Source organism: Oncorhynchus mykiss, chromosome 8 (assembly GCF_057628025.1).
Source record: "Oncorhynchus mykiss isolate SJ-2025 chromosome 8, ASM5762802v1, whole genome shotgun sequence".
Lineage (NCBI taxonomy): Eukaryota > Metazoa > Chordata > Actinopteri > Salmoniformes > Salmonidae > Oncorhynchus > Oncorhynchus mykiss.
In genome coordinates, this window is record NC_143029.1 from 2947987 (window position 1) to 3092165 (window position 144179).

The 144179-nt window shown below is 42.9% G+C and overlaps 2 protein-coding genes across 6 annotated transcripts in view; one reads left to right on the forward strand and one right to left on the reverse strand.

Annotated features, from left to right (window-relative positions):
* The window catches only part of LOC110516791 (transcriptional activator Myb), a 57547-nt gene extending 54552 nt beyond the window's left edge, over nucleotides 1-2995 (reverse strand). For 2 of the 4 annotated variants that reach the window (XM_090183075.1, XM_090183074.1), the window contains exon 1: nucleotides 2796-2995. In XM_090183075.1, coding sequence (XP_090039201.1) covers nucleotides 2796-2935 — 140 coding nt within the window. In that variant the 5' untranslated portion in view covers nucleotides 2936-2995. The remainder of the gene's footprint in view (nucleotides 1-2795) is intronic. The other 2 variants (XM_090183073.1, XM_090183072.1) reach the window with 1 other exon arrangement.
* A 14573-nt stretch (nucleotides 2996-17568) lies between these two features.
* LOC110532856 (HBS1-like protein) lies at nucleotides 17569-118024 on the forward strand. Of its 2 annotated transcripts, none has more exons than XM_090183076.1 (18): nucleotides 17569-17960; nucleotides 21899-21964; nucleotides 28830-28964; nucleotides 29353-29616; nucleotides 67920-68028; nucleotides 82683-82942; nucleotides 83658-83823; nucleotides 83972-84089; nucleotides 90779-90925; nucleotides 91084-91158; nucleotides 94957-95074; nucleotides 95723-95791; nucleotides 103410-103514; nucleotides 105730-105820; nucleotides 109017-109125; nucleotides 109586-109686; nucleotides 117124-117268; nucleotides 117766-118024. In XM_090183076.1, exons 1-18 carry the CDS (start codon nucleotides 17918-17920, stop codon nucleotides 117775-117777), a joined length of 2133 nt encoding a protein of 710 aa, XP_090039202.1. In that variant the 5' UTR covers nucleotides 17569-17917; the 3' UTR covers nucleotides 117778-118024. The 2 variants fall into 2 exon arrangements, with proteins under 2 accessions (XP_090039202.1, XP_090039203.1); XM_090183077.1 differs by having other exon boundaries at nucleotides 17570-17960; nucleotides 28833-28964.
* Nucleotides 118025-144179: the final 26155 nt, after the last annotated feature.

Below are 144179 nucleotides of genomic sequence, written 5' to 3' on the forward strand. Positions count from 1 at the left end.
GCAGGTACAGGTACACCTGATCATATTAACATGACCCTGTCGTGGTCCTGTTCAGACCTGCTCCAGGTACACACACACACACACACACACACACACACACACACACACACACACACACACACACACACAGTCAGCAAAACACACACACAGATAAACAATATCACCTCCAACCCAGAGCCAATAAGATGCCAGAACAAGGTGGAAGCCAGAAAGACTCCTTTGAGTGACAGTAAAGGAGAACAGCAACCCACAATGTGTGTTTACTACAGGATAAAGGAGAACAGTAACCCACGGTGTGTGTTTACTACAGGATAAAGGAGAACAGTAACCCATGGTGTGTGTTTACTACAGGATAAAGGAGAACAGTAACCCACGGTGTGTGTTTACTACAGGATAAAGGAGAACAGTAACCCACGGTGTGTGTTTACTACAGGATAAAGGAGAACAGTAACCCACGGTGTGTGTTTACTACAGGATAAAGGAGAACAGTAACCCACGGTGTGTGTTTACTACAGGATAAAGGAGAACAGTAACCCACGGTGTGTGTTTACTACAGGATAAAGGAGAACAGTAACCCACAGTGTGTGTTTACTACAGGATAAAGGAGAACAGTAACCCACAGTGTTTTTTGTCCATTAAAATTGCATCAAATTGATCAGAAATACAGTGTAGACATTGTTAATGTTGTAAATGACTATTGTAGCTGGAAACGGCTGATTTTTAATGGAATATCTACATAGACGTACAGAGTCCCATTATCAGCAACCATCACTCCTGTGTTCCAATGGCACGTTGTGTTAGCTAATCCAAGTTTATCATTTTAAAAGGCAAATTGATCATTAGAAAACCCTTTTGCAATTATGCTAGCACAGATGAAAACTGTTGTGCTGATTAAAGAAGCAATAAAACTGGCCTTCTTTAGACTAGTTGAGTATCTGGAGCATCAGCATTTGTGGGTTCGATTACAGGCTCAAAATGGCCAGAAACAAAGACCTTTCTTCTGAAACTCATCAGTCTATTCTTGTTCTGAGAAATGAGGGCTATTTCATGTGAGAAATCGCCAAGAAACTGAAGATCTCGTATTTTGAGAAACAGACGCCTTCGAAAGTCCTCAACTGGCAGCTTCTTTAAATAGTACCCTCAAAACACCAGTCTCAACGTCAACAGTGAAGAGGCGACTACGGGATGATTACATCATAACTATGCAATAACATATATGGAGTCATTTAGTAACCAAAAAAGTGTTAAACAAAACCAAATATATTTTAAAATTGAGATTCTTCAAAGTAGCCACCCTTTGCCTTGATGACAGCTTTCAACACTCTTGGAATTCTCTCAACCAGCTTTATGAGGTAGTCACCTGGAATGCATTTTATTTAACAGGTGTGCTTTGTTAAAAGTAATTTATGGAATTTATTTTCTTCTTAATGTGTTTGATGCTAATCAGTTGTGACAAGGTAGGGGTGGTATACAGAAGATAGCCCTATTTGGTAAATACCAGGTCCGGGTCCATATTATGGCAAGAACAGCTCAAATAAGCAAAGAGAAACAACAGTCCATCATTACTTTACGACATGAAGGTCAGTCAATAAGGAAAATGTCAAGAACTTTAAAAGTTTCTTCAAGTGCAGTCACAAAAACCATCAAGCGCTATGATGAAACTGGCTCTCATGAGGACCGCAACAGGAATGGAAGACCCAGAGTTACCTCTGCTGCAGAGGATAAGTTCATTAGAGTTATCAGCCTCAGAAATTGCAGCCCAAATAAATGCTTCACAGAGTTCAAGTAACAGACACATCTCAACATCAACTGTTCAGAGGAGACTGTGTGAATCAGACCTTCAGGGTCAATTTGCTGCAAAGAAACCACTACTAAAGGACACCAATAAGAAGAAGAGACTTGCTTGGGCCAAGAAACACGAGCAATGGACATTAGACCGGGGGAAATTTGTCCTTTGGTCTGATGAGTCCAAATGTGAGATTTTTGAATCCAACTGCAGTGTCTTTGTGAGACGCAGAGTAGGTGAACGGATGATCTCCGCATGTGTGTATCGCACTGTGAAGCATGGAGGAGAAGGTGTGATGGAGTAGGAATGCTTTGCTGCTGAAGGAAAAGCAGCCAACAAGTGCTCAGCATATGTGGGAACTCCTTCAAGACTCTCCTTCAAGACTCTTTGAAGAATCTCAAATATAAAATATATTTTGATTTGTTACATGATTACATATTTCATTGTTGTGATGTCTTCACTATATTCTACAGTGGACAAAATAGTGGTATGGAAAATATTGTATTTTTTATTTATTTATGCTTTTTTCAGGGATGCTGCAGCAACCTCAGAGAGAGAGAGGCAGAGAGAGAGAGAGAGAGAGAGAGAGAGGCAGAGAGAGAGAGAGAGAGAGGGAGAGAGGGAGAGAGAGAGAGGCAGAGAGAGAGAGGCAGAGAGGGAGAGAGGCAGAGAGAGAGAGAGAGAGAGAGAGAGGCAGAGAGAGAGTGTCATCACACTAGCGCAGCGAAGGAGCGTGAGGCGAACACATGCCAGATGACTACTAGCACCTGTTATCTGAGCAAGACAGAACAAAACTACATATCCTCTCAAAAATAAAATCTCTCTCTCTGTTAGCAGCACAAAATAACGTTTTTAAACAACTTCTAACTCCAACCGCAACAATCCACATGCAGGAAATCGACACATAATTTTAAATGTTAACGCAGTTGTTGAGAGACACAGATAAATTAAATGATAGTCCATCTAAAAGCCCCGACAGCAGCTTCTGTAGTATTTGTAGTTATTCTACCTGTGTCTTGGCCGCCTGGCCATGCGAAGGGTAGTTTCTGTAGAGAGCAACTCGATGTCCGTGTCCTCTCGGAGCGCTGCGGTGCCGTTCTGTTCTGACTGTCTCTCCTGTCTGCCGAGGAAGAAGGAGCAGGTTGACATTAAAATAGTGAAGGATCACGCAGGCTTGTAAACAGAGCGGAAAGCCACGAGTCCCGCTATAGCCCCTCCTCCTCCCTACCTCCTCCTCCTCCTGCAACTCGCTCCGTTTGGCGCCCTGACATAGGCGCGTATTCCTTACTCTTTCCGCGCTTAAACTCTGTCGCTACTTTTCAAGAGGTTCACTCTAGTTTTTCTTGGAGAAAAAAAAGAGTAAATTGTGGACAGGGAACGGGGGGTTATTGTATCTGACGACAATGTAAACAATTGTGGACTTAATGTTTTGGCATGGAGTTGAGTGGACCGCGAGGTGAAGCAAGGTGGCATGATGGTTTATTTTTCTCCTCTCTCTGCCTGTTGCTGGGCTGCTGCAGTCATTTGATTATTTATCGTGTTACTGAAGTAGGCTACCACCTCTATTCATATCGATCTTGCGTCGTATTGATAACGCCTCAAATGATTAAGCCTGGTGCTTTTTTTGAACGGCAGTGGTACAAAACACTTTGTGTCCTAAATGAAGGGTAACGTTGCTCTTGTATCGTGAGATGAGTCATTCATGTCACTTCATGATCGTAGTCTATTCCTAGGCTACTGTAACCTATTTCATAACGCGTATTGATAGGCTAAGGCCTCAAATAAATTAGTGAGTTTGTCAACAGCAGTGGTCGATTCTTTGTGTCTAATGTCAATAGGGAAAAATGCTCTATTAATGAAATGAAGTTTATAATGATGTATAATTAGATCGTAGTTACCTATTTATAACTAGGCTATTGTAGCCAGTTCATATCGGGTATTGATCAAAATGAGGGAGTTTTTGAAAAGTAGTGGTAAATTATGTGTGTGACTTTATGTCAGTGGGGAGAGCGCTGTTGTAGCCTAATGATGAGATATCAGTCACCATAAATCGTTCACTTTCACTTTGAGGTGAAATGACATGCTCTGTTCACTACCTTCAGATAGCACCATATTCTCATTATCACTCGGGCAACGTGTCTGGGTTTAAGTTCATTGTCACACTGTGGATATTACTTTGATCTAAATGTGTGTTTTTACAGGTCCATTAAAAACAAGCCAGTCTGGGACAACCGGTTTTTCCTCATAAACACAAAACTAGAAGTCAAGTTTTTTTTGTTTGTAAACCCACATAACCATGATCTAATCTCAGGCCCGTCTCTTCAGTGTGGCCTAGAGGAGAGGAGTCCGATGGTCACACTTACGTGTATGAATGTGTGTTCTCATAGTTTATTGTTCTTCCCGATACGCTATCGTGTTGTCTCGGTCACTTACAATTACCGTCACCCCTAAACACACACCGGTCACTCATCCTCGCGTGATGGGGTCAACACACTGAACAGAACTTCGCACGCGGCGTGGAGACCGCGCACGTAGTGAAACTTTACATCGTTTTATAGTAGAGGTTATAGGCAGGTACTCATTAGTCCTGAAATTACTCAGGGACCTAACATCTTTAAAACACTATCATGGTTAGGGTTAGATTGTTTGACACAAGCAAACTTTTTTTTTTAAACAAATCTCATTAAACACGATTACCTTTAATTAGGCTTTTATGACCTTTTATTTTGCTTAGATTCCAACATAAAAAGTGTTATTCTGATCATGTTAATTAAACAAAACGCATCCGAATTATGTAAATTAATAAAACATTTTTAAAAACGTTTCATAGTGTATGACTCATACTGTGCCTACAATACATTAACATTTGAGTCATCAAGCAGATGCTTATCCAGACTTACAGTTAGCTAGTTAGTTCATCTTAAGGTACCTGTTGCCTGGATGCATTTCCCTGCAGCACACACACCTGAGTGCCACCTGCTGTGAGACACTCAGGCATGGCTTTCTATTGGCCAAAGTTAAAGTCTGGTGTTTTTCTTCTCCCTAGAGGGCAGTATTAAAAACTACATCTTGATAAAGTCCTGACTAACACACACACACGCACACACGCGCGCGCACGCACAGACAGACACACACAGACAGACAGACAGACAGGCAGGCAGGCACACAGACAGACAGACAGACAGACACACACACTTCCGAGGTAACTCCCTCTGCTCCAGCGGGTCACATACCTGGTGTTAAATCCACCACATTAGGACCTCTGCAGATAGAAAAGTCATGACTAGAACTGACCGAATTCCTTATTTTACATGTTAACTTGCCAAGTTTATTCTATGTGGTATAGTTCTAAGCCTGTGTCCCAAATCGCACCCCATGGGCCCTGTACAAAAGTAGTGCGCTATATAGGGAATAGGGTGCCATAGGGCTCTGGTCTAAAGTAGTGCACTATATATAGGGAATAGGGTGCCATAGGGCTCTGGTCTAAAGTAGTGCACTATATATAGGGAATAGGGTGCCATAGGGCTCTGGCCTAAAGTAGTGCACTATATATAGGGAATAGGGTGCCATAGGGCTCTGGTCTAAAGTAGTGTGCTATATAGGGAATAGGGCGCCATAGGGCTCTAGTCTAAAGTGCACTATAATAGGGAATAGGGTGAAATTGGGCTCTGGTCTAAAGTAGTGCACTGTAGAGAATAGGGTGCCATTGGGCTCTGGTCTAATGTAGTGCACTATAGAGAATAGGGTGCCATTGGGCTCTGGTCTAATATAGTGCACTGTAGAGAATAGGATGCCATTGGGCTCTGGTCTAATGTAGTGCACTATAGAGAATAGGATGCCATTGATGAGGCATTCTATGGGAACGTTCCACAACGTTTGCCCTGGCATGCTCAGAGCCTGTCTGTCTCCGGGCCAGTAGGATGAGGTAATTTGCATGAGCGCGATTGGAAAGGTTAGTGCTGCGTTTGTCAAGGCAGCCCTCTTTGCAAAGCATTGTGTGTTCAGGTAGGGTCATTTGAATACTTCTTAGCCCTGAGATTTTTAGCTATAGTCTGGCTTTCAAAGTTACTGTGAGACTTGTCATAGGTTGGGGTGAGGAGGGGATGGGAGGGGAAGGAAGGAAGGAAAAGGGGAGGGGAGGGGAGGGGAGGGGAGAGAGAAGAGTGGAGGAGAGGGGTGAGGAGATGAGAGGAGGTGGGGAGGAAAGAAGGGGGAGGAGAGGGTAGAGGAGAAGTGGAGGGGAGAGGAGATGGGGAGGCAAAGAGGGGAGAGGAGGGGAGAGAGGGGAGGGGAGAGGAGGGGAGGAGAGGAGGTAGGGAGGAGAGATGGGGGAAGAGAAGTGGGGAGAGAGGTGAAGAGAGGTGGAGAGGAGAGGAGAAGAGAGGAGAGGAGGGGAGAGGGGGGATAGGAGAGGAGAAGAGAGGAGAAGAGGATAGAGGGGAAGGAGGGGAGAGGGGGAGGAGAGTGGAGTAGATGAGATGGGAGAGGAGAGGAGGTAGGAGGAGAGGCGGGGAGAGGAGATGGGGAGGAGGGGAGAGGAGAGGAGAGAAGAGGAGGTGAGAGGAGAGGAGAGGAGGTGGAGAGGAGGGGAGGAGAGGTGAGGAGAGGAGAGGAGATGGAGAGGAGAGGAGAAGAGAGGAGAGGAGAGGAGAGGAGAGGAGAGGAGATGAGAGGAGAGGAGAGGAGAGGAGAGGAGAGGAGAGGAGAGTCTTTAATTCAGTCTATAATTGAGTTTATAATTCAGTCTATAATTCAGTTTATAATTCGGTCTGTAATTCAGTTTATAATTCAGTCTGTAATTCAGTTTATAATTCAGTCTATAATTCAGTTTATAATTCGGTCTGTAATTCAGTTTATAATTCCGTCTGTAACTCCGTCTATAATTCAGTATATAATTCAGTTTATAATTCAGTCTGTAATTCAGTTTATAATTCAGTCTATAATTCAGTTTATAATTCAGTCTATAATTCAGTTTGTAATTCAGTTTATAATTCTGTTTTCTGATGAGGTAAAACAGTTGAACTAAACTCCCCCCTCCCCCCCGTGAGCCCGGGGGCACCCGACTGTTTACCTCTGTTTACCTGTTCAGATCAGATCTCTCCTTTCTCTGTTGACTCTGTCATTCTACTCCTCTCCCACACCATCTCTCTGCTGTCCCAAATGCCCCCCTACTCCTCTCCCACACCATCTCTCTGCTGTCCCAAATGCCCCCTACTCCTCTCCCACACCATCTCTCTGCTGTCCCAAATGCCCCCTACTCCTCTCCCACACCATCTCTCTGATGTCTCCCAAATACCCCCCTACTCCTCTCCCACACCATCTCTCTGCTGTCCCAAATGCCCCCTACTCCTCTCCCACACCATCTCTCTGATGTCTCTCAAATGCCCCCCTACTCCTCTCCCACACCATCTCTCTGCTGTCTCCCAAATACCCCCCTACTCCTCTCCAACACCATCTCTCTGCTGTCCCAAATGCCCCCCTACTCCTCTCCCACACCATCTCTCTGCTGTCTCCCAAATACCCCCCTACTCCTCTCCAACACCATCTCTCTGCTGTCCCAAATGCCCCCCTACTCCTCTCCCACACCATCTCTCTGCTGTCTCCCAAATACCCCCCTACTCCTCTCCAACACCATCTCTCTGCTGTCCCAAATGCCCCCTACTCCTCTCCCACACCATCTCTCTGATGTCTCCCAAATACCCCCCTACTCCTCTCCCACACCATCTCTCTGCTGTCCCAAATGCCCCCTACTCCTCTCCCACACCATCTCTCTGATGTCTCTCAAATGCCCCCCTACTCCTCTCCCACACCATCTCTCTGATGTCTCCCAAATACCCCCCTACTCCTCTCCCACACCATCTCTCTGCTGTCCCAAATGCCCCCTACTCCTCTCCCACACCATCTCTCTGATGTCTCTCAAATGCCCCCCTACTCCTCTCCCACACCATCTCTCTGCTGTCTCCCAAATACCCCCCTACTCCTCTCCAACACCATCTCTCTGCTGTCCCAAATGCCCCCCTACTCCTCTCCCACACCATCTCTCTGCTGTCTCCCAAATACCCCCCTACTCCTCTCCCACACCATCTCTCTGCTGTCTCCCAAATGGCACCGTATTCCCTATTGATTGCACTACTTAAAGAAAGTTGTGCACTATTTAGGGAATAGGGTGCCATTTGAGAGTAAATCATAGAATAATCTGGTGCAGTCCTGCCAGATACGGTGAGCAGCACATCTGTAGTGTCTATGAAACCTGAGTCTGATAATCTAACCTGTATGGTCCTGTCAGATACACTGACAGTCTGATAATCTACCCTGTCAGATACACTGACAGTCTGATAATCTACCCTGTCAGATACACTGACAGTCTGATAATCTACCCTGTATGGTCCTGTCAGATACACTGACAGTCTGATAATCTACCCTGTATGGTCCTGTCAGATACACTGACAGTCTGATAATCTACCCTGTCAGATACACTGACAGTCTGATAATCTACCCTGTCAGATACACTGACAGTCTGATAATCTACCCTGTCAGATACACTGACAGTCTGATAATCTACCCTGTCAGATACACTGACAGTCTGATAATCTACCCTGTCAGATACACTGACAGTCTGATAATCTACCCTGTATGGTCCTGTCAGATACACTGACAGTCTGATAATCTACCCTGTATGGCCATCAGATACACTGACAGTCTGATAATCTACCCTGTCAGATACACTGACAGTCTGATAATCTACCCTGTATGGTCATCAGATGCACTGACAGTCTGATAATCTACCCTGTATGGTCCTGTCAGATACACTGACAGTCTGATAATCTACCCTGTCAGATACACTGACAGTCTGATAATCTACCCTGTCAGATACACTGACAGTCTGATAATCTACCCTGTATGGTCCTGTCAGATACACTGACAGTCTGATAATCTACCCTGTATGGTCCTGTCAGATACACTGACAGTCTGATAATCTACCCTGTCAGATACACTGACAGTCTGATAATCTACCCTGTCAGATACACTGACAGTCTGATAATCTACCCTGTCAGATACACTGACAGTCTGATAATCTACCCTGTCAGATACACTGACAGTCTGATAATCTACCCTGTCAGATACACTGACAGTCTGATAATCTACCCTGTATGGTCCTGTCAGATACACTGACAGTCTGATAATCTACCCTGTATGGCCATCAGATACACTGACAGTCTGATAATCTACCCTGTCAGATACACTGACAGTCTGATAATCTACCCTGTATGGTCATCAGATGCACTGACAGTCTGATAATCTACCCTGTATGGTCCTGTCAGATACACTGAGTGTCTGATAATCTACCCTGTATGGTCCTGTCAGATACACTGACAGTCTGATAATCTACCCTGTATGGTCATCAGTTACACTGACAGTCTGATAATCTACCCTGTCAGATACACTGACAGTCTGATAATCTACCCAGTATGGTCATCAGAAACACTGACAGTCTGATAATCTACCCTGTATGGTCCTGTCAGATACACTGACAGTCTGATAATCTACCCTGTATGGTCCTGTCAGATACACTGACAGTCTGATAATCTACCCTGTCAGATACACTGACAGTCTGATAATCTACCCTGTATGGTCTTGTCAGATACACTGACAGTCTGATAATCTACCCTGTATGGTCCTGTCAGATACACTGACAGTCTGATAATCTACCCTGTATGGTCTTGTCAGATACACTGACAGTCTGATAATCTACCCTGTATGGTCCTGTCAGATACACTGACAGTCTGATAATCTACCCTGTATGGTCCTGTCAGTTACACTGACAGTCTGATAATCTACCCTGTCAGATGCACTGACAGTCTGATAATCTACCCTGTCAGATACACTGACAGTCTGATAATCTACCCTGTATGGTCATCAGATGCACTGACAGTCTGATAATCTACCCTGTATGGTCCTGTCAGATACACTGAGTGTCTGATAATCTACCCTGTATGGTCCTGTCAGATACACTGACAGTCTGATAATCTACCCTGTATGGTCATCAGATACACTGACAGTCTGATAATCTACCCTGTATGGTCCTGTCAGTTACACTGACAGTCTGATAATCTACCCTGTCAGATGCACTGACAGTCTGATAATCTACCCTGTATGGTCCTGTCAGTTACACTGACAGTCTGATAATCTACCCTGTCAGATACACTGACAGTCTGATAATCTACCCTGTATGGTCCTGTCAGTTACACTGACAGTCTGATAATCTACCCTGTCAGATACACTGACAGTCTGATAATCTACCCTGTCAGATACACTGACAGTCTGATAATCTACTCTGTATGGTCCTGTCAGATACACTGACAGTCTGATAATCTACCCTGTATGGTCCTGTCAGATACACTGACAGTCTGATAATCTAACCTGTATGGTCCTGTCAGATACACTGACAGTCTGATAATCTACCCTGTATGGCCATCAGTTACACTGACAGTCTGATAATCTACCCTGTCAGATGCACTGACAGTCTGATAATCTACCCTGTCAGATACACTGACAGTCTGATAATCTACCCTGTATGGTCATCAGATGCACTGACAGTCGGATAATCTACCCTGTATGGTCCTGTCAGATACACTGAGTGTCTGATAATCTACCCTGTATGGTCCTGTCAGATACACTGACAGTCTGATAATCTACCCTGTATGGTCATCAGATACACTGACAGTCTGATAATCTACCCTGTATGGTCCTGTCAGTTACACTGACAGTCTGATAATCTACCCTGTATGGTCCTGTCAGATACACTGACAGTCTGATAATCTACCCTGTATGGTCATCAGATACACTGACAGTCTGATAATCTACCCTGTATGGTCCTGTCAGATACACTGACAATCTGATAATCTACCCTGTATGGTCCTGTCAGTTACACTGACAGTCTGATAATCTACCCTGTCAGATACACTGACAGTCTGATAATCTACCCTGTCAGATACACTGACAGTCTGATAATCTACTCTGTATGGTCCTGTCAGATACACTGACAGTCTGATAATCTACCCTGTATGGTCCTGTCAGATACACTGACAGTCTGATAATCTACCCTGTATGGCCATCAGATACACTGACAGTCTGATAATCTACCCTGTATGGTCCTGTCAGATACACTGACAGTCTGATAATCTACCCTGCCAGATACACTGACAGTCTGATAATCTACCCTGTCAGATACACTGACAGTCTGATAATCTACCCTGTATGGCCATCAGATACACTGACAGTCTGATAATCTACCCTGCCAGATACACTGACAGTCTGATAATCTACCCTGTCAGATACACTGACAGTCTGATAATCTACCCTGTATGGCCATCAGATACACTGACAGTCTGATAATCTACCCTGTATAGTCCTGGCAGAAACACTGACAGTCTGATAATCTACCCTGCCAGATACACTGACAGTCTGATAATCTACCCTGTATGGTCCTGTCAGATACACTGACAGTCTGATAATCTAACCTGTATGGTCCTGTCAGATACACTGACAGTCTGATAATCTACCCTGCCAGATACACTGACAGTCTGATAATCTACCCTGCCAGATACACTGACAGTCTGATAATCTACCCTGTATGGTCCTGTCAGATACACTGACAGTCTGATAATCTACCCTGTATAGTCCTGGCAGAAACACTGACAGTCTGATAATCTACCCTGTCAGATACACTGACAGTCTGATAATCTACCCTGTATGGTCCTGTCAGATACACTGACAGTCTGACAATCTACCCTGTATGGTCCTGTCAGATACACTGACAGTCTGATAATCTACCCTGTCAGATACACTGACAGTCTGATAATCTACCCTGCCAGATACACTGACAGTCTGATAATCTACCCTGTATGGTCCTGTCAGATACACTGACAGTCTGATAATCTACCCTGCCAGATACACTGACAGTCTGATAATCTACCCTGCCAGATACACTGACAGTCTGATAATCTACCCTGTATGGTCCTGTCAGATACACTGACAGTCTGATAATCTACCCTGCCAGATACACTGACAGTCTGATAATCTACCCTGCCGGATACACTGACAGTCTGATAATCTACCCTGCCAGATACACTGACAGTCTGATAATCTACCCTGCCGGATACACTGACAGTCTGATAATCTACCCTGCCAGATACACTGACAGTCTGATAATCTACCCTGCCAGATACACTGACAGTCTGATAATCTACCCTGCCAGATACACTGACAGTCTGATAATCTACCCTGTATGGTCCTGTCAGATACACTGACAGTCTGATAATCTACCCTGCCAGATACACTGACAGTCTGATAATCTACCCTGTATGGCTCAATGAAGAGCAGACACCTGGTAAACGCTGGAGACATTTACAATGAACAGGCCTCTGTTCCAGGTGACAGTTTGTCAGAAAGTGGCCAAGATAGAGAAGAGTGTATCCCAAATGACAGCCTATTCCCTATATAGTGCACTACTATAGACCAGGGCCCTACTCCCTACATAGTGTACTACTATAGACCAGGGCCCTATTCCCTATATAGTGTACTACTATAGACCAGGGCCCTATTCCCTACATAGTGTACTACTATAGACTAGAGCCCTATTCCCTATATAGTGTACTACTATAGACCAGGGCCCTACTCCCTATATAGTGTACTACTATAGACCAGAGCCCTATTCCCTACATAGTGTACTACTATAGACCAGGGCCCTATTCCCTATATAGTGCTCTACTATAGACCAGGGCCCTATTCCCTACATAGTGCTCTACTATAGACCAGGGCCCTACTCCCTATATAGTGTACTACTATAGACCAGAGCCCTATTCCCTACATAGTGTACTACTATAGACCAGGGCCCTATTCCCTATATAGTGCTCTACTATAGACCAGGGCCCTATTCCCTACATAGTGCTCTACTATAGACCAGGGCCCTATTCCCTATATAGTGCACTACTATAGACCAGAGCCCTATTCCCTATATAGTGCACTACTATAGACCAGGGCCCTATTCCCTATATAGTGCACTACTATAGACCAGGGCCCTATTCCCTACATAGTGCACTACTATAGACCAGGGCCCTATTCCCTACATAGTGCACTACTATAGACCAGGGCCCTATTCCCTATATAGTGCACAACTATAGACCAGGGCCTTATTCCCTACATAGTGCACTACTATAGACCAGGGCCCTATTCCCTATATAGTGCACTACTATAGACCAGAGCCCTATTCCCTATATAGTGCACTACTATAGACCAGAGCCCTATTCCCTATATATTGCACTACTATAGACCAGGGCCCTATTCCCTACATAGTGCACTACTATAGACCAGAGCCCTATTCCCTATATAGTGAACTACTATAGACCAGAGCCCTATTCCCTATATAGTGCACTACTATAGACCAGGGCCCTACTCCCTACATAGTGCACTACTATAGACCAGAGCCCTATTCCCTACATAGTGCACTACTTTAGACCAGAGCCCTATTCCCTATATAGTGGTACTACTATGGACCAGGGCCCTACTCCCTACATAGTGCACTACTATAGACCAGAGCCCTATTCCCTATATAGTGCACTACTATAGACCAGGGCCCTATTCCCTATATAGTGCACTACTATAGACCAGGGCCCTATTCCCTATATAGTGCACTACTATAGACCAGAGCCCTATTCCCTATATAGTGCACTACTATAGACCAGAGCCCTATTCCCTATATAGTGCACTACTATAGACCAGGGCCCTATTCCCTATATAGTGCACTACTATAGACCCGAGTCCTATTCCCTATATAGTGGTACTACTATAGACCAGGGCCCTACTCCCTACATAGTGCACTACTATAGACCAGGGCCCTACTCCCTACATAGTGCACTACTATAGACCAGGGCCCTACTCCCTACATAGTGCACTACTATAGACCAGGGCCCTACTCCCTACATAGTGCACTACTATAGACCAGAGCCTCGGATGGTGCCCTTGTGTAGGCTATAGGGTGCCATTCTGAAATCAGACGTGTTCACTCCCCCAACTTGTTTAGCCAGTGGTGATGGAAAAAACGTGATGTCACTGGGTCCGTCTGAAACGCTGTCTCTGTCTGAGTGTTGTGTATGTGTGTGTTGTGGTCAGGGTGGGCTCACACGACTGGGTTGACCTTTGAAGGGTGTGTGTGTGTGTGTGTGTGTGTGTGTGTGTGGCTGCACACACACTTGTAGAACACAGGTGCGTCTGGGTTGGAGGCTTTGTTTGTGCATGCGTGTGTGTGTGTGTGTGTTTCCATGCACAGCTTGCGACCCCCGTTACACCAAATCTCATTTATTGAGTCATTGTTCCTAAGCCTGACTTTTAAAACCTGTCTCAATATTGAAGTGTGCAACAAAAAAAGCAGTAACTAGACTCTTCATTCTCATCCATTACATGTAGCTGGTTTTGGCAGATAATAGAAGGGATTAAAGATCCAATGCAGTCATTCTTTATCTCGATATCAAATCCTTTCTGGGTAAAAAAAAAAAGAAGAAGAAGTATCTTAGTGTGATAAAAAAATAAAAAAAATGTAACGTAAAAAAAAAATACAAAAAAAATAGCTTCTTAGCAAAATTACATTTCTCAAGCAAGAAATTTTGCAAGAAACTGTCGACCTAATGGGAGAGATGGGTAACCTGAAAACTATCTGTGATTGGCAGAGAGGAGGGCAAAACTCTCTTTCTTATTGGTCTAACAACTAATACTACCTGGTGATGTCAAGCTGAAATTTCACGCGGTCTTTTCAAACAGCTCTAACACTAAAAGTACATTATCGTCATTTTCACAGTATTTTTCCAACCTCATTAAACTCCTTTCGGAGTGACTCCGGGGTACTGGCCTTCTAGGCAGAGTTCCTCTGTCCAGTGTCTGTGTGTTCTTTTGCCCATCTTAAGCTGTTCTTTTTATTGGCCAGTCTGAGATATGTCTTTTTCTTTGCAACTCTGCTTAGAAGGCCAGCATCCCGGAGTCGCCTCTTCACTGTTGATGTTGAGACTGGTGTTTTGCGGGTACTATTTAATGAAGCTGCAAGTTGAGGCCTTGTGAGGTGTCTGTTTCTCAAACTAGTCACTCTAATGTACTTGTCCTCTTGCTCAGTTGTGCACTGGGGCCTCCCACTCCTCTTTATATTCTAGTTAGAGACAGTTTGCGCTGTTCTGTGAAGGGAGTAGTATACAGCGTTGTACCAAATCTTCAGTTTCTTGGCAGTTTCTCACATGGAATAGCCTTAGTTTCTCAGAACAAGAATAGACTGATGAGTTTCAGAAGAAAGGTCTTTGTTTCTGGCCATTTTGAGCCTGTAATTGAACCCACAAATACTGATGCTCCAGATACTCAATTAGTCTAAAGAAGGCCAGTTTTATTGCTTCTTTAATCAGTACAACAGTTTTCAGCTGTGCTAACACAATAGCAAAAGGGTTTTCTAATGAACAATTAGCCTTTTAAAATTATGAACTTGTATTAGCTAACACAACGTGCCATTGGAACACAGGAGTGATGGTTGCTGATAATGGGCCTCTGTACGCCTATGTAGGCCATTACCATCACCACCATCACCCTCACCATCATCATCATAACCATCAACATCATCATCATCACCATCATCATCATAACCATCATCATCATCACCATCATCATCACCACCACCTTACATACCATTCAGCCAGGGCAGTGGGTGGGTGTTAGCACCAGATTGGCAGACACGCTCAGACACGCTAAACTTCTAAAGGGGTTTTGGATGGTTAGGATAACTAAAGGAGCAGGTTAGGATAATTAGGTTACGGTTAGGATAACTAAAGGAGCAGGTTAAGAGAATTAGGTTACGGTTAGGTTAACTAAAGGAGCAGGTTAGAATAATTAGGTTACGGTTAGGTTAACTAAAGGAGCAGGTTAGAATAATTAGGTTACGGTTAGGTTAACTAAAGGAGCAGGTTAGGATAATTAGGTTACGGTTAGGATAACTAAAGGAGCAGGTTAGAATAATTAGGTTAAGGTTAGGAAAAGGGTTAGCTTTAGCTAAAGTTCTACGTGTGTCCCTGCCACGACTCAAACAGGCAACTTTTGGTCCGTAGCTGAACTTGTTCTAGTCACAACCGTCAAATGGGTGGTTTCCAGAAACACAGGCTGAAGCTGCATGAGCTCAGAAGGTGACGTTTCCTTGGAAAAGCCGACAGAAAACAACCTGCACAGTAATGTGGGGTTGTCTTGTTTTTAAGAAATGGAAAAAATACAAATAAAATGGAGCTGTTTTATCAAAATGATTAATGAGGGAATATAATTGTCTTTGGAACAGCTTTGATGCTAGAATATTTGTTCAATTTTTTTTATGATCAAAGTTAAAGTAAATGTTCGTATTGTTGGTGGACTAGATGCATTATAGCGTCGCCTTAATGCTACTGAAGAGGTTCCGCCCTACCGTGTTTTAACGTTGCTCTGACATCAGATCGGTTTTTATCTTTCTCTTTGCCAGGATTTCAGTTAGGATTGGAGCAGTGTGACAGACCCTAGCTCTGCGTTTAGAAGTAACTTAAATTATCATTTTAATTTAAAGAGACTTTATTGGCATGGGATAAATATGTTTACATTGCCAAAGAAAGCAAAATAGATAATATACAAAAGTGAAATAAACAATAAATAAATTAACAGTAAACAGTACACTGACAAAAGTTCCAAAATAATAAAGACATTTAAAATGTCATATTAGGTCTATATACTGTGTTGTAACGATGTGCTAATAGTTGAATCACAAATGGTAACGTCAATGTCTAGTAAACCGCCTCCCTCTAACCTCTCTGTTGTTTTGAACCGCTCAACAGGAGAGCGCTCTACTCTACCGTCTGTGCAGAGGTGGGTATTTAGCCAGCAATACTACTCATAACGGGCTTGTTCGACGGTGCAGCAGATTGCCGACTGACTGATCTACAAATCACCTTGCATCATAAATAACTACTCATTATTATTTGTATCATCAGTCAATCAGTCACCATTTACCCACAATGCTTCATGGATTGTATGCGCTCTAACACGGCCAATGACGAGACGCCTACGTCTCTATCCTAATGATGGGATTCGTTGTCCACAGAGCGCAAAGGCTTTTTCCTCTCTTTGGATTGGTGGAATTCCACCCACCTCAAACCAGGCTTTATTCTGCACCGTTTTAGTTAAAGTGGTAATATATCTATGAATGTAAACACGTTTGCAGCAAAATATGTTTACACAACCGTCAATTTCACATATGGGGGACCTTAGAGATAAGGGAAAACATTGTTCGGTTTTATTTAGACTCGGGTAGTGGTATATATATATATGTATATATAAAAGAGGTTAATGACTCTCAAAGATGGTCTATTACATTAAAGATATTCGAGTCACCGCTCTTAACAGTGGAATTACATGTCCGAAAAGATGGAAGGAAGGCGAGATCAGGTGGGACCATTCTAGCCAATGAGAGGGAAGATAAGCGTGTAAACAACAGGCCATAGAGATAGATAGTTGACTCATCTTTGTCTCCGTATCATCACAGGGTCTATGACAACATGGGCAGCGTCATTGACGCAAATTCCATTTTAAAATAGTTAATGTGATTCTTCTTCACTGGCTGATTGCTCCCAACTCATAGGAATCCTCACCCAGTTGAATACTTTAATATAGTGGAAGCCCTCAATGACAATGCCCATGCTAAAACTGGCGATATTCATTAGGAGTCATCTATCTATCTCTATGACAAGGGGAACTCTAAAATAAACTCGCAACACTCATATCTGTGCATTCGTAACAATCTAGTCATTAACGATAATTCTATTCGATCAAAAATAATCTCACGTAGCAAATAAGTAATTATATATATATATATATATATATATATATATATTGTTGGTGTTGACCAAATTCAACATTCTTTCATTGACCTCCGTACAAACTATTCCACTTCGTGGACAGATTTTTTTATGCGGCGGAGTAAAACCTCTCGCTTCGCCTATTCCTATATGGACGCATGACATGTTACAACAAACGCTGTGAGCCAAAAAACCGCCTCAACACGGCCGAAAGGAGAAGTATAAAGGCAACATGTCCCGGCACAGAAATGTCCGAGGCTACAACTATGATGAAGGTTAGATGCTGTGAAAGTGCTTGGACCCTCCGATGCCCGAACAATCCAACGTGTTATCTAGCAAGCTAACGTTAGCCGATTAGCTTGATAAGGGTCAATTTATTGCTGTCGTGTCCAATTTGGGCTGTCAATTGCAATTGGTGCCTTAACATTAACACAGAGGAATATATTTCAGAGAACTGAGTTGAACTATTTCGTTCATTTAATGAACTAAGTCAACTCTATCGGCCGATATGTGTCAATATTATTGCTTAGTTAGCTTGCTTGCTAGCTAGTTAGCTTTTCAAGTTCCACTCACTGAAAGCTGGCCAGTAGGATACAAGTATCGCGATACTCATTAGTATCGTGGCAAGGAAACGAACCACGAACCGTATTTAAAGTTGCACAATGCAAAAATAGCAACACACCATTTCTTGGTTTGATAAACATTCTAATAGTTTTCCTTATTTCAGTTAATGTGACAAAACAAGCCAGTATAATGTGGAGTATCATTCAAACATCTAAACCGCTGAGAAATCTATTTTCCATAACCAAAAGTACAGTATTTTCAGCTGTTTAGAGCTGGTGTACAAAACTTCAAGTTAAAGAAGCAAAAAATACTAAACTTAAGAACAGGAAGCATAGAAATAGCGTACATAGAACATGTTTACCTTTTCTTAGACTGGGTTTCATTGAGAATGACAGATCTATAACTCACATTTCTATGTGAATTTGGTTGAATTGCCCAAAATGTTCGTTTTATATACAGTGCATTCGGAAAGTATTGAGACGCCTTCCCTTCTTCCACATTTTGTCACGTTACAGCCTTCTTCTAAAATGGATTAAATTATTATTATTATTATTCCTCATCAATACAATACCTCATGATGACACAGCGAAAACTCGCTGTTTATTATCTATGCATAGTCACTTTACAAATGACCTTGACTAACCTGTACCCACACACGTTGACTCGGTACAGGTATCCTCTGGCCTTGTCATTATTGTTGTCATTTTCTTCTTACTTTTTGATTTAATTAAGTTTGTTTTACTTAAAGTTTATTAAGAAACTCTTTCTTGAACTGTGCTGTTGGAAACACAGGCTTGTTCTAGTGTCCTAACCCTAACCCCTAACCCCTAACCCCTAACCCTAACCCCTAACCCCTAACCCTAACCCCTAACCCTAACCCTAACCCCTAACCCCTAACCCTAACCCTAACCCTAAAGGCTTGTCAGTAAGCTTTTCACGGTAAGGTCGACACCTGTTGTATTATCGGGCTCATGTGACAAATAAAATGTTGATTTGAAAACAGGTTTTTAGAACATGTATTATAAATAATAAAACAGAAATACCTAATTTACATAAGTATTCAGACCCTTTGCTACGAGACTCCAAATTGAACTCAGGTTCATCCTGTTTCCATTGATCATCCTTGAGATGTCTCTACAACTTGATCGGAGTCCACCTGTGGTAAATTCAATTGATTGGACATGGTTTGGAAAGGCACACACCTGTCTATATAAGATCCCACAGTTGACAGTGCATATCAGAGCAAAAACCAAGTCATGAGGTCGAAGGAAGTGTCTGTGGAGCTCCGTGACAGGATTGTGTCGAGGCACAGATCTGGGGAAGGGTACCAACACATATCTGCATCATTAAAGGTCCCCAAGAACACAGTGGCCTCCATCATTCTTTAATGGAATAAGTTTGGAACCACCAAGACTCTTCCTAGAGCTGGCTGCCCGGCCAAACTGAGAAATCGGGGGAGAAGGGCCTTGGTCAGGGAGGAGACAAAGAACCCAATGGTCACCCTGACAGAGCTCCAGAGTTCCTCTGTGGATATGGGAGAACCTTCCAGAAGGACAACCCATCTCTGCAGCACTCCACCAATCAGGCCTTTATGGTAGAGTGGTCAGACGGAAACCACTCCAGTAAAATGCACATGACAGCCCACTTGGAGTTGGCCAAAAGGCACCTAAAGAGCTCTGACCATGACAAACAATCTTCTCTGGTCTGATGAACTCTTTAGCCTGAATGCCAAGCGTCATGTCCAGAGGAAACCTGGCACCATCCCTGGTGAAGCACGGTGGTGGTAGCATCATGCGGTGGGGGTGTTTTCCAGTGGCAGGGCCTGGGAGACTAGTCAGGATTGTGGCAAAGATGAACGGGGCAAAGTACAGAGAGATCCTTGATGAAAACCTGCTCCAGAGCACTCAGGACCTCCGACCTGCCAACAGGATAACGCAGGAGTGGCTTGCCTTCATGACTCTGAATGTCCTTGAGTGGCCCAGCCAGAGCCTGGACTTGAATCCGATCGAACATCTCTGGAGAGACCTGAAAATATCTGTGCAGCGACGCTCCCCATCCAACCTGACAGAGCTTGAGAGGAACTGCAGAGAAGAATGGGAGAAACTCCCCAAATACAGGTGTGCCAAGCTGGTAGCATCATACCCAAGAAGAATCGAGGCTGTAATCGCTGCCAAAGGTGCTTCAACAAAGTACTGAGTAAAGGGTCTAAATACTTATTTAAATGTAACATTTCAGTTTGAATTTTAATACATTTTCTAAAATGTCTAAAAACCTATTTTTGCTTCCATCATTATGAGGTATTGTGATGTCATTATGGGGTATTGTGATGTCATTATGGGGTATTGTGATGTCATTATGGGGTATTGTGATGTCATTATGGGGTATTGTGAAGTCATTATGGGGTGTTGTGATGTCATTATGGGGTATTGTGATGTCATTATGGGGTATTGTGAAGTCATTATGGGGTATTGTGATGTCATTATGGGGTGTTGTGATGTCATTATGGGGTGTTGTGATGTCATTATGGGGTATTGTGAAGTCATTATGGGGTATTGTGATGTCATTATGGGGTGTTGTGATGTCATTATGGGGTATTGTGATGTCATTATGGGGTATTGTGATGTCATTATGGGGTATTGTGATGTCATTATGGGGTATTGTGATGTCATTATGGGGTATTGTGATGTCATTATGGGGTATTGTGATGTCATTATGGGGTATTGTGATGTCATTATGGGGTATTGTGAAGTCATTATGGGGTATTGTGTGTAGATTGATGAGGAAAAACTACAATTGAATCCATTTTAGAATAAGGCTGTAACGTAACAAAATGGGGAAAAAGTCAAGAGGTCTGAATACTTTCTAAATGCTCTGTAGTTTATTGTTTATTTGCAGCATTCAATTCCAGCATTTTAATAAATGTCTTAATTTCTTGCACTAATGTGTTATCATTTACTCTGTCACGTTTCTTTTGTCTTAGTATGCTTGATAAATGTTTTTTTACATGTTTATTTATTTGTTGACAGAATAATTATTCTCCTCTTTGACTAAGCAGTTCAAGGGATCTGCTCTCCCAAAGTTGTACAGTTAGTTTTAACTTCTCAGCCGCTAGCAGCCAATGATTCGCAGTTTCTTAATGGCGATTTAAAAATGGATGATTGGCATTTTTCCCCAGTCATTACTTAAATGTAACAAATCAAACATTGAACCTCGTAAACAAATTCATGGTAATTCACGGTAACCTGGTAAAGAATTGATTTAGAAATGGCCGTTTATTTGCTGAAATGTGTGCCGTTGCCCGGCTATTAAAAGGGACAGGCGGCTATTAGCAATTTAGTTAAATTTTTACAGTATACTCGTTATTCAGTGTGAGGTCATTGTTTCACTATTGAAAGATACTGGTGTGTATCCAGTCCACCAGTAAAGGCCTTATACAAGCTGCCAGCCAGCCAGGCAGAGTTGCTGACTAGGCCAAATGATAGGCAGCCAGTGTGTGAGTGATTACGATGTGTGTGTTTGTGTGTGTGAGAGAGTGATTACGATGTGTGTGTTTGTGTGTGTGTGAGTGATTACGAAGTGTGTGTTTATGTGTGACCTAGCTAGCTACCTGCCTCTGTTAACTGTATCACTTTCCCTGGTGTTTCTGCAGACCTTGACGATGACGATCTTTATGGACAGTCTGTTGACGATGATTACTGCATCTCCCCTGCTACAGGTCTGTCACACTACCCCAGTAGAGTACACATGTTCTTTATAGTGTATCTCCCCCTGCTACAGGTCTGTCACACTACCCCAGTAGAGTACTCATGTTCTTTATAGTGTATCTCCCCTGCTACAGGTCTGTCACACTACCCTAGTACAGTACACATGTTATTTATAGTGTATCTCCCCTGCTACAGGTCTGTCACACTACCCTAGTACAGTACACATGTTCTTTATAGTGTATCTCCCCCTGCTACAGGTCTGTCACATTACCCTAGTACAGTACACATGTTCTTTATAGTGTATCTCCCCCTGCTACAGGTCTGTCACACTACCCCAGTAGAGTACTCATGTTCTTTATAGTGTATCTCCCCCTGCTACAGGTCTGTCACACTACCCCAGTAGAGTACTCATGTTCTTTATAGTGTATCTCCCCCTGCTACAGGTCTGTCACACTACCCTAGTACAGTACACATGTTCTTTATAGTGTATCTCCCCTGCTACAGGTCTGTCACACTACCCTAGTACAGTACACATGTTCTTTATAGTGTATCTCCCCTGCTACAGGTCTGTCACACTACTCTAGTACAGTACTCATGTTCTTTATAGTGTATCTCCCCTGCTACAGGTCTGTCACACTACCCCAGTACAGTACACATGTTCTTTATAGTGCATCTCCCCCTGCTACAGGTCTGTCACACTACCCTAGTACAGTACACATGTTCTTTATAGTGTATCTCCCCTGCTACAGGTCTGTCACACTACCCCAGTACAGTACACATGTTCTTTATAGTGTATCTCCCCCTGCTACAGGTCTGTCACACTACCCTAGTACAGTACACATGTTCTTTATAGTGTATCTCCCCCTGCTACAGGTCTGTCACACTACCCTAGTACAGTACTCATGTTCTTTATAGTGTATCTCCCCCTGCTACAGGTCTGTCACACTACCCCAGTACAGTACACATGTTCTTTATAGTGTATCTCCCCCTGCTACAGGTCTGTCACATTACCCTAGTACAGTACACATGTTCTTTATAGTGCATCTCCCCTGCTACAGGTCTGTCACACTACCCTAGTACAGTACACATGTTCTTTATAGTGTATCTCCCCCTGCTACAGGTCTGTCACACTACCCTAGTACAGTACACATGTTCTTTATAGTGTATCTCCCCCTGCTACAGGTCTGTCACACTACCCTAGTACAGTACACATGTTATTTATAGTGTATCTCCCCTGCTACAGGTCTGTCACATTACCCTAGTACAGTACACATGTTATTTATAGTGTATCTCCCCCTGCTACAGGTCTGTCACACTACCCTAGTACAGTACACATGTTATTTATAGTGTATCTCCCCTGCTACAGTTCTGTCACATTACCCTAGTACAGTACACATGTTATTTATAGTGTATCTCCCCCTGCTACAGGTCTGTCACACTACCCTAGTACAGTACTCATGTTCTTTATAGTGTATCTCCCCCTGCTACAGGTCTGTCACACTTCCCTAGTAGAGTACTCATGTTCTTTATAGTGTATCTCCCCCTGCTACAGGTCTGTCACACTACCCCAGTAGAGTACTCATGTTCTTTATAGTGTATCTCCCCCTGCTACAGGTCTGTCACACTACCCCAGTAGAGTACTCATGTTCTTTATAGTGCATCTCCCCCTGCTACAGGTCTGTCACACTACCCTAGTAGAGTACTCATGTTCTTTATAGTGTATCTCCCCCTGCTACAGGTCTGTCACACTACCCCAGTAGAGTACTCATGTTCTTTATAGTGTATCTCCCCCTGCTACAGGTCTGTCACACTACCCTAGTACAGTACTCATGTTCTTTATAGTGTATCTCCCCCTGCTACAGGTCTGTCACACTACCCTAGTACAGTACTCATGTTCTTTATAGTGTATCTCCCCCTGCTACAGGTCTGTCACACTACCCTAGTAGAGTACTCATGTTCTTTATAGTGTATCTCCCCCTGCTACAGGTCTGTCACACTACCCCAGTAGAGTACTCATGTTCTTTATAGTGTATCTCCCCCTGCTACAGGTCTGTCACACTACCCTAGTACAGTACTCATGTTCTTTATAGTGTATCTCCCCCTGCTACAGGTCTGTCACACTACCCCAGGACTCTACACTGTCAAATCAAGTCAACATGTTATTTGTCACATGCTTGGTAAACAGCAGGTGTGGACTAACAGTGAAATGCTTACTTACGGGCCCTTCCCAACAACGCAGAGAGAAAGAAAACAGAGAAATAATAGAAAAGGAATAACACGTAATAATAAATACACAGTGAGTAACGATAACTTGGCTATACAAGGGGTACCAGTACTGAGGTAATAACTTGGCTATACAAGGGGTACCAGTACTGAGGTAATAACTTGGCTATGTACACATGGTACCAGTACTGAGGTAATAACTTGGCTATACAAGGGGTACCAGTACTGAGGTAATAACTTGGCTATACAAGGGGTACCAGTACTGAGGTAATAACTTGGCTATACAAGGGGTACCAGTACTGAGGTAATAACTTGGCTATACAAGGGGTACCAGTACTGAGGTAATAACTTGGCTATACAAGGGGTACCAGTACTGAGGTAATAACTTGGCTATACAAGGGGTACCAGTACTGAGGTAATAACTTGGCTATACAAGGGGTACCAGTACTGAGGTAATAACTTGGCTATACAAGGGGTACCAGTACTGAGGTAATAACTTGGCTATACAAGGGGTACCAGTACTGAGGTAATAACTTGGCTATGTTCACATGGTACCAGTACTGAGGTAATAACTTGGCTATACAAGGGGTACCAGTACTGAGGTAATAACTTGGCTATACAAGGGGTACCAGTACTGAGGTAATAACTTGGCTATACAAGGGGTACCAGTACTGAGGTAATAACTTGGCTATACAAGGGGTACCAGTACTGAGGTAATAACTTGGCTATACAAGGGGTACCAGTACTGAGGTAATAACTTGGCTATACAAGGGGTACCAGTACTGAGGTAATAACTTGGCTATACAAGGGGTACCAGTACTGAGGTAATAACTTGGCTATACAAGGGGTACCAGTACTGAGGTAATAACTTGGCTATACAAGGGGTACCAGTAATAATAAATACAAGAATCAAGGATCCTCAACTAGATTCATTCATATTAGTATTATTATTTTGGACCGCAAAAAGCCCAAACAGATATTTGACTAAAACATTTCAAACCTTGCAATTACATTACATTTTATATGCGATCACATATCTCTCTATGCGCTATGCGTGGGAATAGTTTGGGACCGATTTCCAAAAGTAAAATCACAAGGAGCTGATTTTCTGGTGTTTTTAAAAATGTTATGTCCATAAAGAAAGAAAAAGAAATTAAGAAAAAAAAGGAAGCTGTATGGAAATTATAATATATACAGTGGGGGAAAAAAGTATTTAGTCAGCCACAAATTGTGCAAGTTCTCCCACTTAAAAAGATGAGAGAGGCCTGTAATTTTCATCATAGGTACACTTCAACTATGACAGACAAAATGAGAAAAAAAATCCAGAAAATCACATTGTAGGATTTTTAATGAATTTATTTGCAAATTATGGTGGAAAATTAAGAAAAAAAAGAGCTGTATGGATATTATATATATATTATATTTATATTGCTCAGGATTTAAGGAACAAATAAATCACCCCCAGGTCGCTAGTTGGGAACTCTGCCTTAGACTGTGTGTCTGAAATGGCATCTCATTCCCGACATCGCCCAGTGCTTCTGACCAAATAAAGTCTAATTTAGATTCAACCCTCACCCCTCATTCAGGACAAACAGGGACTGACTTTGCCACATGTTTTTGTTATTAAAGTGCCTTGTTGCAAACAACAAGGCAACGGGTGGCTACTTTTTTTTTGGTTACTACATGATTCCATATTGTGTTATTTCATAGTTTTGATGTGACTATGTGTCACTATTATTCTACAATGTAAAAAAGAAATAAAAACCCTGGAATGAGTAGTTGTTTCCTAACTATTGTTGCGTCTCCCTCCGTGGCACGGTGTTGCTAGGAGACCCTCCTAGTGTTTCCTAACTATTGTCGCGTCTCCCTCCGTGGCACGGTGTTGCTAGGAGACCCTCCTGGTGTTTCCTAACTATTGTCACGTCTCCCTCCGTGGCACGGTGTTGCTAGGAGACCCTCCTGGTGTTTCCTAACTATTGTCGCGTCTCCCTCCGTGACACGGTGTTGCTAGGAGACCCTACTGGTGTTTCCTAACTATTGTTGCGTCTCCCTCCGTGGCACGGTGTTGCTAGGAGCCCCTCCTGGTGTTTCCTAACTATTGTTGCGTCTCCCTCCGTGGCACGGTGTTGCTAGGAGACCCTCCTGGTGTTTCCTAACTATTGTCACGTCTCCCTCTGTGGCACGGTGTTGCTAGGAGACCCTCCTGGTGTTTCCTAACTATTGTCGCGTCTCCCTCTGTGGCACAGTGTTGCTAGGAGACCCTCCTGGTGTTTCCTAACTATTGTCGCGTCTCCCTCTGTGGCACGGTGTCGCTAGGAGACCCTCCTGGTGTTTCCTAACTATTGTCGCGTCTCCCTCTGTGGCACGGTGTTGCTAGGAGACCCTCCTGGTGTTTCCTAACTATTGTCGCGTCTCCCTCTGTGGCACGGTGTCGCTAGGAGACCCTCCTGGTGTTTCCTAACTATTGTCGCGTCTCCCTCTGTGGCACGGTGTTGCTAGGAGACCCTCCTGGTGTTTCCTAACTATTGTCGCGTCTCCCTCTGTGGCACGGTGTCGCTAGGAGACACTCCTGGTGTTTCCTAACTATTGTCACGTCTCCCTCCGTGGCACGGTGTTGCTAGGAGACCCTCCTGGTGTTTCCTAACTATTGTCACGTCTCCCTCCGTGGCACGGTGTTGCTAGGAGACCCTCCTGGTGTTTCCTAACTATTGTCATTCCACCTTGACATTATGGGGATTGTAACAAAACAATCTAATTTTAATTTGTTTTAAATTCAGGCTGTAAAACAACCAAATGTGAAGAGCTGTGAATACTTTCTACACTTTTTAGTTGCTTTGATATTTGTAATTTTTATTTTACCTTTTATTTAACTTGGCAAGTCAGTTAAGAACAGATTCTTATTTTCAATGACGGCCTAGGAACAGTGGGTTAACTGGTCTAGGAACAGTGGGTTAACTGGTCTAGGAACAGTGGGTTAACTGGTCTAGGAACAGTGGGTTAACTGGTCTAGGAACAGTGGGTTAACTGGTCTAGGAACAGTGGGTTAACTGGTCTAGGAACAGTGGGTTAACTGGTCTAGGAACAGTGGGTTAACTGGCCTAGGAACAGTGGGTTAATTGGCCTAGGAACAGTGGGTTAACTGGTCTAGGAACAGTGGGTTAACTGGTCTAGGAACAGTGGGTTAACTGGTCTAGGAACAGTGGGTTAACTGGTCTAGGAACAGCGGGTTAACTGGTCTAGGAACAGCGGGTTAACTGGTCTAGGAACAGCGGGTTAACTGGTCTAGGAACAGCGGGTTAACTGGTCTAGGAACAGTGGGTTAACTGGCCTAGGAACAGTGGGTTAACTGGTCTAGGAACAGTGGGTTAACTGGTCTAGGAACAGCGGGTTAACTGGTCTAGGAACAGCGGGTTAACTGGTCTAGGAACAGCGGGTTAACTGGTCTAGGAACAGCGGGTTAACTGGTCTAGGAACAGTGGGTTAACTGGTCTAGGAACAGTGGGTTAACTGGTCTAGGAACAGTGGGTTAACTGGTCTAGGAACAGTGGGTTAACTGGTCTAGGAACGGTGGGTTAACTGGTCTAGGAACGGTGGGTTAACTGGTCTAGGAACGGTGGGTTAACTGGTCTAGGAACGGTGGGTTAACTGGTCTAGGAACGGTGGGTTAACTGGTCTAGGAACGGTGGGTTAATTGGTCTAGGAACGGTGGGTTAACTGGTCTAGGAACGGTGGGTTAACTGGTCTAGGAACGGTGGGTTAACTGGTCTAGGAACGGTGGGTTAACTGGTCTAGGAACAGTGGGTTAACTGGTCTAGGAACAGTGGGTTAACTGGTCTAGGAACAGTGGGTTAACTGGCCTAGGAACAGTGGGTTAACTGGTCTAGGAACAGTGGGTTAACTGGTCTAGGAACGGTGGGTTAACTGGTCTAGGAACGGTGGGTTAACTGGTCTAGGAACAGTGGGTTAACTGGTCTAGGAACAGTGGGTTAACTGGTCTAGGAACAGTGGGTTAACTGGTCTAGGAACAGTGGGTTAACTGGTCTAGGAACAGTGGGTTAACTGCCTGTTCAGGGGCAGAACGACAGATTTGTACCTTGTCAGCTCGGGGATTGCAACCTTTCGGTTCCTAGTCCAACGCTCCAATCACTAGACTACCTGCCGCCCCCAGTGATAATGTTGAGTAAACTAGACATCTTCCATATTGACTTATCTGATATTAAAGGATGAGTAAAGTAAGAATTGTCCATAAACCAAAGTTTCAATTCTATGTAAATATTTTTTATAATATTATTTATATTTTGAAGCCGGTGTGAGAAACGTGCTAACCAAAACGTGTGTGCTAGGAAGCTAAATTAATACTGCACTCTGACCCACAACTTCTTTGCTAGATTCAGTAAAGTGTTGTTAGACAAAGAGAGGAAAGTTGACTTCAAAACGTGATGACATTTTGCTGTACTTTGCACCTGTTGTTGGTAATGAATCTGTTATCTTCTGACTTGACTTACTGCATCTTTCAGTGACATCGTCCCTCCTGGTTATCTCTAAAAGGCCACCGCATCAGAACTCTGGATGTGACACATTGTTGACATTGCCAAGCATTGTGATTGGCTGTTGAGTGATCTGTTGTGTGTGTGTGTTCTGTGGTATCCACAGCAGCCCAGTTCATCTACTCCAGCAGGCAGGAGAGACCCAACGTTGAGCCACCCCTAGAGGAGGAGGAGATGGAGGAAGATGAGGCCATACACACCTCTCCCACCCTCACACACAACCTCAACCCCCTGGACCAAGGTACCCTTAACCCCCACCCCCCACCCACCCCCTCACACACAACCTCAACCCCCTGGACCAAGGTACCCTTAACCCCCACCCCCCACCCACCCCCTCACACACAACCTCAACCCCCTGGACCAAGGTACCCTTAACCCCCACCCCCCACCCACCCCCTCACACACAACCTCAACCCCCTGGACCAAGGTACCCTTAACCCCCACCCCCCACCCACCCCCTCACACACAACCTCAACCCCCTGGACCAAGGTACCCTTACCCCCCCACCCCCAGTTGTAACATGATTCAACTCTTATTGGAACCCCTGAATTAACAGTGTGTGTGTGTGTGTGTGCGTGTGTGTGTGTGTGTGTGTGTGTGTGTGTGTGTGTGTGTGTGTGTCTCCACAGGCAAGTTGTACTCGTGTCTGGACCTGATGCGTGCTGTGCTGGGTGATGCCGTGCCAGAGTCGGTCCTTACCCAGGCTGCCTTGCGGTGCGCCTTCGACCCTCAGAGAGCCTTGGACGCCGTTCTCTCAGACGAGAGCGCCGGGCTGCCGCCCCTGGACGCCAGGACCAATAATGACGCACCGCTGCCGCAGAGAGCAAATAAGGAGACAGCAGTTGTACCAAGAGCCAATCAGGAAGCCTCAGCTGCACCGCGACCAGAGAAAGGTATGCCTGGACTAGAGCAGGGACCACATCGGACCAGGGCCCGGTTTCCAGACGGCCAATTTAGACTTACAGGGAATTTTAACGATGCATATTTTCAACAACGACCGAAGATCAGCTCTCTCAGTTCAAATCTTTCCTTAATTAACGTTACATTTTTTTTGTACAAATATTTCACAATAGTGACGATGGATCAGCTCCTAGAGATATTAATACCACCTACAACTGCAACTATTGATTAGGCTTATTCTAACGCTTACCCAGTAATAAGGACAGATTGGACACGGCTGCTCACATTAGGCTACACATCATGAAATGTATTGAGACCAATTAGACACTAGCCTACAAGTAGCAATATCACAAGTATGTCAGTTGGGTTGAAATAGACCCCCACCCAGGTAGTGACAGTGCTGGCAACACTAGCTGTAGTAACCCTTGGAGAGGGGGGGGGTCACACTAGGACAGTCAGAGAGGGGGGGGTCACACTAGGACAATCAGAGAGGGGGGGGTCACACTAGGACAATCAGAGAGGGGGGGGGTCACACTAGGATAATCAGAGAGGGGGAGGTCACACTAGGACAATCAGAGAGGGGGAGGTCACACTAGGACAATCAGAGAGGGGGAGGTCACACTAGGATAATCAGAGAGGGGGGGTCACACTAGGACAATCAGAGAGGGGGAGGTCACACTAGGATAATCAGAGATGGGGAGGTCACACTAGGATAATCAGAGAGGGGGGGGTCACACTAGGACAATCAGAGAGGGGGGTCACACTAGGACAATCAGAGAGGGGGGGGTCACACTAGGACAATCAGAGAGGGGGAGGTCACACTAGGATAATCAGAGAGGGGGGGGTCACACTAGGATAATCAGAGAGGGGGAGGTCACACTAGGATAATCAGAGAGGGGGAGGTCACACTAGGACAATCAGAGAGAGGGGGGTCACACTAGGATAATCAGAGAGGGGGAGGTCACACTAGGATAATCAGAGAGAGGGGGGTCACACTAGGATAATCAGAGAGGGGGAGGTCACACTAGGACAATCAGAGAGGGGGAGGTCACACTAGGACAATCAGAGAGGGGGAGGTCACACTAGGATAATCAGAGAGGGGGAGGTCACACTAGGATAATCAGAGAGGGGGAGGTCACACTAGGACAATCAGAGAGGGGGAGGTCACACTAGGATAATCAGAGAGGGGGAGGTCACACTAGGATAATCAGAGAGGGGGAGGTCACACTAGGACAATCAGAGAGGGGGGGGGTCACACTAGGATAATCAGAGAGAGGGGAGGTCACACTAGGACAATCAGAGAGGGGGGGTCACACTAGGATAATCAGAGAGGGGGGGTCACACTAGGACAATCGGAGAGAGGGGGGGTCACACTAGGACAATCAGAGAGGGGGGTCACACTAGGATAATCAGAGAGAGGTGGGTCACACTAGGATAATCAGAGAGGGGGAGGTCACACTAGGACAATCGGAGAGGGAGGGTCACACTAGGACAATCGGAGAGGGAGGGTCACACTAGGACAATCAGAGAGGGGGGGTCACACTAGGATAATCAGAGAGAGGTGGGTCACACTAGGATAATCAGAGAGAGGGGGGTCACACTAGGACAATCAGAGAGAGGGGGGAGGTCACACTAGGACAATCGGAGAGGGGGGGGGGTCACACTAGGACAATCAGAGAGGGGGGTCACACTAGGATAATCAGAGAGAGGGGGGTCACACTAGGACAATCAGAGAGAGGGGGGTCACACTAGGACAATCAGAGAGGGGGGGTCACACTAGGATAATCAGAGAGGGGGGGTCACACTAGGACAATCGGAGAGAGGGGGGGTCACACTAGGACAATCAGAGAGGGGGGTCACACTAGGATAATCAGAGAGAGGTGGGTCACACTAGGATAATCAGAGAGGGGGAGGTCACACTAGGACAATCGGAGAGGGAGGGTCACACTAGGACAATCGGAGAGGGAGGGTCACACTAGGACAATCAGAGAGGGGGGGTCACACTAGGATAATCAGAGAGAGGTGGGTCACACTAGGATAATCAGAGAGAGGGGGGTCACACTAGGACAATCAGAGAGAGGGGGGAGGTCACACTAGGACAATCGGAGAGGGGGGGGGGTCACACTAGGACAATCAGAGAGGGGGGTCACACTAGGATAATCAGAGAGAGGGGGGTCACACTAGGACAATCAGAGAGAGGGGGGTCACACTAGGACAATCAGAGAGGGGGGGTCACACTAGGATAATCAGAGAGGGGGGGTCACACTAGGACAATCGGAGAGAGGGGGGGTCACACTAGGACAATCAGAGAGGGGGGTCACACTAGGATAATCAGAGAGAGGTGGGTCACACTAGGATAATCAGAGAGGGGGAGGTCACACTAGGACAATCGGAGAGGGAGGGTCACACTAGGACAATCGGAGAGGGAGGGTCACACTAGGACAATCAGAGGGGGGGGGTCACACTAGGATAATCAGAGAGAGGTGGGTCACACTAGGATAATCAGAGAGAGGGGGGTCACACTAGGACAATCAGAGAGAGGGGGGAGGTCACACTAGGACAATCGGAGAGGGGGGGGGGTCACACTAGGACAATCAGAGAGGGGGGTCACACTAGGATAATCAGAGAGAGGGGGGTCACACTAGGACAATCAGAGAGAGGGGGGTCACACTAGGACAATCAGAGAGGGGGGGTCACACTAGGATAATCAGAGAGGGGGGGTCACACTAGGACAATCGGAGAGAGGGGGGGGTCACACTAGGACAATCAGAGAGGGGGGTCACACTAGGATAATCAGAGAGAGGTGGGTCACACTAGGATAATCAGAGAGGGGGGGTCACACTAGGACAATCGGAGAGAGGGGGGGTCACACTAGGACAATCAGAGAGGGGGGTCACACTAGGATAATCAGAGAGAGGTGGGTCACACTAGGATAATCAGAGAGGGGGAGGTCACACTAGGACAATCGGAGAGGGAGGGTCACACTAGGACAATCGGAGAGGGAGGGTCACACTAGGACAATCAGAGAGGGGGGGTCACACTAGGATAATCAGAGAGAGGTGGGTCACACTAGGATAATCAGAGAGAGGGGGGTCACACTAGGACAATCAGAGAGAGGGGGGAGGTCACACTAGGACAATCGGAGAGGGGGGGGGTCACACTAGGACAATCAGAGAGGGGGGTCACACTAGGATAATCAGAGAGAGGGGGGTCACACTAGGACAATCAGAGAGAGGGGGGTCACACTAGGACAATCAGAGAGAGGGGGGGGTCACACTAGGACAATCAGAGAGAGGGGGGTCACACTAGGATAATCAGAGAGAGGGGGGGGTCACACTAGGACAATCAGAGAGGGGGCATATTATTGTGGTCCTGGTGGCACAGTAATAATTAAAGGTCTGACTACACAGAGGTGCTTGGGGAGACGGGTTGACAACGGGGGACCAGCGTGTGTGGGTGTTGAGGGGAAGGACTTTGGTTAATTAAATCTCTCCATTCGTGCTCCATGTTGCCGTCTCAAACAGCTACAACTCTATATGCATTCACACATCTTGTCTTGAGTTGGGCTCGGGGATGGACCAGGTGTTAAACATCTGAGCTTGTGGTTGTTTGTGGGGAGAGTGTGTGTGTGTGTGTGTGTGTGTGTGTGTGTGTGTGTGTGTGTAAATAAATACAAATCCGCTCCAATCTACACACATCACAATACCCCGTAATGACATCACAATACCCTGTAATGACATCACAATACCCCGTAATGACATCACAATACCCCGTAATGACATCACAATACCCCGTAATGACCTCACAATACCCCGTAATGACCTCACAATACCCCGTAATGACATCACAATACCCCCGTAATGACCTCACGATACCCCGTAATGACCTCACGATACCCCGTAATGACACCACGATACCCCGTAATGACACCACAATACCCCGCAAGGACATCACAATACCCCGCAAGGACATCACAATACCCCGCAAGGACATCACAATACCCCCGTAATGACACCACAATACCCCGCAAGGACATCACAATACCCCGCAAGGACATCACAATACCCCCGTAATGACACCACAATACCCCGCAAGGACATCACAATACCCTGCAATGACATCACAATACCCCGTAATGACATCACAATACCCCCGTAATGACCTCACGATACCCCGTAATGACCTCACGATACCCCGTAATGACACCACAATACCCCGTAATGACACCACAATACCCCCGTAATGACATCACAATACCCTGCAATGACATCACAATACCCTGCAATGACATCACAATACCCTGCAAGGACATCACAATACCCTGCAATGACATCACAATACCCCGTAATGACATCACAATACCCCCGTAATGACCTCACGATACCCCGTAATGACCTCACGATACCCCGTAATGACACCACAATACCCCGTAATGACACCACGAGTCCACCTGTGGTAAATTCAATTGATTGGACATGATTTGGAAAGGCACACACCTGTCTATATAAGGTCCCACAGTTGACAGTTTATGTCAGAGCATAAACCAAGTCATGAGGTCGAAAGGAATTGTCCGTAGAGCGCCGAGACAGGATTGTGTCGAGGCACAGAAGAAACAGGGAAGGGAACCAGAAACAATTTAAACAGGCCTACTTCTTATTATATTATTACTTATTATACTTCTTATTATTTGTATTATTTGTATGAATTGTGAGGCCAGACATTTTCTATACTAAAGCACTCGACCATTATGACCTCACTAAAGGCTTCGTCATACAGAAGTTAGACTTAAATCAGAACTGGTTCTCTCGCAGGTTAGTAAGAATGGCCTTGTTCCCTTTATTCAGATTACAACCTCTCACTTCTGGTTATTTGAAAATGAAATCATCTCCCAAATATCACTATTTTTTAAACAAGCCATAGAAAGTTAGTTGCAATTTCAGTTTAGTCCACCAGAAAAGACAGAACAAATATTCTGGTTACACTCAAATATACTAATTGATAAAAAAAAAAAAAAAACTGTAATCTTTGTAAATACTAACACAACTAACAACAACTAATACAACTAACAAACATATATATATGGAAATGTCTGCTCTACCCAAAATTACAACCAACGAATTGCAGCATCACAGCTAAAAATGGAACAGGAAAGTAGAAGGGGGACAAAGTAAGGATCTTGTTGGTCGGCCCTGCAGCAAAGACCATCATTGGTTAAAGAAATCTGTGATAGAAAAGTATACCAGTTTCATTTAAGGATAAAAAAATGTACAGCTGTGACATATGGCTAGGAGGAAAGATATTTTACATGAGACAACTGATACACGAAACGACGCTGGATTCAAAACTTAGTTTTCAAGAACAATTTGTTTACAAAATTCTTGCTACCAATAGAATGTTATTTTACTTACCCGTTAAAAGTTTGGACACACCTACTCATTCAAGGGTTGTAGAATAATAGTGAAGACATCAAAACTAGGAAAGAGAAGGCCAAGAGTGTGCAAAGCTGTTATCAAGGCAAAGGGTGGCTACTTTTTGAAGAATCTCAAATATAAAAATATATTTTGATTTGTTCAACACTTTTTTGGTTACTACATGATTCCATATTGTGTTATTTCATAGTTTTGATGTCTTCACTATCATTCTACAATGTAGAACACAGTACAAATCCTGGAATGACTAGGTGTCAACTTTTGACTGGTGCTGTATGTGTGTTGTTGTTCATGTTTGAGATTGAGATATGAATTCAGACTTATTTGTCTCTGTAGCCATGGAGGCTATGACTCAACTCTGGAATAGCCTATTTCGTTTTCGTGCCAATGGTTCGTTTTTTTTTTGACTGCTGTATTGGCTCCATTGCACCAGGCAAGCTCAATCAAGCTCAGATAAAGTATTTGAAATGATTGGAAATAGTACTCAAAGGTCTGGTTGTGAAACAGCAGAGAGGTTCAGTTTGAAATGACCAGTGCTTGTTAAAGAAACTAGGGATGCCAATTTCGGTCAAATTTGGTTCCGACTAACTGACCCTCATTAACCATTCAGTAACAAAATAAATTCAAACAGTAAAATGACGTGACCAACAGGAAATACAATCAGAGATCTATATAATGAGGAGATGCTTGTGTTTCAGCCCTAACAATGGGGGGAGTCTGAAGGCGGGGAGGCAAGGCGACACACTTAGGCCCCAAATAAACCCTTAGAAACGCATTGGATTTATTTTGGAGAGAGTGAAACCTCTCGCTTTCTATCTTCCTCTCATTATACATCATACTGCCTCTAGTTCACATGACATTATACTGCCTCTAGTTCACATGACGTTATACTGCCTCTAGTTCACATGACATTATACTGCCTCTAGTTCACATGACATTATACTGCCTCTAGTTCACATGACATTATACTGCCTCTAGTTCACATGACATTATACTGCCTCTAGTTCACATGACGTTATACTGCCTCTAGTTCACATGACGTTATACTGCCTCTAGTTCACATGACATTATACTGCCTCTAGTTCACATGACGTTATACTGCCTCTAGTTCACATGACATTATACTGCCTCTAGTTCACATGACGTTATACTGCCTCTAGTTCACATGACGTTATACTGCCTCTAGTTCACATGACGTTATACTGCCTCTAGTTCACATGACGTTATACTGCCTCTAGTTCACATGACATTATACTGCCTCTAGTTCACATGACGTTATACTGCCTCTAGTTCACATGACATTATACTGCCTCTAGTTCACATTACATTATACTGCCTCTAGTTCACATGACATTATACTGCCTCTAGTTCACATGACATTATACTGCCTCTAGTGCACATTACATTATACTGCCTCTAGTTCACATGACATTATACTGCCTCTAGTTCACATGACATTATACTGCCTCTAGTTCACATGACATTATACTGCCTCTAGTTCACATGACATTATACTGCCTCTAGTTATACTGCCTCCAGCTCACGTTGTAAACTTGAGGGTGACGGTAGGGAGGCTTTTGCCTATGCATCTGAATGGGAGGCGCGCTTTTCGAGTTGAGATAAGAGAAATACATTTCTTTTAAATCGTAGCCACCATTTCTTTTTAACACAGGATAAAATTTAGAATTGTCATTTGTTGCGTAGTGACTGGACTTATAAAAGCAGGCTTCACTCCAGTGAGGAGCCACTTTGGTGCTGTCTGAGAAGTGACAAAGCAGAAAACGGGGAAAGATGGCAACATTCGTTCTAAACTGAGAGCGCCAACCACCCCATTTAACCACAGCAAGGTGACTGGGAATATGGCCGAATACAAACAGTGTAGTTCTTCCCTCCGTAAGGCAATCAAACAGACAAACCGTCAGTACAGAGACGAAGTTGAGTCTCAATTCAACGACTCAGAACATGTGGCAGGGTCTACAGACAATCATGGATTATAAAGGGAAAACCAGCCCCGTCACCAGCCAGCCCCCTCCTGTACTCCTTGTTCACCCATGACTGGGTGTCCACACGCACCTCCAACTCAAACATAAAATTAGCAGACGACACAACAATAGTAGGCCTGATCACCAACAATGACGTGACAGCCTACAGGGAGGAGGTGAGGGCCCTGGGAGTGTGGTGCCAGGAAAATAACCTGGAGCTGATCGTGGACTTCAGGAAATAGCAGCAGAGTACCCCCTTATCCACATTGACGGGACCTGAAATGGTCCACCCACACAGACCGTGTGGTGAAGAAGGCGCAGCAGCGCATCTTCAACCTCAGGAGGCTGAAGAAATTTGCCTTGGCACCTAAAACCCTCACAAACCTTAACAAATTCACAATTGAGAACATCTTGTCAGGCTGCATCCCCGCCTGGTACGGCAACTGTACCTCCTGCAACCGCAGGGCTCTCCAACACATCACCGGGGGCAAACTACCTGCCCTCCAGGACACCTACAACACTCGATGTCACAGGAAGGCCAAAAAGATCATCAAGGACAACAACCACCTGAGCCACTGCCTGTTCACCCCGTTACCATCCAGAAGGCGAGGTCAGTACAGGTGCATCAAAGCTGGGACCGAGAGCAGCTTCTATCTCAAGGCCATCAGACTGTCAAACAGCCATCACTAGCCGGCTACCACCCAGCTATACCCGGTTACTAAACCCTGCAACTTAAAGGCTGCTGTCCTGTATACATAGACTTGGAATCACTGGTCACTTTAATAATGGAACACTTGTCACTTTAATAATGTTTACATACTGCTTCACTCATTTCATATGTATATACTGTATTCTATTGTATCTTAGTCTATGCGGCTCTGACATTGCTCGTCCATATATTGATATATTCTTAATTCCTTTATATTTGTGTATGTTGTGTGTTGTTGTGAAATTGTTAGATATTACTACACTGTTGGAGCAAGAAACACTCGCAATAACATCTGCTAAACATGTGTATGTGACCAATAAAATTTGATTTGGTAGGATATTCCTCTCTTCAAACTAGGCCCTGGAGCTTCTGTGGTGCTGCCTGACAGGTGGTAGGAAATTCCTCACCCCTCCCCTTACGACATCGTACGAGCCAATCAGAAGAAGGCCTTCACCCCGAGTATAGGTTGCTAAGGAAGTGGACTGCCTGTTGCTGGGCTACCTCACATGTTCTAGAGAGTAGGGTAAAGACATGCTGATCTCGGGTCGGTTGCGCATTTTCACCACTAATTAAGGTTAAGGTTAGGCTTGAGGGAGGGGAAGCTGATCCTAGATCTGTACGGGAAACTTCACCCTGGAGGTGCTAAGGAAGTGGATTTCCCAAAACTGCTTTTTTAAAGTATTCTGAGAATTTTAATGAGAGAGAAAAAAAGATTGGAATTTATTTTTTTTGTATTCAGGAACAGTGGATTTTTGTTGGATTTTGTATATTCTTATCATCTTTTTTTGAGTGTGAATCTCTTTTTTTTTACGGTAGCTCTTCAAGAAATATAAGATAAAATCCCTTCATGTTTAGACGGAAAGAATAATGATATAGACTTGAGGGGGTTGTGCAGCTGTTATTGGAAATATGTGTCAGTTAACCATTGTTCTGGCTCAGCACCTGTGTGTGTGTGTGTGTGTGTGTGTGTGTGTGTGTGTGTGTGTGTGTGTGTGCGCGCGCGTGTGTGTGTAGGGGGGAGACGTTTGCGTTTAGAGGACACCTGGAGTTTTTCCCATGACTTAACACACACAATGGTTTCACTAACCTTGTCGGGACACACAATTTAAAGTCCTCTTTTCCCTAACCTTAACCCCAAAACCTAACCTTAACCCCAAAACTTAACCTTAACCTAACTCTTAAACCTAATTCTAAATCTGATACTAATTCTAAACCTAATTTTAACACTGATTCTAACCTTAATCCTAAAATACACCTTGAAATAGGATTTGACCTTGTGGGGACTAACAACATGTCCCCAGTTGGTCAAATGTTTGTTAGTTTACTATTCTAGTGGGGACTTCCAGTCCCTACTAATATAAACGATATAGTTCCCTACTAATATAAACGATATAGTTCCCTACTAATATAAACTATATAGTTCCCTACTAATATAAACTATATAGTTCCCTACTAATATAAACGATATAGTTCCCTACTAATATAAACGATATAGTTCCCTACTAATATAAACGATATAGTTCCCTACTAATATAAACGATTTAGTTCCCTACTAATATAAACGATATAGTTCCCTACTAATATAAACGATATAGTTCCCTACTAATATAAACTATTTAGTTCCCTACTAATATAAACGATATAGTTCCCTACTAATATAAACGATATAGTTCCCTACTAATATAAACGATATAGTTCCCTACTAATATAAACGATATAGTTCCCTACTAATATAAACTATATAGTTCCCTACTAATATAAACGATATAGTTATAAACACGTTCACACATTAATGGTTTAAAATACTTTAAAGTATTATTTACTATTTTATTTGTTTTTTGAGGTATCTTTACTTTTTATATTTTTGTGACTACTTTTACTTCACTATACATTCCTAAATAAAATGATGTACTTTTTACTCCATTCATTTTTCCCTGGCACCCAAAAGTATTTGTTACATTGTGAATAATTAACAGGACAGGAAAATGGTCCAATTCACGCATTTAAAGAGAACATCTATGGTCATCCCTACTGTCTCTGATCTGGAGGACTCACTAAACAGAGAACATCTATGGTCATCTCTACTGTCTCTGATCTGGAGGACTCACTAAACAGAGAACATCCCTGGTCATCTACTGCCTCTGATCTGGAGGACTCACTAAACAGAGAACCTCCCAGGTCATCCTTACTGCCTCTGATCTGGCAGACTCACTAAACAGAGAACATCCCTGGTCATCCCTACTGTCTCTGATCTGGAGGACTCACTAAACAGAGAACATCTATGGTCATCTCTACTGTCTCTGATCTGGTGGACTCACTAAACAGAGAACATCCCTGGTCATCTACTGCCTCTGATCTGGAGGACTCACTAAACAGAGAACATCCCTACTGCCTCTGATCTGGAGGACTCACTAAACAGAGAACATCCCTGGTCATCCCTACTGTCTCTGATCTGGAGGACTCACTAAACAGAGAACATCCCTGGTCATCCCTACTGCCTCTGATCTGGAGGACTCACTAAACAGAGAACATCCCTGGTCATCCCTACTGCCTCTGATCTGGTGGACTCACTAAACAGAGAACATCCCTGGTCATCCCTACTGTCTCTGATCTGGAGGACTCACTAAACAGAGAACATCCCTGGTCATCCCTACTGCCTCTGATCTGGAGGACTCACTAAACAGAGAACATCCCTGATCATCCCTACTGCCTCTGATCTGGAGGACTCACTAAACAGAGAACATCCCTGGTCATCCCTACTGCCTCTGATCTGGAGGACTCACTAAACAGAGAACATCCCTGGTCATCCCTGCTGCCTCTGATCTGGAGGACTCACTAAACAGAGAACATCCCTGGTCATCCCTACTGCCTCTGATCTGGAGGACTCACTAAACAGAGAACATCCCTGGTCATCCCTACTGCCTCTGATCTGGAGGACTCACTAAACAGAGAACATCCCTGGTCATCCCTACTGCCTCTGATCTGGAGGACTCACTAAACAGAGAACATCCCTGGTCATCTCTACTGCCTCTGATCTGGCGGACTCACTAAACAGAGAACATCCCTGGTCATCTCTACTGCCTCTGATCTGGAGGACTCACTAAACAGAGAACATCCCTGGTCATCCCTACTGCCTCTGATCTGGAGGACTCACTAAACAGAGAACATCCCTGGTCATCCCTACTGCCTCTGATCTGGAGGACTCACTAAACAGAGAACATCCCTGGTCATCCCTACTGCCTCTGATCTGGAGGACTCACTAAACAGAGAACATCCCTGGTCATCCCTGCTGCCTCTGATCTGGAGGACTCACTAAACAGAGAACATCCCTGGTCATCCCTACTGCCTCTGATCTGGAGGACTCACTAAACAGAGAACATCCCTGGTCATCTCTACCATCTCTGATCTGGAGGACTCACTAAACAAAGAACATCACTGGTCATCCCTACTGACTCTGATCTGGAGGACTCACTAAACAGAGAACATCCCTGGTCATCTCTACTGCCTCTGATCTGGAGGACTCACTAAACAGAGAACATCCCTACTGCCTCTGATCTGGAGGACTCACTAAACAGAGAACATCCCTGGTCATCTCTACTGCCTCTGATCTGGAGGACTCACTAAACAGAGAACATCCCTGGTCATCCCTACTGCCTCTGATCTGGAGGACTCACTAAACAGAGAACATCCCTGGTCATCTCTACTGCCTCTGATCTGGAGGACTCAGTAAACAGAGAACATCCCTGGTCCTCCCTATTGACTCTGATCTGGAGGACTCACTAAACAGAGAACATCCCTGGTCATCCCTACTGCCTCTGATCTGGAGGACTCACTAAACAGAGACCATCCCTGGTCCTCCCTACTGCCTCCGATCTGGAGGACTCACTAAACAGAGAACATCCCTGGTCATCTCTACTGCCTCCGATCTGGAGGACTCACTAAACAGAGAACATCCCTGGTCATCCCTACTGCCTCTGATCTGGAGGACTCACTAAACAGAGAACATCCCTGGTCATCTCTACTGCCTCTGATCTGGCGGACTCACTAAACAGAGAACATCTCTGGTCATCCCTATTGCCTCTGATCTGGAGGACTCACTAAACAGAGAACATCCCTGGTCCTCCCTACTGCCTCCGATCTGGAGGACTCACTAAACAGAGAACATCCCTGGTCATCTCTACTGCCTCCGATCTGGAGGACTCACTAAACAGAGACCATCCCTGGTCATCCCTACTGCCTCTGATCTGGAGGACTCACTAAACAGAGACCATCCCTGGTCATCCCTACTGCCTCTGATCTGGAGGACTCACTAAACAGAGACCATCCCTGGTCATCCCTACTGCCTCTGATCTGGAGGATTCACTAAACAGAGACCATCCCTGGTCATTCCTACTGCCTCTGATCTGGAGGACTCACTAAACAGAGAACATCCCTGGTCATCCCTACTGCCTCTGATCTGGAGGACTCACTAAACAGAGAACATCCCTGGTCATTCCTACTGCCTCTGATCTGGAGGATTCACTAAACAGAGACCATCCCTGGTCATCCCTACTGCCTCTGATCTGGAGGACTCACTAAACAGAGAACATCCCTGGTCATCCCTACTGCCTCTGATCTGGAGGACTCACTAAACAGAGAACATCCCTGGTCATTCCTACTGCCTCTGATCTGGAGGATTCACTAAACAGAGACCATCCCTGGTCATCCCTACTGTAAATGATGTCTGAGTGTTTGACAAGAGAGTCATTAATGAAATAAAAACAATGTGTTCAACTGATTGCCTTTTGTTCATCAAAAACAAAGAAGCCATTCACTTTCTTTTAGAGGTGATGTAGAGTTGTTTGGATTGACCCAAATGGCACCCTATTCCCTATAAAGTGCACTATTGACTCTGATCAGGCCTCTCTCTCTCTGTGATCAGGCCTCTCTCTCTCTGTGATCAGGCCTCTCTCGCTCTGTGATCAGGCCTCTCTCGCTCTGTGATCAGGCCTCTCTCTCTTTGTGATCAGACCTCTCTCTCTCTCTCTCTCTCTCTCTCTCTCTGTGATCAGGCCTCTCTTTGTGGTCAGGCCTCTCTCTTTCTCTCTGGGTGATCAGGCCTCTTTGTGGTCAGTCATCTTTCTTTCTCTCTGGGTGATCAGGCCTCTTTGTGATCAGTCCTCTCTCTTTCTCTCTCTCTCTCTCTCTCTCTCTGTGATCAGGCCTCTCTTTGTGATCAGTCCTCTCTCTTTCTCTCTGGGTGATCAGGCCTCTTTGTGATCAGTCCTCTCGCTTTCTCTCTGGGTGATCAGGCCTCTTTGTGATCAGTCCTCTCTCTTTCTCTCTGGGTTGTGTGTGTGTGTGTGTATTTGAAATGTTTTCACTGTTTTAAGTACTCACATCATTTTTTTCCAGAGTACTACAGTACTGGTATGGAACAAGTAGATATTTTTAGAACACAAAGCCCACACTGGAATGAGTTTTCAACACGTATCATCTATATGCCAAAGATGCCTCATTTATCATAACCATGACAGATAACACATCTGTCTTATTCAGAGTTATTATCGGAGTGAACATTTGGAAACGGGTCTCAGTTGGGCGAGTTAAACACATTTTGTAGCTTGTGTGTCACACGTCAGATACGTTTTCATAGGTATTTATTTCTGTAGGCTTACGGGAGCCGTCCGAACGCCATCGAGCGAGTGGGAGACACGGAGGGCAAAGGGAATTTAGCAAGAACAACTGTTGTCCTTTTGGCTTTTTTCATTAGTTTTTGCCCTGCTAATGCACGTCTACAAATTAAGCGCTAGAGTCAAAGCAAAAAATAACTTCTGTCGTCAAGACAACATAACAGAACGTTTAGGCACAACATTTCACTTTGCCCGTTCAGGCAGCCGCAAAGAACATTCCACCGAATAGTTTTACAGTATTTAGAAAAAGAAACATCTTTGGTTGAAGAATTTGACGTCCATTGGAGTACGGGATTACTCATGTCGATCCCTACTGTGTTTGTGTAACACGTGTGTAAGTCTGTGTGTTTGTGTGTGTACTGTGATTGTGTCTCGACTGTGATGTTTTCTCATGGACCACAACTAGGTGTGACAGCTGTGCAACCATGGTTTACATCCTTTAATTCACTCTACATTATTCACCACTAAAACCAGCTTAAACCTACATGCTACCAGGTGAAGAACCTGACTACCAGGTGGAGAACCTGACTACCAGGTGGAGAACCTGACTACCAGGTGGAGAACCTGACTACCAGGTGAAGAACCTGACTACCAGGTGGAGAACCCGACTACCAGGTGAAGGACCCGACTTCCAGGTGAAGAACCCGACTACCAGGTGAAGAACCTGACTACCAGGTGAAGAACCTGACTACCAGGTGGAGAACCTGACTACCAGGTGAAGAACCTGACTACCAGGTGGAGAACCCGACTACCAGGTGAAGAACCTGACTACCAGGTGGAGAACCTGACTACCAGGTGAAGAACCTGACTACCAGGTGGAGAACCTGACTACCAGGTGGAGAACCTGACTACCAGGTGGAGAACCTGACTACCAGGTGAAGAACCCGACTACCAGGTGAAGAACCCGACTACCAGGTGAAGAACCCGACTACCAAGTGAAGAACCCGACTACCAGGTGAAGAACCCGACTACCAGGTGAAGAACCCGACTACCAGGTGAAGAACCCGACTACCAGGTGAAGAACCCGACTACCAGGTGAAGAACCCGACTACCAGGTGAAGAACCCGACTACCAAGTGAAGAACCCGACTACCAGGTGAAGAACCCGACTACCAGGTGAAGAACCCGACTACCAGGTGAAGAACCCGACTACCAGGTGAAGAACCCGACTACCAAGTGAAGAACCCGACTACCAGGTGAAGAACCCGACTACCAGGTGAAGAACCCGACTTCCAGGTGAAGAACCCGACTACCAGGTGAAGAACCCGACTACCAGGTGAAGAACCTGACTACCAGGTGAAGAACCTGACTACCAGGTGGAGAACCTGACTACCAGGTGAAGAACCTGAATACCAGGTGGAGAACCCGACTACCAGGTGAAGAACCTGACTACCAGGTGGAGAACCTGACTACCAGGTGAAGAACCTGACTACCAGGTGGAGAACCTGACTACCAGGTGGAGAACCTGACTACCAGGTGGAGAACCTGACTACCAGGTGGAGAACCTGACTACCAGGTGAAGAACCCGACTATCAGGTGAAGAACCCGACTACCAGGTGAAGAACCCGACTACCAAGTGAAGAACCCGACTACCAGGTGAAGAACCCGACTACCAGGTGAAGAACCCGACTACCAGGTGAAGAACCTGACTACCAGGTGAAGAACCTGACTACCAGGTGAAGAACCTGACTACCAGGTGAAGAACCCGACTACCAGGTGAAGAACCTGACTACCAGGTGGAGAACCCGACTACCAGGTGAAGAACCTGACTACCAGGTGGAGAACCTGACTACCAGGTGAAGAACCCGACTACCAGGGCGACGATATCTGCATTCAAGTGTGTGTGCTGTAGTCTATGTTCAGCTGTCTATCTGTAGTCTATGTCCAGCTGTCTATCTGTAGTCTATGTCCAGCTGTCTATCTGTAGTCTATGTCCAGCTGTCTATCTGTAGTCTATGTCCAGCTGTCTATCTGTAGTCTATGTCCAGCTGTCTATGTCCAGCTGTCTATCTGTAGTCTATGCTCTTCAGACAGTGCTAGCGTGGGTTGCTGCAGGAATGCAAATGTCACAGCACACACACACACACACACTCACAATTCCTGATCACTTTGCTCCCCCCTGTCTTTTCTCTCTTCACCTCCTACGTAGGAAATAGTGATTGTGCGTCGATGAAGATCACGCCATCGTCATTGGTCTCTGTTCTGCAGTCTTGGTTTTGCAGAAAGATGCTGTGTTGCATTCCTGCAGATGGAAAAGTAGCATCACTCTAGCTAGAGGTCAGGAGGTCAGGAGATTGGAAGACGCATCAGTCAGAATCTCAAATCTCAAATAGGGTGCACTACTTTAGACCAGAGCCCTATGGCACCCTATTCCCTATATAGTGCACTACTTTAGACCAGAGGCCTATTCCCTATATAGTGCACTACTTAAGACCAGAGCCCTATTCCCTATATAGTGCACTACTTTAGACCAGAGCCCTATGGCACCCTATTCCCTGTATAGTGAACTACTTTAGACCAGAGCCCTATTCCCTATATAGTGCACTACTTTAGACCAGAGCCCTATTCCCTATATAGTGCACTACTTTAGACCAGAGCCCTATTCTCTATATAGTGCACTACTTTAGACCAGAGCCCTATTCCCTATATAGTGCACTACTTTAGACCAGAGCCCTATGGCACCCTATTCCCTATATAGTGCACTACTTTACACCAGAGCCCTATGGCACCCTATTCCCTATATAGTGCACTACTTTACACCAGAGCCCTATGGCACCTTATTCCCTGTATAGTGCACTACTTTAGACCAGAGCCCTATGGCACCTTATTCCCTGTATAGTGCACTACTTTAGACCAGAGCCCTATGGCACCCTATTCCCTATATAGTGCACTACTTTAGACCAGAGCCCTATGGCACCTTATTCCCTGTATAGTGCACTACTTTAGACCAGAACCCTATGGCACCTTATTCCCTGTATAGTGCACTACTTTAGACCAGAGCCTTATTCCCTGTATAGTGCACTACTATAGACCAGAGCCCTATTCCCTATATAGTGCACTACTTTAGACCAGAGCCCTATTCCCTATATAGTGCACTACTTTAGACCAGAGCCCTATTCCCTATATAGTGCACTACTTTAGACCAGAGCCCTATTCCCTATATAGTGCACTACTTTAGACCAGAGCCCTATTCCCTATATAGTGCACTACTTTAGACCAGAGCCCTATTCCCTATATAGTGCACTACTTTAGACCAGAGCCCTATTCCCTATATAGTGCACTACATTAGACCAGAGCCCTATTCCCTATATAGTGGTACTACTATAGACCAGATCCCTATTCCCTACATAGTGCACTACATTAGACCAGAGCCCTATGGCACCTTATTCCCTATATAGTGAACTACTTTATTCCAGAGCCCCTAAATCCTAATTTGATTATTAGTTAAATGATTTATAGTTTGGATTAAAAGCATTCTTTAATATTCTCTCCGTTCACCCTGTGACTACGGGGCTTTGACTGTCTGGCGAGTGGCTGGTTGACACACTTCATGGGGGATGTCTTTTACATTCAGGTCTGATAATAAGCAGTGAAAGCGTATTGTGATGTCTATAGCATTTCCTCTGTGTGTGACTCATCCTAGGAGAGGTTATATGTGTCAGTCAGACAGGTCCCCCTCACTAGTAGCAAAATGAAATAGTCACTGTACAGTACAGCTTGTAAATCCCTTCTCATCTACAGTGCATTCGGAAAGTATTCAGACCCCTTGACTTTTTCCACATTTTGTTACGTTACAGCCTTAAACTAAAGTGGATTAAATCTAAAAATGGATTCAATTGTTTTTTTCTTATTATTTTTCTCATTAAACTACACACACATTACCCCAAACACACATTACCCCAAACACACATTACCCCAAACACACATTACCCCAAACACACATTACCCCAAACACACATTACCCCAAACACACATTACCCCGTAATGACAAACACACATTATCCCGTAATGACAAACACACATTACCCCGTAATGACAAACACACATTACCCCGTAATGACAAACACACAATACCCCGTAATGACAAACACACATTACCCCGTAATGACAAACACACAATACCCCGTAATGACAAACACACAATACCCCGTAATGACAAACACACATTACCCCGTAATGACAAACACACATTACCCCGTAATGACAAACACACAATACCCCGTAATGACAAACACACAATACCCCGTAATGACAAACACACAATACCCCGTAATGACAAACACACATTACCCCGTAATGACAAACACACATTACCCCGTAATGACAAACACACAATACCCCGTAATGACAAACACACATTACCCCGTAATGACAAACACACATTACCCCGTAATGACAAACACACATTACCCCGTAATGACAAACACACATTACCCCGTAATGACAAACACACATTACCCCGTAATGACAAACACACATTACCCCGTAATGACAAACACACATTACCCCGTAATGACAAACACACATTACCCCGTAATGACAAACACACATTACCCCGTAATGACAAACACACATTACCCCGTAATGACAAACACACAATACCCCGTAATGACAAACACACATTACCCCGTAATGACAAACACACAATACCCCGTAATGACAAACACACATTACCCCGTAATGACAAACACACAATACCCCGTAATGACAAACACACAATACCCCGTAATGACAAACACACATTACCCCGTAATGACAAACACACAATACCCCGTAATGACAAACACACATTACCCCGTAATGACAAACACACATTACCCCGTAATGACAAACACACATTACCCCGTAATGACAAACACACATTACCCCGTAATGACAAACACACAATACCCCGTAATGACAAACACACATTACCCCGTAATGACAAACACACAATACCCCGTAATGACAAACACACATTACCCCGTAATGACAAACACACAATACCCCGTAATGACAAACACACATTACCCCGTAATGACAAACACACATTACCCCGTAATGACAAACACACAATACCCCGTAATGACAAACACACATTACCCCGTAATGACAAACACACATTACCCCGTAATGACAAACACACATTACCCCGTAATGACAAACACACATTACCCCGTAATGACAAACACACAATACCCCGTAATGACAAACACACAATACCCCGTAATGACAAACACACAATACCCCGTAATGACAAACACACATTACCCCGTAATGACAAACACACATTACCCCGTAATGACAAACACACAATACCCCGTAATGACAAACACACAATACCCCGTAATGACAAACACACAATACCCCGTAATGACAAACACACAATACCCCGTAATGACAAACACACATTACCCCGTAATGACAAACACACAATACCCCGTAATGACAAACACACATTACCCCGTAATGACAAACACACATTACCCCGTAATGACAAACACACAATACCCCGTAATGACAAACACACATTACCCCGTAATGACAAACACACAATACCCCGTAATGACAAACACACAATACCCCGTAATGACAAACACACAATACCCCGTAATGACAAACACACAATACCCCGTAATGACAAAGCAAAAACAGGTTTAAAGAAATGTCCCGTCCAAAAATAAGAAATAAAGAAATATCACGTTTACATATGTACGCTCTGGAGCAGGTTTTCATCAAGGATCTCTCTCTACTTTACTCCGTTCATCTTTCCCTTCATCCCGACTAGTCTCCCAGTCCCTGAACAATATCCCCACAAGTCAAGGGGTCTGAATATTTAGTAAAATAGTGTTTAATAGGGGCTGTTTCTGGCCTTTTACGCTGTGTCCCTACTGAAATCCCTTATTCTTTATATATAGGGGCCTAGGGTGCAGGGCCCAGGGTGCAGGGCCCAGGGTGCAGGGTCCAGGGTGCAGGGTGCAGGGCCCAGGGTGCAGGGTGCAGGTCCCAGGGTGCAGGGCCCAGGGTGCAGGGCCCAGGGTGCAGGTCCCAGGGTTTAGGTCCCAGGGTGCAGGTCCAAGGGTACAGGGCCCAGGGTGCAGGGCCCAGGGTGCAGGGCCCAGGGTGCAGGTCCCAGGGTTTAGGTCCCAGGGTGCAGGTCCAAGGGTACAGGGCCCAGGGTGCAGGTCCCAGGGTGCAGGGCCCAGGGTGCAGGGCCCAGGGTGCAGGTCCCAGGGTGCAGGTCCCAGGGTGCAGGGCCCAGGGTGCAGGGCCCAGGGTGCAGGTCTAAGGGTGCAGGTCCCAGGGTGCAGGTCCCAGGGTGCAGGGCCCAGGGTGCAGGGCCCAGGGTGCAGGTCCCAGGGTGCAGGTCCCAGGGTGCAGGGCCCAGGGTGCAGGGCCCAGGGTGCAGGTCCCAGGGTGCAGGTCCCAGGGTGCAGGGCCCAGGGTGCAGGGCCCAGGGTGCAGGGCCCAGGGTGCAGGTCCCAGGGTGCAGGTCCCAGGGTGCAGGGCCCAGGGTGCAGGGCCCAGGGTGCAGGTCCCAGGGTGCAGGTCCCAGGGTGCAGGTCCCAGGGTGCAGGGCCCAGGGTGCAGGTCCCATGGCCACATGTTTGTACATTCAACGAGGTATTCTCTCTTGTGATTGAACAGATGGTAGCCTCCAGACCTCCCCAACCCACTTATTCCCTGCATTCAACACATGTACATGTTGTATTCAAATAGATAAGCATATAATACATTACTACGAGGGCTGTTGTTGATGACATGATGGGTTTGTTAGTGTTGCAGCAGTTAATTACTATACCTTACTCTGCCACAGCCTCTACTGCACCCTAGTGGCAGGGAGGGAGATTACAGTCAGGATTATTATAGATAAACATGTTCTGTCTCTCCTCTCTGTCTCTGTCTCTCCTCTCTGTCTCTCTCTCCTCTCTGTCTCTCTCTCTCTCCTCTCTGTCTGTCTCTCTCCTCTCTCTCTGTCTCTCCTCTCTGTCTCTCTCTCCTCTCTGTCTCTGTCTCTCCTCTCTGTCTCTCTCTCCTCTCTGTCTCTCTCTCCTCTCTGTCTCTCTCTCCTCTCTGTCTCTCTCTCCTCTCTGTCTCTCTCTCCTCTCTGTCTCTCTCTCCTCTCTGTCTCTGTCTCTCCTCTCTGTCTCTCTCTCTCTCTCTGTCTGTCTCTCTCCTCTGTCTGTCTCTCTCCTCTGTCTGTCTCTCCTCTCTGTCTCTCTCTCCTCTCTGTCTCTCTCTCCTCCCTGTCTCTCTCTCTCTCCTCTCTGTCTGCTGTCTGTCTCTCTCCTCTGTCTGTCTGTCTGTCTCTCTCTCTCTCTATGTCTCTGTCTCCTCTGTATCTCCCTCTATCTCTCCGTCTCTCCTCTCTATCTCTCTATCTCTCTCCATTCTCCGTATTTCAGTCATTCCCTCGGTGCAGTTACATCCACTTTGAAGTAAATCTGCTCTAGTATTAGGTTACATTTTCAATGCCCAGAACGGTACATGCTTGACTTCCTGTTATTTGCTCAGTGTGTTAGGAAGGCAAACACAGCTGACTGACTGATGGAGTCTGGTCATTAACTATAACCCTCAGGGTTGGAACCTGTTAAAGGGTTCTGAATAAAAACTGGCAACTTCTAGCATCCGTTTGTCCAAAACCTTCCTCCAGGCCGTGTGTGTGTGTGTGTGTGTGTGTGTGTGTGTGTGTGTGTGTGTGTGTGTGTGTGTGTGTGTGTGTGTGTGTGTGTGTGTGTGTGTGTGTGTGTGTGTGTGTGTGTGTGTGTGTGTGTGTTGTCAAACGGAGGACAGAACAGGTGTGGTAGGAGGGTAGATGAAGCCTACGACTACCATCCTGATCAGATGGGGCTTTCTGTAATCCTAGAAGGAGAGGGTTTGCATATCCTGCTCCCTCCCTCCTCCCTCCCTCCCTCCCTGCTCTCTCCCTCCCTGCTCTCTCCCTCTCTCCCTCCCTCCCTGCTCTCTCCCTCCCTCCCTCCCTCCCTGCTCTCTCTCCCTCCCTCCTTCCCTGCTCTCTCTCTCCCTCCCTCCTTCCCTGCTCTCTCCCTCCCTCCCTCCCTCCCTCCCTCCCTCCCTCCCTCCCTCCCTCCCTCCCTCCCTGCTCTTTCCCTGCTCTCTCCCTCCCTGCTCTCCCTCCTCCCTCCCTCCCTCCCTGCTCTCTCCCTCACTCCCTGCTCTCTCCCTTAAACCCTTAACCCCTAAACCCTTAACCCCTAACCCTTAACCCCTAAACCCTTAACCCCTAAACCTTAACCCCTAAGCCCTTAACCCCTAAGCCTTAACCCCTAAACCCTTAACCCCTAAACCTTAACCCCTAAACCCTTAACCCCTAAACCCTTAACCCCTAAACCCTTTACCCCTAAACCCTTAACCCCTAAACCTTAACCCCTAAACCTTAACCCCTAAACCTTAACCCCTAAACCCTTAACCCCTAAGCCTTAACCCCTAAACCTTAACCCCTAAACCCTTAACCCCTAAGCCTTAACCCCTAAACCCTTAACCCCTTAACCTAGCAGATGTTTAAAGTTGGTGAGGGAGATAAAAGTCTCCAGCTTCAGCGATCAGGGTTCTAATTCTAACCCTTAACCCTATCTCCTAGCCCTATCTCCTAGCCCTATCTCCTAGCCCTATCTCCTAGCCCTATCTCCTAGCCCTAGCTCCTAGCCCTAGCTCCTAGCCCTAGCTCCTAGCCCTAGCTCCTAGCCCTAGCTCCTAGCCCTAGCCCCTAACCCTATCTCCTAGCCCTAGCTCCTAGCTCGTTTTTTTTTTTACACACACACACACACACACACACACACACACACAGAGGTGGCTACTAGGTGGTTTTAGTGAATCAGTCTTCTTGCAGCGCAGGGTTTTTCCTGTCCTCCAGAAAGACTCATTCAGAGAAATGATCTGTGTGTCCCCACAAGGTCAGCTGTGTGTGGTCGGGTAAAAAACAAAAGATACATTTCCCTCTCGTATGGACTAACAAAGTGATCCTGAAAGGGACAGCTCAGCCAAATGCCAAAATGACACCTTGGTTTCCTTCAGTGCTCTGCATGGTCATCCTGCTCTCTGTAGTGGCCTTGCTGCATTTACACTGATACTGTCTCTGTAGTAGTCAGGACATTTATACTTCTGATACTGTCTCTGTAGTAGTCAGGACATTTATACTTCTGATACTGTCTCTGTAGTAGTCAGGACATTTATACTTCTGATACTGTCTCCGCAGTAGTCAGGACATTTATACTTCTGATACTGTCTCTGTAGTAGTCAGGACATTTATACTTCTGATACTGTCTCTGTAGTAGTCAGGACATTTATACTTCTGATACTGTCTCTGTAGTAGTCAGGACATTTATACTTCTGATACTGTCTCTGTAGTAGTCAGGACATTTATACTTCTGATACTGTCTCTGTAGTAGTCAGGGCATTTATACTTCTGATACTGATACTGTCTCCGCAGTAGTCAGGACATTTATACTTCTGATACTGATACTGTCTCTGTAGTAGTCAGGACATTTATACTTCTGATACTGTCTCTGTAGTAGTCAGGGCATTTATACTTCTGATACTGTCTCTGTAGTAGTCAGGGCATTTATACTTCTGATACTGTCTCTCTAGTAGTCAGGACATTTATATTTCTGATACTGTCTCTGTAGTAGTCAGGACATTTATACTTCTGATACTGATACTGTCTCTGTAGTAGTCAGGGCATTTATACTTCTGATACTGATACTGTCTCTGTAGTAGTCAGGACATTTATACTTCTGATACTGATACTGTCTCTGTAGTAGTCAGGGCATTTATACTTCTGATACTGTCTCTGTAGTAGTCAGGACATTTATACTTCTGATACTGTCTCTGTAGTAGTCAGGGCATTTATACTTCTGATACTGATACTGTCTCTGTAGTAGTCAGGGCATTTATACTTCTGATACTGTCTCTGTAGTAGTCAGGACATTTATACTTCTGATACTGTCTCTGTAGTAGTCAGGACATTTATACTACTGATACTGTCTCTGTAGTAGTCAGGACATTTATACTTCTGATACTGTCTCTGTAGTAGTCAGGACATTTATACTTCTGATACTGTCTCTGTAGTAGTCAGGGCATTTATACTTCTGATACTGTCTCTGTAGTAGTCAGGGCATTTATACTTCTGATACTGTCTCTGTAGTAGTCAGGACATTTATACTTCTGATACTGATACTGTCTCTGTAGTAGTCAGGGCATTTATACTTCTGATACTGTCTCTGTAGTAGTCAGGACATTTATACTTCTGATACTGTCTCTGTAGTAGTCAGGACATTTATACTTCTGATACTGTCTCTGTAGTAGTCAGGACATTTATACTTCTGATACTGTCTCTGTAGTAGTCAGGGCATTTATACTTCTGATACTGTCTCTGTAGTAGTCAGGACATTTATACTTCTGATACTGTCTCTGTAGTAGTCAGGACATTTATACTTCTGATACTGTCTCTGTAGTAGTCAGGACATTTATACTTCTGATACTGATACTGTCTCTGTAGTAGTCAGGACATTTATACTTCTGATACTGTCTCTGTAGTAGTCAGGACATTTATACTTCTGATACTGATACTGTCTCTGTAGTAGTCAGGACATTTATACTTCTGATACTGTCTCTGTAGTAGTCAGGACATTTATACTTCTGATACTGTCTCTGTAGTAGTCAGGACATTTATACTTCTGATACTGTCTCTGTAGTAGTCAGGACATTTATACTTCTGATACTGATACTGTCTCTGTAGTAGTCAGGGCATTTATACTTCTGATACTGATACTGTCTCTGTAGTAGTCAGGACATTTATACTTCTGATACTGTCTCTGTAGTAGTCAGGACATTTATACTTCGGATACTGATACTGTCTCTGTAGTAGTCAGGGCATTTATACTTCTGATACTGATACTGTCTCTGTAGTAGTCAGGACATTTATACTTCTGATACTGTCTCTGTAGTAGTCAGGACATTTATACTTCTGATACTGTCTCTGTAGTAGTCAGGACATTTATACTTCTGATACTGATACTGTCTCTGTAGTAGTCAGGACATTTATACTTCTGATACTGATACTGTCTCTGTAGTAGTCAGGACATTTATACTTCTGATACTGTCTCTGTAGTAGTCAGGACATTTATACTTCTGATACTGTCTCTGTAGTAGTCAGGACATTTATACTTCTGATACTGATACTGTCTCTGTAGTAGTCAGGGCATTTATACTTCTGATACTGATACTGTCTCTGTAGTAGTCAGGGCATTTATACTTCTGATACTGTCTCTGTAGTAGTCAGGACATTTATACTTCTGATACTGTCTCTGTAGTAGTCAGGACATTTATACTTCTGATACTGATACTGTCTCTGTAGTAGTCAGGGCATTTATACTTCTGATACTGTCTCTGTAGTAGTCAGGACATTTATACTTCTGATACTGTCTCTGTAGTAGTCAGGGCATTTATACTTCTGATACTGATACTGTCTCTGTAGTAGTCAGGGCATTTATACTTCTGATACTGTCTCTGTAGTAGTCAGGGCATTTATACTTCTGATACTGTCTCTGTAGTAGTCAGGACATTTATACTTCTGATACTGATACTGTCTCTGTAGTAGTCAGGGCATTTATACTTCTGATACTGTCTCTGTAGTAGTCAGGGCATTTATACTTCTGATACTGTCTCTGTAGTAGTCAGGGCATTTATACTTCTGATACTGTCTCTGTAGTAGTCAGGACATTTATACTTCTGATACTGTCTCTGTAGTAGTCAGGACATTTATACTTCTGATACTGTCTCTGTAGTAGTCAGGGCATTTATACTTCTGATACTGTCTCTGTAGTAGTCAGGACATTTATACTTCTGATACTGTCTCTGTAGTAGTCAGGACATTTATACTTCTGATACTGTCTCTGTAGTAGTCAGGACATTTATACTTCTGATACTGATACTGTCTCTGTAGTAGTCAGGGCATTTATACTTCTGATACTGTCTCTGTAGTAGTCAGGGCATTTATACTTCTGATACTGATACTGTCTCTGTAGTAGTCAGGACATTTATACTTCTGATACTGATACTGTCTCTGTAGTAGTCAGGACATTTATACTTCTGATACTGTCTCTGTAGTAGTCAGGACATTTATACTTCTGATACTGTCTCTGTAGTAGTCAGGACATTTATACTTCTGATACTGTCTCTGTAGTAGTCAGGGCATTTATACTTCGGATACTGATACTGTCTCTGTAGTAGTCAGGACATTTATACTTCTGATACTGTCTCTGTAGTAGTCAGGGCATTTATACTTCTGATACTGTCTCTGTAGTAGTCAGGACATTTATACTTCTGATACTGATACTGTCTCTGTAGTAGTCAGGGCATTTATACTTCTGATACTGTCTCTGTAGTAGTCAGGACATTTATACTTCTGATACTGTCTCTGTAGTAGTCAGGGCATTTATACTTCTGATACTGTCTCTGTAGTAGTCAGGACATTTATACTTCTGATACTGTCTCTGTAGTAGTCAGGGCATTTATACTTCTGATACTGTCTCTGTAGTAGTCAGGACATTTATACTTCTGATACTGTCTCTGTAGTAGTCAGGACATTTATACTTCTGATACTGTCTCTCTAGTAGTCAGGACATTTATACTTCTGATACTGTCTCTCTAGTAGTCAGGACATTTATACTTCTGATACTGTCTCTGTAGTAGTCAGGACATTTATACTTCTGATACTGATACTGTCTCTGTAGTAGTCAGGGCATTTATACTTCTGATACTGTCTCTGTAGTAGTCAGGACATTTATACTTCTGATACTGTCTCTGTAGTAGTCAGGACATTTATACTTCTGATACTGTCTCTGTAGTAGTCAGGGCATTTATACTTCTGATACTGTCTCTGTAGTAGTCAGGACATTTATACTTCTGATACTGATACTGTCTCTGTAGTAGTCAGGGCATTTATACTTCTGATACTGTCTCTGTAGTAGTCAGGACATTTATACTTCTGATACTGTCTCTGTAGTAGTCAGGGCATTTATATTTCTGATACTGTCTCTGTAGTAGTCAGGACATTTATACTTCTGATACTGATACTGTCTCTGTAGTAGTCAGGGCATTTATACTTCTGATACTGTCTCTGTAGTAGTCAGGACATTTATACTTCTGATACTGTCTCTGTAGTAGTCAGGGCATTTATACTTCTGATACTGTCTCTGTAGTAGTCAGGACATTTATACTTCTGATACTGTCTCTGTAGTAGTCAGGACATTTATACTTCTGATACTGTCTCTCTAGTAGTCAGGACATTTATACTTCTGATACTGTCTCTCTAGTAGTCAGGACATTTATACTTCTGATACTGTCTCTGTAGTAGTCAGGACATTTATACTTCTGATACTGATACTGCCTCTGTAGTAGTCAGGACATTTATACTTCGGATACTGATACTGTCTCTCTAGTAGTCAGGACATTTATACTTCTGATACTGTCTCTGTAGTAGTCAGGGCATTTATACTTCTGATACTGTCTCTGTAGTAGTCAGGACATTTATACTTCTGATACTGTCTCTGTAGTAGTCAGGGCATTTATACTTCTGATACTGTCTCTGTAGTAGTCAGGACATTTATACTTCTGATACTGATACTGTCTCTGTAGTAGTCAGGGCATTTATACTTCTGATACTGTCTCTGTAGTAGTCAGGACATTTATACTTCTGATACTGTCTCTGTAGTAGTCAGGACATTTATACTTCTGATACTGTCTCTGTAGTAGTCAGGGCATTTATACTTCTGATACTGTCTCTGTAGTAGTCAGGGCATTTATACTTCTGATACTGATACTGTCTCTGTAGTAGTCAGGACATTTATACTTCTGATACTGTCTCCGCAGTAGTCAGGACATTTATACTTCTGATACTGTCTCTGTAGTAGTCAGGACATTTATACTTCTGATACTGTCTCTGTAGTAGTCAGGGCATTTATACTTCTGATACTGTCTCTGTAGTAGTCAGGACATTTATACTTCTGATACTGATACTGTCTCTGTAGTAGTCAGGGCATTTATACTTCTGATACTGTCTCTGTAGTAGTCAGGACATTTATACTTCTGATACTGATACTGTCTCTGTAGTAGTCAGGACATTTATACTTCTGATACTGATACTGTCTCTGTAGTAGTCAGGACATTTATACTTCTGATACTGTCTCTGTAGTAGTCAGGGCATTTATACTTCTGATACTGTCTCTGTAGTAGTCAGGACATTTATACTTCTGATACTGTCTCTGTAGTAGTCAGGACATTTATACTTCTGATACTGTCTCTGTAGTAGTCAGGACATTTATACTTCTGATACTGTCTCTCTAGTAGTCAGGACATTTATACTTCTGATACTGTCTCTGTAGTAGTCAGGGCATTTATACTTCTGATACTGATACTGTCTCTGTAGTAGTCAGGGCATTTATACTTCTGATACTGTCTCTGTAGTAGTCAGGACATTTATACTTCTGATACTGTCTCTGTAGTAGTCAGGGCATTTATACTTCTGATACTGTCTCTGTAGTAGTCAGGACATTTATACTTCTGATACTGTCTCTGTAGTAGTCAGGACATTTATACTTCTGATACTGATACTGTCTCTGTAGTAGTCAGGGCATTTATACTTCTGATACTGTCTCTGTAGTAGTCAGGACATTTATACTTCTGATACTGTCTCTGTAGTAGTCAGGGCATTTATACTTCTGATACTGTCTCTGTAGTAGTCAGGACATTTATACTTCTGATACTGTCTCTGTAGTAGTCAGGGCATTTATACTTCTGATACTGTCTCTGTAGTAGTCAGGACATTTATACTTCTGATACTGTCTCTGTAGTAGTCAGGACATTTATACTTCTGATACTGTCTCTCTAGTAGTCAGGACATTTATACTTCTGATACTGTCTCTGTAGTAGTCAGGACATTTATACTTCTGATACTGTCTCTGTAGTAGTCAGGACATTTATACTTCTGATACTGATACTGTCTCTGTAGTAGTCAGGGCATTTATACTTCTGATACTGTCTCTGTAGTAGTCAGGACATTTATACTTCTGATACTGTCTCTGTAGTAGTCAGGACATTTATACTTCTGATACTGTCTCTGTAGTAGTCAGGGCATTTATACTTCTGATACTGTCTCTGTAGTAGTCAGGACATTTATACTTCTGATACTGATACTGTCTCTGTAGTAGTCAGGGCATTTATACTTCTGATACTGTCTCTGTAGTAGTCAGGACATTTATACTTCTGATACTGTCTCTGTAGTAGTCAGGGCATTTATATTTCCGATACTGTCTCTGTAGTAGTCAGGACATTTATACTTCTGATACTGATACTGTCTCTGTAGTAGTCAGGGCATTTATACTTCTGATACTGTCTCTGTAGTAGTCAGGACATTTATACTTCTGATACTGTCTCTGTAGTAGTCAGGGCATTTATACTTCTGATACTGTCTCTGTAGTAGTCAGGACATTTATACTTCTGATACTGTCTCTGTAGTAGTCAGGACATTTATACTTCTGATACTGTCTCTCTAGTAGTCAGGACATTTATACTTCTGATACTGTCTCTCTAGTAGTCAGGACATTTATACTTCTGATACTGTCTCTGTAGTAGTCAGGACATTTATACTTCTGATACTGATACTGCCTCTGTAGTAGTCAGGACATTTATACTTCGGATACTGATACTGTCTCTCTAGTAGTCAGGACATTTATACTTCTGATACTGTCTCTGTAGTAGTCAGGGCATTTATACTTCTGATACTGTCTCTGTAGTAGTCAGGACATTTATACTTCTGATACTGTCTCTGTAGTAGTCAGGGCATTTATACTTCTGATACTGTCTCTGTAGTAGTCAGGACATTTATACTTCTGATACTGATACTGTCTCTGTAGTAGTCAGGGCATTTATACTTCTGATACTGTCTCTGTAGTAGTCAGGACATTTATACTTCTGATACTGTCTCTGTAGTAGTCAGGACATTTATACTTCTGATACTGTCTCTGTAGTAGTCAGGGCATTTATACTTCTGATACTGTCTCTGTAGTAGTCAGGGCATTTATACTTCTGATACTGATACTGTCTCTGTAGTAGTCAGGACATTTATACTTCTGATACTGTCTCCGCAGTAGTCAGGACATTTATACTTCTGATACTGTCTCTGTAGTAGTCAGGACATTTATACTTCTGATACTGTCTCTGTAGTAGTCAGGGCATTTATACTTCTGATACTGTCTCTGTAGTAGTCAGGACATTTATACTTCTGATACTGATACTGTCTCTGTAGTAGTCAGGGCATTTATACTTCTGATACTGTCTCTGTAGTAGTCAGGACATTTATACTTCTGATACTGATACTGTCTCTGTAGTAGTCAGGACATTTATACTTCTGATACTGATACTGTCTCTGTAGTAGTCAGGACATTTATACTTCTGATACTGTCTCTGTAGTAGTCAGGGCATTTATACTTCTGATACTGTCTCTGTAGTAGTCAGGACATTTATACTTCTGATACTGTCTCTGTAGTAGTCAGGACATTTATACTTCTGATACTGTCTCTGTAGTAGTCAGGACATTTATACTTCTGATACTGTCTCTCTAGTAGTCAGGACATTTATACTTCTGATACTGTCTCTGTAGTAGTCAGGGCATTTATACTTCTGATACTGATACTGTCTCTGTAGTAGTCAGGGCATTTATACTTCTGATACTGTCTCTGTAGTAGTCAGGACATTTATACTTCTGATACTGTCTCTGTAGTAGTCAGGACATTTATACTTCTGATACTGATACTGTCTCTGTAGTAGTCAGGGCATTTATACTTCTGATACTGATACTGTCTCTGTAGTAGTCAGGGCATTTATACTTCTGATACTGTCTCTGTAGTAGTCAGGGCATTTATACTTCTGATACTGATACTGTCTCTGTAGTAGTCAGGGCATTTATACTTCTGATACTGATACTGTCTCTGTAGTAGTCAGGACATTTATACTTCTGATACTGTCTCTGTAGTAGTCAGGACATTTATACTTCTGATACTGTCTCTGTAGTAGTCAGGACATTTATACTACTGATACTGTCTCTGTAGTAGTCAGGGCATTTATATTTCTGATACTGTCTCTGTAGTAGTCAGGGCATTTATACTTCTGATACTGTCTCTGTAGTAATCAGGGCATTTATACTTCTGATACTGTCTCTGTAGTAGTCAGGGCATTTATACTTCTGATACTGTCTCTGTAGTAGTCAGGGCATTTATACTTCTGATACTGATACTGTCTCTGTAGTAGTCAGGACATTTATACTTCTGATACTGTCTCTGTAGTAGTCAGGACATTTATACTTCTGATACTGATACTGTCTCTGTAGTAGTCAGGGCATTTATACTTCTGATACTGTCTCTGTAGTAGTCAGGACATTTATACTTCTGATACTGTCTCTGTAGTAGTCAGGACATTTATACTTCTGATACTGATACTGTCTCTGTAGTAGTCAGGACATTTATACTTCTGATACTGATACTGTCTCTGTAGTAGTCAGGACATTTATACTTCTGATACTGTCTCTGTAGTAGTCAGGGCATTTATATTTCTGATACTGTCTCTGTAGTAGTCAGGGCATTTATACTTCTGATACTGTCTCTGTAGTAGTCAGGACATTTATATTTCTGATACTGTCTCTGTAGTAGTCAGGACATTTATACTACTGATACTGTCTCTGTAGTAGTCAGGGCATTTATACTTCTGATACTGATACTGTCTCTGTAGTAGTCAGGACATTTATACTTCTGATACTGTCTCTGTAGTAGTCAGGACATTTATACTTCTGATACTGTCTCTGTAGTAGTCAGGGCATTTATACTTCTGATACTGTCTCTGTAGTAGTCAGGGCATTTATACTTCTTGCACTTCGCAGAGTGGAGCAGAGCTGTTGTCAAGGAAGTGAGTTTGTGTTTCTACAGGACCTCTCGCCCTCACCTACCGTCAACCAATCATGTCAATGCGGAGCCGTACAGGGCCCTCCTCATTGTTAGGACATTTGTGAGGCGCACGGCGATGTGGTGCAGAGCTCCGTTTGCCCTCTGAGGCGACACCACTGAGTCACACCCTCCTTACGGAGTCTCTGACCACATTTTCAGATCAAACTTCAATTGGCCCTGACCCTGACAGCAGTCTGCGGACTAGGTGTGACAGCAGTCTGTGGACTAGTTGTGACAGCAGTCTGTGGACTAGGTGTGACAGCAGTCTGTGGACTAGGTGTGACAGCAGTCTGTGGACTAGGTGTGACAGCAGTCTGTGGACTAGGTGTGACATCAGTCTGTGGACTAGGTGTGACAGCAGTCTGTGGACTAGGTGTGACAGCAGTCTGCGGACTAGGTGTGACATCAGTCTGCGGACTAGGTGTGACATCAGTCTGTGGACTAGGTGTGACAGCAGTCTGTGGACTAGGTGTGACATCAGTCTGTGGACTAGGTGTGACAGCAGTCTGTGGACTAGGTGTGACAGCAGTCTGTGGACTAGGTGTGACATCAGTCTGTGGACTAGGTGTGACAGCAGTCTGTGGACTAGGTGTGACAGCAGTCTGTGGACTAGGTGTGACATCAGTCTGTGGACTAGGTGTGACATCAGTCTGTGGACTAGGTGTGACAGCAGTCTGTGGACTAGATGTGACAAATATCTGGATCATACCATCTCCCCTCTCTCTGAAACATCTCTCCCTGTGTGTGTGAGAGAGACTGTGTGTGTGTGTGTGTGTGTGTGTGTGTGTGTGTGTGTGTGTGTGTGTGTGTGAGAGAGACAGTGTGTGTGTGTGAGAGACAGTGTGTGTGTGTGAGAGAGACAGTGTGTGTGTGTGAGAGAGAGACCGTGGTGTGTGTGTGTAAGACCGTGTTGTGTGTGTGTGTGTAAGACCGTGTTGTGTGTGTGTGTGTGTGTGTGTGTGTAAGACCGTGTTGTGTGTGTGTGTGTGTGTGTAAGACCGTGTTGTGTGTGTGTGTATGTAAGACCGTGTTGTGTGTGTGTGTGTGTGTAAGACCGTGTTGTGTGTGTGTGTGTACATTTGTGTTCATGACAGGGTATTGCGTTTGTTTAGTTGGCGCCCCAAGAATCATTCTGTGAAATGTATCACTGCTCTATTTCCATAGTAACTGCCAGTTCTGAAATTAACCCTCTACCGACCTACCTGTTCCCCGTCAAACACCAGTCATACCAGCACATCCCTGACTCATCTAGCTAGACCCAGGTCCTGTAGCAGACTCATCTAGCTAGACCCAGACCCTGTAGCAGACTCATCTAGCTAGACCCAGGTCCTGTAGCAGACTCATCTAGCTAGACGCAGGCCCTGTAGCAGACTCATCTAGCTAGACCCAGGCCCTGTAGCAGACTTATCTAGCTAGACCCAGGCCCTGTAGCAGACTCATCTAGCTAGACCCAGGTCCTGTAGCAGACTCATCTAGCTAGACCCAGGCCCTGTAGCAGACTCACCTGCTGATGATGCTAGTTGTATCGTGTTTATGAAGCTAGCTATAACTGTTGATGATGCTAGTTGTATCAGTTGATGAAGCTCGCTGTATCGTGTTTATGAAGTTAGCTGTATCTGTTGATGATGCTAGCTGTATCTGTTGATGATGCTAGCTGTATCTGTTGATGATGCTAGTTGTATCTGTTGATGATGCTAGCTGTATCTGTTGATGATGCTAGTTGTATCTGTTGATGATGCTAGCTGTATCTGTTGATGAAGCTAGCTGTATCTGTTGATGAAGCCAGCTGTATCTGTTGATGATGCTAGTTGTATCTGTTGATGAAGCCAGCTGTATCTGTTGATGAAGCTAGCTGTATCTGTTGATGAAGCCAGCTGTATCTGTTGATGAAGCTAGCTGTATCTGTTGATGAAGCTAGCTGTATCTGTTGATGATGCTAGTTGTATCTGTTGATGAAGCCAGCTGTATCTGTTGATGAAGCCAGCTGTATCTGTTGATGAAGCTAGCTGTATCTGTTGATGAAGCCAGCTGTATCTGTTGATGAAGCCAGCTGTATCTGTTGATGAAGCTAGCTGTATCTGTTGATGAAGCCAGCTGTATCTGTTGATGAAGCCAGCTGTATCTGTTGATGAAGCCAGCTGTATCTGTTGATGAAGCTAGCTGTATCAGTTGATGAAGCTCGCTGTATCTGTTGATGAAGCTAGCTGTATCTGTTGATGATGCTAGTTGTATCTGTTGATGAAGCCAGCTGTATCTGTTGATGAAGCCAGCTGTATCTGTTGATGAAGCTAGCTGTATCTGTTGATGAAGCCAGCTGTATCTGTTGATGAAGCCAGCTGTATCTGTTGATGAAGCTAGCTGTATCTGTTGATGAAGCCAGCTGTATCTGTTGATGAAGCCAGCTGTATCTGTTGATGAAGCTAGCTGTATCTGTTGATGAAGCTAGCTGTATCTGTTGATGAAGCCAGCTGTATCTGTTGATGAAGCCAGCTGTATCTGTTGATGAAGCTAGCTGTATCTGTTGATGATGCTAGTTGTATCTGTTGATGATGCTAGCTGTATCTGTTGATGAAGCCAGCTGTATCTGTTGATGAAGCCAGCTGTATCTGTTGATGAAGCTAGCTGTATCTGTTGATGAAGCTAGCTGTATCTGTTGATGATGCTAGCTGTATCTGTTGATGAAGCCAGCTGTATCTGTTGATGAAGCTAGCTGTATCTGTTGATGATGCTAGTTGTATCTGTTGATGATGCTAGCTGTATCTGTTGATGAAGCCAGCTGTATCTGTTGATGAAGCTAGTTGTATCTGTTGATGATGCTAGCTGTATCTGTTGATGATGCTAGCTGTATCTGTTGATGAAGCCAGCTGTATCTGTTGATGATGCTAGTTGTATCTGTTGATGATGCTAGTTGTATCTGTTGATGATGCTAGCTGTATCTGTTGATGAAGCTAGCTGTATCTGTTGATGAAGCTAGCTGTATCTGTTGATGATGCTAGCTGTATCTGTTGATGAAGCTAGCTGTATCTGTTGATGAAGCTAGCTGTATCTGTTGATGAAGCTAGCTGTATCTGTTGATGATGCTAGTTGTATCTGTTGATGATGCTAGCTGTATCTGTTGATGATGCTAGCTGTATCTGTTGATGAAGCCAGCTGTATCTGTTGATGATGCTAGCTGTATCTGTTGATGAAGCCAGCTGTATCTGTTGATGAAGCCAGCTGTATCTGTTGATGAAGCTAGCTGTATCTGTTGATGAAGCCAGCTGTATCTGTTGATGATGCTAGCTGTATCTGTTGATGATGCTAGCTGTATCTGTTGATGAAGCCAGCTGTATCTGTTGATGAAGCCAGCTGTATCTGTTGATGAAGCTAGCTGTATCTGTTGATGATGCTAGTTGTATCTGTTGATGATGCTAGCTGTATCTGTTGATGATGCTAGCTGTATCTGTTGATGATGCTAGCTGTATCTGTTGATGAAGCCAGCTGTATCTGTTGATGATGCTAGCTGTATCTGTTGATGATGCTAGCTGTATCTGTTGATGATGCTAGTTGTATCTGTTGATGATGCTAGCTGTATCTGTTGATGATGCTAGCTGTATCTGTTGATGAAGCCAGCTGTATCTGTTGATGATGCTAGTTGTATCTGTTGATGAAGCCAGCTGTATCTGTTGATGATGCTAGTTGTATCAGTTGATGAAGCTCGCTGTATCGTGTTTATGAAGTTAGCTGTATCTGTTGATGATGCCAGCTGTATCTGTTGATGATGCTAGCTGTATCTGTTGATGAAGCCAGCTGTATCTGTTGATGATGCTAGCTGTATCTGTTGATGAAGCCAGCTGTATCTGTTGATGAAGCCAGCTGTATCTGTTGATGAAGCTAGCTGTATCTGTTGATGAAGCCAGCTGTATCTGTTGATGAAGCCAGCTGTATCTGTTGATGAAGCTAGCTGTATCTGTTGATGAAGCCAGCTGTATCTGTTGATGATGCTAGCTGTATCTGTTGATGATGCTAGCTGTATCTGTTGATGAAGCCAGCTGTATCTGTTGATGAAGCCAGCTGTATCTGTTGATGAAGCTAGCTGTATCTGTTGATGAAGCCAGCTGTATCTGTTGATGATGCTAGCTGTATCTGTTGATGATGCTAGCTGTATCTGTTGATGAAGCCAGCTGTATCTGTTGATGAAGCCAGCTGTATCTGTTGATGAAGCTAGCTGTATCTGTTGATGAAGCCAGCTGTATCTGTTGATGATGCTAGCTGTATCTGTTGATGAAGCCAGCTGTATCTGTTGATGAAGCTAGTTGTATCTGTTGATGATGCTAGCTGTATCTGTTGATGATGCTAGCTGTATCTGTTGATGAAGCCAGCTGTATCTGTTGATGATGCTAGTTGTATCTGTTGATGATGCTAGTTGTATCTGTTGATGATGCTAGCTGTATCTGTTGATGAAGCTAGCTGTATCTGTTGATGAAGCTAGCTGTATCTGTTGATGATGCTAGCTGTATCTGTTGATGAAGCTAGCTGTATCTGTTGATGAAGCTAGCTGTATCTGTTGATGAAGCTAGCTGTATCTGTTGATGATGCTAGTTGTATCTGTTGATGATGCTAGCTGTATCTGTTGATGATGCTAGCTGTATCTGTTGATGAAGCCAGCTGTATCTGTTGATGATGCTAGCTGTATCTGTTGATGAAGCCAGCTGTATCTGTTGATGAAGCCAGCTGTATCTGTTGATGAAGCTAGCTGTATCTGTTGATGAAGCCAGCTGTATCTGTTGATGATGCTAGCTGTATCTGTTGATGATGCTAGCTGTATCTGTTGATGAAGCCAGCTGTATCTGTTGATGAAGCCAGCTGTATCTGTTGATGAAGCTAGCTGTATCTGTTGATGATGCTAGTTGTATCTGTTGATGATGCTAGCTGTATCTGTTGATGATGCTAGCTGTATCTGTTGATGATGCTAGCTGTATCTGTTGATGAAGCCAGCTGTATCTGTTGATGATGCTAGCTGTATCTGTTGATGATGCTAGCTGTATCTGTTGATGATGCTAGTTGTATCTGTTGATGATGCTAGCTGTATCTGTTGATGATGCTAGCTGTATCTGTTGATGAAGCCAGCTGTATCTGTTGATGATGCTAGTTGTATCTGTTGATGAAGCCAGCTGTATCTGTTGATGATGCTAGTTGTATCAGTTGATGAAGCTCGCTGTATCGTGTTTATGAAGTTAGCTGTATCTGTTGATGATGCCAGCTGTATCTGTTGATGATGCTAGCTGTATCTGTTGATGAAGCCAGCTGTATCTGTTGATGATGCTAGCTGTATCTGTTGATGAAGCCAGCTGTATCTGTTGATGAAGCCAGCTGTATCTGTTGATGAAGCTAGCTGTATCTGTTGATGAAGCCAGCTGTATCTGTTGATGAAGCCAGCTGTATCTGTTGATGAAGCTAGCTGTATCTGTTGATGAAGCCAGCTGTATCTGTTGATGATGCTAGCTGTATCTGTTGATGATGCTAGCTGTATCTGTTGATGAAGCCAGCTGTATCTGTTGATGAAGCCAGCTGTATCTGTTGATGAAGCTAGCTGTATCTGTTGATGAAGCCAGCTGTATCTGTTGATGAAGCCAGCTGTATCTGTTGATGAAGCTAGCTGTATCTGTTGATGAAGCTAGCTGTATCTGTTGATGATGCTAGCTGTATCTGTTGATGATGCTAGCTGTATCTGTTGATGAAGCTAGCTGTATCTGTTGATGATGCTAGCTGTATCTGTTGATGATGCTAGCTGTATCTGTTGATGATGCTAGTTGTATCTGTTGATGAAGCTAGCTGTATCTGTTGATGATGCTAGCTGTATCTGTTGATGATGCTAGCTGTATCTGTTGATGAAGCCAGCTGTATCTGTTGATGAAGCCAGCTGTATCTGTTGATGAAGCTAGCTGTATCTGTTGATGAAGCCAGCTGTATCTGTTGATGAAGCCAGCTGTATCTGTTGATGAAGCTAGCTGTATCTGTTGATGAAGCTAGCTGTATCTGTTGATGAAGCCAGCTGTATCTGTTGATGAAGCCAGCTGTATCTGTTGATGAAGCTAGCTGTATCTGTTGAAGCCAGCTGTATCTGTTGATGAAGCTAGCTGTATCTGTTGATGAAGCCAGCTGTATCTGTTGATGAAGCTAGCTGTATCTGTTGATGATGCTAGTTGTATCTGTTGATGATGCTAGTTGTATCTGTTGATGATGCTAGCTGTATCTGTTGATGATGCTAGCTGTATCTGTTGATGATGCTAGCTGTATCTGTTGATGATGCTAGTTGTATCTGTGTGGTATTCAAATCCATCTGACACACACCTTGTATATTTGCTGATGGTTCTCCACATGTAGTGATTTACTAGTTCAGTTTTGTTGTATTCCTGTGTGTGAGAGAATATTATTGTGTTTGTATGGAGTTGCATGAAGTGTGTTTATGTGTGTTACTGAGTGTGTGTTTATGTGTATTACTGAGTGTGTGTCTCTCTCTCCCCCAGCTAAGGACCGTGATGCGGGGCAGTGTCAACTGGACTCAGAAGTTCTGCCTAAAGTGGCCCGCATGACCGTCTCAGGGAAGAAACAGACCATGGGCTTTGACGTGCCGAGGTATAACACACACACACACTATGTTCATCAACTTTTCTCTGAGGCAGACTGGAGAGATAACGACTATAGTAGTTGGGGATGTGAACAGTTGGGGATGTGAACAGTTGGGGAAGGGAACAGGAACTGTTGGGGATGTGAACAGTTGGGGAAGGGAACAGGAACAGTTGGAGAAGGGAACAGGGACAGTTGGGGAAGGGAACAGGAACAGTTGGGGAAGGGAACAGGAACAGTTGGGGAAGGGAACAGGAACAGTTGGGGAAGGGAACAGCAACAGTTGGGGAAGGGAACAGGAACAGTTGGGGAAGGGAACAGGGACAGTTGGGGAAGGGAACAGGAACTGTTGGGGAAGGGAAAAGGGACAGTTGGGGACGGGAACAGTTGGGGACGGGAACAGGGACAGTTGGGGAAGGGAACAGGAACAGTTGGGGAAGGGAACAGGAACAGTTGGGGAAGGGAACAGGGACAGTTGGGGAACGGAACAGGAACAGTTGGGGAAGGGAACAGGAACAGTTGGGGAAGGGAACAGGGACAGTTGGGGAAGGGAACAGGAACAGTTGGGGAAGGGAACAGGAACAGTTGGGTAAGGGAACAGGAACAGTTGGGGACGGGAACAGTTGGGGAAGGGAACAGGAACAGTTGGGGAAGAGAACAGGAACAGCTGGGGACGGGAACAGTTGGGGACGGGAACAGGAACAGTTGGGGAAGGGAACAGTTGGGGAAGGGAACAGGAACAGTTGGGGAATGGAACAGGAACAGTTGGGGAAGGGAACAGGAACAGTTGGGGAAGGGAACAGTTGGGGAAGGGAACAGGAACAGTTGGGGACGGGAACAGGAACAGTTGAGGAAGGGAACAGGAACAGTTGGGGAAGGGAACAGGAACAGTTGGGGAAGGGAACAGGAACAGTTGGGGAAGGGAACAGGAACAGTTGGGGAAGGGAACAGGAACAGTTGGGGAAGGGAGCATGAACAGTTGGGGAAGGGAACAGGAACTGTTGGGGAAGGGAACAGGAACTGTTGGGGAAGGGAACAGGAACAGTTGGGGAAGGGAACAGGAACAGTTGGGGAAGGGAACAGGAACAGTTGGGGAAGGGAACAGTTGGGGAAGGGAACAGGAACAGTTGGGGAAGGGAACAGGGACAGTTGGGGAAGGGAACAGGAACAGTTGGGGAAGGGAACAGTTGGGGAAGGGAACAGGAACAGTTGGGGAAGAGAACAGGAACAGCTGGGGACGGGAACAGTTGGGGACGGGAACAGGAACAGTTGGGGAAGGGAACAGTTGGGGAAGGGAACAGGAACAGTTGGGGAAGAGAACAGGAACAGCTGGGGACGGGAACAGTTGGGGACGGGAACAGGAACAGTTGGGGAAGGGAACAGGAACAGTTGGGGAAGGGAACAGGAACAGTTGGGGAATGGAACAGGAACAGTTGGGGAAGGGAACAGGAACAGTTGGGGACGGGAACAGGAACAGTTGAGGAAGGGAACAGGAACAGTTGGGGAAGGGAACAGGAACAGTTGGGGAAGGGAACAGGAACAGTTGGGGAAGGGAACAGGAACAGTTGGGGAAGGGAACAGGAACAGTTGGGGAAGGGAACAGGAACAGTTGGGGAAGGGAACAGTTGGGGAAGGGAACAGGAACAGTTGGGGAAGGGAACAGGGACAGTTGGGGAAGGGAACAGGAACAGTTGGGGAAGGGAACAGTTGGGGAAGGGAACAGGAACAGTTGGGGAAGGGAACAGGGACAGTTGGGGAAGGGAACAGGAACAGTTGGGGAAGGGAACAGGAACAGTTGGGGAAGGGAACAGGAACAGTTGGGGAAGGGAACAGGGACAGTTGGGGAAGGGAACAGGGACAGTTGGGGAAGGGAACAGGGACAGTTGGGGAAGGGAACAGAGACAGTTGGGGAAGGGAACAGGAACAGTTGGGGAAGGGAACAGGAACAGTTGGGAAAGGGAACAGGAACAGTTGGGAAAGGGAACAGGAACAGTTGGGGAAGGGAACAGGAACAGTTGGGGACGGGAACAGGGACAGTTGGGGAAGGGAACAGGAACAGTTGGGGAAGTGAACAGGGACAGTTGGGGAATGGAACAGGAACAGTTGGGGACGGGAACAGGGACAGTTGGGGAACGGAACAGGAACAATTGGGGAAGGGAACAGGGACAGTTGGGGAAGGGAACAGGGACAGTTGGGGATGTGAACAGGGACAGTTGGGAAAGGGAACAGGAACAGTTGGGGAAGGGAACAGGGACAGTTGGGGAAGGGAACAGGAACAGTTGGGGAAGGGAACAGGAACAGTTGGGGAAGGGAACAGGAACAGTTGGGGACGGGAACAGGAACAGTTGGGGAAGGAAACAGGAACAGTTGGGGAAGGAAACAGGAACAGTTGGGGAAGGGAACAGGAACTGTTGGGGAAGGGAACAGGAACAGTTGGGGATGGGAACAGTTGGGGACGGGAACAGGGACAGTTGGGGAAGGGAACAGGAACAGTTGGGGAAGGGAACAGGGACAGTTGGGGAAGGGAACAGGGACAGTTGGGGAAGGGAACTGGAACAGTTGGGGACGGGAACAGGGACAGTTGGGGAAGGGAACAGGGACAGTTGGGGAAGGGAACAGGAACAGTTGGGGAAGGGAACAGGGACAGTTGGGGAAGGGAACAGGGACAGTTGGGGACGGGAACAGTTGGGGAAGGGAACAGGAACAGTTGGGGAAGGAAACAGGAACAGTTGGGGATGGGAACAGGAACAGTTGGGGATGTGAACAGTTGGGGAAGGGAACATGAACAGTTGGGGAAGGGAACAGGAACAGTTGGGGAAGGGAACAGGGACAGTTGGGAAAGGGAACAGGAACAGTTGGGGAAGGGAACAGGAACAGTTGGGGAAGGGAACAGGAACAGTTGGGGAAGGGAACAGGAACAGCTGGGGAAGGGAACAGGAACAGTTGGGGACGGGAACAGTTGGGGAAGGGAACAGGAACAGTTGGGGAAGAGAACAGGAACAGCTGGGGACGGGAACAGTTGGGGACGGGAACAGGAACAGTTGGGGAAGGGAACAGTTGGGGAAGGGAACATGAACAGTTGGGGAAGGGAACAGGAACAGTTGGGGAAGGGAACAGGGACAGTTGGGAAAGGGAACAGGAACAGTTGGGGAAGGGAACAGGAACAGTTGGGGAAGGGAACAGGAACAGTTGGGGAAGGGAACAGGAACAGTTGGGGAAGGGAACAGGGACAGTTGGGGAAGGGAACAGGGACAGTTGGGGAAGGGAACTGGAACAGTTGGGGACGGGAACAGGGACAGTTGGGGAAGGGAACAGGGACAGTTGGGGAAGGGAACAGGAACAGTTGGGGAAGGGAACAGGGACAGTTGGGGAAGGGAACAGGGACAGTTGGGGACGGGAACAGTTGGGGAAGGGAACAGGAACAGTTGGGGAAGGAAACAGGAACAGTTGGGGATGGGAACAGGAACAGTTGGGGATGTGAACAGTTGGGGAAGGGAACATGAACAGTTGGGGAAGGGAACAGGAACAGTTGGGGAAGGGAACAGGGACAGTTGGGAAAGGGAACAGGAACAGTTGGGGAAGGGAACAGGAACAGTTGGGGAAGGGAACAGGAACAGTTGGGGAAGGGAACAGGAACAGCTGAGGAAGGGAACAGGAACAGTTGGGGACGGGAACAGTTGGGGAAGGGAACAGGAACAGTTGGGGAAGAGAACAGGAACAGCTGGGGACGGGAACAGTTGGGGACGGGAACAGGAACAGTTGGGGAAGGGAACAGGAACAGTTGGGGAAGGGAACAGGAACAGTTGGGGAAGGGAACAGGAACAGTTGGGGAAGGGAGCATGAACAGTTGGGGAAGGGAACAGGAACTGTTGGGGAAGGGAACAGGAACAGTTGGGGAAGGGAACAGATGGGGAAGGGAACAGGAACAGTTGGGGAAGGGAACAGGGACAGTTGGGGAAGGGAACAGGAACAGTTGGGGAAGGGAACAGTTGGGGAAGGGAACAGTTGGGGAAGGGAACAGGGACGGTTGGGGAAGGGAACAGGAACAGTTGGGGAAGGGAACAGGAACAGTTGGGGAAGGGAACAGGAACAGTTGGGGAGGGGAACAGGGACAGTTGGGGAAGGGAACAGGGACAGTTGGGGAAGGGAACAGGGACAGTTGGGGAAGGGAACAGAGACAGTTGGGGAAGGGAACAGGAACAGTTGGGGAAGGGAACAGGAACAGTTGGGAAAGGGAACAGGAACAGTTGGGAAAGGGAACAGGAACAGTTGGGGAAGGGAACAGGAACAGTTGGGGACGGGAACAGGGACAGTTGGGGAAGGGAACAGGAACAGTTGGGGAAGTGAACAGGGACAGTTGGGGAATGGAACAGGAACAGTTGGGGACGGGAACAGGGACAGTTGGGGAACGGAACAGGAACAATTGGGGAAGGGAACAGGGACAGTTGGGGAAGGGAACAGGGACAGTTGGGGATGTGAACAGGGACAGTTGGGAAAGGGAACAGGAACAGTTGGGGAAGGGAACAGGGACAGTTGGGGAAGGGAACAGGAACAGTTGGGGAAGGGAACAGGAACAGTTGGGGAAGGGAACAGGAACAGTTGGGGACGGGAACAGGAACAGTTGGGGAAGGAAACAGGAACAGTTGGGGAAGGGAACAGGAACAGTTGGGAAAGGGAACAGGAACTGTTGGGGAAGGGAACAGGAACAGTTGGGGACGGGAACAGTTGGGGACGGGAACAGGGACAGTTGGGGAAGGGAACAGGAACAGTTGGGGAAGGGAACAGGGACAGTTGGGGACGGGAACAGGGACAGTTGGGGAAGGGAACAGGGACAGTTGGGGAAGGGAACAGGAACAGTTGGGGAAGGGAACAGGGACAGTTGGGGAAGGGAACAGGGACAGTTGGGGACGGGAACAGTTGGGGAAGGGAACAGGAACAGTTGGGGAAGGAAACAGGAACAGTTGGGGATGGGAACAGGAACAGTTGGGGATGTGAACAGTTGGTGGAAGGGAACATGAACAGTTGGGGAAGGGAACAGGAACAGTTGGGGAAGGGAACAGGGACAGTTGGGAAAGGGAACAGGAACAGTTGGGGAAGGGAACAGGAACAGTTGGGGAAGGGAACAGGAACAGTTGGGGAAGGGAACAGGAACAGTTGGGGAAGGGAACAGGAACACTTGGGGAAGGGAACAGGAACAGTTGGGGACGGGAACAGTTGGGGAATGGAACAGGAACAGTTGGGGAAGAGAACAGGAACAGCTGGGGACGGGAACAGTTGGGGACCGGAACAGGAACAGTTGGGGAAGGGAACAGGAACAGTTGGGGAAGGGAACAGGAACAGTTGGGAAGGGAACAGGAACAGTTGGGGAAGGGAACAGGAACAGTTGGGGAAGGGAATAGGAACAGTTGGGGAAGGGAACAGGAACAGTTGGGGAAGGGAACAAGAACAGTTGGGGAAGGGAACAGGAACAGTTGGGGAAGGGAACAGTTGGGGACGGGAACAGGGACAGTTGGGGAAGGGAACAGGAACAGTTGGGGAAGGAAACAGGGACAGTTGGGGAAGGGAACAGGGACAGTTGGGGAAGGGAACTGGAACAGTTGGGGACGGGAACAGGAACAGTTGGGGAAGGGAACAGGAACAGTTGGGGAAGGGAACAGGAACAGTTGGGGAAGGGAACAGGGACAGTTGGGGAAGGGAACAGGAACAGTTGGGGAAGGGAACAGGGACAGTTGGGGAAGGGAACAGGAACAGTTGGGGAAGGGAACAGGAACAGTTGGGGAAGGGAACAGGAACAGTTGGGGAAGGGAACAGGAACAGTTGGGGAAGGGAACAGGAACAGTTGGGGAAGGGAACAGGAACAGTTGGGGAAAGGAACAGTTGGGGAAGGGAACAGGAACAGTTGGGGAAGGGAACAGGGACAGTTGGGGAAGGGAACAGGAACAGTTGGGGAAGGGAACAGGAACAGTTGGGGAAGGGAACAGGGACAGTTGGGGAAGGGAACAGGGACAGTTGGGGAAGGGAACAGGGACAGTTGGGGAAGGGAACAGGGACAGTTGGGGAAGGGAACAGAGACAGTTGGGGAAGGGAACAGGAACAGTTGGGAAAGGGAACAGGAACAGTTGGGGAAGGGAACAGGAACAGTTGGGGACGGGAACAGGGACAGTTGGGGAAGGGAACAGGAACAGTTGGGGAAGTGAACAGGGACAGTTGGGGAAGGGAACAGGAACAGTTGGGGACGGGAACAGGGACAGTTGGGGAAGGGAACAGGAACAGTTGGGGAAGGGAACAGGGACAGTTGGGGAAGGGAACAGGGACAGTTGGGGAAGGGAACAGGGACAGTTGGGGATGTGAACAGGGACAGTTGGGAAAGGGAACAGGAACAGTTGGGGAAGGGAACAGGGACAGTTGGGGAAGGGAACAGGAACAGTTGGGGAAGGGAACAGGAACAGTTGGGGAAGGGAACAGGAACAGTTGGGGAAGGGAACAGGAACAGTTGGGGACGGGAACAGTTGGGGACGGGAACAGGAACAGTTGGGGAAGGAAACAGGAACAGTTGGGGAAGGGAACATGAACAGTTGGGAAAGGGAACAGGAACTGTTGGGGAAGGGAACAGGAACAGTTGGGGAAGGGAACAGTTGGGGACGGGAACAGGGACAGTTGGGGAAGGGAACAGGGACAGTTGGGGAAGGGAACAGGGACAGTTGGGGAAGGGAACTGGAACAGTTGGGGACGGGAACAGGGACAGTTGGGGAAGGGAACAGGGACAGTTGGGGAAGGGAACAGGAACAGTTGGGGAAGGGAACAGGGACAGTTGGGGAAGGGAACAGGAACAGTTGGGGACGGGAATAGTTGGGGAAGGGAACAGGAACAGTTGGGGAAGGAAACAGGAACAGTTGGGGATGGGAACAGGAACAGTTGGGGATGTGAACAGTTGGGGAAGGGAACATGAATAGTTGGGGAAGGGAACAGGGACAGTTGGGGAAGGGAACAGGGACAGTTGGGAAAGGGAACAGGAACAGTTGGGGAAGGGAACAGGAACAGTTGGGGAAGGGAACAGGAACAGTTGGGGAAGGGAACAGGAACAGTTGGGGACGGGAACAGGAACAGTTGGGGAAGGGAACAGGAACAGTTGGGGAAGGGAACAGGAACAGTTGGGGACGGGAACAGTTGGGGATGGGAACAGGAACAGTTGGGGAAGGGAACAGGAACAGTTGGGGACGGGAACAGTTGGGGACGGGAACAGGAACAGTTGGGGACGGGAACAGGAACAGTTGGGGAAGGGAACAGGAACAGTTGGGGAAGGGAACAGGAACAGTTGGGGAAGGGAACAGTTGGGGAAGGGAACAGGAACAGTTGGGGAAGGGAACAGGAACAATTGGGGACGGGAACAGGAACAGTTGAGGAAGGGAACAGGAACAGTTGGGGAAGGGAACAGGAACAGTTGGGAACTTAATATTTTCTTATCGCTTACTTGTTTCAAGTGTTTTGTTTTTTTGTTGATATTTTCTTAAAACTGCATCGTTAAGGGCTTCTAAGTAAGCATTTCACTGTAAGGTCAACACCTGTTGTATTCGGTGCATGTGACTAATTACATTGGATTTGAACTGGAACACTTAGGGACAGAAACGGCGACATCACATCATCTAGCTAGACCCAGGTCCTGTAGCAGACTGCTGCAGCCTCATCAATAAAGGGTTCATTCCAGAGAGGACATTAGGGGACAGAGACATTAGGGGACAGGGACCGTTGGGGACAGGGGCAGAGACATTAGGAGACAGGGGCAGAGGCATTAGGGGACAGGGACAGTTGGTACAGGGTCAGTTTGAGACAGGAACAGAGACATTAGGGGACAGGAACAGGGACATTAGAAGACAGGGACATTTTGGGACAGGGAATGTAGGGGACAGGGTCAGTTTGAGACAGGAACAGAGACATTAGGGGACAGGGACATTTTGTGACAGGGATTTTAGGGGACAGGGTCAGTTTGAGACAGGAACAGAGACATTAGGAGACAGGGACATTTTGGGACAGGGTCAGTTTGAGACAGGAACAGAGACATTAGGGGACAGGGACATTTAGGGGGCAGGGTCAGTTTGAGACAGGAACAGGGACATTAGGGGACAGGGACAGACAACACACCCTGATCTCCTTCCTATGCCACTACTGTGCATCTAAAACCATTAAAACCTCTAAAAGTTTAAGCAGTTGGTGGGGGGGGGGTACCAAGATAACATAATTGTTTTAAGATCATTTAGCTCTTTGATTTGGAATTTTAGGACCCCTTTTGGTATCCCCCCAAAAAATAACAAAAATAATGATTTGATAAAATATTACATTTTGCCTTTACTACTATAGGCCTACTCATTCAAGGGTTTTTCTTTATTTTGACTATTTTCTACATTGTAAAATAGTATTGAAGACGTTAAACTATGAATGAACACATATGGAATCATGTAGTAACCAAAAAAGTATTCAACAAATAAAAATATATTCTATATTTGTGGTTCTTCAAATAGCCACCCTTTGCCTTGATTACAGCTTTCAACACTTGGCATTTGGCATTCTTGGCATTCTCTCAACCAACTTCATGAGTATGTCACCTGGAATGCATTTCAATTAACAGGTGTGCCTTCTTAAAAGTTAATTTGTGGAATTTCTTTCCATCTTTATGCATTTGAGCCAATCAGTTGTGTTTTGACAAGGTAGGTTTACAGAAGATTATGTCAAGACCAGGTCCATATTATTTCAAGAACAGCTCAAATAAGCAAAGAGTCAGTCAATCTGGAAAATCTCAATACATTTTAGGGTCTTCAAGTGCAGTCGCAAAAACCATCAAGCGCTATGATGAAACTGGCTCTCATCAGGACCACCACAGGAAAGGAAGACCCAGAGTTACCTCTGCTGCAGAGGATAAGTTCATTAGAGTTACCAGCCTCAGATTGCAATCCAAATAAATGCTTCATAGAGTTCAAGTAACAGGCACATCTCAACATCAACTGTTCAGAGGAGACTGTGAATCAGGTCGAATTGCTGCAAAGAAACCACTACTAAAGGACACCAGTAAGAAGAAGAGACTTGCTTGGGCCAAGAAACACGAGCAATGGACATTAGACCGGGGGAAATTTGTCCTTTGGTCTGATGAGTCCAAATGTGAGTTTTTTGGTTCCAACCGCCCTGTCTTTGTGAGACGTGGTGAACGGATGATCTCTGCCTGTCTTTTTCCCACTGTAAAGCATGGAGGAGGAGGAGGATGTGTTATTATGTGGGGTGCTTTACTGGTGGCACTGTCAGTGATTTATTTAGAATTCAAGGCACACTTAACCAGCAAGGTTACCACAGCATTCTGCAGCAGTACACCATCCCATCTGGTTTGGGCTTAGTCCCACTATCATTTGTTTTTCAACAGGACAATGACCCCAAATACACCTTCAGCCTGTGGAAAGGCTATTTGACCAAGAAGGAGAGTGATGGAGTGCTGTATCAGATGACCTGGCCTCCACAATCACCCGACCTCAACCCAATTGAGATGGTTTGGGATGAGTTAGACCGCAGAGTGAAGGAAAAGCAGCCAACAAGTGCTCAGCATATGTGGGAACTCTTTCAAGACTGTTGGAAAAGCATTCCAGGTGAAGCTGGTTGAGAGAATGCCAAGCGTGTGCAAAGCTGTCATCAAGGCAAAGGGGGAAATATTTAACACTATTTTTTTCTTCGTCAAATGGTGAAGAATCTCATAAAATATAAAATATCCAGTTGAAGTCAGATGTTTACGTACACTTAGGTTGGAGTCAATAAAACTTGTTTTTCAACCACTCCACAAATTTCTTGTTAACAAGCTATAGTTTTGGCAAGTCGGTTAGGACATCAACTGTGTGCATGACAGAAGTAATTTTTCCAACAATTGTTTTCAGACAGATTATTTCACTGTATCACAATTCCAGTGTGTCAGAAGTGTACATACACTAAGTTGACTGTGACTTTAAACAGCTTGGAAAATTCCAGAAAATGATGTTATGGCGTTAGAAGCTTCTGATAGGCTAATTGACACCATTTGAGTCAATTGGAGGTGTACCTGTGGATTAGAGGTCGACCGATTAATCGGAATGGACGATTAATTAGGGCCAATTTAAATGTTTTATAACAATCGGAAATCGGTATTTTTGGGCGCAGATTTTTCAAATATTTTTTATACCTTTATTTAACTAGTTAAGAACACATTGTTATTTTCATGATGGTTGATATTACTAGATATTATCTAGCGTGTCCTGCATTGCATATAATCTGACTGAGCATAGAAGCATCTAAGTATCTGACTGAGCGATGGTAGGCAGAAGCAGGCGCGTAAACATTCATTCAAACAGCACTTTAGTGCGTTTTGCCAGCAGCTCTTCGTTGTGCGTCAAGCATTGCGCTGTTTATGACTTCAAGTCTATCAACTCCCGAGATGAGGCTGGTGTAACCGAAGTGAAATGGCTAGCTAGTTAACGCGCGCTAATAGCGTTTCAAACGTCACTCGCTCTGAGCCTTCTAGTAGTTGTTCCCCTTGCTCTGCATGGGTAACGCTGCTTCGAGGGTGGCTGTTGTCGTTGTGTTCCTGGGTCGAGCCCGTGGAGGAGCGAGGAGAGGGACGGAAGCTATAATGTTACACTAGCAATACTAAAGTGTCTGTAAGAACATCCAATAGTCAAAGGTTAATGAAATACAAATGTTATAGAGGGAAATAGTCCTAGAATTCCTATATTAACTACAACCTAAAACTTCTTACCTGGGAATATTCAAGACTCATGTTAAAAGGAACCACCAGGTTTCATATGTTCTCATGTTCTGAGCAAGGAACTGAAACGTTAGCTTTTTAATATTGCACTTTTACTTTCTTCTCCAACACTTTGTTTTTGCATTATTTAAACCAAATGGAACATGTTACATTATTTACTTGAGGCTAAATGGATTTTATTGATGTATTATATTAAGTTAAAATAAGTGTTCATTCAGTATTGTTGTAATTGTCAATATTACAAATAAATAAATTTTTAAAAATCGGCCGATTAATCGGTATCGGCTTTTTTGGTCCTCCAATAATCGTAGTCGACCTCTACTGTGGAGGTGTACCTGTGGATATATTTCAAGGCCTACCTTCAAACTCAGTGCCTCTTTGCTTGACATCAGCCAAGACCTCAGAATTTTTTTTTTAAGACCTCCACAAGTCTGGTTCATCCTTGGGAGCAATTTCAAAACGCCTGAAGGTACCACGTTCATTTTTACAAACAACAGTACGCAAGTATAAACACCATGGGACCATGCAGCCATCATACCGCTCAGGAATGAGACTCGTTCTGTCTCCTAGAGATGAACGTACTTTGGTGCAAAAAAGTGCAAATCAATCCCAGAACAACAGCAAAGGACCTTGTGAAGATGCTGAAGGAAACGTGTACAAAAGTATCTATATCCACAGTAAAACGAGTCCTATATCGACAACCTGAAAGGCCACTCAGCAAGGAAGAAGGCACTGCTCCAAAACCGCCATGAAAAAGCCAGACTACGGTTTGCAACTGCACATGGGGACAAATATTGTACTTTTTGGAGAAATGTCCTCTGGTCTGATGAAACAAAAATAGAACTGTTTGGCCATAATGACCATCGTTATGTTTGGAGGAAAAAGAGGGATGCTTGCAAGCTGATGAACACCATCCCAACCCTGAAGCACGGGGGTGGCAGCATCATGTTGTGGGGGTGCTTTGCTGCAGGAGGGACTGGTGCACTTCACAAAATAGATGGCATCATGAGGGTGGAAAATTATGTGGATATATTGAAGCAACATCTCAAGACATTAGTCAGGAAGTTAAAGCTTGGTCGCAAATGGGTCTTCCAAATGGACAATGACCCCAAGCATACTTCCAAAGTAGTGGCAAAATGGCTTAAGGACAACAAAGTCAAGGTATTGGAGTGGCCATCACAAATCCCTGACCTCAATCCTATATAACATTTGGGGCAGAACTGAAAAAGCGTGTGCGAGCAAGGAGGCCTACAAACCTGACTCAGTTACACCAGCTCTGTCAGGAGGAATGGGCCAAAATTCACCCAACTTACTATGGGTATCTTTTGGAAGGCTACTCGAAACGTTTGACCCAAGTTAAACAATTTAAAGGCAATGCTACCAAATAGTAATTGAGTGTATGTGAACTTCTGACCTTCTGGGAATGTGATGAAAGAAATAAAAGCTGAAATAAATCATTCTCTCTACTATTATTCTGACATTTCACATTCTAAAAGTGGTGATTCTAACTGACCTAAAACAGGGAATTTGTCCTCTGATTTAAATGTCAAGAATTGTGGAAAAACGGAGTTTAAATGTATTTGGCTAAGGTGTATGTAAACTGTATGGTGTATGTAAACTTTGGTGTATGTAAACTTTTTTGGTTACCACATGATTCCATAATATGTGTTACTTCATTGTTTGATGTCTTCACTATTATTCTACAATGTAGAAAATAGTAAAAATAAAGAAAAACCCTTGAATCAGTAGGTGTTCTAAAACGTTTGACTGGTCTGTATATATATAATTTTTTGGGGCACAAAACTACCTTCGTGTTTAATTTGTATTGGTTACATTCAGAGGAGTTCTGTGACACTTGTTGTCCTCTTCCCGGTCCCCTCTTCCCGGTCCCCTCTTCCCTGTCCCCTATTCCTGGTCCCCTCGTCCTTGTCCCCTCTTCCCGGTCCGCTCTTCCCGGTCCCCTCTTCCCGGTCCCCTCTTCCCTGTCCCCTCTTCCTGGTCCCCTCTTCCCCGGTCCCGTCTTCCCGGTCCGCTCTTCCCGGTCCCCTCTTCCCGGTCCCCTCTTCCCGGTCCCCTCTTCCCTGTACCCTCTTCACTGTCCCCTCTCCCCTGTCCCCTCTTCTCTCACTTCTTCCCTGTCTCTTCTTCCCTGTCTCTTCTTCCCTGTCTCTTCTTCCCTGTCCCCTCTCCCCTGTCTCCTCTCCCCTGTCTCCTCTCCCCTGTCTCTTCTTCCCTGTCTCTTCCTCCCTGTCTCCTCTCTCCTGTCCCCTCTTCACTGTCCCCTCTCCCCTGTCTCCTCTCCATTGTCCCCTCTCCATTGTCTCCTCTCCATTGTCTCCTCTCCACTGTCCCCTCTCCCCTGTCCCCTCTCCCCTGTCCCCTCTTCCCGGCCCCCTCTTCCCGGCCCCCTCTTCCCTGTCTCCTGTCCCCTCTCCCCTGTCCCCTCTCCCCTGTCTCCTCTCCCCGGTCCCCTCTTCCCGGCCCCCTCTTCCCTGTCTCCTGTCCCCTCTCCACTGTCCCCTCTTCCCGGCCCCCTCTTCCCGGCCCCCTCTTCCCTGTCTCCTGTCCCCTCTCCCCTGTCCCCTCTCCCCTGTCCCCTCTTCCCTGCCCCCTCTTCCCGGCCCCCTCTTCCCTGTCCTCTCTTCCCGGTCCCCTCTCCCCTGTCCCCTCTTCCTGGTCCCCTCTTCCCGGTCCGCTCTTCCCGGTCCGCTCTTCCCGGTCCGCTCTTCCCGGTCCGCTCTTCCCGGTCCGCTCTTCCCGGTCCCCTCTTCCCTGTCCCCTCTCCCCGGTCCGCTCTTCCCGGTCCCCTCTTCCCTGTCCCCTCTTCCCTGTACCCTCTTCTCTCTCTTCTTCCCTGTCTCTTCTTCCCTGTCTCCTCTCCCCTGTCTCTTCTTCCCTGTCTCTTCTTACCTGTCTCTTCTTCCCTGTCCCCTCTCCCCTGTCCCCTCTTCTCTCTCTTCTTCCCTGTCTCTTCTTCCCTGTCTCCTCTCCCCTGTCTCTTCTTCCCTGTCTCTTCTTCCCTGTCTCTTCTTCCCTGTCTCCTCTCCCCTGTCCCCTCTTCCCGGTCCCCTCTTCCCGGCCCCCTCTTCCCTGTCTCCTGTCCCCTCTCCCCTGTCACCTCTCCCCTGTCTCCTCTCCATTGTCCCCTCTCCATTGTCTCCTCTCCATTGTCTCCTCTCCACTGTCCCCTCTCCCCTGTCCCCTCTTCCCGGTCCCCTCTTCCCGGCCCCCTCTTCCCTGTCTCCTGTCCCCTCTCCCCTGTCTCCTCTCCCCTGTCTCCTCTCCCCTGTCTCCTCTCCCCTGTCTCCTCTCCCCGGTCCCCTCTTCCCGGCCCCCTCTTCCCTGTCTCCTGTCCCCTCTCCCCTGTCTCCTCTCCCCTGTCTCCTCTCCCCTGTCTCCTCTCCCCTGTCTCCTCTCCCCGGTCCCCTCTTCCCGGCCCCCTCTTCCCTGTCTCCTGTCCCCTCTCCACTGTCTCCTCTCCCCTGTCCCCTCTCCCCTCTCCCCTGTCTCCTCTCCCCTGTCTCCTCTCCCCTGTCTCCTCTCCCCGGTCCCCTCTTCCCGGCCCCCTCTTCCCTGTCTCCTGTCCCCTCTCCCCTGTCTCCTCTCCCCTGTCTCCTCTCCCCTGTCTCCTCTCCCCTGTCTCCTCTCCCCGGTCCCCTCTTCCCGGCCCCCTCTCCCCTGTCTCCTGTCCCCTCTCCACTGTCTCCTCTCCCCTGTCCCCTCTCCCCTGTCCCCTCTCCCCTGTCCCCTCTCCACTGTCCCCTCTTCACTGTCCTATCAAAACAAACTAACTTGATTGTAGCATCTTACCAGGGTTATACTGAAGATTTCCATAAGAAGAAGAAGAAGTTAAATATATTATTCTTGTCTTCTTGTTGTCCTGTCCATCCAGTACAGAGGAGAACGGGGTTGTCCCCAGCCCCTCCGTCCATCGTGGGTGTAGCCCTGATGACATCATGACCATGAAAACCAGCCCTGAAACCCCCTCCAAGCGTCCGGAGACACCCTCTAAAGGGTTCGGGGGGGCAGAGGAGCCCCCTTCCGTCCCCACCCCAGGACGTACCCCGGGGAAGGCCAAGCAACAGCTGAACGTCAGGGCCGAGCTGGAGAAGAGACAAGGGGGCAAGTCTCTACTCAACCTGGTGGTTATAGGTACATAAACACACGTGTCTCCTGGAACGCCACATTCCTCTCACACACTCATGCATGGACTGAATGACATAAACTACACTGTCGGCGTGGTTACAGAGGCTACACTGTCGGCGTGGTTACAGAGGCTGCACTGTCGGCGTGGTTACAGCGGCTGCACTGTCGGCGTGGTCACAGAGGCCGTAGTCTGAGCGGTCACAGAGGCCGTAGTCTGAGCGGTCACAGAGGCCGTACTCTGAGCGGTCACAGAGGCCGTACTCTGAGCGGTCACAGAGGCCGTACTCTGAGCGGTCACAGAGGCCGTAGTCTGAGCGGTCACAGAGGCCGTACTCTGAGCGGTCACAGAGGCCGTAGTCTGAGCGGTCACAGAGGCCGTAGTCTGAGCGGTCACAGAGGCCGTAGTCTGAGCGGTCACAGAGGCCGTAGTCTGAGCGGTCACAGAGGCCGTAGTCTGAGCGGTCACAGAGGCCGTACTCTGAGCGGTCACAGAGGCCGTAGTCTGAGCGGTCACAGAGGCCGTAGTCTGAGCGGTCACAGAGGCCGTAGTCTGAGCGGTCACAGAGGCCGTAGTCTGAGCGGTCACAGAGGCCGTAGTCTGAGCGGTCACAGAGGCCGTAGTCTGAGCGGTCACAGAGGCCGTAGTCTGAGCGGTCACAGAGATCGATCAGAACATGTTCAGTACGATTCCTGTTTTCTCTTCACCCCCCCTGCTCTCCAGGTCATGTGGATGCTGGGAAGAGCACTCTGATGGGTCACCTGCTGTACCTGTTGGGAAACGTCAATAAACGCACCATGCACAAGTACGAACAGGAGTCCAAAAAGGCTGGCAAGGCCTCGTTCGCCTACGCATGGGTCCTGGATGAGACCGGGGAGGAGAGGAACAGGTACAGACAGACAGACGGTTCCACACACATACCTACCTGCTCTGCAGAACACCCACTGAATCCGTGTGTGTGTGTGTGTGTGTGTGTGTGTGTGTGTGTGTGTGTGTGTTTGTGTGTTTGTTTGTTTGTTTGTTTGTTTGTTTTCCAGGGGTGTAACCATGGACGTGGGGATGACTAAGTTTGAGACGGCCTCTAAGGTGGTGACTCTGATGGACGCTCCTGGACACAAAGACTTCATCCCAAACATGATCACTGGAGCGGCCCAGGTACGTCCAGACCTCATCCCTAACATAATCACTGGAGCGGCCCAGGTACGTCCAGACCTCATCCCTAACATAATCACTGGAGAAGCCCAGGTACGTCCAGACCTCATCCCTAACATGATCACTGGAGCGGCCCAGGTACGTCCAGACCTCATCCCTAACATGATCACTGGAGCGGCCCAGGTACGTCCAGACCTCATCCCTAACATGATCACTGGAGAGGCCCAGGTACGTCCAGACCTCATCCCTAACATAATCACTGGAGAAGCCCAGGTACGTCCAGACCTCATCCCTAACATGATCACTGGAGCGGCCCAGGTACGTCCAGACCTCATCCCTAACATGATCACTGGAGAGGCCCAGGTACGTCCAGACCTCATCCCTAACATGATCACTGGAGAGGCCCAGGTACGTCCAGACTTCATCCCTAACATGATCACTGGAGCGGCCCAGGTACGTCCAGACCTCATCCCCAAAACAGTCACTGGAGAGGCCCAGGTACGTCCAGACTTCATCCCTAACATAATCACTGGAGAAGCCCAGGTACGTCCAGACCTCATCCCTAACATGATCACTGGAGAGGCCCAGGTACGTCCAGACTTCATCCCTAACATGATCACTGGAGAGGCCCAGGTACGTCCAGACCTCATCCCTAACATGATCACTGGAGCGGCCCAGGTACGTCCAGACCTCATCCCTAACATGATCACTGGAGAGGCCCAGGTACGTCCAGACTTCATCCCTAACATGATCACTGGAGCGGCCCAGGTACGTCCAGACTTCATCCCTAACATGATCACTGGAGAGGCCCAGGTACGTCCAGACTTCATCCCTAACATGATCACTGGAGCGGCCCAGGTACGTCCAGACCTCATCCCTAACATGACCACTGGAGAAGCCCAGGTACGTCCAGACCTCATCCCTAACATAATCACTGGAGAGGCCCAGGTACGTCCAGACCTCATCCCTAACATGATCACTGGAGAGGCCCAGGTACGTCCAGACCTCATCCCTAACATGATCACTGGAGAGGCCCAGGTACGTCCATACCTCATCCCTAACATGATCACTGGAGAGGCCCAGGTACGTCCAGACCTCATCCCTAACATGATCACTGGAGAGGCCCAGGTACGTCCAGACCTCATCCCTAACATGATCACTGGAGAGGCCCAGGTACGTCCAGACCTCATCCCTAACATGATCACTGGAGCGGCCCAGGTACGTCCAGACCTCATCCCTAACATAATCACTGGAGAAGCCCAGGTACGTCCAGACCTCATCCCTAACATGATCACTGGAGCGGCCCAGGTACGTCCAGACCTCATCCCTAACATGATCACTGGAGAGGCCCAGGTACGTCCAGACCTCATCCCTAACATGATCACTGGAGAGGCCCAGGTACGTCCAGACTTCATCCCTAACATGATCACTGGAGCGGCCCAGGTACGTCCAGACCTCATCCCCAAAACAGTCACTGGAGAGGCCCAGGTACGTCCAGACTTCATCCCTAACATAATCACTGGAGAAGCCCAGGTACGTCCAGACCTCATCCCTAACATGATCACTGGAGAGGCCCAGGTACGTCCAGACTTCATCCCTAACATGATCACTGGAGAGGCCCAGGTACGTCCAGACCTCATCCCTAACATGATCACTGGAGCGGCCCAGGTACGTCCAGACCTCATCCCTAACATGATCACTGGAGAGGCCCAGGTACGTCCAGACTTCATCCCTAACATGATCACTGGAGCGGCCCAGGTACGTCCAGACTTCATCCCTAACATGATCACTGGAGAGGCCCAGGTACGTCCAGACTTCATCCCTAACATGATCACTGGAGCGGCCCAGGTACGTCCAGACCTCATCCCTAACATGACCACTGGAGAAGCCCAGGTACGTCCAGACCTCATCCCTAACATAATCACTGGAGAAGCCCAGGTACGTCCAGACCTCATCCCTAACATGATCACTGGAGAGGCCCAGGTACGTCCAGACCTCATCCCTAACATGATCACTGGAGAGGCCCAGGTACGTCCAGACCTCATCCCTAACATGATCACTGGAGAGGCCCAGGTACGTCCAGACCTCATCCCTAACATGATCACTGGAGAGGCCCAGGTACGTCCAGACCTCATCCCTAACATGATCACTGGAGAGGCCCAGGTACGTCCAGACCTCATCCCTAACATGATCACTGGAGAGGCCCAGGTACGTCCAGACCTCATCCCTAACATGATCACTGGAGCGGCCCAGGTACGTCCAGACCTCATCCCTAACATGATCACTGGAGAGGCCCAGGTACGTCCAGACCTCATCCCTAACATGATCACTGGAGAGGCCCAGGTACGTCCAGACCTCATCCCTAACATGATCACTGGAGAGGCCCAGGTACGTCCAGACCTCATCCCTAACATGATCACTGGAGAGGCCCAGGTACGTCCAGACCTCATCCCTAACATCAGAAATATTGCCACCCTTGACAGGATTCACTACTTCTTGTAAAATAAGTTGCAATCAAAAACTTTTATTTGTTTGTTTTACTACTGGTACTACTGGTACTACTGGTGCTACTGGTACTACTGGTGCTACTGGTACTACTGGTGCTACTGGTACTACTGGTGCTACTGGTACTACTGGTACTACTGGTGCTACTGGTACTACTGGTGCTACTGGTGCTACTGGTACTACTGGTGCTACTGGTACTACTGGTACTACTGGTGCTACTGGTACTACTGGTACTACTGGTACTACTGGTGCTACTGGTACTACTGGTGCTACCGGTACTACTGGTGCTACTGGTACTACTGGTACTACTGGTACTACTGGTGCTACTGGTACTACTGGTGCTACTGGTACTACTGGTACTACTGGTGCTACCGGTACTACTGGTGCTACTGGTGCTACTGGTACTACTGGTGCTACTCGTACTACTGGTGCTACTGGTGCTACTGGTACTACTGGTACTACTGGTGCTACTGGTACTACTGGTACTACTGGTGCTACTGGTACTACTGGTGCTACTGGTACTACTGGTGCTACTGGTCTGGAGTCAGGTGTGTGTAAATGGCTGTATGGGAGTCAGGTGTGTACGGGAGTCAGGTGTGTACGGGAGTCAGGTGTGTACGGGAGTCAGGTGTGTACGGGAGTCAGGTGTGTACGGGAGTCAGGTGTGTACGGGAGTCAGGTGCAGGAGAGCAGATATTGGGTAGCAAACGGAGCCTTTTATTTAGGCGAACTGTGGAACTAACTGAAGAAATAAGGGATACAGATCTACACATTTTGCCTTTGGGGCGTAGAGAAAATGTTGCAGTTTTAAATATGTTTTCTGCAGTTCTACGCATTTTGCCATGGGGTGGTGTATTAGACCGTGATAACTACAAGTTTAGGTTGATAAGTTTGTCCAGCCAGCTATCTAAAACGAGTCAGATGACATGGGCTAATTGAGTGACTGTCAGTCACTGACATCATAAGAGAGAAACTTCTGATACATTTCTAAATTGCACATTGTGTATTGTACTATTCTAACTCTCAACAGGAAGTTCAGATCCCGATTTCAGTTCCCCAAAAACGTGCTTTCATAAAGTATTCATACCTCTTGACTTATTCCACATTTTGTTGTTAGTTTGAATTCAAAATGGATTAAATAGATTACTCCGTAATGACAGTGAAAACATAAATATTGCATTTACATAAATAAAAGATCCCAGAAATGTTCAATTTTGTGAACAAATTTGTTTACATCCCTGTTAGTGAGTATTTCTCATTTGCCAAGATAATCCATCCCACTGACAGGCATATCAAGAAGGTGATCAGAGAAGGTGAACAGTATGATCATTACACAGGTGCACCTTGTGCTGGAGACAATAAAAGGCCACTTTAAAATATGCAGTTTTGTCACACAACACAATGCCTCAGTTAAGTTAAGGGAGCGTGTTGATTACAAGAATGTCCACCAGAGCTGTTGCCAGAGAATTTAATCTTCATTTATCTATCATAAACCGCCTCCAATGTCGTTTTAGAGGATTTGACAGTACGTCCAACCGGCCTCAGAACCGCAGACCACATGTAACCACGCCAGCCCAGGACCTCCACATCTGACTTCTTCACCTGCAAGGTGGTCTGAGACCAGCTACCCGGACAGCTGATGAAACTGTGGGTTTGCACAACCAAAGAATTTCTGCACAAACTGTCAGAAACCGTCTCAGAGAAGCTCATCTGCGTGTTCGTTGTCCTCACTGGGGTCTTGGCCTGACTGCAGTTTAGCATCGTAACTGACTTGTGGGCAAATGCTCACCTTTGATGGCCACTGGCACGCTGGAGAAGTGTTCTCTTCACAGATGAATCCCGGTTTCAAATGCACTGGGCAGATGGCAGTGTCTATTGCATCCGTGTGGGTCGAGTGGTTTGCTGATGGCAACGTTGTGAACAGAATGTCCCATGGTGGCTGTGGGGTTATAGTATGGGCATAAGCTACAGAAAATAAACACAATTGCATTTCATCGATGAGATCCTGCCGCCCATTGTCATGCCATTTCATCCACCACCATCACCTCATGTTTCAGCATGTTAATGCTCTGCCCCATATCGCAAGGATCTGTACACACTTCCTGGAAGCTGAAAATGTCCCAGTTCTTCCATGGCCTGCATTACTCACCAGACATGTCACCCATTGAGCATGTTTGGGATGCTCTGGATCGACGTGTACGACAGCGTGTTCCAGTTCCTGCCAATATCCAGCAACTTCACACAGCCACTGAAGAGCAGTGGGACAACATTCCACAGGCCACCAATCAACAGCCTGATCAACTCTATGCGAATGAAGGAGATGTGTCATGCTGCATGAGGCAAATGTTGCTGACACCTGGTTTTCCGATCCACGACCCAATTTTTTTTAAAGGCATCTGTTACCAACAGATGCATATCGGTATTCCCAATTGTGTGAAATTCATAGATTAGGGCCGAATGAATTTATTTCAATTGACTGATTTGCTGATATGAGCTGACAGAGAATGGTGTCAGAGGGGCTTTTACGGACTCCCAACTATTATGTCATTTGTTTTGCTTTGTTTGTAACTTATTTTTCGTATTTATTTTGTACGTAATGTTATCTGCTACCGTCTCTTGTGACCGAATATAACTTCTAGACATCAGAACAGCGATTTTACTCACCTCGAACTGGGCAAAGATTTTTCTTTAACGAGTCCGAAGCGAAGCATATACTGCTTTCTCGGGAACGTGCCCAAATCCCAGTCATTTACGTGATGAAAAGACGGAGACAAAGGGGGCGGAGGTCAGGCTGCCTTCTGAGAATTCATAGTGAGTAAACCCCCACTGCCATCCGTTCTATTAGCCAACGTACTGGAAAACAAAATGGGGATGATCTACGATTAAGACTATTCTTCCAGCGGGACATTAAAAACTGTAATATCTTATGTTTCACTGAGTTGTGGCTGAACTACGACATGGATAATATAGAGCTGGAGGGATTTTCCGTACATCGGCAGAACAGAGAAGCTATGCCTGTTAAGACTATTTGTCTATTTGTCCATAACAGCTGGTGCGCGATGTCTAATATTAAAGAAGTCTCGAGGTATTTCTCACCTGAGGTAGGGTACCTTATGATAAGCTGTAGACCACACTATCTACCAAGAGAGTTCTCATCTATATTATTCGTAGCCCTCTATTTACCACCACAGAACGAAGCTGGCAATAAGACACACTCAACCAGCTGTATAAGGCCATAAGCAGACAAGAAAATGCTCATCCAGAAGCGGCAGGGACTTTAATGCAGGGAAACTCAAATCCGTTCTACCTCATTTCTACCAGCATGTTACATGTGCAACCAGAGGGAAACAAACTTTATACCACCTTTATACCCGGGGCAGCAGTGTCGCCTAGTGGTTAGAGTATTGGACTAGTAACCGGAAGGTTGCAAGTTCAAACCCCCGAGCTGAACAGGCAGTTAACCCACTGTTCCTAGGCCATCATTGAAAATAAGAATTTGTTCTTAACTGACTTGTCTTTAATACAGATCAGAATGTCCTCATTATGGCCTGTAATACAGATCAGAATGTCCTCATGATGGCCTGTAATACAGATCAGAATGTCCTCATTATGGCCTGTAATACAGATCAGAATGTCCTCATTAGGGTCTTTAATACAGATCAGAATGTCCTCATTAGGATCTGTAATACAGATCAGAATGTCCTCATTATGGCCTGTAATACAGATCAGAATGTCCTCATTATGGCCTGTAATACAGATCAGAATGTCCTCATGATGGCCTGTAATACAGATCAGAATGTCCTCATTATGGCCTGTAATACAGATCAGAATGTCCTCATTATGGTCTTTAATACAGATCAGAATGTCCTCATTATGGCCTGTAATACAGATCAGAATGTCCTCATGATGGCCTGTAATACAGATCAGAATGTCCTCATTATGGCCTGTAATACAGATCAGAATGTCCTCATTAGGGTCTTTAATACAGATCAGAATGTCCTCATTATGGCCTGTAATACAGATCAGAATGTCCTCATTATGGCCTGTAATACAGATCAGAATGTCCTCATTATGGCCTGTAATACAGATCAGAATGTCCTCATTATGGTCTTTAATACAGATCAGAATGTCCTCATGATGGCCTGTAATTCAACAGATGTTTTTATAACCTATGTGTCTCCTCACAGGCGGACGTGGCGGTGTTAGTGGTAGATGCCAGCAGAGGTGAGTTTGAGGCAGGGTTCGAGGCAGGTGGTCAGACGCGAGAGCACGGCCTTCTGGTCCGTTCGTTGGGCGTCACGCAGCTCGCTGTTGCCGTCAACAAGATGGACCAGGTGAGAACAACGTTACCACTACTACTAGGTGTAGCCACGGCAATGCCCATTACTCTGACAACGGTGTAATTTATGGTACAATCGTATTGTAACAGATATGGCAATGTTTAAAAAGGAAGTGTGTGTGTGTGTGTGTGTGTGGTGTGTGTGTGTAACAGGTAAACTGGCAACAGGAGCGATTCAAAGAGATCATCTCCAAACTTGGACATTTCCTGAAACAGGCTGGATTTAAGGTGGGTGGCTAGGGTTAGGACCTTTGACCTGGAGCTAGGGTTAGGGCCTTTGACCTGGAGCTAGGGTTAGAACCTTTGACCTGGAGCTAGGGTTAGGGCCTTTGACCTGGAGCTAGGGTTAAGACCTTTGACCTGGAGCTAGGGTTAGGACCTTTGACCTGGAGCTAGTGTTAGGGCCTTTGACCTGGAGCTAGGGTTAGGACCTTTGACCTGGAGCTAGGGTTAGGGCCTTTGACCTGGAGCTTGGGTTAGGCTAGGGTTAGGACCTTTGACCTGGAGCTAGGGTTAGGACCTTTGACCTGGAGCTAGGGTTAGGACCTGGAGCTAGGGTTAGGGCCTTTGACCTGGAGCTAGGGTTAGGCTAGGGTTAGGACCTTTGACCTGGAGCTAGGGATAGGGCCTTTGACCTGGAGCTAGGGTTAGGACCTTTGACCTGGAGCTAGGGATAGGGCCTTTGACCTGGAGCTAGGGTTAGGACCTTTGACCTGGAGCTAGGGTTAGGACCTTTGACCTGGAGCTAGGGTTAGGACCTTTGACCTGGAGCTAGGGTTAGGGCCTTTGACCTGGAGCTAGGGTTAGGACCTTTGACCTGGAGCTAGGACCTTCAACCTTTGACCTGGAGCTAGGGTTAGGACCTTTGACCTGGAACTAGGGTTAGGACCTTTGACCTGGAGCTAGGGTTAGGACCTTTGACCTGGAGCTGGGGTTAGGACCTGGAGCTGGGCTTAGGACCTTTGACCTGGAGCTAGGTTAGGACCTTCGACCTAAGACCTGGAGCTAGGGTTAGGACCTTCGACCTAAGACCTGGAGCTAGGGTTAGTGGACACTGAATAAAGACAATCAAGCTAACCTAAACTACAGTTTCATTGTGTTTCTAATAGTGTTATATTTCTAATGCGTTTATAGCAGTGTTTTAAGTGTTTAAAGAGATCCTATATCTAATTTATAGCCTAATTCTATGGTTGTGCTCTTTCCCAGGACTCTGTTCTACGTTAGTTATTGCAGTGTTATGTTATAAGTGTGTTGTCTGTCCCGACCCGTAGGCTGTCAGGAGAGAACCTGAATTGAGGTAATATCTACATGTTGGTAGAGTTATTAAAGTGATTATGCATAGATAATAAACAGAGAACTTCAGCGGTGTGGAAGGGGGGGGGGGGGGGGGCAATGCAAATAGTCTGAGTAGCTATTTGATTATGTGTTCAGGAGTCTGGTGGCTTGTGGGTAGAAGCTGTTTAGAAGCCTCTTGGACCTAGACTTGGCGCTCCGGTACCGCTTGCCGTGCGGTAGCAGAGAGAAGAGTCTATGACTAGGGTGACTGGAGGCTATGACAATATTTAGGGCCTTCCTCTGACACCGCCTGGTATAGAGGTCCTGGATGGCAGGAAGCTTGGCCCCAGTGATGCACTGGGCCGTACGCACTACCTTCTGTAGTTTATTGCGGTCGGAGGCCGAGCAGTGGCCATACCAGGCTGTGATGCAACCAGTCAGGATGCTCTCGATGGTGCAGCTGTAAAACATTTTGAGGATCTGAGGACCCATGACAAATCTTTTCAGTCTCATGAGGGGGAATAGGCGTTGTCGTGCCCTCTTCACGACTGTCTTGGTATGTCTGTTGGTGATGTGGACATCAAGGAGCTTTGAAGCCCTCAACCTTTTCCACTACAGCGCCATCGATGAGAATGGGGGCGTGTATTCAGTCTTCCTTTTCCTGTTGTCCACAATAATCTCCGTTGTCTTGATCACGTTGAGGAATAGGTTGTTGTCCTGGCATCACCCTGCCACATCTCTGACCTCCTCCCTATAGGCTGTCTCGTCGTTGTCGGTGATCAGGCCTACCACTGTTGTGTCATCGGCAAACTTAATGATGGTGTTGGAGTCGTGCCTGGCCATGCAGTCGTGAGTGAACAGGGAGTACAGGAGGGGACTAAGTACACACCCCTGAGGGCCCCCAGTGTTAAGGATCAGCTTGGCAGATGTGTTGCTACCTACACTCACCACCTGTTGCGGCCCGTCAGGAAGTCCAGAGGGAGGTGTTTAATCCCAGGGTCCTTAGCTTAGTGATGAGCTTGGAGGGCACTATGGTGTTGAACGCTGAGCTGTAGTCAATGAACAGCATTCTCACATAGGTGTTCCTTTTGTCCAGGTGTGAAAGGGCAGTTTGGAGTGCAATAGAGATTGCATCATCTGTGGATCTGTTGGGGCGGTAAGCGATTTGGAGTGGGTCTAGGGTTTCTGGGATCATGGTTTTAATGTGAGCCATTACCTGCCTTTCAAAGGACCTCATGGCTACCGATGTGAGTACTACGGGGCGGTAATCATTTAGGCAGGTTACCTTCGCTTCCTTGGGCACAGGGACTATGGTGGTCTGCTTGAAACATGTAGGTATTACAGACTCTGTCAGGGAGAGGTTGAAAATGTCAGTGTAGACACTTGCCATTTGATCCATGCATGCTTTTGAGTACACGTCCTGGTAATCCATCTGGCCCCTTGGCTTTGTGAATGTTGACCTGTTTAAAGGTCTTGCTCACATTGGCTACCGAGAGCATTACCACACGGTCATCCAGAACAACTGAGGCTCTCGTGCATGGACTGCTGGGTTTCCCTTTGTCGTCCATAATAGTTTTCAAGCCCTGCCACATCCAACGAGCGGTCAGAGCCGGTGTAGTAGGATTCAATCTTAATCCTGCATTGATGCTTTGCTTGTTTGATGGATCGTCTGAGGGCATAGCGGGATTTCTTATAGGCATCTGGATTAGTGTCCCGCTCATTGAAAACGGCAGCTCTAGCCTTTAGCTCGATGCGGATCTCAGGATATAAACTTGTCTTGGAAAAACCTGAAATAATGGCAATAGGAAAAATAATAAAATACTAACTCATGATCTACATCCTTTCAGTGGACCATCAAATTTATAAAATAATGAGGATGTTTAATAATTGACAAGAAACAACAAATATTATTATTATTATTAATATTATCACGATAACGTTATCCAGTTACTCAACGATATGAGATCTAATTCAATGGGAAAACTCAGAACCTAAACAAATCCTCCATATCAACAGGCATATATCAAATCCATCCTATCTTGACAAGATCACAGAGACACACTGACTGGCACACAGACATTGTGGAGCCAAGAGATCCACGCTTGACCTCTCCCCTCTCTGCGGCCCAAGCAACTTAGTCTTGACAGAGAACAGATAGTGCAACCCCGCCACAGTATTATACAAAAATAACATTCTGATGAGAAGTAACTTACAAACATATGATGAATATAAAACATCTTACATATGTTACCAACTAATTCTGAATCTTCCCTAACAGTCTGGGGGTGGTTTTGACCTTCCTGAGTCTGGAGGTGGTTTTGACCTTCCTGAGTCTGGGGGTGGTTTTGACAGCAGGTGGTTCTGGGTAGGGTGATGTCATTCTGAGAGGTGAGAGCAGGTGGTTCTGGGTAGGGTGATGTCATTCTGAGAGGTGAGAGCAGGTGGTTCTGGGTAGGGTGATGTCATTCTGAGAGGTGAGAGCAGGTGATTCTGGGTAGGGTGATGTCATTCTGAGAGGTGAGAGCAGGTGGTTCTGGGTAGGGTGATGTCATTCTGAGAGGTAAGAGCAGGTGGTTCTGGGTAGGGTGTGTTCTCTCCCAGGACTCTGATGTGTTCTGTGTTCTCTCCCAGGACTCTGATGTGTTCTGTGTTCTCTCCCAGGACTCTGATGTGTTCTGTGTTCTCTCCCAGGACTCTGATGTGTTCTGTGAACTCTCCCAGGACTCTGATGTGTTCTGTGTTCTCTCCCAGGACTCTGATGTGTTCTACGTGCCGACCAGTGGTCTATCAGGAGAGAACCTGACCACTAAGAGTTCTGCTCTGGCGCTAACATCCTGGTACTCTGGACCCTGTCTGCTGGAACAGATCGGTACACACACACACACTCACTCTTATTCAAGTCCACAAAGGTTTAGAAAATAACATGTGACAACTCAACAATGTTAACATTAAAACATCCATTATGTACATGGCTGTTGGACAAGTATATTTAACGAAGAAAGAATGATCTCAGAGAGAGCAGAGTAGCTGAGACATATTGGCTCTTTTATTTAAGCCTATCTTCTTTAATGATCTCAAAGTGTGTGTGTGTCTAAGTAGTGTTATGACTGTGACAATAGTAAAAGTGGAAGTCATTGGGATGTTGCTATGGTATTAGTCAGCATGGTAACAGAGTAACTCAGTGGTATCAGTCAACAGTCTAATTTGAAGATAACATCTCACTATTTTTCTCATGCTTTTTTTCTATCTCCCTCTCTCACTCCATATCTATTCTCTCTGCTCTCTGCTCTCTCTCTCTCCCTCCATATCTATTCTCTCTGCTCTCTGCTCTCTCTCTCTCCCTCCATATCTATTCTCTCTGCTCTCTCTCTCTCCCCCTCTCTCTCTCTCTCCCCCTCTCTCTCTCTCTCCCCCTCTCTCTCTCTCTCCCCCTCTCTCTCTCTCTCCCCCTCTCTCTCTCTCTCCCCCTCTCTCTCTCTCTCCTCCTCTCTCTCTCCCTCCTCCTCTCTCTCCATAGATTATTTCAAACCACCCCAGAGGTCGATAGAAAAGCCCTTCCGACTGTGTGTCTCGGACGTCTTCAAAGGTGAGACACACCTTGTTTTATCTGTGGTTCTAGATCAGAGTTCTGTGTGTTCTAACCTTGTTCTGCGTGGGTCTACATAGATACATTACATAGATACATTACATAGATATACATTACATAGATATACATTACATAGATATATATACAGTGCCTTGTGAAAGTATTCGGCCCCCTTGAACTTTGCGACCTTTTGCCACATTTCAGGCTTCAAACATAAAGATATAAAACTGTATTTTTTTGTGAAGAATCAACAACAAGTGGGACACACTCATGAAGTGGAACGACATTTATTGGATATTTCAAACTTTTTTAACAAATCAAAAACTGAAAAATTGGGCGTGCAAAATTATTCAGCCCCCTTAAGTTAATACTTTGTAGCGCCACCTTTTGCTGCGATTACAGCTGTAAGTCGCTTGGGGTATGTCTCTATCAGTTTTGCACATCGAGAGACTGACATTTTTTCCCATTCCTCCTTGCAAAACAGCTCGAGCTCAGTGAGGTTGGATGGAGAGCATTTGTGAACAGCAGTTTTCAGTTCTTTCCACAGATTCTCGATTGGATTCAGGTCTGGACTTTGACTTGGCCATTCTAACACCTGGATATGTTTATTTTTGAACCATTCCATTGTAGATTTTGCTTTATGTTTTGGATCATTGTCTTGTTGGAAGACAAATCTCCGTCCCAGTCTCAGGTCTTTTGCAGACTCCATCAGGTTTTCTTCCAGAATGGTCCTGTATTTGGCTCCATCCATCTTCCCATCAATTTTAACCATCTTCCCTGTCCCTGCTGAAGAAAAGCAGGCCCAAACCATGATGCTGCCACCACCATGTTTGACAGTGGGGATGGTGTGTTCAGCTGTGTTGCTTTTGTTGCCAAAAAGTTCAATTTTGGTTTCATCTGACCAGAGCACCTTCTTCCACATGTTTGGTGTGTCTCCCAGGTGGCTTGTGGCAAACTTTAAACGACACTTTTTATGGATATCTTTAAGAAATGGCTTTCTTCTTGCCACTCTTCCATAAAGGCCAGATTTGTGCAATATACGACTGATTGTTGTCCTATGGACAGAGTCTCCCACCTCAGCTGTAGATCTCTGCAGTTCATCCAGAGTGATCATGGGCCTCTTGGCTGCATCTCTGATCAGTCTTCTCCTTGTATTAGCTGAAAGTTTAGAGGGACGGCCAGGTCTTGGTAGATTTGCAGTGGTCTGATACTCCTTCCATTTCAATATTATCGCTTGCACAGTGCTCCTTGGGATGTTTAAAGCTTGGGAAATCTGTTTGTATCCAAATCCGGCTTTAAACTTCTTCACAACAGTATCTCGGACCTGCCTGGTGTGTTCCTTGTTCTTCATGATGCTCTCTGCGCTTTTAACGGACCTCTGAGACTATCACAGTGCAGGTGCATTTATACGGAGAATTGATTACACACAGGTGGATTGTATTTATCATCATTAGTCATTTAGGTCAACATTAGATCATTCAGAGATCCTCACTGAACTTCTGGAGAGAGTTTGCTGCACTGAAAGTAAAGGGGCTGAATAATTTTGCACGCCCAATTTTTAAGTTTTTGATTTGTTAAAAAAGTTTGAAATATCCAATAAATGTCGTTCCACTTCATGATTGTGTCCCACTTGTTGTTGATTCTTCACAAAAAAATACAGTTTTATATCTTTATGTTTGAATCCTGAAATGTGGCAAAAGGTCGCAAAGTTCAAGGGGGCCGAATACTTTCGCAAGGCACTGTACATTACATAGATACATTACATAGATACATTACATAGATACATTACATAGATATAGATACATTACATGGATACATTACATAGATACATTACATAGATACATTAAATGGATACATTACATAGATACAGATACATTACATAGATATAGATACTTTACATAGATACATTACATAGATATAGATACTTTACATAGATACATTACATAGATATAGATACTTTACATAGATACATTACATAGATATAGATACATTACATAGATATAGATACATTACATGGATACAGATACATTACATAGATACAGATACATTACATAGATATAGATACATTACATAGATATAGATACATTACATAGATATAGATACATTACATAGATATATATACTTTACATAGATACATTACATAGATATAGATACTTTACATAGATACATTACATAGATATAGATACATTACATAGATACAGATACATTACATAGATATAGATACATTACATAGATATAGATACTTTACATAGATACATTACATAGATATAGATACATTACATAGATATAGATACATTACATAGATATAGATACATTACATAGATACAGATACATTACATAGATATAGATACTTTACATAGATACATTACATAGATACAGATACATTACATAGATACATTACATAGATACAGATACATTACATAGATACATTACATAGATATAGATACATTACATAGATATAGATACATTACATAGATATATATACTTTACATAGATACATTACATAGATATATATACTTTACATAGATACATTACATAGATATAGATACATTACATAGATATAGATACATTACATAGATACAGATACATTACATAGATATAGATACATTACATAGATATAGATACATTACATAGATATATATACTTTACATAGATACATTACATAGATATAGATACTTTACATAGATACATTACATAGATATAGATACTTTACATAGATACATTACATAGATATAGATACATTACATAGATATAGATACATTACATAGCTACAGATACATTACATAGATACAGATACATTACATAGATATAGATACATTACATAGCTACATTACATAGATATAGATACATTACATAGATATAGATACATTACATAGCTACAGATACATTACATAGATACATTACATAGATACAGATACATTACATAGATATAGATACATTACATAGATACATTACATAGATACAGATACATTACATAGATATAGATACATTACATAGATATAGATACATTACATAGATATAGATACATTACATAGATACAGATACATTACATAGCTACAGATACATTACATAGATACATTACATAGATACAGATACATTACATGGATACAGATACATTACATAGATACAGATACATTACATAGATATAGATACATTACATGGATACAGATACATTACATAGATACATTACATAGATATAGATACATTACATAGATATAGATACATTACATGGATACATTACATAGATATAGATACATTACATAGATATAGATACATTACATGGATACATTACATAGATACATTACATAGATACATTACATAGATACAGATACATTACATAGATACAGATACATTACATAGATATAGATACATTACATAGATACAGATACATTACATAGATATAGATACATTACATAGATATAGATACATTACATAGATATAGATACATTACATAGATACAGATACATTACATAGATACATTACATAGATACATTACATAGATACAGATACATTACATAGATATAGATACATTACATAGATACAGATACATTACATAGATATAGATACATTACATAGATACAGATACATTACATAGATACATTACATAGATACATTACATAGATACAGATACATTACATAGATACATTACATAGATACAGATACATTACATAGATACATTACATAGATACATTACATAGATATAGATACATTACATAGATACATTACATAGATATAGATACATTACATAGATACAGATACATTACATAGATACATTACATAGATATAGATACATTACATAGATACAGATACATTACATGGATACAGATACATTACATAGATACATTACATAGATATAGATACATTACATAGATATAGATACATTACATAGATATAGATACATTACATAGATACAGATACATTACATAGATACATTACATAGATACATTACATAGATACAGATACATTACATAGATATAGATACATTACATAGATACAGATACATTACATAGATATAGATACATTACATAGATACAGATACATTACATAGATACATTACATAGATACATTACATAGATACAGATACATTACATAGATACATTACATAGATACAGATACATTACATAGATACATTACATAGATACATTACATAGATATAGATACATTACATAGATACATTACATAGATATAGATACATTACATAGATACAGATACATTACATAGATACATTACATAGATATAGATACATTACATAGATACAGATACATTACATGGATACAGATACATTACATAGATACATTACATAGATATAGATACATTACATAGATATAGATACATTACATAGATATAGATACATTACATAGATATAGATACTTTACATAGATACATTACATAGATATAGATACATTACATAGATACAGATACATTACATAGATATAGATACATTACATAGATACAGATACATTACATAGATATAGATACATTACATAGATACATTACATAGATACAGATACATTACATAGATACATTACATAGATACAGATACATTACATAGATACATTACATAGATATAGATACATTACATAGATATAGATACATTACATAGATATAGATACATTACATAGATATAGATACTTTACATAGATACATTACATAGATACATTACATAGATACAGATACATTACATAGATACAGATACATTACATAGATACAGATACATTACATAGATATAGATACATTACATAGATATAGATACTTTACATAGATACAGATACATTACATAGATACAGATACATTACATAGATATATATACTTTACATAGATACATTACATAGATATAGATACATTACATAGATACAGATACATTACATAGATATAGATACATTACATAGATACAGATACATTACATAGATACAGATACATTACATAGATATAGATACATTACATAGATATAGATACATTACATAGATACATTACATAGATATAGATACATTACATAGATATAGATACATTACATAGATATAGATACATTACATAGATACAGATACATTACATAGATATAGATACTTTACATAGATACATTACATAGATATAGATACATTACATAGATATAGATACATTACATAGATACAGATACATTACATAGATACAGATACATTACATAGATATAGATACATTACATAGATACATTACATAGATATATATACATTACATAGATACAGATACATTACATAGATATAGATACATTACATAGATATAGATACATTACATAGATATAGATACATTACATAGATACAGATACATTACATAGATATAGATACATTACATAGATACATTACATAGATACAGATACATTACATAGATACAGATACATTACATAGATATAGATACATTACATAGATATAGATACATTACATAGATATAGATACATTACATAGATACAGATACATTACATAGATATAGATACTTTACATAGATACATTACATAGATACAGATACATTACATAGATACAGATACATTACATAGATACAGATACATTACATAGATATAGATACATTACATAGATACATTACATAGATATAGATACATTACATAGATATAGATACATTACATGGATACATTACATAGATACATTACATAGATACATTACATAGATATAGATACATTACATAGATACATTACATAGATACAGATACATTACATAGATATAGATACATTACATAGATACATTACATAGATATAGATACATTACATAGATACATTACATAGATACATTACATAGATATAGATACATTACATAGATACATTACATAGATATAGATACATTACATAGATACATTACATAGATACAGATACATTACATAGATATAGATACATTACATAGATATAGATACATTACATAGATATAGATACATTACATAGATATAGATACATTACATAGATACAGATACATTACATAGATATAGATACTTTACATAGATACATTACATAGATATAGATACATTACATAGATACAGATACATTACATAGATACAGATACATTACATAGATATAGATACATTACATAGATACATTACATAGATATAGATACATTACATAGATATAGATACATTACATAGATATAGATACATTACATGGATACATTACATAGATACATTACATAGATACATTACATAGATATAGATACATTACATAGATACATTACATAGATATAGATACATTACATGGATACATTACATAGATACATTACATAGATACAGATACATTACATAGATATAGATACATTACATAGATATAGATACATTACATGGATACATTACATAGATACATTACATAGATACATTACATAGATACATTACATAGATACTTTACATAGATACATTACATAGATATACATTACATAGATACATTACATAGATACAGATACATTACATAGATACATTACATAGATACAGATACATTACATAGAAACTAGCCTTGTGCTGAACAAGGGATTCCCTATAATGGAAGCTTGGGGAAGTGTCATTGCAGTAATGCCCTAAAGAGGGTCAGAACCGGTTGTCAGTCTGTGACTCCTCACATCACGTCAAACCAATGAAATGCCTTGCTTGGTCAGAGCTCCAGGGGTGGTCACAGTCTTAGTGTTGTCGGAGCTACAGACTGAAGATGTTAACTAAACAACCACTGTTGGCTAAACTTTTTAATTCTATGACAGCATGCTGATTTTCAGCATTTCTCTGCTATTTCCATATGAACTAAAATTGCAGTTAGATAGGAGACATGTTCTACAATGTTGGCCCTATCAATATTTTTAATTTAGACGTTTCTAAAGTGATATTTGGCTGTAAAGGCTAGCATGAGGGACAGGAAGTAGCTAGACGCAGTGAGATTTATTTTGAGAAAAGTCAGCTGACCTTGTAAGCTACCTAGCTAGTTACATTTCTCTCACGATTATAAAGCCAACACATTTTTTAATAAAAAAAACCCAGCATATTATTGATCTAACAGGTCGCTAGCTTATCCATAGACGTTACATGGTTGCTATGGGAACAACCGCAATTACTTTTGAAGTGACATTGCTAAAAAAAAATGAACGAACTAAAGTCAAATGTACAAAATGATATATCGAACCTGTAATGCAAATCTCCAATAGCCTAATTATCACTTCCTTATTTTCATACTGGACCTAAATTACACGGGTTGGATTTGTACTGAACTATGTTAAATGTCATTCTTTAAAAAGCCCTTCTTACATCAGCTGATATCTCAAAGTGCTGTACAGAAACCCAGCCTAAAACCCCAAACAGCAAGCAATGCAGGTGTAGAAGCACAGTGGCTAGGAAAAACTTAATCAGCTTCATGATATGCTACACCTGTCAGGTGGCAGGTGGATTACCTCTTTTTAAAGATCAGTGTTCTGTGTTCTAACCCTGTTCTCTGTGGTTCTAGATCAGGGTTCTGTGTTCTAACCCTGTTCTCTGTGGTTCTAGATCAGGGTTCTGTGTTCTAACCCTGTTCTCTGTGGTTCTAGATCAGGGTTCTGTGTTCTAACCCTGTTCTCTGTGGTTCTAGATCAGGGCTCATGGTTCTGTGTTCTAACCCTCTTCTCTGTGGTTCTAGATCAGGGCTCAGGGTTCTGTGTAACAGGGAAGATCGAGGCGGGCTACATTCAGACAGGAGACCGAGTACTGGCCATGCCCCCCAATGAGACATGCACTGTTAAAGGTACTGTCTGTCTCTCTGTGTCTGTATCTCTGTCTGTATCTCTGTGTATCTCTCTGTGTCTGTATCTCTCTGTGTCTGTTTCTGTGTGTCTGTATCTCTGTGTCTGTTTCTGTGTGTCTGTATCTCTGTGTCTGTATCTCTCTCTGTCTGTATCTCTCTGTGTCTGTATCTCTCTGTGTCTGTATCTCTGTGTCTGTATCTCTCTGTGTCTGTATCTCTCTGTGTCTGTATCTCTCTGTGTCTGTATCTCTCTGTGTCTGTATCTCTCTCTGTCTGTATCTCTCTGTGTCTGTATCTCTCTCTGTCTGTATCTCTCTGTGTCTGTATCTCTCTGTGTCTGTATCTATCTGTGTCTGTATCTCTCTGTGTCTGTATCTCTCTGTGTCTGTATCTCTCTGTGTCTGTATCTCTGCGTGTCTGTATCTCTCTGTGTCTGTATCTCTCTCTGTCTGTATCTCTCTGTGTCTGTATCTCTCTGTGTCTGTATCTCTCTGTGTCTGTATCTCTGTGTATCTCTCTGTGTCTGTATCTCTCTGTGTCTGTATCTCTCTGTGTCTGTCTCTCTCTGTGTCTGTATCTCTCTGTGTCTGTATCTCTCTGTGTCTGTCTCTCTCTGTGTCTGTATCTCTCTGTGTCTGTATCTCTCTGTGTCTGTATCTCTCTGTGTCTGTATCTCTGTGTATCTCTCTGTGTCTGTATCTCTCTGTGTCTGTATCTCTCTGTGTCTGTCTCTCTCTGTGTCTGTATCTCTCTGTGTCTGTTTCTGTGTGTCTGTCTCTCTGTGTCTGTATCTCTCTGTGTCTGTATCTCTGTGTATCTCTCTGTGTCTGTATCTCTCTGTGTCTGTCTCTCTGTGTCTGTTTCTGTGTGTCTGTCTCTCTGTGTCTGTTTCTGTGTGTCTGTCTCTCTGTGTCTATCTGTGTCTCTTTGTGTCTATGTCTCTCTGTGTCTCTGTCTCTACTCTGTGTCAATGTCCCTCTGTGTCTCTGTCTCTACTCTGTGTCTATGTTTCTCTGTCTCTATGTCTCTGTCTCTCTATGTCTCTGTGTCTGTCTCTCTGTGTCTATGTCTCTATGTGTCTCTGTCTCTACTCTGTGTCTATGTCTCTCTGTGTCTCTGTCTCTACTCTGTGTCTATGTTTATCTGTCTCTATGTCTCTGTCTCTCTATGTCTCTGTGTCTGTCTCTCTGTGTCAATGTCCCTCTGTGTCTCTGTCTCTACTCTGTGTCTATGTTTCTCTGTCTCTATGTCTCTGTCTCTCTATGTCTCTGTGTCTGTCTCTCTGTCTATGTCTCTCTGTGTCTCTGTCTCTACTCTGTGTCTATGTCTCTCTGTGTCTCTGTCTCTACTCTGTGTCTATGTCTCTCTGTCTCTCTATGTCTCTGTCCCTCTATGTCTCTGTGTCTGTCTCTCTGTGTCTATGTCTCTGTGTCTCTGTCTCTACTCTGTGTCTATGTCTCTCTGTCTCTCTATGTCTCTGTCCCTCTATGTCTCTGTGTCTATGTCTCTCTGTGTCTATGTCTCTCTGTGTCTCTGTCTCTACTCTGTCTCTCGGTCTCTCTATGTATCTGTCGCTCTATGTCTCTGTCTTTGTTTCTCTGTGTCTCTGTCTCTCTGTGTCTATGTCTCTCTGTGTGTGTGTTTCTCAATGTCTAATACACCAGTGCCACCTTGTGGACATACAACACATCTTTGTCTCTCTCACTCTGTCTCTCTCTGTGTCTCTGTGTCTCTCTGTGTCTCTGTCTCTCTCACTCTGTCTCTCTCTGTGTGTCTGTCTCTCTTCTCTTTCTCTCTGTGTGTCGCTCTCTCTCTGTGTGTGTCTCTCTGTGTGTCTCTCTCGTCTCTTTCTCTGTGTGTTTTTCTCTCTCTCTCTCGCTCTGTCTCTCTCTCTCGCTCTGTGTCTCTGTCTCTCTCTCTCTCGCTCTGTGTGTCTCTCTCTCACTGTCTCTCTCTTTGTGTCTCTGGCTCTCTTTCTCCCCCTCTCTCTCCCTCTATCTCTGTCTCTCGCTCTCTCTCTCTCTCCCTCTCTGTGTCTCTCTCTCTCGCTCTGTGTCTCTGGCTCTCTTTCTCCCCCTCTATCTCTGTCTCTCTCTCCCTCTCTGTGTCTCTCTGTGTCTCTCTCTCCCCCTCTCTGTGTCGCTCTCTCTCTCGCTCTATGTGTCTCTCTCTGTCTCTCTCCCTATCTGTCTGTCTCTGTATTGTCTCTGTGTAGGTATCTCTCTCCACGATGATCCTCTGGACTGGGCAGCAGCAGGAGATCATGTTAGTCTGACCGTCACTGGCATGGACATCATCAAGATTAAGTTAGTATATAACCTAACCTCTAACCCCTAACCTCTAACCCAAACCCACTGGCATGGACAGCATCTAGATTAAGTTAGTATATAACCTAACCCCTAACCTCTAACCCAAACCCACTGGCATGGACAGCATCTAGATTAAGTTAGTATATAACCTAACCCCTAACCTCTAACCCCTAACCCAAACCCACTGGCATGGGCAGCATCTAGATTAAGTATAGAACCTAACCTCTAACCCCTAACCTCTAACCCAAACCCACTGGCATGGGCATTATCTAGATTAAGTTAGTATATAACCTAACCTCTAACCCCTAACCTCTAACCCAAACCCACTGGCATGGACAGCATCTAGATTAAGTTAGTATATAACCTAACCCCTAACCTCTAACCCCTAACCTCTAACCCAAACCCACTGGCATGGACATTATCTAGATTAAGTTAGTATATAACCTAACCCCTAACCTCTAACCCCTAACCCAAACCCACTGGCATGGACATTATCTAGATTAAGTTAGTATATAACCTAACCCCTAACCTCTAACCCCTAACCCAAACCCACTGGCATGGGCAGCATCTAGATTAAGTATAGAACCTAACCCCTAACCCCTAACCTCTAACCTATATATATATATATATATATATATATATATATATATATATATATATACACTGCTCAAAAAAATAAAGGGAACACTAAAATAACACATCCTAGATCTGAATGAATGAAATATTCTTATTAAATACTTTTGTCTTTACATAGTTGAATGTGCTGACAACAAAATCACACAAAAATTATCAATGGAAATCAAATGTATCAACCCATGGAGGTCTGGATTTGGAGTCACACTCAAAATTAAAGTGGAAAACCACACTACAGGCTGATCCAACTTTGATGTAATGTCCTTAAAACAACTCAAAATGAGGCTCAGTAGTGTGTGTGGCCTCCACGTGCCTGTATGACCTCCCTACAACGCCTGGGCATGCTCCTGATGAGGTGGCGGATGGTCTCCTGAGGGATCTCCTCCCAGACCTGGACTAAAGCATCCGCCAACTCCTGGACAGTCTGTGGTGCAACGTGGCGTTGGTGGATGGAGCGAGACATGATGTCCCAGATGTGCTCAATTGGATTCAGGTCTGGGGAACGGGCCGGCCAGTCCATAGCATCAATGCCTTCCTCTTGCAGGAACTGCTGACACACTCCAGCCACATGAGGTCTAGCATTGTCTTGCATTAGGAGGAACCCAGGGCCAACCGCACCAGCTTATGGTCTCACAAGGGGTCTGAGGATCTCATCTCGGTACCTAATGGCAGTCAGGCTACCTCTGGCGAGCACATGGAGGGCTGTGCGGCCCCCCAAAGAAATGCCACCCCACCCCACACCATGACTGACCCACTGTCAAACCGGTCATGCTGGAGGATGTTGCAGGCAGCAGAACGTTCTCCACGGCGTCTCCAGACTGTCACGTGTGCTCAGTGTGAACCTGCTTGCATCTGTGAAGAGCACAGGGCACCAGTGGCGAATTTGCCAATCTTGGTGTTCTCTGGCAAATGCCAAACGTCCTGCACGGTGTTGGGCTGTAAGCACAACCCCCACCTGTGGACGTTGGGCCCTCATACCACCCTCATGGAGTCTGTTTCTGACCGTTTGAGCAGACACATGCACATTTGTGGCCTGCTGGAGGTCATTTTTCAGGGCTCTGGCAGTGCTCCTCCTGCTCCTCCTTGCACAAAGGCGGAGGTAGCGGTCCTGCTGCTGGGTTGTTGCCCTCCTACGGCCTCCTCCACGTCTCCTGATGTACAGGCCTGTCTCCTGGTAGCGCCTCCATGCTCTGGACACTACGCTGACAGACACAGCAAACCTTCTTGCCACATCTCACATTGATGTGTCATCCTGGATGAGCTGCACTACCTAAGCCACTTGTGTGGGTTGTAGACTCCGTCTCATGCTACCACTAGAGTGAAAGCACCGCAAAAGTGACCAAAACATCAGCCAGGAAGCATAGGAACTGAGAAGTGGTCTGTGGTCCCCACCTGCAGAACCACTCCTTTATTGGGGGTGTCTTGCTAATTGCCTATAATTTCCACCTGTTGTCTATTCCATTTGCACAACAGCATGTGAAATGTATTGTCAATCAGTGTTGCTTCCTAAGTGGACAGTTTGATTTCACAGAAGTGTGATTGACTTGGAGTTACATTGTGTTGTTTAAGTGTTCCCATTATTTTTTTGAGCAGTGTATATAACATAAACGCTATCCTTAACACATGACCTCTAACCTTAACACGTGACCTCTAACCTTAACACGTGACCTCTAACCTTAACACGTGACCTCTAACCTTAACACGTGACCTCTAACCTTAACACGTGACCTCTAACCTTAACACGTGATCTCTAACCTTAACACGTGACCTCTAACCCAAACCCACTGGCATGGGCAGCATCTAGATTAAGTATAGAACCTAAACCCTAACCTTAACCTCTAACCCTGCCCCACTGATCATCATCAAGATCAAGTGAGTATACAGCCCTAACCTCTAACCCCTGACCTCTAACCCTGCCCCACTGGTCATCATCAAGATCAAGTGAGTATACAGCCCTAACCTCTAACCCCTGACCTCTAATCAGATCAAGTGAGTGTAATTCTTTTATCTGTGTTTCTATCCCTGTAATGTTTGATCTGCGTGGCTGTATGAACTCTACAAGGTGTCTACAGCGTTCCACAGGGATACTGGCCCTTGTTGACTCTAATGCTTCCCACAGTTGTGTCTAGTTGGCTGAATGTCCTTTGGGTGGTGGACCATTCTGGATACACACAGAGAAACTGTTGATTGTGAAAAACCCAGTAGCGTTGCAGTTCTTGACACAAACCGGTGCACTTGACGCCTACTACCATACCCTGTTCAAAGGCACTTAAATATTTAGTCTTGTCCATTCACCCTCTGAATGGCACAGACACAATCCATGTCTCAAGGCTTAAAAATAATTATTGAAACTGCCTCCTCCCCTTCATCTTTAACCTGACTCCTCCCCTTCATCTTTAACCCGTCTCCTCCCCTTCATCTACACTGATTGAAGTGGATTTAACAGGTGACATCAATAAGGGATCACAGCTTTCACCTGGATTCACCTGGTCTGGTAATGTCATGGAAAGAGCAGGTGGTCCTAATGTTTTGTCCACTCTGTCTATAATCTCTCCTCCAGTGTGGGCTGTGTGTTCTGTGATATTAAGGAGCCAATCAGAGCGTGTTCCCGCTTCAGGGCCAGAGTCCTGCTCTTCAACATAGAGGTCCCCATCACACAGGGCTTCCCCGTGAGTACACACACAAACAATCTGTGTTCCGTGGGTGGTTCTAAGTAGATTTAAGAATATTGTCTGTGTGGTTCAAAGTGTGTGAAGTGTGTGGTTCTAAGTATGTGGTTCTAAGTGTGTGGTTCAGTGTGGTTCAGTGTGTGGTTCTAAGTATGTGGTTCTAAGTGTGTGAAGTATGTGGTTGTAAGTGTGTGGTTCAGTGTGTGAAGTGTGTGGTTCTAAGTATGTGGTTCTAAGTGTGTGGTTCAGTGTGTGAAGTATGTGGTTCTAAGTGTGTGGTTCAGTGTGTGAAGTGTGTGGTTCTAAGTATGTGGTTCTAAGTGTGTGGTTCAGTGTGTGAAGTGTGTGGTTCTAAGTATGTGGTTCTAAGTGTGTGAAGTGTGTGGTTCTAAGTATGTGGTTCTAAGTGTGTGGTTGAGTGTGTGAAGTGTGGGGTTCTAAGTGTGTGTTCTGTGCGTAGGTTGTGTTGCACTACCAGACGATCAGTGAACCGGCCACCATTAGGAAGCTGGTCAGCGTTCTGCACAAGAGCAGCGGGGAGGTGCTCAAGAAGAAACCCAAGTGAGTATCACTTCCGGCGCCGACAGAGATGGCCGCCTCGCTTCGCGTTCCTAGGAAACCTAGGAAACTATGCAGTTTTTTGTTTTTTTACGTGTTATTTCTTACATTAGTACCCCAGGTCATCTTAGGTTTCATTACATACAGTCGAGAAGAACTACTGAATATAAGATCAGCATCAACTCACCATCAGTACGACCAAGAATATGTTTTTCGCGACGCGGATCCTGTGTTCTGCCTTACAAACAGGACAACGGAGTGGATCCTATGCAGCGACCCAAAAAAACGACTCCGAAAGAGAGGGAAACGAGGCGGTCTTCTGGTCAGACTCCGGAGACGGGCACAGCGCGCACCACTCCCTAGCATTCTTCTTGCCAATGTCCAGTCTCTTGACAACAAGGTTGATGAAATCCGAGCAAGGGTAGCATTCCAGAGGGACATCAGAGACTGTAACGTTCTTTGCTTCACGGAAACGTGGCTTACTGGAGAGACGCTATCCGAAGCGGTGCAGCCAACAGGTTTCTCCACGCATCGCGCAGACAGGAAAAAACATCTTTCTGGTAAAAAGAGGGGCGGGGGCGTATGCCTTATGACTAACGTGACATGGTGTGATGAAAGAAACATACAGGAACTCAAATCCTTCTGTTCACCTGATTTAGAATTCCTCACAATCAAATGTAGACCGCATTATCTACCAAGAGAATTCTCTTCGATTATAATCACAGCCGTATATATCCCCCCCCAAGCAGACACATCGATGGCTCTGAACGAACTTTATTTAACTCTCTGCAAACTGGAAACAATTTATCCGGAGGCTGCATTCATTGTAGCTGGGGATTTTAACAAGGCTAATCTGAAAACAAGACTCCCCAAATTTTATCAGCATATCGATTGCGCAACCAGGGGAGGAAAGACCTTGGACCATTGTTACTCTAACTTCCGCGACGCATATAAGGCCCTGCCCCGCCCCCCTTTCGGAAAAGCTGACCACGACTCCATTTTGTTGATCCCTGCCTACAGACAGAAACTAAAACAAGAGGCTCCCACGCTGAGGTCTGTCCAACGCTGGTCCGACCAAGCTGACTCCACACTCCAAGACTGCTTCCATCACGTGGACTGGGAGATGTTTCGTATTGCGTCAGATAACAACATTGACGAATACGCTGATTCGGTGTGCGAGTTCATTAGAACGTGCGTTGAAGATGTCGTTCCCATAGCAACGATTAAAACATTCCCTAACCAGAAACCGTGGATTGATGGCAGCATTCGTGTGAAACTGAAAGCGCGAACCACTGCTTTTAATCAGGGCAAGGTGTCTGGTAACATGACCGAATACAAACAGTGCAGCTATTCCCTCCGCAAGGCTATCAAACAAGCTAAGCGCCAGTACAGAGACAAAGTAGAATCTCAATTCAACGGCTCAGACACAAGAGGCATGTGGCAGGGTCTACAGTCAATCACGGACTACAGGAAGAAACCCAGCCCAGTCACGGACCAGGATGTCTTGCTCCCAGGCAGACTAAATAACTTTTTTGCCCGCTTTGAGGACAATACAGTGCCACTGACACGGCCTGCAACGAAAACATGCGGTCTCTCCTTCACTGCAGCCGAGGTGAGTAAGACATTTAAACGTGTTAACCCTCGCAAGGCTGCAGGCCCAGATGGCATCCCCAGCCGCGCCCTCAGAGCATGCGCAGACCAGCTGGCCGGTGTGTTTACGGACATATTCAATCAATCCCTATACCAGTCTGCTGTTCCCACATGCTTCAAGAGGGCCACCATTGTTCCTGTTCCCAAGAAAGCTAAGGTAACTGAGCTAAATGACTACCGCCCCGTAGCACTCACATCCGTCATCATGAAGTGCTTTGAGAGACTAGTCAAGGACCATATCACCTCCACCCTACCTGACACCCTAGACCCACTCCAATTTGCTTACCGCCCAAATAGGTCCACAGACGATGCAATCTCAACCACACTGCACACTGCCCTAACCCATCTGGACAAGAGGAATACCTATGTGAGAATGCTGTTCATCGACTACAGCTCGGCATTCAACACCATAGTACCCTCCAAGCTCGTCATCAAGCTCGAGACCCTGGGTCTCGACCCCGCCCTGTGCAACTGGGTACTGGACTTCCTGACGGGCCGCCCCCAGGTGGTGAGGGTAGGCAACAACATCTCCTCCCCGCTGATCCTCAACACTGGGGCCCCACAAGGTTGCGTTCTGAGCCCTCTCCTGTACTCCCTGTTCACCCACGACTGCGTGGCCACGCACGCCTCCAACTCAATCATCAAGTTTGCGGACGACACAACAGTGGTAGGCTTGATTACCAACAACGATGAGACGGCCTACAGGGAGGAGGTGAGGGCCCTCGGAGTGTGGTGTCAGGAAAACAACCTCACACTCAACGTCAACAAAACTAAAGAGATGATTGTGGACTTCAGGAAACAGCAGAGGGAACACCCCCCTATCCACATCGATGGAACAGTAGTGGAGAGGGTAGCAAGTTTTAAGTTCCTCGGCATACACATCACAGACAAACTGAATTGGTCCACTCACACAGACAGCATCGTGAAGAAGGCGCAGCAGCGCCTCTTCAACCTCAGGAGGCTGAAGAAATTCGGCTTGTCACCAAAAGCACTCACAAACTTCTACAGATGCACAATCGAGAGCATCCTGGCGGGCTGTATCACCGCCTGGTATGGCAACTGCACCGCCCTCAACCGTAAGGCTCTCCAGAGGGTAGTGAGGTCTGCACAACGCATCACCGGGGGCAAACTACCTGCCCTCCAGGACACCTACACCACCCGATGTCACAGGAAGGCCATAAAGATCATCAAGGACATCAACCACCCGAGCCACTGCCTGTTCACCCCGCTATCATCCAGAAGGCGAGGTCAGTACAGGTGCATCAAAGCTGGGACCGAGAGACTGAAAAACAGCTTCTATCTCAAGGCCATCAGACTGTTAAACAGCCACCACTAACACTGAGTGGCTGCTGCCAACACACTGACACTGACTCAACTCCAGCCACTTTAATAATGGGAATTGATGGGAAATGATGTAAATATATCACTAGCCACTTTAAACAATGCTACCTTATATAAATGTTACTTACCCTACATTATTCATCTCATATGCATACGTATATACTGTACTCTATATCATCGACGGTATCCTTATGTAATACATGTATCACTAGCCACTTTATACTATACTATGCCACTTTGTTTACATACTCATCTCATTTGTACATACTGTACCCGATACCATCTACTGTATCTTGCCTATGCTGCTCTGTACCATCACTCATTCATATATCCTTATGTACATATTCTTTATCCCCTTACACTGTGTACAAGACAGTAGTTTTGGAATTGTTAGTTAGATTACTTGTTATTACTGCATTGTCGGAACTAGAAGCACAAGCATTTCGCTACACTCGCATTAACATCTGCTAACCATGTGTATGTGACAAATAAAATTTGATTTGATTTGATTTGATTTGAAGGTGAAGTCTTCCTAGATGATGAAGCTGCTTCAAGCTGAGGGACCATAGAAGAAGAGAAGTTTTGGCCTCGCTTATCACGCGGTTTTGTTTTGCTGAGGAAGTCGGCCCGATATCCCTACGTCTGATTCTACCTTTTTATGTCAATGCAGTTCTGTAGTCTCAGGATCAAGGATCAACTCTGCCGAAATAATGTCTTCAGTGTTGTGATGCAGTCAGTAAACATCGCATTAACATTGTGTATTTGGTTGGGTTGTAAACGGGAACGTGTATTCATACCGAACTGTTCGGTACGAGGGACCTCGGTTCTGTCCTCACTGTGGAACCCGAATGAATTCCTTAAATAGATATTTATCAAATGAAAACACAATGCCTACAGGCTACAGCCGAAGCTACATACTGAGCTGAAAATGTTACAGACTATTCTGTTCTACAACTAGAGCCTACGTACACGTTATAGAGATTCTAATCTTAATTGGCACATTTCAAACAATCCTTTTGTGAAGTACAGGCAGGAACTAGTTCTGTAAAATGGCGGGGTCGATTAAACCAGAATCGGAGGATCCATCGTTATAATCTGTAGTTTGGGAACATGTTGAGGTCACAGTAGAGATGGACAAGAGTGGTGGATAATGCGTGAGCGGTATGTCGTCGCCACGCTCAACGAGAATAGCTGCTGCCATCACTTCATCACCCCAGTATATCGACGGAAACACACAGAAACAACACAACCGTCCCTTGGCAGCTGATTCTGACCGGGCCAAAGAAGGAGAGATAGATACGTAGGCTTTGTTTTTATTTTTTACTGTCTTGTTTATAGCCGCTCCCATTCTCAGTGGTTGAGGATAGTTTAGGTTTCAGCACCTCGTCCAATTTCTCGAGCCACGTTGCGAACTCTTGAACCCATTTCAGTAAACGGGTAGTACCCGATCAGTGCAGTCGGAAAGTATTCAGACCCCTTCCCCTTTAACACATTTTGTTGCACAACTCTAAAATGGGTTTGTTCCTCTCATCAAAATACCTCATAATGATTCATCGAAAACAGGTTTTTACAAAATTTAGCAAATTTATAAAAAATAAGAATCAGAAGCTTATTTACATAAGTATTCAGACCCTTTGCTATGAGACTCAAAATTCCGTTGATCATCGCTGAGATGTTTCTACAACTTGATTGGAGTCCAACTGAGGTAAATTCAATTGATTGGATATGGTTTTGAAAAGCACACATCTGTCACTATAAGGTCCCACAGTTGACAGTGCATGTCAGAGTAAAAACCAAGCTATGATGTCAAAGGAATTGTCTTTAGAGCTCCAAGACAGGATTGTGTGGAGGCACATATCTGGGGAAGGGTACTAAAAAATGTCTTTATCATTGAAGGTCCCAAAGAACACAGTGGCCTCCATCATTCTTAAATGGAAGACGTTTGGAACCACCAAACTGAACAATCGGGGGAGAAGGGCCTTGGTCAGGGAGGTGACCGATGGTCACTCTGACAGAGCTCCGGAGTTCCTCTGTGGAGATGGGAGAACCTTCCAGATGGACAACCCATCTCTGCAGCACTCCACCAATCAGGCCTTTATGGTAAAGTGGCCAGACGGAAACCACTCCTCAGTTAAAGGCACATGACAGCCCACTTGGAGTTTGCCAAAAGGCACCTAAAGGACTCTCCGACCATGAGAAACAAGAGTCTCTGTTCTGATGAAACCAAGATTGAACTCTTTGGCCTGAATGCCAAGTGTCATGTCTGGAGGAAACCTGGCACCATCTCTACGGTGAAGCATGGTGGTGGCAGCATCATACTGTGGGGATGTCTTTTAGCGGCAGGGACTGGGAGACTAGTCAGGATCGAGGGAAAGATGAACAGAACAAAGTACAGAGAGATCCTTGATGAAAACCTGCTCCAGAGTGCTCAGGACCTCTGACTGGGGTGAAGGTTCACCTTCCAAAAGGACTATGATCCTAAGCACACAGCCAAGACAACTCAGGAGTAGTTTTGGGACAAGTCTCTGAATGTCCTTGAGTGGCCCAACCAGAGCCCGGGCTTGAACCCGATCTTACAACTCTGGAGAGACCTGAAAATAGCTGTGCAGCGACGCTCCCCATCGAATCTGACAGAGCTTGAGAGGATCTGCAGAGAAAAATGGTAGAAACTCCCCAAATACAGGTGTGCCAAGCTTGTAGCGTCAAACCCAAGAAGACTCGAGGCTGTAATCGCTGCCAAAGGTGCTTCAACAAAGTACTGAGTAAAGGGTCTGAATACTTATTTAAATGTGATATTTCATTTGGGTTTTTTTGTGTACATTTGCAAAAATGTCTAAAAAAAACCTGTTTTTGCTTTGTTTATGAGTAGAGTTAATGAAGAAAAATAAATGGAATCCATTTCAGAATAAGGCTGTACCTTAAAACAATTTGTAAAAAGTCAAGGGGTCTGAATACTTTCTGAATGCACTGTACAGTATCCAAAGCCGAGCTATTCAATGAGTTAGCCACCCACAATGAGTTAGCCACCCACAATGAGTTAGCCACCCACAATGAGTTAGCCACCCACAATGAGTTAGCCACCCACAATGAGTTAGCCACCCACAATGTGTTAGCCACCCACAATGAGTTAGCCACCCACAATGAGTTAGCCACCCACAATGTGTTAGCCACCCACAATGAGTTAGCCACCCACAATGAGTTAGCCACCCACAATGTGTTAGCCACCCACAATGAGTTAGCCACCCACAATGTGTTAGCCACCCACAATGTGTTAACCACCCACAATGAGTTAGCCACCCACAATGAGTTAGCCACCCACAATGAGTTAGCCACCCACAATGTGTTAGCCACCCACAATGAGTTAGCCACCCTGTGTTGCCCTTCAGAAAGAAGTCACACCCTTTGACCTCTTCTACATGGTGTTGTGTTACTGAATTTAAAATGGAGATGGTTTGTGTCACTGGCCTCTACACACAATACCCTATAATGTATTCATTTAAATGAAAAGCTGAGTCAATAAGTATTCAACCCCTTTGTTATGACAAGCTCAGCATCTAAGAATGAACATGATTTCTGAATGACTACCTCGTCTCTGTACACCACACATACTAAGGTCCCTCGGTTGAGCAGTGGATTTCAAACACAAAGTCAACCTCAAAGACCAGGGAGGTTTTCCAATGCCTCACAAAGCAGGGCAGCTATTGGTGAAAGAGTGAAAAGAAGGAAGCCTGTACAGAATAAAAACATATTCCAAAACATGCATCCTGTTTGCAACAAGGCACTAAATTAATACTGAAAAAAATGTGGCAAAGCAATTCACTTTTTTTTCCGGGAATAGAAAGTATGTTTGGGACAAATTCAATAGAACACATTACTGAGTACAACTCTTCATATTTTCAAGCATAGTGATGGCTGCATCATGTTATGGGTATGTGTGTGATTGTTAAGGACGGGAGTTTTTCAGGATTAAAAAATAAACAGAATGGCGCTAAGCACAGGCAAAATCCTAGAGGAAAACCCTGGTTCGGTCTGCTTTCCAACAGACACGAGGAGATGAATTCAATCTATTTCAATGGCCCTCCAACTGGTAGTACTAGTGGGGAAAACATGAGCTCCCATCATCCTTGAGCTCCCACTTCTTCTACATGGTGACCTCTGTGACCTACTAAGGTAATGGCCTCTATAACGACTTCAAAACGGGTAAATTCCCACATGGTCACGAACGCAGCATCCGAGTGGAAACTTGACCCAACGTAACAATCCTGTCACAACAGACAATTGGAACAGGAACATTGTGAATGTTATTTAATTTTCCCGATGTACCAAAGCCGATCCGTGAGCCCCAAAACGTCAATACGTACCGAATCATGGGTTTGGTGAACCGTTACACCCTTTTAGTGTTGGGAAAGAATGTGAATGTTGTATAAACGTTTGTTTAATGTTGTGTAGGTGTCTGGGTAAGGGTATGAACGCGATGGTGGAGATCCAGACCCAGAGGCCCGTGGCGTTGGAGCTCTATAAGGACTTCAAGGAGCTGGGACGCTTCATGCTGAGATACGTAGGGTCAACCATCGCTGCCGGGGTCGTCACCGAGGTAACCAGGCTCCGGCCTTCTCCTCTTCCTACCTGAGGAAAATATATCTACATTGTAGGCTTTTGTCTCAAACGGCAACCTATTCCCTGTATAGTGTCAGAGACCTATGGGCCCTGGTCAAAATTAGTGTACTATATAGGGAATAGGGCTCTGGTCTATAGTAGTGTACTATATAGGGAATAGGGCTCTGGTCTAAAGTAGTGTACTATATAGGGAATAGGGCTCTGGTCTAAAGTAGTGTACTATATAGGGAATAGGGCTCTGGTCTATAGTAGTGCACTATGTAGGGAATAGGGCTCTGGTCTATAGTAGTGCACTATATAGGGAATAGGGCCCCATTTGGGATAGAACCCTAATGTTCTATCTGAGCAGACAGAACAGACCAAACCTGCTGGAGTTACAGGCAGTTCACCTGCCTGTTGTGAAGGATATGGTTTCCGTAAACTTTAGAGATCAAGATTTGAACCTATTCTTGGTTTTGTGTATTTTCTCTGCAGATCAAAGAATGACGAGCGGTCTGATCCAGCTGGATCAAGTCAGAACTGGACCCAGAGACTGCATGACAGACGGCTAGCTGCAGACTGACAGACAGACAGACAAAGTGCAATTCCTTCAGAGATTGACAGAAGTGTCATTCACAGACTGAGTGTTCACATCCATCCCTCTATCTATCTATCCATCCCTCTATCTATCTATCCATCCAGAAGTTATCGAACAAGATGAAGTAAACGATGAACCAATAAAAGATCAATTCCAGCTGTTTTTTATCTCGATATCAAATCATTTCTGGGTAACAATGAAGTATCTTACTTTGATTGTTTTTCAATTAAAATGGTCAACAAAAAAAAAACATACATTTGCTTCATAGCAAATAGTAATTTCTGTCTGGAAGTCGTGTGAGTGGGGGAGGGGGAAACTGAACACTTAGCTGTTATTGGCAGAGAGGTTTGGAACTCTTTCTTATTGGTCTATTAACTAATTTACCCAAAACTCTGTCCTATCAAAACGGTCAGAATTTTCAGGCAGTCTTTTCAAACTTCTCTTTTCACAGTGTTATTCTAACCTCATGGTATATAAATACTGTATATATTAAACACAGGAAAATCGTGTTTTTGACTACATTGGGCCTAGGGCTGTGATGGTCATGAAATGTTGTCAGCCGGTTGTTGACAAGAATATAACTGCCGGTCTCACATTGATCGTTAATTAACATAAACACATTTAGCATCACCTGTCTTCCACACACGACTACAAGCCACTGATACAGACCTTTGGAACATCTACATTTTAAAAAGTCTAATAAATCCATGTAATATAGTCTACACCATCACAATAAATCCATGTAATATAGTCTACACCATCACAATAAATCCATGTAATATAGTCTACCTACACCATCACAATAAATCCATGTAATATAGTCTACACCATCACAATAAATCCATGTAATATAGTCTACACCATCACAATAAATCCATGTAATATAGTCTACCTACACCATCACAATAAATCCATGTAATATAGTCTACACCATCACAATAAATCCATGTAATATAGTCTACACCATCACAATAAATCCATGTAATATAGTCTACACCATCACAATAAATCCATGTAATATAGTCTACCTACACCATCACAATAAATCCATGTAATATAGTCTACACCATCACAATAAATCCATGTAATATAGTCTACACCATCACAATAAATCCATGTAATATAGCCTACACCATCACAATAAATCCATGTAATATAGTCTACACCATCACAATAAATCCATGTAATATAGTCTACCTACACCATCACAATAAATCCATGTAATATAGTCTACCTACACCTTCACAATAAATCCATGTAATATAGTCTACACCATCACAATAAATCCATGTAATATAGTCTACCTACACCATCACAATAAATCCATGTAATATAGTCTACACCATCACAATAAATCCATGTAATATAGCCTACCTACACCATCACAATAAATCCATGTAATATAGTCTACACCATCACAATAAATCCATGTAATATAGTCTACCTACACCGTCACAATAAATCCATGTAATATAGTCTACCTACACCATCACAATAAATCCATGTAATATAGTCTACCTACACCATCACAATAAATCCATGTAATATAGTCTACCTACACCATCACAATAAATCCATGTAATATAGTCTACACCATCACAATAAATCCATGTAATATAGTCTACACCATCACAATAACTCCATGTAATATAGTCTACACCATCACAATAAATCCATGTAATATAGTCTACCTACACCATCACAATAAATCCATGTAATATAGTCTACACCATCACAATAAATCCATGTAATATAGTCTACCTACACCATCACAATAAATCCATGTAATATAGTCTACACCATCACAATAAATCCATGTAATATAGCCTACACCATCACAATAAATCCATGTAATATAGTCTACACCATCACAATAAATCCATGTAATATAGTCTACACCATCACAATAAATCCATGTAATATAGTCTACACCATCACAATAAATCCATGTAATATAGTCTACACCATCACAATAAATCCATGTAATATAGTCTCCCTACACCATCACAATAAATCCATGTAATATAGTCTACCTACACCACCATCACAATAAATCCATGTAATATAGTCTACCTACACCATCACCATAAATCCATGTAATATAGTCTACCTACACCATCACAATAAATCCATGTAATATAGTCTACACCATCACAATAAATCCATGTAATATAGTCTCCCTACACCATCACAATACATCCATGTAATATAGTCTACCTACACCATCACAATAAATCCATGTAATATAGTCTACACCATCACAATAAATCCATGTAATATAGTCTACCTACACCATCACCATAAATCCATGTAATATAGTCTACCTACACCATCACAATAAATCCATGTAATATAGTCTACACCATCACCATAAATCCATGTAATATAGTCTACACCATCACAATAAATCCATGTAATATAGTCTACCTACACCATCACAATAAATCCATGTAATATAGTCTACACCATCACAATAAATCCATGTAATATAGTCTACACCATCACAATAAATCCATGTAATATAGTCTACCTACACCATCACAATAAATCCATGTAATATAGTCTACACCATCACAATAAATCCATGTAATATAGTCTACCTACACCATCACAATAAATCCATGTAATATAGTCTACACCATCACCATAAATCCATGTAATATAGTCTACCTACACCATCACAATAAATCCATGTAATATAGTCTACCTACACCATCACAATAAATCCATGTAATATAGTCTACACCATCACAATAAATCCATGTAATATAGTCTACACCATCACAATAAATCCATGTAATATAGTCTACCTACACCATCACAATAAATCCATGTAATATAGTCTACCTACACCATCACAATAAATCCATGTAATATAGTCTACCTACACCTTCACAATAAATCCATGTAATATAGTCTACCTACACCTTCACAATAAATCTATGTAATATAGTCTACACCATCACAATAAATCCATGTAATATAGTCTACACCATCACAATAAATCCATGTAATATAGTCTACACCATCACAATAAATCCATGTAATATAGTCTACACCATCACAATAAATCCATGTAATATAGTCTACACCATCACAATAAATCCATGTAATATAGTCTACCTACACCTTCACAATCAATCTATGTAATATAGTCTACACCATCACAATAAATCCATGTAATATAGTCTACCTACACCATCACAATAAATCCATGTAATATAGTCTACCTACACCATCACAATAAATCCATGTAATATAGTCTACCTACACCATCACAATAAATCCATGTAATATAGTCTACCTACACCATCACAATAAATCCATGTAATATAGTCTACCTACACCATCACAATAAATCCATGTAATATAGTCTACACCATCACAATAAATCCATGTAATATAGCCTACCTACACCATCACAATAAATCCATGTAATATAGTCTACACCATCACAATAAATCCATGTAATATAGTCTACCTACACCGTCACAATAAATCCATGTAATATAGTCTACCTACACCATCACAATAAATCCATGTAATATAGTCTACCTACACCATCACAATAAATCCATGTAATATAGTCTACCTACACCATCACAATAAATCCATGTAATATAGTCTACCTACACCATCACAATAAATCCATGTAATATAGTCTACCTACACCATCACCATAAATCCATGTAATATAGTCTACCTACACCATCACAATAAATCCATGTAATATAGTCTACACCATCACAATAAATCCATGTAATATAGTCTCCCTACACCATCACAATACATCCATGTAATATAGTCTACCTACACCATCACAATAAATCCATGTAATATAGTCTACACCATCACAATAAATCCATGTAATATAGTCTACCTACACCATCACCATAAATCCATGTAATATAGTCTACCTACACCATCACAATAAATCCATGTAATATAGTCTACACCATCACCATAAATCCATGTAATATAGTCTACACCATCACAATAAATCCATGTAATATAGTCTACCTACACCATCACAATAAATCCATGTAATATAGTCTACACCATCACAATAAATCCATGTAATATAGTCTACACCATCACAATAAATCCATGTAATATAGTCTACCTACACCATCACAATAAATCCATGTAATATAGTCTACACCATCACAATAAATCCATGTAATATAGTCTACCTACACCATCACAATAAATCCATGTAATATAGTCTACACCATCACCATAAATCCATGTAATATAGTCTACCTACACCATCACAATAAATCCATGTAATATAGTCTACCTACACCATCACAATAAATCCATGTAATATAGTCTACACCATCACAATAAATCCATGTAATATAGTCTACACCATCACAATAAATCCATGTAATATAGTCTACCTACACCATCACAATAAATCCATGTAATATAGTCTACCTACACCATCACAATAAATCCATGTAATATAGTCTACCTACACCTTCACAATAAATCCATGTAATATAGTCTACCTACACCTTCACAATAAATCTATGTAATATAGTCTACACCATCACAATAAATCCATGTAATATAGTCTACACCATCACAATAAATCCATGTAATATAGTCTACACCATCACAATAAATCCATGTAATATAGTCTACACCATCACAATAAATCCATGTAATATAGTCTACACCATCACAATAAATCCATGTAATATAGTCTACCTACACCTTCACAATCAATCTATGTAATATAGTCTACACCATCACAATAAATCCATGTAATATAGTCTACCTACACCATCACAATAAATCCATGTAATATAGTCTACCTACACCATCACAATAAATCCATGTAATATAGTCTACCTACACCATCACAATAAATCCATGTAATATAGTCTACCTACACCATCACAATAAATCCATGTAATATAGTCTACCTACACCATCACAATAAATCCATGTAATATAGTCTACACCATCACAATAAATCCATGTAATATAGCCTACCTACACCATCACAATAAATCCATGTAATATAGTCTACACCATCACAATAAATCCATGTAATATAGTCTACCTACACCGTCACAATAAATCCATGTAATATAGTCTACCTACACCATCACAATAAATCCATGTAATATAGTCTACCTACACCATCACAATAAATCCATGTAATATAGTCTACCTACACCATCACAATAAATCCATGTAATATAGTCTACCTACACCATCACAATAAATCCATGTAATATAGTCTACACCATCACAATAAATCCATGTAATATAGCCTACCTACACCATCACAATAAATCCATGTAATATAGTCTACACCATCACAATAAATCCATGTAATATAGTCTACCTACACCGTCACAATAAATCCATGTAATATAGTCTACCTACACCATCACAATAAATCCATGTAATATAGTCTACCTACACCATCACAATAAATCCATGTAATATAGTCTACCTACACCATCACAATAAATCCATGTAATATAGTCTACACCATCACAATAAATCCATGTAATATAGTCTACACCATCACAATAACTCCATGTAATATAGTCTACACCATCACAATAAATCCATGTAATATAGTCTACCTACACCATCACAATAAATCCATGTAATATAGTCTACACCATCACAATAAATCCATGTAATATAGTCTACCTACACCATCACAATAAATCCATGTAATATAGTCTACACCATCACAATAAATCCATGTAATATAGCCTACACCATCACAATAAATCCATGTAATATAGTCTACACCATCACAATAAATCCATGTAATATAGTCTACACCATCACAATAAATCCATGTAATATAGTCTACACCATCACAATAAATCCATGTAATATAGTCTACACCATCACAATAAATCCATGTAATATAGTCTCCCTACACCATCACAATAAATCCATGTAATATAGTCTACCTACACCATCACAATAAATCCATGTAATATAGTCTACCTACACCATCACCATAAATCCATGTAATATAGTCTACCTACACCATCACAATAAATCCATGTAATATAGTCTACACCATCACAATAAATCCATGTAATATAGTCTCCCTACACCATCACAATACATCCATGTAATATAGTCTACCTACACCATCACAATAAATCCATGTAATATAGTCTACACCATCACAATAAATCCATGTAATATAGTCTACCTACACCATCACCATAAATCCATGTAATATAGTCTACCTACACCATCACAATAAATCCATGTAATATAGTCTACACCATCACCATAAATCCATGTAATATAGTCTACACCATCACAATAAATCCATGTAATATAGTCTACCTACACCATCACAATAAATCCATGTAATATAGTCTACACCATCACAATAAATCCATGTAATATAGTCTACCTACACCATCACAATAAATCCATGTAATATAGTCTACACCATCACAATAAATCCATGTAATATAGTCTACCTACACCATCACAATAAATCCATGTAATATAGTCTACACCATCACCATAAATCCATGTAATATAGTCTACCTACACCATCACAATAAATCCATGTAATATAGTCTACCTACACCATCACAATAAATCCATGTAATATAGTCTACACCATCACAATAAATCCATGTAATATAGTCTACACCATCACAATAAATCCATGTAATATAGTCTACCTACACCATCACAATAAATCCATGTAGTATAGTCTACCTACACCATCACAATAAATCCATGTAATATAGTCTACCTACACCTTCACAATAAATCCATGTAATATAGTCTACCTACACCTTCACAATAAATCTATGTAATATAGTCTACACCATCACAATAAATCCATGTAATATAGTCTACACCATCACAATAAATCCATGTAATATAGTCTACACCATCACAATAAATCCATGTAATATAGTCTACACCATCACAATAAATCCATGTAATATAGTCTACCTACACCTTCACAATCAATCTATGTAATATAGTCTACACCATCACAATAAATCCATGTAATATAGTCTACCTACACCATCACAATAAATCCATGTAATATAGTCTACCTACACCATCACAATAAATCCATGTAATATAGTCTACCTACACCATCACAATAAATCCATGTAATATAGTCTACCTACACCATCACAATAAATCCATGTAATATAGTCTACCTACACCATCACAATAAATCCATGTAATATAGTCTACCTACACCATCACAATAAATCCATGTAATATAGTCTACCTACACCATCACAATAAATCCATGTAATATAGTCTACCTACACCATCACAATAAATCCATGTAATATAGTCTACACCATCACAATAAATCCATGTAATATAGTCTACCTACACCATCACAATAAATCCATGTAATATAGTCTACCTACACCATCACAATAAATCCATGTAATATAGTCTACCTACACCATCACAATACATCCATGTAATATAGTCTACACCATCACAATAAATCCATGTAATATAGTCTACACCATCACAATAAATCCATGTAATATAGTCTACCTACACCATCACAATAAATCCATGTAATATAGTCTACCTACACCATCACAATAAATCCATGTAATATAGTCTACCTACACCATCACAATAAATCCATGTAATATAGCCTACACCATCACAATAAATCCATGTAATATAGTCTACCTACACCTTCACAATAAATCCATGTAATATAGTCTACACCATCACAATAAATCCATGTAATATAGTCTACCTACACCATCACAATAAATCCATGTAATATAGTCTACCTACACCATCACAATAAATCCATGTCATATAGTCTACCTACACCATCACAATAAATCCATGTAATATAGCCTACACCATCACAATAAATCCATGTAATATAGTCTACCTACACCTTCACAATAAATCCATGTAATATAGTCTACCTACACCATCACAATAAATCCATGTAATATAGTCTACACCATCACAATAAATCCATGTAATATAGTCTACCTACACCATCACAATAAATCCATGTAATATAGTCTACCTACACCATCACAATAAATCCATGTAATATAGTCTACCTACACCATCACAATAAATCCATGTAATATAGCCTACACCATCACAATAAATCCATGTAATATAGTCTACCTACACCATCACAATAAATCCATGTAATATAGTCTACACCATCACAACAAATCCATGTAATATAGTCTACCTACACCATCACAATAAAACCATGTAATATAGTCTACCTACACCATCACAATAAATCCATGTAATATAGTCTACCTACACCATCACAATAAATCCATGTAATATAGTCTACCTACACCATCACAATAAATCCATGTAATATAGCCTACACCATCACAATAAATCCATGTAATATAGTCTACACCAACACAATAAATCCATGTAATATAGTCTACCTACACCGTCACAATACATCCATGTAATATAGTCTACCTACACCATCACAATAAATCCATGTAATATAGTCTACCTACACCATCACAATAAATCCATGTAATATAGTCTACCTACACCAACACAATAAATCCATGTAATATAGTCTACACCATCACAATAAATCCATGTAATATAGTCTACACCATCACAATAAATCCATGTAATATAGTCTACACCATCACAATAAATCCATGTAATATAGTCTATACCATCACAATAAATCCATGTAATATAGTCTACACCTTCACAATAAATCCATGTAATATAGTCTACACCATCACAATAAATCCATGTAATATAGTCTCCCTACACCATCACAATATATTAATGTAATATAGTCTACCTACACCATCACAATAAATCCATGTAATATAGTCTACCTACACCATCACAATAAATCCATGTAATATAGCCTACACCATCACAATAAATCCATGTAATATAGTCTACCTACACCTTCACAATAAATCCATGTAATATAGTCTACACCATCACAATAAATCCATGTAATATAGTCTACCTACACCTTCACAATAAATCCATGTAATATAGTCTACCTACACCATCACAATAAATCCATGTAATATAGTCTACCTACACCTTCACAATAAATCCATGTACTATAGTCTCCCTACACCATCACAATATATTAATGTAATATAGTCTACCTACACCATCACAATAAATCCATGTAATATAGTCTACCTACACCATCACAATAAATCCATGTAATATAGTCTACCTACACCATCACAATAAATCCATGTAATATAGCCTACACCATCACAATAAATCCATGTAATATAGTCTACACCAACACAATAAATCCATGTAATATAGTCTACCTACACCGTCACAATAAATCCATGTAATATAGTCTACCTACACCATCACAATAAATCCATGTAATATAGTCTACCTACACCATCACAATAAATCCATGTAATATAGTCTACTTACACCATCACAATAAATCCATGTAATATAGTCTACACCATCACAATAAATCCATGTAATATAGTCTACACCATCACAATAAATCCATGTAATATAGCCTACACCATCACAATAAATCCATGTAATATAGTCTACCTACACCTTCACAATAAATCCATGTAATATAGTCTACCTACACCATCACAATAAATCCATGTAATATAGTCTACACCATCACAATAAATCCATGTAATATAGTCTACCTACACCATCACAATAAATCCATGTAATATAGTCTACCTACACCATCACAATAAATCCATGTAATATAGTCTACCTACACCATCACAATAAATCCATGTAATATAGCCTACACCATCACAATAAATCCATGTAATATAGTCTACCTACACCATCACAATAAATCCATGTAATATAGTCTACACCATCACAACAAATCCATGTAATATAGTCTACCTACACCATCACAATAAATCCATGTAATATAGTCTACCTACACCATCACAATAAATCCATGTAATATAGTCTACACCATCACAACAAATCCATGTAATATAGTCTACCTACACCATCACAATAAATCCATGTAATATAGTCTACCTACACCATCACAATAAATCCATGTAATATAGTCTACACCATCACAATAAATCCATGTAATATAGTCTACCTACACCTTCACAATAAATCCATGTACTATAGTCTCCCTACACCATCACAATATATTAATGTAATATAGTCTACCTACACCATCACAATAAATCCATGTAATATAGTCTACCTACACCATCACAATAAATCCATGTAATATAGTCTACCTACACCATCACAATAAATCCATGTAATATAGCCTACACCATCACAATAAATCCATGTAATATAGTCTACACCAACACAATAAATCCATGTAATATAGTCTACCTACACCGTCACAATAAATCCATGTAATATAGTCTACCTACACCATCACAATAAATCCATGTAATATAGTCTACCTACACCATCACAATAAATCCATGTAATATAGTCTACCTACACCATCACAATAAATCCATGTAATATAGTCTACACCATCACAATAAATCCATGTAATATAGTCTACACCATCACAATAAATCCATGTAATATAGCCTACACCATCACAATAAATCCATGTAATATAGTCTACCTACACCTTCACAATAAATCCATGTAATATAGTCTACCTACACCATCACAATAAATCCATGTAATATAGTCTACACCATCACAATAAATCCATGTAATATAGTCTACCTACACCATCACAATAAATCCATGTAATATAGTCTACCTACACCATCACAATAAATCCATGTAATATAGTCTACCTACACCATCACAATAAATCCATGTAATATAGCCTACACCATCACAATAAATCCATGTAATATAGTCTACCTACACCATCACAATAAATCCATGTAATATAGTCTACACCATCACAACAAATCCATGTAATATAGTCTACCTACACCATCACAATAAATCCATGTAATATAGTCTACCTACACCATCACAATAAATCCATGTAATATAGTCTACCTACACCATCACAATAAATCCATGTAATATAGTCTACCTACACCATCACAATAAATCCATGTAATATAGCCTACACCATCACAATAAATCCATGTAATATAGTCTACACCAACACAATAAATCCATGTAATATAGTCTACCTACACCGTCACAATAAATCCATGTAATATAGTCTACCTACACCATCACAATAAATCCATGTAATATAGTCTACCTACACCATCACAATAAATCCATGTAATATAGTCTACACCATCACAATAAATCCATGTAATATAGTCTATACCATCACAATAAATCCATGTAATATAGTCTACACCTTCACAATAAATCCATGTAATATAGTCTACACCATCACAATAAATCCATGTAATATAGTCTCCCTACACCATCACAATATATTAATGTAATATAGTCTACCTACACCATCACAATAAATCCATGTAATATAGTCTACACCATCACAATAAATCCATGTAATATAGTCTACCTACACCTTCACAATAAATCCATGTACTATAGTCTCCCTACACCATCACAATATATTAATGTAATATAGTCTACCTACACCATCACAATAAATCCATGTAATATAGTCTACCTACACCATCACAATAAATCCATGTAATATAGTCTACCTACACCATCACAATAAATCCATGTAATATAGCCTACACCATCACAATAAATCCATGTAATATAGTCTACACCAACACAATAAATCCATGTAATATAGTCTACCTACACCGTCACAATAAATCCATGTAATATAGTCTACCTACACCATCACAATAAATCCATGTAATATAGTCTACCTACACCATCACAATAAATCCATGTAATATAGTCTACCTACACCATCACAATAAATCCATGTAATATAGTCTACACCATCACAATAAATCCATGTAATATAGTCTATACCATCACAATAAATCCATGTAATATAGTCTACACCATCACAATAAATCCATGTAATATAGCCTACACCATCACAATAAATCCATGTAATATAGTCTACCTACACCTTCACAATAAATCCATGTAATATAGTCTACCTACACCATCACAATAAATCCATGTAATATAGTCTACACCATCACAATAAATCCATGTAATATAGTCTACCTACACCATCACAATAAATCCATGTAATATAGTCTACCTACACCATCACAATAAATCCATGTAATATAGTCTACCTACACCATCACAATAAATCCATGTAATATAGCCTACACCATCACAATAAATCCATGTAATATAGTCTACCTACACCATCACAATAAATCCATGTAATATAGTCTACACCATCACAACAAATCCATGTAATATAGTCTACCTACACCATCACAATAAATCCATGTAATATAGTCTACCTACACCATCACAATAAATCCATGTAATATAGTCTACCTACACCATCACAATAAATCCATGTAATATAGTCTACCTACACCATCACAATAAATCCATGTAATATAGCCTACACCATCACAATAAATCCATGTAATATAGTCTACACCAACACAATAAATCCATGTAATATAGTCTACCTACACCGTCACAATAAATCCATGTAATATAGTCTACCTACACCATCACAATAAATCCATGTAATATAGTCTACCTACACCATCACAATAAATCCATGTAATATAGTCTACACCATCACAATAAATCCATGTAATATAGTCTATACCATCACAATAAATCCATGTAATATAGTCTACACCTTCACAATAAATCCATGTAATATAGTCTACACCATCACAATAAATCCATGTAATATAGTCTCCCTACACCATCACAATATATTAATGTAATATAGTCTACCTACACCATCACAATAAATCCATGTAATATAGTCTACACCATCACAATAAATCCATGTAATATAGTCTACCTACACCTTCACAATAAATCCATGTACTATAGTCTCCCTACACCATCACAATATATTAATGTAATATAGTCTACCTACACCATCACAATAACTCCATGTAATATAGTCTACACCATCACAATAAATCCATGTAATATAGTCTACCTACACCATCACAATAAATCCATGTAATATAGTCTACACCATCACAATAAATCCATGTAATATAGTCTACACCATCACAATAAATCCATGTAATATAGTCTACACCATCACAATAAATCCATGTAATATAGTCTACCTACACCATCACAATAAATCCATGTAATATAGTCTACCTACACCATCACAATAAATCCATGTAATATAGCCTACACCATCACAATAAATCCATGTAATATAGTCTACACCAACACAATAAATCCATGTAATATAGTCTACCTACAGCGTCACAATAAATCCATGTAATATAGTCTACCTACACCATCACAATAAATCCATGTAATATAGCCTACCTACACTATCACAATAAATCCATGTAATATAGTCTACCTACACCATCACAATAAATCCATGTAATATAGTCTACACCATCACAATAAATCCATGTAATATAGTCTACACCATCACAATAAATCCATGTAATATAGTCTATACCATCACAATAAATCCATGTAATATAGTCTACACCTTCACAATAAATCCATGTAATATAGTCTACACCATCACAATAAATCCATGTAATATAGTCTCCCTACACCATCACAATATATTAATGTAATATAGTCTACCTACACCATCACAATAAATCCATGTAATATAGTCTACACCATCACAATAAATCCATGTAATATAGTCTACCTACACCTTCACAATAAATCCATGTAATATAGTCTACCTACACCATCACAATAAATCCATGTAATATAGTCTACCTACACCATCACAATAAATCCATGTAATATAGTCTACACCATCACAATAAATCCATGTAATATAGTCTACACCATCACTATAATTCCATGTAATATAGTCTACACCTTCACAATAAATCCATGTAATATAGTCTCCCTACACCATCACAATAAATCCATGTAATATAGTCTACCTACACCATCACAATACATCCATGTAATATAGTCTACACCATCACAATAAATCCATGTAATATAGTCTACACCATCACAATAAATCCATGTAATATAGTCTACCTACACCATCACAATAAATCCATGTAATATAGTCTACCTACACCATCACAATAAATCCATGTAATATAGTCTACCTACACCATCACAATACATCCATGTAATATAGTCTACACCATCACAATAAATCCATGTAATATAGTCTACACCATCACAATAAATCCATGTAATATAGTCTACCTACACCATCACAATAAATCCATGTAATATAGTCTACCTACACCATCACAATAAATCCATGTAATATAGTCTACCTACACCATCACAATAAATCCATGTAATATAGCCTACACCATCACAATAAATCCATGTAATATAGTCTACCTACACCTTCACAATAAATCCATGTAATATAGTCTACACCATCACAATAAATCCATGTAATATAGTCTACCTACACCATCACAATAAATCCATGTAATATAGTCTACCTACACCATCACAATAAATCCATGTCATATAGTCTACCTACACCATCACAATAAATCCATGTAATATAGCCTACACCATCACAATAAATCCATGTAATATAGTCTACCTACACCTTCACAATAAATCCATGTAATATAGTCTACCTACACCATCACAATAAATCCATGTAATATAGTCTACACCATCACAATAAATCCATGTAATATAGTCTACCTACACCATCACAATAAATCCATGTAATATAGTCTACCTACACCATCACAATAAATCCATGTAATATAGTCTACCTACACCATCACAATAAATCCATGTAATATAGCCTACACCATCACAATAAATCCATGTAATATAGTCTACCTACACCATCACAATAAATCCATGTAATATAGTCTACACCATCACAACAAATCCATGTAATATAGTCTACCTACACCATCACAATAAAACCATGTAATATAGTCTACCTACACCATCACAATAAATCCATGTAATATAGTCTACCTACACCATCACAATAAATCCATGTAATATAGTCTACCTACACCATCACAATAAATCCATGTAATATAGCCTACACCATCACAATAAATCCATGTAATATAGTCTACACCAACACAATAAATCCATGTAATATAGTCTACCTACACCGTCACAATACATCCATGTAATATAGTCTACCTACACCATCACAATAAATCCATGTAATATAGTCTACCTACACCATCACAATAAATCCATGTAATATAGTCTACCTACACCAACACAATAAATCCATGTAATATAGTCTACACCATCACAATAAATCCATGTAATATAGTCTACACCATCACAATAAATCCATGTAATATAGTCTACACCATCACAATAAATCCATGTAATATAGTCTATACCATCACAATAAATCCATGTAATATAGTCTACACCTTCACAATAAATCCATGTAATATAGTCTACACCATCACAATAAATCCATGTAATATAGTCTCCCTACACCATCACAATATATTAATGTAATATAGTCTACCTACACCATCACAATAAATCCATGTAATATAGTCTACCTACACCATCACAATAAATCCATGTAATATAGCCTACACCATCACAATAAATCCATGTAATATAGTCTACCTACACCTTCACAATAAATCCATGTAATATAGTCTACACCATCACAATAAATCCATGTAATATAGTCTACCTACACCTTCACAATAAATCCATGTAATATAGTCTACCTACACCATCACAATAAATCCATGTAATATAGTCTACCTACACCTTCACAATAAATCCATGTACTATAGTCTCCCTACACCATCACAATATATTAATGTAATATAGTCTACCTACACCATCACAATAAATCCATGTAATATAGTCTACCTACACCATCACAATAAATCCATGTAATATAGTCTACCTACACCATCACAATAAATCCATGTAATATAGCCTACACCATCACAATAAATCCATGTAATATAGTCTACACCAACACAATAAATCCATGTAATATAGTCTACCTACACCGTCACAATAAATCCATGTAATATAGTCTACCTACACCATCACAATAAATCCATGTAATATAGTCTACCTACACCATCACAATAAATCCATGTAATATAGTCTACTTACACCATCACAATAAATCCATGTAATATAGTCTACACCATCACAATAAATCCATGTAATATAGTCTACACCATCACAATAAATCCATGTAATATAGTCTACCTACACCTTCACAATAAATCCATGTAATATAGTCTACCTACACCATCACAATAAATCCATGTAATATAGTCTACACCATCACAATAAATCCATGTAATATAGTCTACCTACACCATCACAATAAATCCATGTAATATAGTCTACCTACACCATCACAATAAATCCATGTAATATAGTCTACCTACACCATCACAATAAATCCATGTAATATAGCCTACACCATCACAATAAATCCATGTAATATAGTCTACCTACACCATCACAATAAATCCATGTAATATAGTCTACACCATCACAACAAATCCATGTAATATAGTCTACCTACACCATCACAATAAATCCATGTAATATAGTCTACCTACACCATCACAATAAATCCATGTAATATAGTCTACACCATCACAACAAATCCATGTAATATAGTCTACCTACACCATCACAATAAATCCATGTAATATAGTCTACCTACACCATCACAATAAATCCATGTAATATAGTCTACACCATCACAATAAATCCATGTAATATAGTCTACCTACACCTTCACAATAAATCCATGTACTATAGTCTCCCTACACCATCACAATATATTAATGTAATATAGTCTACCTACACCATCACAATAAATCCATGTAATATAGTCTACCTACACCATCACAATAAATCCATGTAATATAGTCTACCTACACCATCACAATAAATCCATGTAATATAGCCTACACCATCACAATAAATCCATGTAATATAGTCTACACCAACACAATAAATCCATGTAATATAGTCTACCTACACCGTCACAATAAATCCATGTAATATAGTCTACCTACACCATCACAATAAATCCATGTAATATAGTCTACCTACACCATCACAATAAATCCATGTAATATAGTCTACCTACACCATCACAATAAATCCATGTAATATAGTCTACACCATCACAATAAATCCATGTAATATAGTCTACACCATCACAATAAATCCATGTAATATAGCCTACACCATCACAATAAATCCATGTAATATAGTCTACCTACACCTTCACAATAAATCCATGTAATATAGTCTACCTACACCATCACAATAAATCCATGTAATATAGTCTACACCATCACAATAAATCCATGTAATATAGTCTACCTACACCATCACAATAAATCCATGTAATATAGTCTACCTACACCATCACAATAAATCCATGTAATATAGTCTACCTACACCATCACAATAAATCCATGTAATATAGCCTACACCATCACAATAAATCCATGTAATATAGTCTACCTACACCATCACAATAAATCCATGTAATATAGTCTACACCATCACAACAAATCCATGTAATATAGTCTACCTACACCATCACAATAAATCCATGTAATATAGTCTACCTACACCATCACAATAAATCCATGTAATATAGTCTACCTACACCATCACAATAAATCCATGTAATATAGTCTACCTACACCATCACAATAAATCCATGTAATATAGCCTACACCATCACAATAAATCCATGTAATATAGTCTACACCAACACAATAAATCCATGTAATATAGTCTACCTACACCGTCACAATAAATCCATGTAATATAGTCTACCTACACCATCACAATAAATCCATGTAATATAGTCTACCTACACCATCACAATAAATCCATGTAATATAGTCTACACCATCACAATAAATCCATGTAATATAGTCTATACCATCACAATAAATCCATGTAATATAGTCTACACCTTCACAATAAATCCATGTAATATAGTCTACACCATCACAATAAATCCATGTAATATAGTCTCCCTACACCATCACAATATATTAATGTAATATAGTCTACCTACACCATCACAATAAATCCATGTAATATAGTCTACACCATCACAATAAATCCATGTAATATAGTCTACCTACACCTTCACAATAAATCCATGTACTATAGTCTCCCTACACCATCACAATATATTAATGTAATATAGTCTACCTACACCATCACAATAAATCCATGTAATATAGTCTACCTACACCATCACAATAAATCCATGTAATATAGTCTACCTACACCATCACAATAAATCCATGTAATATAGCCTACACCATCACAATAAATCCATGTAATATAGTCTACACCAACACAATAAATCCATGTAATATAGTCTACCTACACCGTCACAATAAATCCATGTAATATAGTCTACCTACACCATCACAATAAATCCATGTAATATAGTCTACCTACACCATCACAATAAATCCATGTAATATAGTCTACCTACACCATCACAATAAATCCATGTAATATAGTCTACACCATCACAATAAATCCATGTAATATAGTCTATACCATCACAATAAATCCATGTAATATAGTCTACACCATCACAATAAATCCATGTAATATAGCCTACACCATCACAATAAATCCATGTAATATAGTCTACCTACACCTTCACAATAAATCCATGTAATATAGTCTACCTACACCATCACAATAAATCCATGTAATATAGTCTACACCATCACAATAAATCCATGTAATATAGTCTACCTACACCATCACAATAAATCCATGTAATATAGTCTACCTACACCATCACAATAAATCCATGTAATATAGTCTACCTACACCATCACAATAAATCCATGTAATATAGCCTACACCATCACAATAAATCCATGTAATATAGTCTACCTACACCATCACAATAAATCCATGTAATATAGTCTACACCATCACAACAAATCCATGTAATATAGTCTACCTACACCATCACAATAAATCCATGTAATATAGTCTACCTACACCATCACAATAAATCCATGTAATATAGTCTACCTACACCATCACAATAAATCCATGTAATATAGTCTACCTACACCATCACAATAAATCCATGTAATATAGCCTACACCATCACAATAAATCCATGTAATATAGTCTACACCAACACAATAAATCCATGTAATATAGTCTACCTACACCGTCACAATAAATCCATGTAATATAGTCTACCTACACCATCACAATAAATCCATGTAATATAGTCTACCTACACCATCACAATAAATCCATGTAATATAGTCTACACCATCACAATAAATCCATGTAATATAGTCTATACCATCACAATAAATCCATGTAATATAGTCTACACCTTCACAATAAATCCATGTAATATAGTCTACACCATCACAATAAATCCATGTAATATAGTCTCCCTACACCATCACAATATATTAATGTAATATAGTCTACCTACACCATCACAATAAATCCATGTAATATAGTCTACACCATCACAATAAATCCATGTAATATAGTCTACCTACACCTTCACAATAAATCCATGTACTATAGTCTCCCTACACCATCACAATATATTAATGTAATATAGTCTACCTACACCATCACAATAACTCCATGTAATATAGTCTACACCATCACAATAAATCCATGTAATATAGTCTACCTACACCATCACAATAAATCCATGTAATATAGTCTACACCATCACAATAAATCCATGTAATATAGTCTACACCATCACAATAAATCCATGTAATATAGTCTACACCATCACAATAAATCCATGTAATATAGTCTACCTACACCATCACAATAAATCCATGTAATATAGTCTACCTACACCATCACAATAAATCCATGTAATATAGCCTACACCATCACAATAAATCCATGTAATATAGTCTACACCAACACAATAAATCCATGTAATATAGTCTACCTACAGCGTCACAATAAATCCATGTAATATAGTCTACCTACACCATCACAATAAATCCATGTAATATAGCCTACCTACACTATCACAATAAATCCATGTAATATAGTCTACCTACACCATCACAATAAATCCATGTAATATAGTCTACACCATCACAATAAATCCATGTAATATAGTCTACACCATCACAATAAATCCATGTAATATAGTCTATACCATCACAATAAATCCATGTAATATAGTCTACACCTTCACAATAAATCCATGTAATATAGTCTACACCATCACAATAAATCCATGTAATATAGTCTCCCTACACCATCACAATATATTAATGTAATATAGTCTACCTACACCATCACAATAAATCCATGTAATATAGTCTACACCATCACAATAAATCCATGTAATATAGTCTACCTACACCTTCACAATAAATCCATGTAATATAGTCTACCTACACCATCACAATAAATCCATGTAATATAGTCTACCTACACCATCACAATAAATCCATGTAATATAGTCTACACCATCACAATAAATCCATGTAATATAGTCTACACCATCACTATAATTCCATGTAATATAGTCTACACCTTCACAATAAATCCATGTAATATAGTCTCCCTACACCATCACAATAAATCCATGTAATATAGTCTACACCATCACAATAAATCCATGTAATATAGTCTACCTACACCACCACAATAAATCCATGTAATATAGCCTACACCATCACAATAAATCCATGTAATATAGTCTACCTACACCATCACAATAAATCCATGTAATATAGTCTACCTACACCATCACAATAAATCCATGTAATATAGTCTACACCATCACAATAAATCCATGTAATATAGTCTACCTACACCATCACAATAAATCCATGTAATATAGTCTACCTACACCATCACAATAAATCCATGTAATATAGTCTACACCATCACAATAAATCCATGTAATATAGTCTACACCTTCACAATAAATCCATGTAATATAGTCTACACCATCACAATAAATCCATGTAATATAGTCTCCCTACACCATCACAATAAATCCATGTAATATAGTCTACCTACACCGTCACAATAAATCCATGTAATATAGTCTACCTACACCATCACAATAAATCCATGTAATATAGTCTACCTACACCATCACAATAAATCCATGTAATAGTCTCCCTACACCATCACAATAATTCCATGTAATATAGTCTACACCATCACAATAAATCCATGTAATATAGTCTACACCATAACAATAAATCCATGTAATATAGTCTACCTACACCATCACAATAAATCCATGTAATATAGTCTACCTACACCATCACAATAAATCCATGTAATATAGTCTACACCTTCACAATAAATCCATGTAATATAGTCTACACCTTCACAATAAATCCATTATTTATTTTAGACGGGTCTAAAGTAACATGATATGAAGAAAATGTATTTATCTATTTCAGAAGAACAGAACAGCATCCTCTGAGTTGTCCTTATGTTAGGTCCTGATCTGACTATGCCATATGGCACATGGCTGTGGGCTACACTAGTTAATTTAGCAGACAAGATTTGATTTAGAATTCCGTGGCATTATTTAATTATTATTTTACAATATAATTGAACAAATCTGAATGAAATAGAGAGGACATTTTCTCCAAACGATTTGAGGGAGTGTTGCACATGCAGATATTCTGTGTTGAGAGGTTAACAAAGACACAGGTACTCCTATTATTAATTATTAATGTAACTTTAGTTGTTCTACAAACGTTGGGCTGATATGTTTAGATGTTTAATACACTGTAAGGCTGCATGATGAGACTCTAATGATGATTTGAAAAAAAGTCGCTCGAAAGGCATGAGCTCTGCTTTGTTTTGTTGCTCAGTCTGAACACACTTCATCGGTCTCTCATTCACAATTTGACAAGCGGTTGATAATGCCTCTTCATTTCCCGGCGGAATCCCCTTTGTGTGGTGGTAATGACTCCTAAATAATCCATGTGTTTTGCAGCCAGTGGTCGTTGTGCCCTTGGGCTGAATATAATAATTATGATTCCTTTCTCTTGGGCTGAATATAATAATTATAATTCCTTTCTCTTGGGCTGAATATAATAATTATAATTCCTTTCTCTTGTCGTGCTCCGAAGCACCTCTCACTCACATTGTTCTCTCAGATATCTCAATTCTTATTAGCCAATGCCCGTCACATGATTGTTTCCTTCTCAAAGGCTACAAGTGAAGACGGACACATCGGGGACGCCACTGCCCACATCCTTATCCAATTCCGAGGTGCATATTGAATATGTTGGAATAACACATACTTTTCATCAGCCAACATGATGAGTAGGCCTAACGAACAGCAAAAACACTAGCCTCTGTCAATCTACTATCCCCCATAGTACAAAAGTTGACCTATTCTGTGCGATAAATAAACATTCCAAACATAGTCTGGGACAATGGTGGGATGTGATAGAGCCCATATATATACAACCACTAGCATCAAAACACCTTTTAAAAGCAATGAGGCTGATGCAACAGATCAGAACTTTTAGCTTAAATGTTGATAAACTATTAGGTTATTTCGTCACAATAGCGCAGCAATGCGCACATGGCAGTAGGTAGAAGTAGGTACATGGCAGTAGGTAATGGAAGTAGGTACATGGCAGTAGGTAGAAGAAGGTACATGGCAGTAGGTAGAAGTAGGTACATGGCAGTAGGTAGAAGAAGGTACATGGCAGTAGGTAGAAGGTACATGGCAGTAGGTAGAAGTAGGTACATGGCAGTAGGTAGAAGTAGGTACATGGCAGTAGGTAAGGGTAGGTACATGGCAGTAGGTAGAAGTAGGTACATGCCAGTAGGTAGAAGTAGGTAAATGGTAGTAGTAGGTACATGGTAATAGGTAGAAGTAGGTAGATGGTAGAAGTAGATACATGGCAGTAGGTAGACGTAGGTACATGGCAGTAGGTAGAAGAAGGTACATGGTAGTAGGTAGAAGTAGGTACATGGCAGTAGGTAGAAGTAGGTACATGGTAGTAGGTAGAAGTAGGTACATGGCAGTAGGTAGAAGTAGGTACATGGCAGTAGGTAGAAGTAGGTACATGGCAGTAGGTAGAAGTAGGTACATGGCAGTAGGTAGAAGTAGGTACATGGCAGTAGGTAGAAGTAGGTACATGGCAGTAGGTAGAAGTAGGTACATGGCAGTAGGTAGAAGTAGGTACATGGCAGTAGGTAGAAGTAGGTACATGGCAGTAGGTAGAAGTAGGTACATGGTAGTAGGTAGAAGTAGGTACATGGCAGTAGGTAGAAGTAGGTACATGGCAGTAGGTAGAAGTAGGTACATGGCAGTAGGTAGAAGTAGATACATGGCAGTAGGTAGACGTAGGTACATGGCAGTAGGTAGAAGTAGGTACATGGTAGTAGGTAGAAGTAGGTACATGGCAGTAGGTAGAAGTAGGTACATGGCAGTAGGTAGAAGTAGGTACATGGCAGTAGGTAGAAGTAGGTACATGGCAGTAGGTAGAAGTAGGTACATGGCAGTAGGTAGAAGTAGGTACATGGTAGTAGTAGGTACATGGCAGTAGGTAGAAGTAGGTATATGGCAGTAAGTACATGGCAGTAGGTAGAAGTAGGTACATGGCAGTAAGTAGAATGTACATGGCAGTAGGTAGAAGTAGGTACATGGCAGTAGGTAGAAGTAGGTACATGGCAGTAGGTAGAAGAAGGTACATGGCAGTAGGTAGAAGCAGGTGCATGGTAGTAGTAGGTACATGGCAGTAGGTAGAAGTAGGTATATGGCAGTAGGTACATGGCAGTAGGTAGAAGTAGGTACATGGCAGTAAGTAGAAGTAGGTACATGGCAGTAGGTAGAAGTAGGTACATGGCAGTAGGTAGAAGTAGGTACATGGCACTAGGTAGGAGTAGGTACATGGCAGTAGGTAGACGTAGGTACATGGCAGTAGGTAGAAGTAGGTACATGGTAGAAGTAGGTACATGGCAGTAGGTAGAAGTAGGTACATGGCAGTAGGTAGAAGTAGGTACATGGCAGTAGGTAGAAGAAGGTACATGGCAGTAGGTAGAAGTAGGTACATGGCAGCAGGTAGAAGTAGGTACATGGCAGTAGGTAGAAGTAGGTACATGGTAGAAGTAGGTACATGGCAGTAGGTAGAAGTAGGTACATGGCAGTAGGTAGAAGTAGGTACATGGCAGTAGGTAGAATAAGGTACATGGCAGTAGGTAGAAGTAGGTACATGGCAGCAGGTAGAAGTAGGTACATGGCAGTAGGTAGAGGTAGGTACATGGTAGAAGTAGGTACATGGCAGTAGGTAGAAGTAGGTACATGGTAGAAGTAGGTACATGGCAGTAGGTAGAAGTAGGTACATGGCAGTAGGTACATGGCAGTAGGTAGACATAGGTACATGGCAGTAGGTAGAAGAAGGTACATGGCAGTAGGTAGAAGTAGGTACATGGCAGTAGGTAGAAGTAGGTACATGGCAGTAGGTAGAAGTAGGTACATGGCAGTAGGTAGACGTAGGTACATGGCAGTAGGTAGAAGTAGGTACATGGCAGTAGGTAGAAGTAGGTACATGGTAGAAGTAGGTACATGGCAGTAGGTAGAAGTAGGTACATGGCAGTAGGTAGAAGTAGGTGCATGGCAGTAGGTAGAATAAGGTACATGGCAGTAGGTAGAAGTAGGTACATGGCAGTAGGTAGAAGTAGGTACATGGCAGTAGGTAGAATAAGGTACATGGCAGTAGGTAGAAGTAGGTACATGGCAGTAGGTAGAAGTAGGTACATGGCAGTAGGTAGAAGTAGGTACATGGTAGAAGTAGGTACATGGCAGTAGGTAGAAGTAGGTACATGGTAGAAGTAGGTACATGGCAGTAGGTAGAAGTAGGTACATGGCAGTAGGTACATGGCAGTAGGTAGACGTAGGTACATGGCAGTAGGTAGAAGTAGGTACATGGCAGTAGGTAGAAGAAGGTACATGGCAGTAGGTAGAAGTAGGTACATGGTAGTAGTAGGTACATGGCAGTAGGTAGAAGTAGGTATATGGCAGTAAGTACATGGCAGTAGGTAGAAGTAGGTACATGGCAGTAAGTAGAAGGTACATGGCAGTAGGTAGAAGTAGGTACATGGCAGTAGGTAGAAGTAGGTACATGGCAGTAGGTAGAAGAAGGTACATGGCAGTAGGTAGAAGTAGGTACATGGTAGAAGTAGGTATATGGCAGTAGGTAGAAGTAGGTACATGGTAGAAGTAGGTACATGGCAGTAGGTAGAAGTAGGTACATGGCAGTAGGTAGAAGTAGGTACATGGCAGTAGGTAGAAGTAGGTAGAAGTAGGTACATGGCAGTAGGTAGAAGTAGGTACATGGCAGTAGGTAGAAGTAGGTACATGGCAGTAGGTAGAAGTAGGTACATGGCAGTAAGTAGAAGGTACATGGCAGTAGGTAGAAGTAGGTACATGGCAGTAGGTAGACGTAGGTACATGGCAGTAGGTAGAAGTAGGTACATGGTAGAAGTAGGTACATGGCAGTAGGTACAAGTAGGTACATGGCTGTAGGTAGAAGTAGGTACATGGTAGAAGTAGGTACATGGCAGTAGGTAGAAGTAGGTACATGGCAGTAGGTAGAAGTAGGTACATGGCAGTAGGTAGACGTAGGTACATGGCAGTAGGTAGAAGTAGGTAAATGGCAGTAGGTAGAAGTAGGTACATGGCAGTAGGTAGAAGTAGGTACATGGTAGAAGTAGGTACATGGCAGTAGGTACAAGTAGGTAAATGGCAGTAGGTAGAAGTAGGTACATGGCAGTAGGTAGAAGAAGGTACATGACAGTAGGTAGAAGTAGGTACATGGCAGTAGGTAGAAGTAGGTACATGGCAGTAGGTAGACGTAGGTACATGGCAGTAGGTAGAAGTAGGTACATGGTAGACGTAGGTACATGGCAGTAGGTAGAAGTAGGTACATGGCAGAAGTAGTCACATGGCAGTAGGTAGAAGTAGGTACATGGCAGTAGGTAGAAGTAGGTACATGGCAGTAGGTAGAAGTAGGTACATGGCAGTAGGTAGAAGAAGGTACATGGCAGTAGGTAGAAGTAGGTACATGGCCGTAGGTACACAGTGCCTTTTGGACCGAAGTAGCCCACTCCTGCCCAAAACGTTTCTGCCCTCCTTCCACTCTACTATCTATCCCACAATCCTTTGCTCTTGATTCTCTGTCAACCAATTAAGTCCTCTGCTACACTCTTTCTGAAAGACAATTCCTCAAATAGTTTA

What these genes read in the sequence shown, in the direction of transcription:
- LOC110532856 (XM_090183076.1), top strand. Translation starts at nt 17,918, where the DNA reads ATGTCCCGGCACAGAAATGTCCGAGGCTACAACTATGATGAAG. An exon ending in AGGCTACAACTATGATGAAG is followed by an intron (nt 17,961 to 21,898) that starts GTTAGATGCTGT and finishes GTGTTTCTGCAG; the next exon opens with ACCTTGACGATGACGATCTT. An exon ending in TGCACCGCGACCAGAGAAAG is followed by an intron (nt 29,617 to 67,919) that starts GTATGCCTGGAC and finishes TCTCTCCCCCAG; the next exon opens with CTAAGGACCGTGATGCGGGG.